The sequence below is a fragment of the Callithrix jacchus genome, chromosome 22 (assembly GCF_049354715.1).
Source record: "Callithrix jacchus isolate 240 chromosome 22, calJac240_pri, whole genome shotgun sequence".
NCBI classification, from domain to species: Eukaryota; Metazoa; Chordata; class Mammalia; order Primates; family Cebidae; genus Callithrix; species Callithrix jacchus.
In genome coordinates this window covers 39043003-39153037 of record NC_133523.1, presented here as the reverse complement: position 1 = coordinate 39153037, position 110035 = coordinate 39043003, and the positions used below count along the sequence as shown (strand labels likewise).

The following is a 110035-nucleotide window of genomic DNA, read 5'->3' as shown; positions in this document are numbered from 1 at the left end:
ACCATCTGGCCAACGTGGTTAAACCCCGTCTCTACTAAAAATACAAAAAATTAGCCGGGCGTGGTGGCGCGCACCTGTAATCCCAGCTACTCAGGAAGCTGAACCATGAGAATCGCTTGAACCTGGGAGGCGGAGGTTGCTGTGAGCCAAGATCGCGCCGCTGCACTCCAGCCTGGGCGACAGAGCAAGACCGTCTCAAAAAAAAAAAAAAATAGCTGGTGTGGTGGCATGCACCTGTGGTCCAGCTACTCTAAGGCTGAAGTGGGAGGGACGCCGGAGCCCAGGAGTTCGAGGTGGCAGTGAACTGTGATCACACTACTGCACTCCAGCCTGGACGACAGAGTGAGACCCTGTCTCTAAAAAAAAATAATCATAATAAGTAAAAACTTCGCCATTTCTACTCTAAGTCACAGGACAGGCACTCTTCTCTCCACTAGGGGGCGCAAAATACTGATCGGGGCTGTGATTTCAGGTTCTAAGGGAGAAAGGGGCTGGGGATCCAAACTTTAGGTCCTGAGGAAAAGGGATTGGGGGATCCCAGACTCTTGAGTTCTAGGGAAAGAAGAATCTAGGGGCCTGGACTCTGGGGGCCCTGAGGGGAATGGGGTTCTGAGAAAGGAAGGAGGAGTCTGAGACAAGCACCAGGATTGGTTGGAAGCGGAACTGGTCCGGGCAGTGCTTTAGTTTGGCTCCAGTCCGTGGGAATCAAGTGCACAGAGCAGGGATTGTTCCTGCAGGATCTACCCTTCCCCACCACCCCCTGCGCTTGGCAGCCTCAGTCCTTCCCAGGCCCCGGGTACTCTGGGGCATTACCCGCAGTCCCTCCCCAGGGCGCCTGTTTTCTACTGGACTCAACCGCCCAGCCTCAAGACCTGGAAAAGCTGCCCCAAGAGTGTTGAAACCCTGACTGGAAGTTAATGGAGAAATACAAGCTGTGGATCCCCAGAGACCAATAGCCCCACCCATGGGACTTGGGAAGCAGGACCACCCTGGATCCCCTCAGGATACAGGAATCACCGCCCCCAGTCTTCTTCATTCATGGTCCCAGCACTGGCCTCCTTCAGACCACGGAGCCTCTGCTTATCTGTACCTTCTGCCTTCTGTGCTTTTTGCTTGCAATTAAGGTTTTCTTTTTTCTTGTTTTTTGAGACGGAGTCTTGCTCTGCTGCCCAGGCTGGAGTGAAGTGGTGCTATCTCGGCTCACTGCAACCTCTGCCTCCCGGGTACAAGCAATTCTCCTGCCTCAGCCTCCAGGTAACTGGGATTACAGGCATGCATCACCAGACTTGGCTAATTTTTGTATTTTTATTTTCATTCATTCATTTTATTTATTGAGACAGAGTTTTGCTCTTTTTGCCCAGGCTGGAGTGCAATGGCGTGATCTCGGCTCATTGAAACCTCTGCTTCCCAGGTTCAAGCCATCTCCTGCTTCAGCCTCCTACATAGCTGGGATTACAAGCATGTGCCACCATGCCCAGCTAATTTTTTGTAATGTTAGTAGAGACAGGGTCTCTCCATGTTGGTCAGGCTGGTCTCAAACTCCCGACGTTAGGTGATCCGCCCACCTCAGTCTCCCAAAGTGCTGGGATTACAGGCATGAGCCACCATGCCCAGCCATTTTTAGTAGAGATGGGGTTTCACCATGTTGGCCAGGCTAATCTCAAACTCCTTAACCTCAAATGATCCGCCCTCCTTGGCCTCCCAAAGTGCTGTGATTACAGGCATGAGCCACCACGCCCAGCCCTTTTTGTTTTTGTTTGAGTCAGGGTCTCCTCCATTGCCCAGGCTGGAGGGCAGTGGTGCCATCTCAGCTCACTGCAGCCTCGACCTCCTGGGCTCAAGCAATTCTCCTGCCTCTGTCTCCTGAGTAGCTGGGATTACAGGCACACACCACCACGCCTAGCTCTACTAAAATTCGTCTCCACTAAAATTTTTCTATTTTTGTATTTTTAGTAGAGATGGGTTTCACTGTGTTGGCCAGGATGGTCTCGGGCTCTCTTGACCTCGTGATCTGCCCGCCGTGGCCTCCCACACTTCTGGGATTGCAGGCATGAGCCACCGCACCCAGCCCTGTCCTTTTTTTTTTGAGACGGTCTTCGCTCTGCAGCCCACGGTGGAGTGCTCTGTCTAAGGTTGGCCACACCCAGGGCTTTGAAGTCTTCAGCTTCAGTCTTCTTCCTTGCCTCTATTGGTGTCTGAAATTAACTTCTCCTTTTGTCTTTTTGTTCCCTGAGGGCTAGGGTCTCTCCATTTGTGGCCTCAGGATGGAGTAGAGCTCCTGGCTGTGAGTAATAGTAATGTTATTACTATCACTAATAAGGAGAAAACAGTTAAGAAAACATATTACAGGCTGGGCGCAGTGGCTCAAGCCTGTAATCCCAGCACTTTGGGAGGCCGAGGCCGGTGTATCACTTGAGCCCAGGCGTTCAAGATCAGCCTGGCCAATATGGTGAAACCCCATCTCTACCAAAAATACAAAAATGCTGCCAGGCTTGGTGACTCATGCCTGTAATCCCAGCACTTTGGGAGGCTGAGGTAGGCAGATCACCTGAGGTCGGGAGTTTGAGAGCAGCCTGGCTAATATGGTGAAACCCCATTTCTTTTTTTTTTTTTTTTTTTAGATGGAGTTTCGCTCTTGTTACCCAGACTGGAGTGCAATGGCACGATCTCCGCTCACCGCAACCTCCGCCTTCTGGGCTCAAGCAATTCTCCTGCCTCAGCCTCCCGAGTAGCTGCGACTACAGGCGCGCACCACCGTGCCCAGCTAATTTTTGTATTTTTAGTAGAGACGGGGTTTCACCATGTTGACCAGGATGGTTTCGATCTCTTGACTTCGTGATCCACCCGCCTTGGCCTCCCAAAGTGCTGGGATTATAAGCGTGAGCCACCGGACCCGGCTGGTGAAACCCCATTTCTACTAAAAACACAAAAAATTAACTGGGTGTGGTGGCGCCTGCCTGTAATCCCAGCTACAGCTACTCAGGAGGCTGAGGCCGGAGAATCAATTGAACTTGGGAGGCAGAGGTTGCAGTGAACCCAGATGGTACCACTGTACTACAGCCTGGAACAGAGCAGACTCTGTCTCAAAACAAAATAATAAAATAAAATAAAACAAAAATACAAACATAAGCCCGGCATGATGGCACATGCCTGTAATCCTAACTACTCAGGAGGTTGAGGCAGGAGAATCGCTTGAACTCAGGAGGCAGAGGCTGCAGTGTGCTGAGATTGCACCATTGCACTGCAGCCCGGGCGACAGAGGGAGACTGCCAAAAAAAAAAGGAGAGAAGAAAAGAAAACATACTACAAAGCTATAATCATGAAAACCATTTGCAGTGGACCCGTGGCTTTTTGAGGGGGCACATGAGGCGGGCAGGACTCTCTTTTTCTTGCCATGTCCCCAGAGCTAGGTAGGGTCTCAGTAATGCATGGCATGTGGGATGATTACATGAGGTTTGTTAATGAGCACAGGCTCTAGAGGGCTTTTTTTTTTTTTTTTTTTTTTGAGACAGAGTCTTGCTCTGTTGTCCAGGCTGGAGTGCAATGGCATGATCTCAGCTCACTGCAACCTCTGCCTCCTGGGTTCAAGTGATTCTTCCACCTCAGCCTGTCAAGTAGCTGGGATTACAGGCACCCACTATCATGCCTGGCAGATTTTTGTGTTTTTGTACAGATGGGGTTTTAACTTTTTGGCCAGGCTAGTCTTGAACTCCTGATCTCAGATGATCTGCTCACCTCGGCCTCCCAAAGTGCTGGGATTACAGGCGTGAGCCACCGCACCAGGCCTAGAGGTCTGTCTTCTTGGGGCCCAGCCAATGCAGCACTGACTTGGGCCCCATTCTCCCCTCTGCCACGGGATCATTATACACTAACTGCATTGGCACATTTAAAGTGTCAGCACAGGCCTGGTGCAGTGGTTCACCCCTGTGATCCCAGCACTTTGGGAGGCCAAAATGGGCAGATTGCTTGAGCCCAGGAATTGGAGACTGTTAAATGTGTGCTCTGAATGAAGAGACCCCCCCCCCCAAACAGACTTTGTGTGAGCACCATGGCTATTTATTCACTGAGGTGTGGGCAAGCTGAACCCGAAAAGAGAGTCAGCAGAGGGTGGTGGGATAGGAGTTGATTTTGTAGGTTTGGGGTAGGCAGTGAGAAGTTACAGAAGTTACAGTTCAGGGGGCGTTTTGCAAGCTGGGAGAGGGTTGTAGGGTCTGTAGTCATGAGGTTGACTAAGGTCGGTTACAAAGTCCAATTGCTGTATCAGTTGAGGCAGGAATAAGGAACAATAGAAGAATGTCTCAAAGTTAATTAGGCACCACAGGGGTTGGTCATTCTCCTTTTTGTGGTTTTCCAGTTACTTCAGATGTTTTAATTCTAGGAACTCATTTGGAGTGTACATGCAGGTCACAGAGGTTACTTATTACATTGTATGTGGCACAGTAAGTCAGCCTAGAAGATCTTACAGAGACTAGCCTAGGCAACATGGGGAAATTCTGTCTCTACTAAAAATACAAAAAATTAGCCAGGTGTGGCCGTGGGCATCTCTAGTCCCAACTACTTGGGAAGCTGAGATGGGACGATCTCTTGAGCTCAGTTGGTCAAGGCTACAGTAAGCCAGGATCCCACCACTGCACTTCAGGAATCTGGGCGACAGACCTTATCTCAAAACAAAATAAATAAAAAACGAAGTGTCAGTCCAGGAATTGTGAGACAGGAAAATAGGGTCTGGAGGCAGGGAACAGAAGGCCAATTCACACTTCAGATATAACAGGAAACTCGCCCCTTTATGGAGCATGCAGGAAACAGCCATAACTGTTACTGCAGGAAACTGCCCTAAATGACTTTTTAACTTTCCTTCATTTTCTCTATTTGCGTAGGGCTTACCAGACTTAACCAGTGGCGGGGAAATCCTCTAGGGGGAATTTAAGCTCCGAAAAACTCTGTAACAGGGCTTTTGAACTGCTATGCTCCGGCCGGCTCCCACATTATGGAGTGTGCTTTCGTTTTCTTTCATTCTTTTTTTTTTTTTTTTTTTTGTGACAGAGTTTTGCTATTGTTACCCAGACTGGAGTGCAATGGCACGTTCTCGGCTCACCGCAACCTCCACCTTCTGGGTTCAAGCAATTCTCCTACCTCAGCCTCCCAAGTAGCTGGGACTACAGGCGCAGCTGGGACCACCACGCCCAGCTAATTTTTGTATTTTTAGTAGAGACGGGGTTTCACCATGTTGGCCGGGATGGTCTCGATCTCTTGACCTCGTGATCCACCCGCCTCGGCCTCCCAAAGTGCTGGGATTATAGGCAGGCGTGAGCCACCGCGCCTGGCCCTCTTTTTTTTCTTTAGAGACAGAGTCTCAATCTGTCTCCCAGGCGGAGTGCTGTGGCGAGATCTCGGCTCACCACAACCTCCACCTCCTGGGTTCAAACAATTCTCCTGCTTCAGCCTCCCGAGTAGCCGGGACTATAGGCACATGCCACTATGCCTGGCTAATTTTTTGTATTTTTAGTAGTCATGGGGTTTCACCATGTTGGCCTGGCTGGTCTCGATCTCCTGACCTCTTGATCTGCCCGCCTCGGCCTCCCAAGGTCCTGGGATTATAGGTGTGAGTCACGGCGCCCGGCCTATACTTTGATTTTCAATAAATCCCATCATTCCTCCTGCTGCATTTTTTTTTTGTTTTTTTAGAGACAGGGTCTCACTATATTGCCCAGGCTGGAGTGCAGTGGCTATTCACAGGTGTGATCCCACTACTGATCAGCACGGGAGTTTTGACCTGCTCCGTTTCCGACCTGAGCCTATTCACCCATCCTTAGGCAACCCGGTGGTCCCCTGCTCCCAGGAGGTCACCATATTGATGCCAAACTTACTGCAGACACCAGATCAGCAAAGCGCACTACAGCCTAGAACTCCTGGGCTCAAGCAATCTTCCCACCTCAGCCTCCCGAGTAGCTGTGACTACAGGCACATGACACCGAGCCTGGCTCCTGCTGCATTTTAAAGGAAAAAAAATTAAGACAAAGAAAAATTATTGAATTAATTGCTTTAATAGCAAGGAAAAAAAGAAAAAATAATCGAACCTTCTCCCTTCCTTTGCTTTTTCATTTTCTCCAGTTCTTTGTTCGTGACACCAAGAACCTGGAACCATCCACCATTAACAGCTGGACCCTGACAGAAGCCACTGTGGACTATCTGTATCTATGATTGGTCATTTTACAGATGAGAAAGCCGAATTTTGGCCTGGTGCGGTGGTTCATGCCTGTAATCCCAGTACTTTGGGAGGCTGAGGTGACTGGATCACTTGAGGTCAGAGTTTGAGACCAGCCTGGCCAACATGGCAAAACCCTGTCTCTATTAAAAATACAAACGTTAGCCAGGCATAGTGACACATGCCTGTAATCCCAGCTACTCCAGAGGCTGAGGCACAAGAGAATTGCTGGAGCCTGGGAGGTGGAGGGTGCATTGAGCTGAGATTGCGCCACTGCAGTCCAGCCTGGGTGACAGAGTAAGACCCTGTCTCAAAGAGAGAAAGCCAGACTTCAATAAAGAGTAGTCTCTAGGCCAGGTGCAGTGGCTCATGCCTGTAATCCCAGCACTTTGGGAGGCTGAGGTGGGTGAATCATGAGGTCAGGAGTTTGAGACCAGCCTGGCCAACATAGTGAAACCCCATCTCTACTAAAAATACAAAAATTAGCCAGGTATGGTGGTGTGTGCCTGTAATACCAGCTACTCAGGAGACTGAGGCAGGAGAATCACTTGAACCCAGGAGGCTGAGGTTGCAGTAAACTGAGATTGTGCCACTGCACTCCAGCCTTTGTGACAGTGAGATTCTGTATCAAAATAAAAGAGTAATCTCTAATTGCTCTTATGATTATTTATTGTTACTATTCACTCCTTTATTCCCATGGATTGGGTTAGGGCTCCATACATACAGTAGGTGCTCATTAAATGCTGGCTAGATTGAGTCAGCCCCTCCATCCTGGCCCCTGAGTCCTCAGAAAAGCAGTGACATCCATAAGGAACTTGAATTGTTTTTTATTGAGAAGAATTCAGGCTAGAGGCGGGAGCGTGACGCAAGAGCTGCTGGGAATGGGGCCTCGGTCTGAACCTGGGGGTCCAGGGGAGCGGGGACTCTCCCCTCACCCACAGACTGGGAATATAGCCGTCACTCCTCTCCCTTCAGCATAGAAAGAAGCTGGTCAGTGAGAATGCCTGCATAAGTGCTCACAGCTGCTGTGCTTTTGCTGTACATGTCCCTGGGGAGAAAGGACAGAGGGTTAGAGGAAGGAGGGGCGGGGGACCTGGACTCCTGGGTGTGAGGGAGGAGGAGGGGCTGGGGGCCTGGACTCCTGGGTGTGAGGGAGGAGGAGGGGCTGGGGCCCTGGACTCCAGAGTCTGAGGGAGGAGGAGGGGCTGGGGCCTGGAATCCTGGGTGTGAGGGAGGAGGGGTGGGGGCCCTGGGTCTGAGGAAGGAGGGACTGAGGCCTGGATTTCTGGGTGTGAGGGAGGATGGGCAAGGGGCCCTGGGTCTGAAGGAGGAGGGCCTGAGGCCTGGCTCTCTGGGTTTGAGGGAAGAGGGGCAGGGGCCTGGGTCTAAGGGAGGAGGGGCTGAGGCCTGGACCCCTGGGTCTGAGGGAGGAGGCGCTGGGGCCCGGACCCCTGGGTCTGAGGGAGGAGGCGCTGGGGCGGGGACCCCTGGCTCCTGGGTGCAGTAGGTGGTGTGTGCCAGACTGCAGCTCCCCAGGCGCAGGGACTACCTGAGTTTCTCGTCTACAGTGTGCAGGTATGTCTTCTGGTACAGGCTGGAGGCAGCTGCCTTTGCTGAGTCCCAGTAACTGGAGAGTGATTCCTGCATCTGGGTAAGCAAGGCCGGGCTGGCCGACTCTTCCTGCTGGGGCAGATAGGCCCCCTGGACCTCTGCGGGGGGAGAGTGTGTCAGGGGAGTGTGTGGGCTGCAGCAGAGGAAAAGGAGGTAGGAAGGAGAGGAGAGGGCAGAGGCGGGGGTAGGAAGCGCCTGGGTTGGGAAGACCTGGAATTCATTCCCGAACCTCCCTCTGCTGAAGCCCACACTCACCGAATCCCAGTACCAGGAGGACGAGAAACAGAGCCAGGAGGAATCGAGTGCCCATGGTGTCAGGAGACCTGCCACATGGGGGGGGCGTCATACGGCAGGCCAACTGGAGGCAGCCTGGCGGGGGCACTGAATCCTGCTCCTCGTTCGCTCCATGTCCGGGCAGCTTCCTCACGCCTGGACTTGGACTCGGCCCCCTTCTTGGGCCTCACTTTCCAACATTCCGTGATTCTACTCCTGATGTTAACATTGCAATTTTTTTTTTTTTTTTGAGACTGAATCTTGCTCTGTTGCTCAGGCTGGAGTGCAGTGGTGTGATCTTGGCTCACTGCAACCTCCACCTCCCAGGTTCAAGCAATTCTCCCGCCTCAGGCTCCCACGTAGCCGGGATTACAGGTGTGAGCCACTGCACTAGCCTGTTTTGATTTTTGTTTTGAGACAGGGTCTCACTCTGTGGCCCATACTTAAGTGCATTGGTACAATCACAGCTCAATGCAGCCTCGACCTCCTAGACTCAGATGATCCAAGTGGCATCGGCATGTGCCACCACGCCCAGCTAACTTTTATTCTTTTGTAGAGATGGGATATTTTCTTCGTTGCCCAGGCTGGGCTGGAAGTCCTGGGCTCAGGCAATCCTCCCATCTCGGCCTCCCCAAAGTGCTGAGAGTATAGGCGTGAGCCACCGAGGCCAGCCTGGAAGGCTTTCTTGAGCACCTAAACGGTTCTGGGCCCAGGGGGGAACCCAGCAAAGGCCCTGCCTGTTGGTAAGGCTGAGTCAGTGCAGCGAGGTGCTCTGCACACGCCGTTGAGGACTCACAGTGTTGCACTGAACTGAGCACAGAAAGTCAACACCAGAACAAAAGGATGCCAAATTGCAGGGTTTATTGCCGGCGACCATGGAGGACTCACGTCTCTCCAACACATGGCAGAGAAAGAAGAGTGACAAGACCTTTTTATACCCGCAAAACCACCTTGGGAGTCGGGGTGAGGAGTGGAGATGGGAATGAAAGCTGTCAATCACCTCCTAGGCTGAGAAGAGGGTGAGGGGGCTCCAGACATTCCAAGGGCCAGGGGACTTTTGTCATTCCGATTGCCACCTAAGTGGTTTACAGGGGTCAAGGTAAACATTAGTTTATACATTATTTGGGCAGGTGTGAGGCCACAGATTTTCCATCCTTGGCGCCAGGATGGGATTATCTGGGGGTGCTTACTTTGGTAAACAAAGGCCAGCAATTCTGGCAGTTACAGATAAGAGAAAGTCTGCAGCTTGTCCTCTCTTTGCATTTTGCAAGGTAATCTTAGTAGTTTACAGAAGCCATGGCTAGCAGTCATTGTGAGAATGGAAACAGTTTTCCCATTTTAAAATGGCATTGTACTGGTTCTAATTCTAGGCCAGCTATATCACAACAGTAGATCAGACAGGTTTCCTTTGGGCTCTGCCCTGTGTCAGACCTCATCTCCCTGGACCTGCTCATTGAGTCCTCACCTACCCACTCTTGGCGATGACAAACACCCGCACGGCACAATATCGTCATCCACACAGAGGAGATGAGGAAGCTACAGCAGAAAGACGTTGAGACCTGAGCCCCAGAGAATAAGCAAAAGGTCTACAGTTTTTTTTCCAGCCTGTCACCCAGGCTGGAGTGCAGTGGTGCGATTTTGGCTCACTGCAACCTCTGTTTTCCGGTTTCAAGCAATTCTCCTGCTTCAGCCTCCTGCGTAGCTGGGATTACAAGCATGCTCCACCATGCCTGGCTAATGTTTGTATTTTTAGTAGGGACAGGGTTTCTTCACGTTGGCTGGCTGATCTCAAACTCCTGACCTCAAGTGATCCGTCCACCTTGGCGTCCCAAAGTGTTTGGATTACAGGCATGAGCCACCGTACCCGGTCTACAACTCTTTTTTTAGTTTTTGAAAAAAAAATTTTTTTTTGAGATAGTCTTGCTCTGTCACCCAGGCTGGAGTGCAGTGGTGTGATCTGGGCTCAATGCAACCTCCACCTCCTGCGTTCAAGCAATTATTCTGCCTCAGCCTCCCGAGTAGCTGGGATTACAGATGTGAGCCACTGAATCTGACCCTTTTTCTCTTTTAGAAACTGGGCTTCTCCATCACCCAGGCTGGAACACGGTGGCGAGACCATAGCTCACTGCAGCTTCAAACTTCTGGGCTCAAGGGATCTTCTCCACCTCAGCTACCCCGACTCCAGGCACAAACTCAAATAGGCTACGATTCTAAATTCTGTGATTTGCAGGGTGTGCTGGTGCACCGTAGTCCCAGCTAATGGGGAGGCTGAGGCAGGAGGATTGCTTGAGCCCTGGAGTTTGAGTCTAGCCTAGGCAACATAGCAAGACTCCCTCACTGTCTCTCTGACACACACACACACACACAAATCATGATTCCAACACAGGCTTCTGACATTGTGCCTCTTACAATTCCTGCTTTATCGATCTTTACCCCCTCCCTGCTGATGCCCTCCCTGCCCCCCACACCCCGGGTCCTTCTCTTACCAGATTCTGGCAGGCTGTCCTCACCGGCTCTGAACGGGCACAGAGAGGCTTTATAGCTGTTGAGACCCACCTCCGCTCCACAGCCACCACCCCCATCCGTGGTCTAGGCCAAAGTCCTGGCCAACAGAACCACCACCGAGGGGGTGGATAGGGGCAAAAAGGGCAATGACGTCTGCCAAGATCAAGCCACAGGGAACCTTCACGCTAAGAATTCGCCCCTGACAGAGGCTGGGCTGGTGGCTGTGGAGGGGTTGGAGGTGCTGGGTGCCCATCGGGAATGGAGTCAGATCTTGTGGGAAACGAAGGCAAAGCTCTCAGTGAGAGCCATGGTGGAAATCTGCTAACCCTGCCCTCACTCTCCTGAAACTGACTCGCCTCCAAGTTCCCCACCCTCCGCAAGCCCGCAATGGGGTGTTATCCGTTGACACCCTTGCCTACCCCCCAAATCTCCCTCCCACGTCAGGTGTCACCTCTTCTACTCGTTAATTCCTTGGAGGGCGTGGGGTGGGGTTATTCCTAGCCACTCTGGGGAAGGAGCCAGACAGGGGCACAGGTAAGACTGTGTTTATTGGAGAAGTATGAACTTAATTTTTTCTTTTGTCCCCCCAAGAGATCTTGCTGTGTTGCCCAGGCTGGTCTAGAGCTCCTGGGCTCAAGCCATCCTCCTGCCTAAGCCTCCTGAGTAGCTGGACTACAGGTACACACCACAACCACGCTGGGTTTTATGGACATTTTAATCCTAGTTCTCGTCCGCACAGAGAAGCCTGGGGCACAGGCTGTAGGTCTTGTTCAAGAGGCTGTCTTTGGATTCCAGGAGCCAGGTCTTGGTGCGAGGACCCAGGTCCCTCAAGTGGTCTTCATAGTAGGTTTGCATGAAGCCCCGGAGGCCGCTGAGGCTCCTGTGGCAGAGAGGACTTCACAGTGCAGACCCCAGCGATCCGCAGCTGTTCTGTGCCCCGTTGATCACATTCTCTCTCTGATCCAGGAATTCCTGCTCTCACATCTAACCCAACCTTCCACTCCTCCCGGACCCAGAGGTCACAGCCCCACTCCTACCCTTTCCTCCTCCCTCAGACCCAGGGATTTAGACCCCAGCCCCTCCTCCCTCAGACCCAGGAGTCCAGGCCCCCAGCCCCTCCTCTCTCAGACCCAGAGGTACAGGCCCACTCCTACCCTTTCCTCCTCCCTCAGACCCAGGGATTTAGACCCTAGCCCCTCCTCCCTCAGACCCAGGAGTCCAGGCCCCCAGCCCCTCCTCTCTCAGACCCAGAGGTACAGGCCCCCAGTCCCTCCTCCCTCAGACTTGGGGATCCAGGCCCCCAGCCCCTCCTCTCTCAGACCCAGAGGTACAGGCCCCCAGTCCCTCCTCCCTCAGACCCAGAGGTACAGGCCCCCAGCCCCTCCTCCCTCAGACCCAGGAGTCCAGGCCCCCAGTCCCTCCTCCCTCAGACCCAGAGGTACAGGCCCCCAGCCCCTCCTCCCTCAGACTTGGGGATCCAGGCCCCCAGCCCCTCCTCCCTCAGACCCAGAGGTACAGGCCCCCAGCCCCCTCCTCCCTCAGACCTGGGGATCCAGGCCCCCAGTCCCTCCTCCCTCAGACCCAGAGGTACAGGCCCCCAGCCCCCTTGTCCCTCAGACCCAGGTGTCCAGGCCCCCAGCCCCTCCTCCCTCAGACCCAGGAGTCCAGGCCCCCAGCCCCTCCTCCCTCAGACCCAGGAATCCAGGCCCCCAGCCCCCTCCTCCCTCAGACCCAGGAGTCCAGGCCCCCAGCCCCCTCGTCCCTCAGACCTGGGGATCCAGGCCCCCAACCCCTCCTCCCTCAGACCCAGAGATACAGGCCCCCAGCCCCCTCATCCCTCAGACCCAGAGGTACGGGTCCCCAGCCCCTCCTCCCTCAGACCCAGAGATACAGGCCCCCAACCCCTCCTCCCTCAGACCCAGAGGTACGGGCCCCAGCCCCCACCTGAGACCCAGTCGTCCCCTCCCGCAGCCCAGCCCAGCACACACTCACCAGAGCCACTGCCACCTGTCTCTGGTCCTGGTCACCGCTGGCTCCAGGAGCTCCTTCATCCTGCTCTGCACCAGGTTCCAGTGAGTCGTCTTTTGCTCTGGTGAGGGGCTTGGGGTGCCTTCATCAGCTTCTGACTGGCATGCTAGGTTGGAACCAGAAGGCAACTGGGGTGGGCTGGGACCCTGGAATCCCCCCCTCCTCCCTTTCCCTCCATGCTCATCCATTACTCTTGGTGGCACAGGGGCAGCCCCCTGCCAGTCCTCTTGCCTCCTGCCTTTACCCTTATATGTCCCCTAACCTCCTATTCCTCTTTAACTATCAGCCATCTCTCTCTCTCTCTCTTTTTTTTTTTGACACGGAGTCTCTGGCTCTGTTGTCCAGGGTCAAGGGCAGTTCTCGGCTCACTGCAACCTCCACCTCCCAGATTCAGGCAATTTTCCTGCTTCAGCCTCCTGAGTAGCTGGGATTACAGGTACCTGCCATCATGCCCGGCTAATTTTTATATTTTTAGTAGAGATAGGGTTTCAATATGTTAGCCAAGCTGGTCTTGAACTCCTGATCTCAAGTGATCTGCCCACCTTGGCCTCCCAAAGCGCTGGGATTACAGGCGTGAGCCACTGCGCCCAGCCGGGCCATCTCTTTGCCGTGTGTCAGCAGCCCCTCTTGTCACTGTCTGCCTGCGGTTTCCCTCTAATCCCCTCTCTAACTGCCATCCTCTGATGCATCCCTTCACCACCTGATCTTGCTGCCCAGGAACACCTCCTTCCCCCTTAGTTCTGCTGTGACCCCCACCCTGTCTGAGCTACCTCTATGGACAGTGGAGGGAGAGCAGGAGGTGACTTTCTGCGCCCAGGGGTGGACACTGGCTTAGCCTTGCTGTCAGTTCCTCTTTTCAGGCCAGACCTTCTACCCATGCATGTGGACAAAGCCTCGCCTACAGAGATCAGCCGTCACGCGGAGGCCACTGTGACCGGCTATGTGCCTCGGCCAGTGACTCAACCTCTCTCTCCACGACTCAGTTTCTTCTTCTGTAGAATGGGATAATACCTACCTCAGGGTTATTGTGAGATTTGAGAGTTAATACATACGATGCACATAGAATCGTGCCTTGTACATTGTAGACGCTACATACATATTAAAAATTTAAATGCCAGCTGGGTGTGGTGGCTCATGCCTGTAACCCCAGTACTTTGGGAGACCAAGGCGAGTGGATCACCTGAGGTCAGGAGTTCAAGACCAGCCTGGGCAACATGGCAAAACCTGTCTCTACCAAAAATATAAAAAATTAGCCAGGTGTGGTGGCATGCGCCTGTAGTCCTAGGTACTCTGAAGGCTGAGGCAGGAGAATTGCTTGAACCCAGAAGGTCGATGGTGCAGTGAGCCAAGATCGCACCACTGCCCTCCAGCCTGGGAAACAGAGTGAGACTCTGGCTCCAAAAAAAGAAAAAGCCGGGCCGGGCGAGGTGGCTCAAGCCTGTAATCCCAGCACTTTGGGAGGCCGAGGAGGGTGGATCACGAGGTCAAGAGATCGAGACCATCCTGGTCAACAAGGTGAAACCCCGTCTCTACTAAAAATACAAAAAAAAATTAGCTGGGCATGGTGGTGCGTGCCTGTAATCCCAGCTCAGGAGGCTGAGGCAGGAGAACTGCCTGAACCCAGGAGGCGGAGGTTGCGGTGAGCCGAGATCGCGCCATTGCACCCCAGCCTGGGTAACCAGAGCAAGACTCTGTCTCAAAAAAAAAAAAGAAAAAGCCAGTGCAGTGGCTCATACCTGGAATCCCAACACTTTGGGAGGCCAAGGCAGATGGATCACCTGAGGTCGGGAGTTCGAGACCAGTCTGACCAACCATGGAGAAACCCAGTCTCTACTAAAAATACAAAATTAGCCTGGCCTGGTGGCGCATGCCTGTAATCCCAGCTACTCGGGAGGCTGAGGCAGGAGAGTTGCCTGAACCCAGGAGGCGGAGGTTGCGGTGAGCCGAGATCGCACCATTGCACTCCAGCCTGGGTAACAAGAGCGAAACTCCGTGTCAAAAAAAAAAAAGAGTAAAACTCTGTCTCAAAAAAAAATGCATATGCAAAACGCAGATGTATACACCAGCATGTACTCACAGATCCCTCACATGCATCCACACGCTCAATATTTTGCACACACATACCCCACAGAGAGGTTCACACAAACATATGCATGCACAATCACAGACATGAACCTTTTTTTTTTGAGATGGAGTCCTGCTCTGTTGCCCAGGCTGGAATGCAGTGGCATGGTCTCAGCTCACTGCAACCTCCACCTCCCAGGTTCAGACAATTCTCCTGCCTCAGCATCCCCAGAAGCTGGAATTACAGGTGCCTGCCACCATGCCCGGCTAAGTTTTGTATTTTTAGTAGAGATAGGGTTTCACCAGGTTGGTTAGGCTGGTCTCAAACTCTTGACCTTGTGATTCATCCACCTCTGCCTCCCAAAGTGCTGGGATTACAGGTGTGAGCCACTGCGCCCGGCCAGGGATGCACTTTTACCATGACTGCATACTCCCACTTGCATGCACACACACACACACACACACACACACACACACACAAACACATGCACATACACACACATGCAGATGATCTGTGTGTACCAATGTTACATTCACACTTCATGCTCAGCCACTGACACACTCCCCGACATACGAATGCTATGAAATACATACACGCTGGGCACTCATGTCTCACATAGCTGCAAAGCCACAGGACACACAGCCACACTCATACCCACCAGGATGTGGGCCCCACATCCCTCCACCCTCTTCTTCTCACCCCCAATGCAGGCCAGGACCAGCACGCAGAGGCACAGCAAGGGCAGGGCCTGGAGCCTGTGTCTGAGGAGGGACATTTCTAGGGGTTCTGTCCCTCTGTCCCTCTGCTCAGCTCTGTGGGCCCGGGGAGGGGAGGCTGCCTGGAGCAGGGCCCTCCCCTGGCCACCTCCCCACGCCCCTTGGCAGGGACTTTAGAGAGCGGGCCCAGGTGACAATGGCAATCAGAGGTCATGCTTCTGTGGGCCTCCCTCCTGTCCACACCACATCATGCTCTGAGAGAAGACAGACAGCTCTTGAGCCTCCTGCGCTGAGGCAAGTTCAAAGCCACCTCCATGACAGCCTCATTTGCTGGACTCAGTTTCCTCCTTCATAAAATGGGAGGCACAGTCCATATTTCAGGACATCAATTGAATAGCATAAATAGAAAGGCCAGGTGCCACAGCTCACACCTGTAATCCCAGTACTTTGGGAGGCTGAGGAGGGCGGATCATATTAAGCCAGGAGTTTGAGACCAACCTGGCCAGCATGGTGAAACCTCCTCTCTACTGAAAATATAAAAATTAGCCAGGCATAGTGATGTGCGCCTGTAGTCCCAGCTACTTGGGAGGCTGAGGCAGGAGAATCCCCTGAACCTGGGAAGTGGAAGTTGCAGTAAGCCAAGATCTCTCCACTGCACTTCAGCCTGGACAACAGGGCAAGACTCTGTCTCAAAAAGCAAACAAAGGCCAGGCTTGGTGGCTCACACTTGTAATCCCAGCACTTTGGGAGGCCAAGGCGGGTGGATCACCTGAGATCAGGAGTTCAAGACCAGCCTGGCCAACATGGTGACACCTCGTCTCTACAAAAATACAAACATTAGCCAGGCATGATGGCGGGTGCCTGTAATCCCAGCTACTCGGGAGGCTGAGGCAGGAGAATCGCTCGAACCCTGGAGTCGAAGGCTGCGTGACCACAGTTGTGTCACTGCACTCCAGCCTGGGCGAAAGAGCAAGACTCCAAGACTGTCTCAAAAAAGAAAAAAAACGTGAAAAAAAAAAAAACAAAGAAAGCTCTTACCGTGGAGCCTGGCAATATAGGTGCTCAAAGATCATTGCCGTTAGTATTATCTTGTGTCTAATTTCTCCTAGCTCCTGGGCTGCAGGGCCAGCACGTGGTAGGGCCTCGAAACACAGTCTCATATCTCCAGCCTCTGTTTCCTCCAGGGTGGGCTGGGGCCCAGTCACCTCCAAACAGCCCTGGACTTCTCAATTCCAGCTCTTTCTCCTCTGGGTGATTCTGGCTTCAGACGGGCCTGGGCTTCAAATCCCCAACTCCTTCACCCTGTGAACTGGGCAAATACGTTCTCTTTTCTGGGGCTCGTATTTTTCAACTGTAACACGAGTTGATAGGAAGCACCTGCCTCCCAGCATCCGTGTGCAGGAGGGTTGAGGCTGCTGCAGAAAACTGCAGGTGCACATAGTAGGAGGTCATCAACATCAGCCCCAGGGCCAGGGAGGTGGCTCCCACCTGTAATCCCAGCACTTTGGGAGGCTGAGACAGGCAGACCGCTTGAGCCCAGGAGTTTGAGACCAGCCTGAGCAACAAGCTGAAAGAAACCTCATCTCTTTTTTTTATTATTTATTTTTTATTGTTTATTAAAAAAATTTTTTTTTGTTTTTTGAGTTTCGCTGTTGTTACCCAGACTGGAGTGCAATGGCACAATCTCCGCTCACCGCAACCTCCGCCTCCTGGGTTCAAGCAATTCTCCTGCCTCAGCCTCCTGAGTAGCTGGAACTACAGGCACGCGCCACCATGCCCAGCTAATTTTTGTATTTTTAGTAGAGAGGGTGTTTCACCATGTTGACCAGGATGGTCTCGATCTCTTGACCTCGTGATCCACCCGCCTCAGCCTCCCAAAGTGCTGGGATTATAGGCGTGAGTCACTGCGCCTGGCCTAAAAAAAATTTTTTTTATATGCTGCCACCTCCAGCCCTTCACATCAGCCTATGGCAGGAGGGAGTGGCTGAGACCCCATCTTTACAAAAAATACAAAAATTGGCTGGGCACGGTGGCTCATGCCTGTAATCCCAGGATTTTGGGAGGCCGAGGCAGGCAGATCACTTGAGGTCAACAGTTCAAGACCAGCCTGGCCAACATGGTGAAACACTGTCTCTACTAAAAATAGAAACATTGTCCAAGTGTTGTGGTGCGCACCTGTAATCGAGGGGTGACAGAGAGAGACCCTGTCTCAAAAACAAAACAAAAACAACAACAAAAACCAATAAAAAAAAAACCCCACATCAGAACAGCCCCAGTGCCAGAAATAAAAGAGAGTTTTTCTCCTGAAGGACCCAGCTGCACCCCAGGGCACATGGCTCAATCAGAGGACCATGGGCTGGATCCTTTTGTCTACACTTGTCAGACAAAATAAAATAGAGAAGGCTCAGCCAGGCGCGGTGGGTCACGCCTGTAATTCCAGCACTTTGGGAGGCCGAGGCAGGCGGATCACGAGGTCAAGAGATTGAGACCATCCTGGCCAACATGGTGAAACCCATCTTTACTAAAAATACAAAAGTTAGTTGGGCATTGTTGCTCATGCCTGTAGTTCCAGCTACTTGGTAGGCTGAGGCAGGAGAATCGTTTGAACCAAGACACAGAGGTTGCAGTGAGCCAAAATGGCGCCACTGCATTCCAGCCTGGGTAACAGAGTGAGACTCCATTAAAAAAAATAATAGGCCGGGCGCGGTGGCTCAAGCCTGTAATCCCAGCACTTTGGGAGTCTGAGACAGGTGGATCACGAGGTCAAGAGATCGAGATCATCCTGCTCAACATGGTGAAACCCCGTCTCTACTAAAAATACAAAAAATTAGCTGGGCATGGTGGCGCGTGCCTGTAATCCCAGCTACTCAGGAGGCTGAGGCAGGAGAATTGCCCGAACCCAGGAGGCGGAGGTTGTGGTGAGCCAAGATGGCGCCATGGCACTCCAGCCTGGGTAACAAGAGTGAAACTCCGTTTCAAAAAAAAAATAATAATAATAATAATAATTTAAAAAATAATAATTAAAAAAAAATATATATAGAAGGCCTAATTACATTTGAATTTCAAATCAACAACGCATGATATTTTAGTGTAAATATGTCCCATGTGAGGCAGCACACACTGGGGTCTGTTGAGGGGGACTAGGGGAGGGACCGGTGGGTAGGGAGTTGGGGAGGGATAACATGGGGAGAAATGCCAGATATAGGTGATGGGAATGGAGGCAGCAAACCACATTGCCACGTATGTACCTATGCAACAATCCTGCATGTTCTGCACATGTACTCCAGCACTTTGGGAGGCCGAGGCAGGCGGATCACAGACCTCGTGATCCGCCTGCCTCGGCCTCCCAAAGTGCTGGAGTACATGTGCAGAACCTAAAGTGCAATAGAATATGTATATTAAACATATATGTCCCATGCAATATTTGGGAATTACACCAAAACTTTATTGCTATTAATCTGAAATTCCAATGTAACTGAGCATCCTGCATTTTACATGGCAAATGTGCAAACCCAATCTGGGCCACAACCTGAACGACTGTGCAGGACTGTCCTGACCCAGATGTCGGCCTCCGCAGAATCCTGTCCATCCCAGAGGCCCCAGCTGAGCACAGCAGGTGAGCAACAAATGTCCCCTGCAGTTCTTAGGTAGCAATCGTCAGCAGATTGAAAACACCCAGAGTTTCTGTTTGGGATGACGAAGATATCCCGGAAATGGTGGGGATGGTTACACAACAGCGTGAACGTTCTTGATGCCACTGAACTGTACACCTAAAAATGGCTGCGGTGGTAAGTTTGTTTTTTATGTTTTTCTTTTCTTTTTTTTTTTTTGAGGCAGAGTCTTGCTCTGTCGCCCAGGCTAGAGTGCAGTGGCTCAATCTCGGCTCACTGCAACCTCTGCCTCCTGGGTTCAAGTGATTCTCCTGCCTCAGCCTCCCAAGTAGCTGGGATTATAGACACCTGCCACCATGTCTGGCTAATTTTTTGTATTTTTATAGAGATGGGGGTTTCACCATGTTGGCCAGGCTGGTCTCAAACTCCCGACCTCTCAGATGATCTACCCACCTCAGGCTCCCAAAGTGCTGGGATTACAGGCATGAGCCACTGTACCTGGCCACCCAGCTAATTTTTAAATTTTTTGTAGAGACAGTTTTGCCAAGTATACCCAGCTGGTCTTGAACTCCTGGGCTCAAGCGATCCTCCCACCTCGACCTCACAGCACTTTGAGCCACTGTGCCCGGCCATGTTATTTGTATTTTTACCACAATTATAAAAAACAATAACGGCCAGGTACTGTGGCAGGGAGGTACTTGTAACCCCAGCTACTCAGGAAGCTGCAGTGGGAGGGTCCCTTGAGCCCAGGAGTTTGAGAATCCAGCCTGAGCTACACCGTAAGACCCTGTCTCTTAAAAAAACAGAACAGACTGGGCGTGGTGGCTCACGCCTGGAATCCCAGCACTTTGGGAGGCCGAGGCGGGTGGATCACGAGGTCAAGAGATCGAGACCATCCTGGTCAACATGGTGAAACCCCATCTCTACTAAAAATAGAAAAAATTAGCTGGGCATAGTGTCGCATGCCTGTAATCCCAGCTACTCCAGAGGCTGAGGCAGGAGAATTGCCTGAACCCAGGAGGCGGAGGTTGCGGTGAGCCGAGATCGTGCCATTGCACTCCAGCCTCTGTAACAAGAGCGAAACTCCGTCTCAAAAAAAACAACAGAACAAAACAAATCAAGGGCCAGCATTGTGGCTCATGCCCGTAATCCCTGGTGTGAGGATCACCTGAGCCCAGGAGTTAGACGCTAGCCTGGGCAACATAGGGAGACCTGGTCTCTACTAAAAATAAAAAAAGTCAGCCAGGCGTAGTGGCACGCACCTGTCCTTTCAGCTACTTAGGAGGCGGAGGTAGGAGGATTGCTTGAGCCTAGGAGTTCAGTGCTACGGCGAGCTATGATTGTGCCATTGCATTACAGCCTGGGTGACCCTGTCTCCAAAACAAACAAACAAAAACCCCAAATAAAAAAACAAAAACAAACCTACCACGTATTGTGTTATGAAAACCAGTTTGGTGTGGGGTTCAGAGCCTGACTCTATCTCTTTTTCTTTCTTTTTTTTTTTTAAAAGACAAGGTTTTACCATGTTACAAATGTGAGCCACCGCGCCCGGCCCTCTTTTCTTTTTTTTGAGATGAAGTCTCACGCTGTCCCCCAGGCTGGAGTGCAATGGCGTGATCTTGGTTCACTGCAACCTCCGCCTCCCGGGTTCCAGTGATTCTCCTGCCTCAGCCTCCTGAGTAGCTGGGATTACAGGCACGTGCCACCATGCCCAGCTAATTTTTTGTATTTTCAGTAGAGACAGGGTTTCACCATGTTGACCAGGATGGTCTCGATCTCTTGACCTCGTGATCCACCCGCCTCAGCCTCCCAAAGGGCTGGGATTACAGGCGTGAGCCACCGCACCCGGCCTATTTTTTGTATTTTTAATAGAGATGAGGCTTCACCATGTTGGCCAGGCTGGTGTTGATCTCCTGACCTCGTATTCACCCTCCTCAGCCTCCCAAAGTGCTGGGATTACAGGCGTGAGACACGGCTCCCACCAACTCTACCTCTTTCTTTTCTTTTCTTTTCGAGACAGAGTTTTGCTCTTATTGCCCAGGCTGGAGTGCAATGGCATGGTCTTGGCTCACTGCAACCTCCACCTCCTGGATGCAAGTGATTCTCCTACCTCAGCCTCCAAAGTAGCTGGGATGAGAACCTTAGCCTCTCGGGTAGCTAGGAATACAGGCACCTGCCACCACGAACTTATTTGCCACAAAAGCCCTATCAGGTGGGCATCTTTTTTTTTTTGAGATGCAGTCTCACGGTGTCACTCAGGCTGGAGTGCAATGGTGCTATCTCAGCTGACTGCAACCTCCGCCTTCTGGGTTCAAGCGATTCTCCTGCCTCAGCTTCCAGAATAGTTGGGACTACAGGCATGTGACACCACGCCCAGCTAATTTTTTGTATTTTTAGTAGAGACAGGGTTTAACCATGTTGGCCAGGATGGTCTTGAACTCCTGACTTTAAGTGATCCACCCATCTCAGCCTCCCAAAGTGCTGGGATCACAGGCGTGAGCCAGCATGCCTGGCAGGTGGCACCTTTCTCGATCGTACAGATGAGGAAGTAACTTTGGTGTGGGGGCGTAGCCACTTACCGATGACTCCCCAACCCTCTGCCCCTCTCCACCAAAATCCAAGAGGTCAAGAGCATGTTGGAGGTGGCATGGTTCTGGGAGGTCTCTGACCTCTGCCCCAGCTCCCAGGTCAGCACACAGGGAGGGCTGCGTGTTTGCTGTTTGCTTCTTGCTTGCAATGTTTGCCCATCTCAGGGACAGGAACAGGCTGAAGGTCGTTCAGGGTGGACTTCAGAGGCAGCATGCAAACAGCTGCTGGAGAATGGGAACTGAGAGGCTGGAAGGGGGCGGGGCCAGCCCTGAATGACCTGTGTACCTCTGAGCCTGCAACTCTGTGCTCAAGTCACTAAGCCCCAAAACCACTCTCATCTTTTTCTCTCCACACCTGGGGCCTGGCCCTGGTCTGAATCCCACCCCCTCATCCCCTTCATCCTTCTCATCCCTGCATTCACCTCTCTGCTAATCTGGTGTCTCTAGCCATTCCCTGACTAGATACTCTGGATGACGGCAGGGAGGATGGGGTGAAGAAGAATTTCAAATGTCCCTTCTAATGCATGTTGAAAAATTGAATTATGGCCGGGCATGGTGGCTCACTCCTGTAATCCCAACACTTTGGGAGGCCGAGGCTGGCGCTTCACCTGAGGTTGGGAAGAAACCATGTCTCTACTAAAAATACAAAAATTAGCTGGGCTTGGTGGCACATGCCTGTAATCTCAGCTACTCGGGAGGCTTAGGCAGGAGAATCACTGAGGCAGAGGTTGCAGTGAGCCGAGATTGTGTCATTGTACTCCAGCCTGGGCAACAAGAGCGAAACTCCGTCCTCACAGAAAAACAAAAAAAGAAAAGAAAAATTGGTTATAATTCACATTCCACAAACTTTGTTTATTTATTTTTTTGAAATGGAGTTTTGCTCTTGTTGCCCAGGCTGGAGTGCAATGGCACAATCTCGACTCACTGTAACTTCTGCCTTCCAGTTTCAAGCGATTTTCCTACCTTGGCCTCCCGAGTACCTGGGATTACAGGTACATGCCATCATGCCCGGAAAATTTCACCATGTTGGCCAGGCTGGTCTCGAACTCCTGATCTCAAGTGATCCACCGGCCTCAGTCTCCCAAAGTGCTGGGATAACAGGTGGGAGCCACCGCGCCCCACCACTGATTTCAATTCTTTTTTTTTGAGATGGAGTTTTGCTCTTGGTACCCAGGCTGGAGTGCAATGGTGCCATCTCAGCTCACCGCAACCTCCTGGGTTCAAGCAATTCTCCTGCCTCAGCCTCCTGAGTAGCTGGGATTACAGACACGCGCCACCATGCCCAGCTAATTTTTTGTATTTTTAGTAGAGACGGGGTTTCACCATGTTGACCAGGATGGTCTCAATCTCTTGACCTTGTGATCCACCTGCCTCAGCCTCCCAAAGTGCTGGGATTACAGGCATGAGCCACCTCGTCCGGCTTCTTTTTTTTTTTTAAGAGACAGGTTCTCGTTATGTTGCCCAGGCTGGAGTGCAGCGGCTATTCACAGGCGCGATCCCACTACTGAGCAGCATGGGAGTTTTGACCTGCTCCATTTCCGACCTGGGCCGGTTCACCCCTCCTTAGGCAACCTGGTGGTCCCCTGCTCCCGGGAGGTCACCATATTGATGCCGAACTTAGTACAGACACCCGATCAACATAGTGCACTACAGCCCAGAACTCCTGGGCTCAAGTGATTCTCCAGCCTCAGCCTCCCGAGTAGCTGAGACTACAGGCACGCACCGCCGCGCCCGGCTTGATTTCGGTTCTTTTGAATAAGCACCCAGAAGTGGGATTACGGGATCATCTGATAGTTCTATTTTTAATGCGTTGAGGAACACGAATACTGCTTTCCACAGTGGCTGCAGTGTTTGATGTTTCCACTAGAATTGTAGAAGTCCCTTATATATTTTGAATATGAATCCCTTATTAGATATGTGGCTTACAAATATTTTTCTTATGAAATCTTAAGCTGAGTGCAGTGGCTCACAACTGTAATCCCAGCACTTTGGGAGGCCAAGGCGGGTGGATCGCTCGCGGTCAGGAGTTCCAGACCGGCCTGGCAAACATGGCAAAACTCCGTCTCTAAACAAATAAGCTGGGCATGATGGCACATGCCTGTAATCTTAGTTACTCAGGAGGCTTAAGCAGGAGAATCATTTGAATTAGGGAAGCGGAGGGTGTAGTGAGTGGAGATCATGCCACTGTACGCCAGCCTGGGTTACAGAGCCAGACCCAATCTCAAAAAAAAAAAAGAAATCTTAATTACATAGGGTTGTATCACATGTTTATGTGGTTTAATTTTACATGAGAGCTGGGCACAGTGGCTCATGCCTGTAATCCCAACACTTTGGGAGGAGGCTGAGGCAGGAGGATTGCTTGAGCCCAGGAGTTGGAGACCAGCCTGGCCAACATGGCGAAACCCTGTCTCTACTAAAAATACAAAAAGTAGCCAGGTGTGGTGTGCATGCCTGTAATCCAGCTGCTAGGGAGGCTGAGGCAGGAGAATCCCTTGAACCCAGGAAACGGAGGTTGAAGTGAGCCTAGATCGTGCCACAGCACTCCAGCCTGGGGGACAGAGTGAGACTCTAGTCTCAAAAAAGCAAACAAACAAACAAAACCAAAAAAACAGTCATGGTGTGGTGGCTCATGCCTGTAATCCCAGCACTTTGGGAGGCCGAGGTGGGTGGATCACGTGGTCAGGAGTTCAAGACCAACCTGGCCAAGATAGTGAAACCCTGTCTCTATTAAAAATATAAAAAGTTGCCAGGCGCATGGCTCAAGCCTGTAATCCCTGCACTTTGGGAGGCCGAGGCGGGTGGATCACGAGGTCAAGAGATCGAGATCATCATGGTCAACATGGTGAAACCCTGTCTCTGCTAAAGATACAAAAAATTAGCTGGGCATGGTGGCGCGTGCCTGTAATCCCAGCTACTCAGGAGGCTGAGGCAGGAGAATTGCCTGAACCCAGGAGGCGGAGGTTGCGGTGAGCCGAGATCGCGCCATTGCACTCCAGCCTGGGTACCAAGAGCGAAACTCTGTCTCAAAAAAAAAATTAGCTGGGCATGGTGGCACATGCCTGTAATCCCTGCTACTTGGGAGGCTGAGACAGGAGAATCGTTTGAACCCAGGAGGCGGAGGTTGTGGTGAGCCGAGAATGCGCCACTGCACTCCAGCCTGGGTAACAAGAGCAAAACTCCATCTAAAAAAAAAAAAAAATATATATATATATATATATAAAGTTGGCTGGGCTCGGTGGCTCATGCCTATAATCCCAGCACTTTGGGAGGCCGAGGCCAAGAGATCGAGGATCACGAGGTCAAGAGATCGAGACCATGCTGGTCAACAAGGTGAAACCCCGTCTCTACTAAAAATACAAAAATTAGCTGGGCATGGTGGTGCGCGCCTGTAGTCCCAGCTACTCGGGAGGCTGAGGCAGGAGAATTGCTTGAACCCAGGAGGCGGAGGTTGTGGTGAGCTGAGATCGTGCCACTGCACTCCAGTCTGGGTGACAACAGCAAAACTCCATCTCAAAAAACAAAAAAACATGTATATATATATATATGAAGTTATGGCCGGGCGTGGTGGCTCACACCTGTAATCCAAGCGCTTTGGAGGCCAAGGCGGGCAGATTACCTGAGGTCGGGAGTTCAAGACCAGCCTGACCAACATGGTGAAACCCCATCATAAAAAAAAAAAAGGTAATAAAATCAAGTAAAGATAATTAAAAAAAAAATACATATATATAAAGTTAGCTGGGCGTCACGGTGGGTGCCTGTCATCCCAGCTCCTTGGGAGGCTGAGGCAGATCATTGCTTGAACCTGGGAGGTGGAGGTTGCACTGACCTGAGATTGTGCCACTGCACTCCAGCCTGGGCAACAGAGCAAGACTCCATCTCAAAAACAACCCCCCAAAAACAAAAACACCCGCAGCTACTCATCTCAGATAGACCACAGCAGGACAGTGTAACATAGTGATATTGCCGGGCTGAGGGTTCAATCCAGTTCCAGGTCTCCAGTTCCTGGCTTCGTGACCTTATACAAGTAAATTCACCTCTCTGGATCTCAATGCCCTTTTGGGATTAATAAGGCCCAGTTTGCAAGGTTCTTAGGAAGATTCTTTTGAGACCATGGAGTTACAACATCCTCAGCACAAGGCAAATAGATTGAGCAGTGGAAGGCTTGTGAGGAGTCCCTAAGATGCTGCCCCTACCCTCTCCTGCAGCCCCTACCCCACAGTGAGGAAGCAGTCAGAATTTTCTATAGGATTTTTATTGGTGGCACCTGGAGCCACATGGAGGGAGTCCTCAGCACAGGCACTGGGGTGTGGTAAATTTCAGAGCCCCCTCCTGGGGTATCATCCTTCAGGTGCTCATGATTCAATCCCGAGTTTCTCCTTCACTTTCTGCAGTGTCTCTGAAAACCAGTTCCTGTGGGGAGGAATAAGGAAGGGAGTCACTTTGTGCAGCTACCTTCCAGGCTGTCCAAATTCTACCTGCCACCTGACTCCCAATCTTCCTCTTGCTGAATCTGCATCCTCATTGTCTGTGGGATTAGGAGGACCGCTGGGCTGTGTGGGCCAACTTCTGTGCCTCAGTTTCCCAGATAGACCAACGCACATTGAAAGCTAAACACTTTACCCTTGGCTGGGCATGGCTCACACCTGTAATCCCCGCACTTTGGGAGGCCGAGTCAGGCAGATCACTTGTCTCCAACCTGGAGTTCGAGACCAACTTGGCAAACATGGTGAAACCCCATCTCTACTAAAAATACAAAAATTAGTGAGGCATGGTGGCCCACGGCTGTAGTCCCAGCTACTCACGAGGCTGAGGCAGGAGAATCACTTGAACCTGGGAGGTGGAGGTTGCAGTGAGCCAAGATCAGGCCACTGTACTCCAGCCTGGGAGACAGAGCAAGACTCTGCCTCAAAACAAAACAAAACAAAAACCCAGAAGGAATCATTAGCCAGGCATGGTGGCCAGCGCTGTAATCCCAGCTACTCAGGAGGCTGAGGCAGGAGAATCGCTTGAACCTGGGAGGCACAGGTTGCAATGAGCTAAGATTGCACCACTGCACTCCAGCCTGGGCAACAACAGTGAAACTCCATCTCAAAAAAAAAAAAGACACACTTTACCTCTTCACCCTGGCCTGGATTTTAAGGCCTGCCATCTCTTGCTACCAACCCTTTCTTCAAGCCTGCCCTTGCCCTAGCTGTTCCCCTACTCATTCAAAGGTACTTTCCAGCCTCACTGCCTTTGGCCAGACAGTTCCCCTGCCTGAAATATCACCCTCTCTTGATTATCTATCAGCCTTCGTGCCTTAGGACCTTTGGCTCTGCCTCCAAACAATCTTTTTTTTGAGACGGAGTTTCACTCTTGTTACCCAGGCTGGCGTGCAATGGCGCGATCTCGGCTCACCGCAACCTCCGCCTCCTGGGTTCAGGCAATTCTCCTGCCTCAGCCTCCCGAGTAGCTGGGATTACAGGCACGCACCACCATGCCCAGCTAATTTTTTTTATTTTTAGTAGAGACGGGGTTTCACCATGTTGACCAGGATGGTCTCGATCTCTTGACCTCGTGATCCACCCGCCTTGGCCTCCCAAAGTGCTGGGATTACAGGCTTGAGCCACGCACCCGGCTCTTTTTTTTTTTTTTTTTGAGATGGAGTTACCCACTTGTTGCCCAGGCTGGAGTGCAGTGGCGCCATCTTGTCTCATCACAACCTCTACCTCACAGGTTCAAGCGACTCTCCTAACTAAGCCTCCGAAGTAGCTGGGATTACAGGCATGTGCTACCAAATCTGGTTAATTTTTTGTATTTTTAAAGAAGAGACTGGGTTTCTCCATGTTGGTTAGGCTGGTCTTGAACTCCCGACCACAGTTAATCCACCCACCTCAGCCTCCCAAAGTACTGGGATTATAGGCGTGAGCCACTGCGTCGAGCCTAATTTTGTATTTTTAGTAGAGATGGGGTTTCCCCATGTTGGTTAAGCTGGTTTTGAACTCCCAACTTCAGGTGATCCACCTGCCTCGGCCTTCCAAAGTGCTGGGATTACAGGCAAGAGCCACTGTGACCAGCCTCTAAACAATCTTTCCAAGTTTAGCCCTAGCTAGATTTTTCCTTCCTTCCTTTCTTTCTTTCTCCCCCACCTCCCTCCTTCCTTCCCTCCTCCCTCCCTTCCCTTCCCTTCCTTCTTCCTTTCCTTTCTTTCTTTCTTTATAGGAGTTCAGGAAACTGTCCCTGAAGTCTGAGCACCTTGAGATCTAGCTGTGTGACCAGAGGGAAGTTGTCATCCTCTTTGGGACTTTTTTTTTTTTCAATCTGTTCATCTTGGCTCATCCTCCAGGGCTCCACCCAAACACACCCAGCCCTCCAGTGGGAAGGGTTCTAACCGAGTCTTGGCAGGAATGTCACTCTCTTTGACGCGGTTGAAGAATTCCCGAACCTTGTCCTCCATTGTATTTCCAAACTCCTTCAGCTTATCGAAGCCGCTGGAGGTGTCCACGCCCTCCGGGGCCCCCTGGGCTGGGCCTGGGCCTGCCAGGAACATGGGCAGGGGTGCAAATTCTTTTTTTCTTTTCTTTTCTTTTTTGAGACGGAGTCTCACTCTGTTGCCCAGGCATCTTAGCTCATTGGAACCTCCGCCTCCCGGATTCAAGCAGTTCTGCTGCCTCAGCCTCCTGAGTAGCTGGGATTACAGGTGTGCACCACCAGACCCGGCTGATTGTTTTGTATTTTAGTAGAGACGGGGTTTCACCATGTTGGCCAGGCTGATTTCGAACTCTTGACCTCAAGTGGTCCGCCCGCCTCGGCCTCCCAAAGTGCTGGGATTACAGGCGTGAGCCACCGCGCCCAGCCAAATATTTGTTATTGGAAACCCCTTAGGATAAGATACCGGGAGATTCTTGGGGATCATGTTGTTAGAAAGGGGAGGACACTGGAGTGACCGGGTGGGGCTCAAGCTGCTGAGCATTGCCTTATTCAGCTGACCCCCTCCCCCAGCCCCCAGCCCCGCTCACCCACTTTCAGGGCTGTAGAAGCAGGACAGCCAGTCCCAGAGGGACGGGCGTCAATACGTCATCGGTTGCTAGGGCCCTCCTGGGCAGATTTGGAGCCTGCCGGACTGAGCCTGGAAGAACCTGTAGCAACCTACCCGATAGCAACGGGACAACTGCGACCCAGAAAGGGCTCCGGAGCGCTCAGAGGTTCTCTAAGCCGGGGCCCCAGGCCTGTAGCCACCATCACTCTTCCACATCTCCAACTCCCCAATTCTACTCCACTTTTACCTTCCAAGATCATCAGCAGAACCACCACCAGGACCGGGAGCGACAGGAAGAGCCTCATGGCTGGGCAGGAGGGGTACTCTGGGGGCAGAGGCAGGGGTGCAGGGGATCAGCGGCACCCTTCTCCCTCCCTCCCTCCCTCCACGATCCCCTCGTCTCCTCTTTTGAGTTCCTGCAGCGGGGAGGCGGGCGTCCCCCCCCCCGGACAGTCAGCACCAACCTGAATCCTTGCTGGAGGGCTCGGGTGGGGATGGGAGATCCCGGCGCCCGCAGGACCTTTATCAGGCTGGTGAGGGGGCGGGGCAGGTTGATGCTGATCTCCCTCCTGCGCCTTCCCCTGGCCGCCTGCCTCCCTCTGCCTAGCCACGTGTTTCTACTCTGCCCCTGGCCCGTGGGCGTTGGGGTCAGGTGAGGTCCTAGGCACTTCCCTTAGCCCCAAAGCCTCAGCACCCTCACCTCCCAATCTTCCTGACTCTGGGGCGTCCTCAGACTGCCATTGCCCCTTTCCCCACTCAGAGGGCAGCCTGGTTCTGTCCCTATGGCCATCTTCCTTCAGGGGGCTCCCAGTAATAACCCTGTGAGCTCATCCACGCCTCATTCACACCGTGTCCCTAGACCACCTCTTCCCTCCACTTCCTCTCTCTTAGCAAGCCTCCTCAGCCCCAACTTTTCTTTATGTTGCTGGGGTCTCCAGGTTGGCCCCACACTCCTACCCTGAGTGCCACTTCCCATCTCTTTCAGACCAGCCCTTAAAGCCCCTAGACCACCCTCTTATTCTCTGGGCTTTTTTTTTTTTGAGACTGAGTTTTGCTCTTGTTGCCTGGGCTGGAGTGCAATGGCACGATCTTGGCTCACCACAACCTCGGCCTATTGGGTTCAAGCAGTTCTCCTGCCTCAGCCTCCCACGTAGCTGCAGTGACAGGCATGTGCTACCAGGCTTGGCTAATTTTGTATTTTTAGTAGAGACGGGGTTTCTACTTATTTTTTTCTTCTTTTTTCCTTTCTCTTTAATCAAGTAGATGAAGTGAGAGACGGGGTTTCTCCATGTTGGTCAGGCTGGTCTCGAACTCCTGACCTCAGGTCATTCACACACCTTGGCCTCACAAAGTGCTGGGGTTACAGGTATGAGCCACTGCCCCTGACCTGCTTTTGGCTCTTAACTTTATGGTTCTCAATCTCCCTTTTTTGTGAGGGGAAGGGGATGCCTCAGCTGGATGACACTGCAAAAACCTCACCTGCATTGGCCAGGGGTGGTGACTTATCCCTGTAATCCCAGTGGTTTGGGAAGCTGAGGTGGGAGGATCGCTTGAGCCTAGGAGTTCAAGACCAGCCTGAGCAACATAGAGAGACCTCATCTTTACAAATAAATTTAAAAATTAGCCAGGTGTGGTGGCGCATGCTTGTAGTCCCAGCTACTCAAGAGGCTGAGGTGGGGGGATTGCTTGAGCCCAGGAGTTTGAGGCTGCAGTGAGCCATGATTTTGCTGCTGCACTCCAGACTAGTGGACAGAGTGAGACCCCATCTCAAAAAATTAAAACCCTCAGCTGTAAAGCTTAAATGTATGCCCCTTCCTCCTTCCACCGGGCCTCACCCCATTTGCCTGGCTACTTCCCCGCAACACTCTATCTACTGTTATTCACCCTCTGAGGCCCCTCCTGGCACCAAGCCCACTTCCCCCCATCACCACATCCGTCACCCTGGGCTGGAGTCCAATGCCTTCCCCACCAGCTGCCTTTGACCGCCAGTGACCCTGGCAGCTAGTGGGGAGGGTGGCTTCGGCCCAGCCTCAAACTCTAGGTTGGCTGGCCTTGTGCCCCCACAACCACGTGTCAGCCTGGCGGTAGGGGGATGGTTGTGAAAGGGACGCATAGACAAGACCCTGGCAGAATTGCAACATCTCTCTGGCCAGCTCAGAGCTTCCAGTCCCTGTCAGCCCCAGAGGGCCCCCTACTTCCCCAACTGAGCCCAGCAGTCCCCAGACATCCACCCAGATGTCTGCTTCCCTGACCCCACAAGAATAGAATAGCAGTGCTCCTGCTTTTCCACCTCCTGACCCCACAAGAATAGAACTGCAAAGCTCCTGCCTTTCATCCTCCCACCCTCTGCTATAGGGGTTTCTGTTTTATACATGGGGAAACTGACACACAATGAAGAACATCCAGTAGGGCTCAGCGAGGGACAAAGAGGGAGTTGTGGGGGCGCAGTGGCTCCCGTCTGTAATCCCACAACTTTGGGAGGCCGAGGTGGGCGGGTCACTTGAGGTCAGGAGTTTGAAACCAGCCTGGCCAACATGGTGAAACTTTGTCTCACCAGTGAGCTGAGATTGAGCCACTGCACACCACTGAGACTCTGTCTCAAAAATATAAAGAAATAGGCTGGTCGTGGTGGCTCATGCCTGTAATCCCAGCATTTTGGAAGGCCGAAGTGGGCAGATAACAAGGTCAGGAGATGGAGACCATCCTGGCCAACATGGTGAAACCTCGTCTCTAGTAAAAATACAAAAATTAGCTGGGCATGGTGGCACAAGCCTGTAGTCCCAGATACTCGGGAGGCTGAGGCAGGAGAGTCGCTTGAACCTGGGAGGTGGAGGTTGTGGGGAGCTGAGATTGTGCCACTGCACTCCAGCCTGGGTGACAGGGTGAGACTCAGTCCCAAAAAATAAATAAATAAATAAATATAAAGAGGGAGCTCTTTGTCTGTCTCCGTCTAGGATCCGGGATGTCTCTCTGGATGGTTGCCGGGGTCAACTCCTGTCCCGTAGGACTCCCTGCCGGCCTTTGTTCTGGAACCTCCTTCCCATCCCTGTCCCAACTCTAGATCTGACCACAGATGTGGTGAGATAGGGCGCCCAGTCTGCTTAGAAGTCTTCACAGGTCAGCTGGGTGCAGTGGCTCACACCTGTAATCCCACCACTTTGGGAAGCTGAGGCAAGAGGATCTGCTTGATCCCAGGAGTTTGAAATTAGCCTGGGCAACGTAGTAAGACCCCATCTCTACAAAAAGTTTTAAAATCTGGCTGGGTGTGGTGGCTCATGCATGTAATCCCAGCACTTTGGGAGGCTGAGGTGGGTGGATCACTTGAGGTCAGGAGTTGGAGACCAGGCTGACCAACATAATGAAACACGCTCTCTGCTAAAAATACAAAAAATTAGCCGGGCATGGTGGCACATGCCTGTAATCCCAGCTACTTGGGAAGCTGAGGCAGGAGCATCCGTTGAATCCAGGAGGTGGAGGTTACAGTCAGGTCAGATCGCGCCATTAAACACCAGCCTGGGAAATGAGTGAAACTCTGTCTCAAAAAAAAAAAAAAAAGTTAGCCAGGCATAGTGGTGGGTGCCTGTGGTCCCAGCTACTCGGGAGGTTGAGGCAGGAGGGTCACTTGAGTTGGAGGCTGCACTGATCTGTGAGCACCCTACTGCACTCCAGCCTGGGTGACAGAGCAAGGCACTGTCTCAAAAAAAAATTATTTATACATGAGAACTCAAGGGTCGACTCTTCAAGTGGGAGATGGGGCTGATGCTGCTCCCCTCATTGACATCTGGGTGCTGCCCCAGCCCCTGGACATACAGTGAATCAGCAGCAGGCCCAGCGGACCAGGCCCCCTGCCTGTGAGCACACTGACCCTTCCCCTCCTCACGCAGACCTGGTGAGTCATCTCTGGCGGAGGAGAGCTGCCTCCACAGGGGTGATTGGAGCAGCGCCAGGGAAAGCACCGCGTCTGGAGTGTGCACGACGGGCAGAGGAACGTGCAGATGTTGCAGCTGGCCCACGAGATACAAGCTCAAGTTCTGGCCTGTCCCCCGTTGGTGGGAACCCTGCTCCCCATCTCTGGGAACTGAGGGGGTGGGAGGGAAGGATAGTGCCGGCGGCTCCTAGGCTTTCATCCAAGATTCCCCTCTCTGAGCGCCAACTCTTTTTTTTTTTTTTTTTGAGACAAAGTTTTGCTCTCGTCCCCCAGGCTGGAGCGCAGTGGCGCGATCTCGGCTCACTGCAACCTCAGCCTCCTGTGTTCAAGTAATTCTCCTGCCAAAGCCTCCTGAGTAGCTGGGATTACAGGCACTCACCACCATGCCCAGCTAATTTTTGTATTTTTAGTAGAGACAGGGTTTCACTATGTTGACCAGACTGGTCTCCAGCTCCTGACCTCAGGTGATCTGCTCTGCGCGGATCTCATCTCAGCGTGGCACCTGGGGCAGCCTTCCATAGAAGGAGCTGCTCCCTTCTCTTCCCAGCCTGGACTCAGCACCCGGTAGGCTTGTTGGGAAACATGAAAGGTGGACATCACAGCTGGAGGAAGGGATGGAGAATGAGGGATAGGCTGGGCGAGATGGCTCACGCCTGTAATTTCAGCACTTTGGGAGGCTGAGGCAGGCAGATCATTTGAGATCAGGAGGTTGAGGCTTGCCTGGTCAGCTTGTTGAAACCCCATTTCTACCAAAAATACAAAAATTAGCCGAGTGTGGTGGTGCATGCCTGAAATCCCAGCTACTCCGGAGGCTGAAGCAGGAGAATCGCTTGAATCTGGGAAGGGGAGGTTGCAGTGAGCCAAAATTGCACCACTGCACTCCAGGCTGGGCAACAGAGGGAGACTCTGTTAAAAAAAAAAAAAAAGGAAAGAAAATGAGGGTTGGGGCAGGGAAGCCCAGTTCCTAGTGGGTGAAGGGACAGCTAGCTAGAAGGGAACTGGAGAAGCAAGGGGCTCAAACAAAACCGGTGGCGGAGGGACAAACCCAGATGCAGAAGGGAGGGGGGAAAGAAAGCAGGCCTGGGAGAGAGAAACTGTAGGAGGGAGAGATAAAAGATAGAGGTGGAGGAAAACAGGAAGCCAGAAAATGACATCTCCTAAGGAGAGCATGGAGAGACAGTGGGGGGTGGGGGTGGGGGTAGGGGGGAGGAGACGGGAAGGAGGCAGAAATCAGAAAAGACGGGAGGAGAGAAGGAGGGAGAGTAAAGACAGCAGAAAAAAATAAAAATGGCTTCAGAATAAAGGCACCAGTCTCAGCTCATTTGGGGTTGCAACTCTTGAGGAGCCAGTGTTATTAGGATGGGCAGGCCTGGCACAGCAACTCACTTGCACTTGGGAGGCCGATGGGGGAAGTTCGGTTGAGCCCAGGAGTTGGAGACCAGCCTGAGCAACATAGTGAGACCTCTCATCTCTACAAAGAATAAAAGTAAATAAGCGGGTGCAGTGGTGCTAGCCAGTAGTCCCAGCTCCTCAGGAGGCCAAGGTGGGAGGAACGTTTAAGCCCAGGAGTTCCACATGAGCCTGGACAACACAGCCAGACCCCATCTACACCCACACCCACACCCACCACACAAATTAATCCTGGTGGTGTGCGCCTGTAGTCTCAGCTACTGGAGAGGCTGAGGCAGGAGAATCACTTGAGTCCAGGAGGTGGAGGCTGCAGTGAGCTGTGATCAAGGATAACAGAGTGAGACCTTGTTTTGGAAAAAGGAAAAAGGGGAGTAGAAATAAAAGAGGGGCAGAGGCCAGGCACGATGGCTAATGCCCGTAATCCCAGCATGTTGGGAGGCTGAGGTGGGTGGATCACTTGAGGTCGGTTCAAGACTAGCTCGGCCAACATGGTGCAACCTCGTCTCTACTAAAAGTACATAAATTAGCCAGGTGTGTTGGTGCCAGCCTCTTATCCTAACTACTGAGACATGAGATTTGCGTGAACCCAAGGTGAGGCAAGAGAATCGTTTGAACCCAAGAAGGAGAGGTTGCAGTGAGCTGAGATCGAACCACTCACTGCACTTCAGCCTGGGTGACAGAGCCAGACTCCGTCTAAGACACAGAGGGGAAGGATGGGCTGAGAACTGTGTGGCCAGTGTGCAGGCAGAAAGAGAAATTGAGGCTGGAGCTTAAAGAAAATCACACAGGGAGGCCAGCAGCTGCGGTGAAACTTGGTGAGTCTTTATTATAGGGCCCACCAGGAGGACGGCTGGGTCGGGGGCAGGGTCTCCCGCTGCATGCTGAGCGGAGGCAGGAGGCACGGGGTGGAGTGGGGTCCCCTGGCTGCAGGCCTGGGCGTTTAGTGATTGTCGCTGGGCACAGGGGCGGCGCTGGCGCCCACGGCGGCCTGCACTTTCTCCACCAGTCCGGCCCACTGGCGCTGCATGTCTTCCACCAGGGGCTCGAACCAGCTCTTTAGGCGGGCCTGAAAAGCCTCTGCCTGCAGGCGCATCTGCTGGGCCTGCTCCTCCAGCTTGGCGCGCACCTCCTCCACCTGCTCCTTCACCTCGTCCAGGCGGTCGCGGGTCCGGCTGCCCACATCCTCCATCCGCGCACGCAGCCGCTCGCCCCAGGCCTGGGCCCGCTCCTGCAGCGGCTGGCTGGCCAGGGAGGAGCCCACGGTGGCGGCCCGCGCGCGGCCCTGCTCCACCAGGGGCCCCAGGCGCTCGCGGATGGCGCTGACGCCGCGCTCGGCGCCCTCGCGGGCCCCGGCCTGGTACACGGCCAGACGCTTCTGCAGGTCATCGACGTCGCGGAGGAGCCGCTTGCGCAGCTTGCGCAGGTGGGAGGCGAGGCGCGCCCGCAGCTCGTCCGTGCTCTGGCCCAGCATGGCCTGCACCTCGCTGCGGTACTGCGCCAGGCGGCTGCGCACGTCCTCCATGTCCGCGCCCAGCCGGGCCTGTGCCGCCTGCAGCTCCTTGGACAGGCGGGCTCGCGTCTCCTCTGCCACGGGGCTCAGCTGTTCCTCCAACTCCGACTTGTAGGCCTTCAACTCCTTCATGGTCTCGTCCATCAGCGCCCTGCGGCCGAGAGGGGGAGGGTGTGCGCACAGGGGAAGGCGGGGGTGGGGATGGGTGAGAAGGGCTGGGGTGAGGGCAGGTGGAATGGGGATGAGCCAGAAAGACCTGAAAAAGAGGGAGAGATGGGGAACAGGGCAGAGGCCAAGAGAAGGAGACAGAGACAGACAGATGCAGAGAGCAGAGGCAGAGACGAAGAAGGGGCCAGGTGGCTCACGCCTCTAATCCCAGAACTTTGAGGCCGAAGCGGGAGGATCGCTTGAGCCCAGTAGTTCAAGACCAGCCCGGGAAACACAGTGAAACCCCATCTCCCTGTCTCTCTTTCCATACACACATACAAAGGAGCTAGGGAAGGACAGAGCCAGAGCCAGAGCCAGAGCCAGGACGAGTGTGAGCGACTGAGTCAGAAGAGGGGAGGAAGAGACAGAGCTGGGAGAGAATCCTAGAGAGCTAAAGCTGGGGTTAGAAATGGGAAGAGGAAGCTAGAACCCTCAGAGGCCCAGACGCCCAGGCATTTATGACAGGACACACCATGAAACCTGAACCTGGGGAGTTGCAGCTGCCCACCAGGAGGGTCAAGGGCCGGGATAGGGACACTCACGTCAGTTCCTGGGTGACCTGGGAGCTGAGCAGCTCCTCCTGCACCTGCTCAGACAGTGTTTGCACCCAGCGCAGGTAGTCCCAGAAGCGACCCAGCGCTAGCTCCCAGGGCTGGCCGCTCTGCCAGTCGGCCTGCTGGTGCAGCTCCTGCTCCGGCTCCAGCTCCGGCTCCAGCACTTGCTCCACCTTGCCCTGGCATCCTGTGTGGAACAAGTTCAAGCTGGGTCAGGGTCCTTCTGCCCCCAGCCAGGCACCCAGTACCTGGCACACAGGTGCTCCACAAAGGCTTCTTTGAAGCCATGAGGAGGAGGGTGAGGGTGGAGTCTGCTTAATCACTTGAAAAGCAGTATTAATTTATTTATTTTGAGGAAGAGTCTCACTCTGTTGCCCAGGCTGGAGTGCAGTGGACCAATCTCGGCTCACTGCAACCTCCGCCTCCTGGGTTCCAGCGATTCTCCTGCCTCAGCATCCTGAGTAGCTGGGACTATAGGCGCACACCACCATGCCTGGCTAATTTTTTGTACTTTTAGTAAAGACAGGGTTTCACCATGTTGGCCAGGATGGTCTCGATCTCCTGACCTTGTGATCTACCCACCTCGGACTCCTAAAGTGCTGGGATTACAGGTGTGAACCACTGCCCCCAGCAAAAAAACATTATTTGTTTATTTATAGACTCTGTTGGCCAGACTGGAGTGCAGCGTCTGAACATGGTTCACTGAAGCCTTGACTTTCTGGACTCAAGTGATCCTCCTGCCTCAGCCTCTTGAGTAGCTGGGACCACAGGTGTGGGGCACCACACCTGGCTACTTTTTTTTTTTTGAGACGGTGTTTCATTCTTTTGACCAAGCTGGAGTGCAATGGCATGATCTCAGCTCACCGCAACCTCCGCCTTCTGGGTTTAAGCGATTCTCCCGCCTCAGCCTCCCAAGAAGCTGGGACTATAGGTGCGTGCCACCACGCCTGGCTAATTTTTTTTTTATTTTTAGTAGAGACGAGGTTTCACCGTGTTAGCTAGGATGGTCTCAATCTCCTGACCTCGTGATCCACCCTACTCGGCCTCCCAAAGTGCTGGGATTACAGGGGTGAGCCAGCACGGCCAATGGAAAAGCATGTATCAAGTGTCCTTGTGCGCCCCATGCAGGGCTGGTGGGGTGATGGGGAATAAAGATCACAGTTGATTCGTCACAGATATTCACTACCTACCTGACAACACATTAGAAACCTCTAACTCCCAGCCGGGCATAGTGGATCACGCCTGTAATCCAAGCACTTTGGGAGGCGGAAGTGGGCACATCACCTGAAGTCAGGAGTTCAAGACCCGCCTGGCCAACATGGTGAAACCCCATGTCTATTAAAAATACAAAAGTTAGTTGGACATGGTGGTGTGTGCCTGTAATCCCAGCTGCTGGGGAGGCTGAGGCGGGAGGATGGCTTTAACCCGGGAGGCGGAGGTTGCAGCAGTGAGCCAACATCGCGCCACTGCACTCCATCCAGCTTGGATGACAGAGTTAGGCTGCCCCTCCCCCCACCAAAAAGAAAAAACTCTCATCTCAAGGATTGGGGAAACAGGCCTAGAGAGCATCAATCGCTGTTCAGAGCCAGGGAGCGGCACGGAAGCTTCAGACCTGAGCCTTCCCTTCAAGAAGACAGACCAGCTGACGATGGGACTCAGACCTGCCTGAATGGGGTCAGGAGGTTGGTGTGGAGGGGGGAGAAGTGGGCAAGTCGAGCAAGCCCCGCCCCCATACCTGCCAGGAATGCGACCAGCAACGCAGCCCACAGAACCTTCATCTTCCCGCCTGTGATTGGCCAGTCTGGGGAGGGAGAAGTCAATCAACCCCCAGCGAGAACTCCCACCCCCAACCCGGCCCCACCCCAGCCTAGCCTTCAAAGCCTTGCTCCATTATCTGCAAAGGCCTAATCCCAACAGACATTCACCAAGCCTCCCCCATCCAGTGCCTATTCAATTGCCTTCTGGTCTTCTTTCATTTCCCCATCCCCCAGGTCGGCCTCCATAGTTAAAATTCCATCTTCCTCTCCCAGGGTTCAAATTTCACCCCCTGCCCCCTCCTCACCACCCGTTCCATCTCAGTCCCAGCGTCGCATTCCTCATCCTCCCCTCACATTCTAAGCTCCAGTTTCACATCTGAGAGCGTTTTCCACTTATGAGGTAGTTCAGTCCTCATTTAAAGTTCTCCAGTCGGCGGCTAGCTACGCTGTCGCTGCCCCTGGATCCCCAAGTAGGGAGGTCAGAAGACAATGGGGACACCCAGTAGGTGCTCAATAAATGGCAGTGACAACTCGTGGGGTCCTGCTTTGACTTAGCTCCGAGTCCAGCTGCTCTCCCCACCCCACCTAGCAGGTCAGATCACCTCTGTTGCCCAGGTCCACTCCCCTGCCGCTGGCCTCACCCCCAACTCCTCCCCTCCCCCAGCCCAAACCCAAGTAGCTCTCCTGAGACTTCTTTCCCGGAGGCCAGGGCTCCCCGAGGTCCCAGCTACATCTTCCTAGAGGCCCCTGAGCTGAGCTGTGCGCCCTCCCTATGCTTCTCACCAGCTCCTGGGGAACGCGTCCTTCACCTCCACTGGGGCTGAGTAAGACTGGAGGCTCCCAGACTCGTCCAATTATAGGACTCCCCCTGTCCCGCCCCCTCTTCCAGGGATAGGGCGGGCTGGGCCAGCCCCCTGTCACGAGGCGGGCTGTTCTCCCCCTGCCCCTGGCACAGCAGGGCAGAGGGAGGAGGTGGGGCATAGAGGCCTTTTGACCACCCCCAACTGTCCCCAGGAAGGGAGGACACCTCACCCAGTAATCCAGACACCCTCCTCCATTCTGGGGGCCAAGCAGGAGGGGGAACCTGCAGGCTGCACGGAGTCCTCCTTCCCTGACCCTATCCTTTCCTGTGCCAGGAAGAATGCACTCTGGAGAAGGAGCTGGGACCTGGACTTCTGAATCCCAGAGAGAAAGTGGGGCTAGGGGGCCAGACAGAAGTGGGATGGGAGGAGCCGGGAGTGGTGGCTCACACCTGTAATCCCAGTACTTTGGGAGGCTGAGGTAGGTGGCTCACTGGAGGTCAGAGGTTTGAGTCCAGCCTGGCCAACATGGTGGAAACCCAGCTGTACTCAAAGTACAAAAATTAGCCACGCGTGGTGGCAGGCACCTGTAATCCCAGCTACTCGGGAGGCTGAGTCAGGAGAATCGCTTTAATCTGGGAGGCAGAGGTTGCAGTGAGGTGAGATCTCACTACTGCAATCCAGCCTGACTCTTTGGGAAAAAAAAAAGAAAGTCGGGGGGAGGCCAGGTTTAGTGGCTCACACCTGTAATCCCAGCACTTTGGGAGGACAGGGCGGGTGGATCACCTGAGGTCAGCAGTTCTCAACCAGCCTGGCCAATATGGCGAAACCCCGTCTCTACTAAAAAAAATACAAAAGTTAGCCGGGCATGGTGTTGGTCGCCTGTAATCCCAGCTACTTGGGAGGCTGAGGCAGGAGAATCGCTTGAACCTGGGAGGTGGAGGTTGCAGTGAGCCGAGATTGTGCCAAGGTACTCTAACCTGGGCAACCGAGTGAGACTCTGTATCAAAAAAAAAAAAAAAAAAAAAAATTGGGGGATGGGGGCTCAACAGTGGGATGGGAGGGTGGGAACAGGGAACAATGCGATGCATGTGCTGAATCTGGGCTTTGTGAGTGGGATCTGGTTTTAATCATAGCTTCGTTTGGTGGTGAACTTGAGCACAGGGGAGCCCCATCCCCACATGTAAATGAGATTCCAGCACCTCCCCCGCCTGGCAGAGGCATTTTGGTTTCCAGGGGATTAAAGCTGTGCTTCTGGGTCAGGGTTAGGATTCTGGAGCCAAACTGCCAGGGCCTGAATCCTGGCTCTGCCAGTTGCCAGCTGTGTGACTGATACATTTGGTGACAAGCTAGCATGTGTGTCCAGCATGGAGGACAGCCCTGGCACACAGCGGTCCTATGTTAGGGCTAGCGATGGACAGGCCACAGTGCACGCTCAGACGCTGTGGCTTTCCCAACAGCCCTGTTATAAACTCCAGATGTTTCAGAGAAACTGGCGGTACAGCAGTGAGGTCAGCAGCGAGGTCAACGGCAAGGCCACACAGCGAGAACCGGAGGGGCTGGGATCAGAGGATTCTGCACATCTGGTCCTGGAGAGGAGGCCTCAGTGCCGGGTGGGCCTGCTTGCTCTGGCTGGTAGGGGGTCGGCTCTACTCAGCAGCCCTCCCTCCCCAGACCTTGGGGGCAGACAGTTTCAGTTCCCGTTTGGAGGAGGCTGGGGGTTGATGGTGGTCGGCAAAATCCAGACAGCACCACATTCTCAGACACATGTGACCCAGCCCCCATGGCTGCATCAGAAGCCTAGTCTGGCCTCTAGCCCCCGTCCCAGGCCTGAGTTCTGGCGCCCTTTTTCCGACACAGCAGTTCCTACAACCCTAGTTGTTCTGTAGCTGTTCCTAGTAGCTTGAACCCTCTCCTAGCTCCCTGCCCCCATCTCTGCTTTCAGACAGTGTTATCTGCGCTGTGTCAGTTTGCAGGGACAAAGTCCTCCCTAAGTAGCCACTCGAGCCAGGTCAAGCTGGAGTGGTTGAGAACCTACCCTCGGGCAAGGGAAGGCCGGTGGTGTTTCCCTGCATGGTGGATGTTCCAGCCGGGGAGACTGCGACCCCAGACCATGCTGCACCCTTCTTGAGCCGCGCTCAAAGCAGCATTAAGCCTGTGGCTCCGAGGCTTTCCGTGCTCCAGCCCTCTGGCGCCCCACTGCGGGCGGCTGGGGGAAGATCAGGGCAGCCGGACTCCAGACGGCACGCTCAGAACAAGGCTTGCCAGGCTTGAGAATCAACGGAGGCCGCCCATCAGTTTTTTTTTTCCCACGTATATTTTTTGTTGTTTTTTGTTTTTTTCTGTAAAATGTCCCGGTTCTTCCATAACTTATAAACATGACTTATACCGAGATGGGAGAGTGGACGGGGCAGGGCGGACTGACCGGGGATGGGGAAGCTCCTCTCGCTGCCCCCTCGGGGCGGGCCCAGGCCCTTTGGAGGATGGGGACGCCAGGACACTCCTCCCTGAGGTTGTCTGGCCGCCTCTGCCCCTGGTGCTCAGAATCCTGCGAGCCCTGCATTCCTGGAATCCCTCCCGGGACTCCAGGCCCCCTGAGCACGCTGCCTGTGGTACTCAGAATCCCAAAGCGCCATTCGGTTCCAGAATCCCCTCCTCAGCTGCTGGGGTGGCGGGGTCCCTCCTTTCCGCTGTCCCCCCCGACCCGAGGAGGAAGGGAAGGGAGGGGAGGTGGAGGTGGAATCTGAAGGAGGAAGGGCGTGGAAGGCGGGGGCCAGGAGGGCTCAGCCGATGGTGAGGCCAAAGCCACACTGGAACTTGTTCTTGCGGTGATTCAGGAAGGCCCCGAGGGCCAGTGTCAGGGGCAGGGGCGGGAGCTTCTTCTCCAGCGTGGCACCCACGATCCAGTTGCTGTCCACAGAGCCTGCGGGGAGGAGCTGAGGTGAAAGGTGTGCCAGCTTCCCACCCTGTGTCCACGTGGAGTTCCTGACCACCTCCAATACTAGCCCACGGCTTCCAGACTTCCAACCACACTGCTCCCGCCACCCAGAAACCCCATCACACCACCAGCAACTTCATGCTGCAGCAAATGGCTCACTCCTCTACTCTCCGCTCAGTGATCCCTGCCCTCTGGAAAGCCCTCCATACGCCTGGGTTCCCCCAACCTAGTCCCGCCCACTCTGGGGATGATCTGTTCCTCCCACTGAGCCTTGTGAAGACACAACTCGTCACCACTGTGTCCCCAGCACTGCTCAGCATGAGGCTCAAACACCTAATATCTGTGAGCCACAGACAGCCAAGAAGACTTAAGAGTGGACATTGAGGGGCGTGCCTGGTGGCTCGTGCCTGTAGTCCCAGCTACTTGGGAGGCTGAGGCAGGAGAATCGCTTCAACCCAGGAGGCAGAGGTTGTGGTGAGCCAAGATTGCACTATAGCACTCCAGAGGGTCTGGATTTGGCTGTGACCTTGAAACCTCTGGAACCCTGTTTCTATTAATGTAAGATGAACGGGGCAGGCTGGATGCTTCCAAGGTGCCTTCCACCCTGGCTGGGGGTGGTGGCTCACATCTGTAATTCCAGCACTTAGGGAGGCCAAGGCTTGAGTTCAAGACCAGCCTGGGCAACATGGCAAAACCCTGTCTCTATCAAAAAATTAAAAAAAAATTAAGTCGGGTGTGGTGGTGTGCATCTGTGGTCCCAGCTACTCCGGAGGCTGAGGTGGGAAGGCTGCTTGAGCCAGGGAGGTGGAGGCTGTAGTGAGCTGCAATTGCACCACTGCACTCTAGCCTGGGTGACAGAGTGAGACCAGTCTCAGAAAAGTAAGGGGCAAGTGTAGGGAGTGAGGGCTCGCTGGCTGGGTCAGGAGGGGATGTGCAAAGCTCCAGCTCGGCCCAAACACCCATCAGATGATACACCTAATATTTTTTTAAACATCTATTTATTTATTTCATTTTATTTATTTATTTTTTTTTTGAGACGGACTCTCACTCTCACCTAGGCTAGAGAGCAGTGGTGCAATCTCGGCTCACTGCAACCTCCGCCTCCTGGGTTCAAGCGATTCTTGTGACTCAGCCTCACGAGTAGCTGGGATTACAGTTGCACGCCATCACGCCTGGCTAATTTTTGTACTTTTAGTAGAGACAGGGTTTCACCATGTTGACCAGGCTGGTCTTGAACTTGTGACCTCAAGTGATCCACCTGCCTCGGCCTCCCAATCTGCTGGGATTACAGGTGTGAGCCACTGCACCTGGCTGCTCCACCTACTTTTTTTCAAGCATAAAACACAGCAGAGGGTTATCCACCTACTTTTTAACAAGCGTTCCCTGGTAATTTGGAGGCCCACAGGTCCTCAGCACCTGTGGTGGCCTATAAATCCACTCAGAGTTGAGTCACCTCTCACTTGCATCCTGAATAGGGAAACCGAGCCTTTACCTTTGAAGAGGAGGTTGGCCTTGGGCAGGTCCAGCTGGTATCCAAAGGAGACACTGGTGTCCTGCATTCGTGTGCTGGCCTCAAACTCCACACCCACCTGCAGCTGGAGAGGCCGGGGCAACACACGAGAGTTGGCGAGTGGCCCTACCTGGACTTCCAGGCCCAGCAGCTCCCAGCAGCACCAGCCAGTCCCTGGACCCACTCACCTGGTCACTGGCTTTGTGGTAGTACGTTGCATGCATGCCCGCCTGGCCCAACGTCACTGTTGCCAACCAGTTGTTCACTGTTAGAGAGCGGGGTGGGGGCTCATTACCAAGGGGATCTGGGAACCCAGGCCTCCTCCCTCAGACCCAGGAGTCCAGGAGCCCAGCCCTCCACCCTCAGTCCCCAGAGTTCAGGGCCCTAGCCCTCCACCCTCAGACCCAGGAGTCCTGGCCCCCAGCCCTCCACCCTCAGACCCAGGAGTCCGGGCCCCAGGCTCACATGTGTATTTCCCAGCTAGAGACATGACGGTGCCCTCCTCCCCAGGCCGCCGGTGGTAGACCAGCTCTCCACCCAGGGCCAAGCAAGGTGTGATGCTCTGGAGGTAGTGGGCTACGAGGATTCCTGTGGGCAAAATGATGGTCAGTTTTCCCCCACCCTGGGTGCCAGGCCAGGAAGCCTTCTAGGGTCATCCCTGCTGGAGGCCTGCGCTTGCTCTTAGGCCTCCCACACAAGCTCCTTTCTCCTAACCCATCGCCCAGCAGTTCATGCCGCTGAGTCAGCGTCCCCGGCCCTGCCATGACTGCATTACCCAAAGGATCTCATCTGGTCGACACAAGCCCATATGGGCAGTATTTATCCACCATCACTTACAGAGCTCCCCAGCACTTACAGAAGCTGACAGGGTAAGTCACTCACTCATGCTCATGAAATGTGTCGGGGCGGAATCCAAGCCTTCACACCTCCCAAACCCAGGCTCTGAGCCACTGTGCAGCTGAGAGGCAGGTGAGTCGAGTGCACGGCCTGGGTTCGAATCCCAGCCCTGCCACAGGCTGGCTGGTGATCATGGACACGGGCATCGTCTCTCTGTGACCGTGGCTGCCTCTTGGGGTTGTGAGGCATTGGTGAGCACTCAGCTGTCACTCAGACTTGCCACGCTGGGTGAGAGGTCCAAGCCTACACCCCTCCGCTCCTCCAGTAGGCGGTGCTTGCTGCACAAGAGGTCTGCCCCCGCTGGGCTGCCTTCGCAAGCCTCAGGATACACACAGATTTGCTTTGGTGTCTTTGGAGCCTAACAGGGTACACGCCACAAATACGATATTACAGGGCCAGAAGAAATGGGAAGAGACTAGGAAACAGGGAGGGAGAGAGAAAGGAAACAAGCCTGGTGTGGTGGCACATGCCTGTAATCCCAGCTGTTTAGGAGGCTGAGGAGGGAGGATTGATCGCTTGAGCCTAGGTGTTCAAAGCCAGCCTGGGCAACATGGTGAGACCTCATCTCAAAAGAAAAAGAAAAAAAAAAAAGCCAGACGCAGTGGTGGCTCATGCCAGGAATCCCAAATGCTTTGGGAGGCGGGGGCAAGAGGGTTTATTTGAGGCCAGGAGTTGGAGACCGGCCTAGGTAATATGGTGAGACCCAATCTCCACAAAAAATTTAAAAATTTCATGAAACTACAGATTATCATTAAAAAGAAATAAAAAGGGCCAGGCACAGTGGCTCATGCTTGTGGTAACCCCGGCAAATTGGAAGGCCACAGCGGGAGGTTCATTTGTACTGGGAATTCAAAACCAGCCAGGGCAACATGGCGAATATAAAGATTAGCTGGGTGTGCTGGTGCACACCTGCGATCCCAGGTGCTAAGGGGCCGGGGTGGAAGGCTGGAGGATGGCTTGAGCCCAGGAGGTGGAGGCTGCAATGAGCCATGAGAGCGCCACTGCATTCTAGCCTGAGTGAGAGAGCGAGAATCTGTCTCAATAAACAAGCAACCAACAAATAAATAAATTCAAAAATTTAGCCAGACATGGTGGCACATTCTTGTGGTCCCAGCTACTTGGGAGGCCAAGGTGGGAGGACTGCTTGAGCCCAGAAGGTCAAGGTTACAGTGAGCTGTGATCACGATACTGTGCTCCAACCTGGGCAACAGGGATCCTGTCTCAAAAATAAGAAATTTAAAAATACGTAAAAGAAAAAAAGCAACGGCATATCTGCAGAGTCAGGAAACACGCTCGGAAGTGAAGAGGGAAGAGGGACTGAAGGAGTAAGTCCACAGTTGAGAAATCCACCACAACCGCGCAGACAGGGTCCCAGGCTGCAGCCTGCTTAAGAGGAAGACCCGTGGAGAAGGGAAGTGGGGGTGGGGGGGCCACAAGAATGAGGACACGGAGAAGCTGAGACAGCATAGAGCAAGTCAGGTGCAAAGATGTTTCCCAGACAGACAACCAGAGGGGCAGACTTGGGGCCCCAAAGGGGGTGTGGGCTGGCCTGCTAGCCTGGAGCCGGCCGGAGCCCTCTCTCTGGAGCTGCAGAAGTAGGGGCCTTCCATGCCTGCAGGCACAGCTGGGTGGAGCTCTAGAGTGGCTGAGTGTTGGTGGCATCCCCCAACATGAGCCATGACTTCATGGCCAGTGCCCTGGTGGCATCTTTTAGAGAGGCTGAGCTCAGAAGTGGGCTGGAGCCGGTCCCCATGGGCTTGGGCAAGCCACCTTGTGAATCTCCTTCCTCGACGAGATGACACCCCGACCCAGATCACTGGTTATTAAATCACCACCACACTGGTGGGGCGCAGTAGCTCACCCCTGTAATCCTAGCACTTTTGGGAGGCTGAGGCAGGAAGGCTGCTTAAGCGCAGGAGTCTTAGACCAGCTGGGGTAACATGGCGAGACCCACATCACTAAAAAAAAAGTACAAAAAACTAGCTGGGTGTGGTGATGCACACCTATAGTCCCAGCTGCTCAGGAGGCTGAGCTGGGGAGGTTGAGGGTGCAGTGAGCCATGATTGTGCTACTGTGCTCCAGCCTGGGAGACAGAGTGACACCCTGTCTTAAAAAGAAAAATCACGGTGGGCCCAGTGGCTTAAGCCTGTAGTCCCAGTACTCTGAAGCAGGCGGATCACCTGAGGTCAGGAGTGCGAGACCAGCCTGGCCACATGACGAAATCCCGTCTCTACTAAAAATATAAAAACTACCCGGTGTGATGGTGCATGCCTGTAATCCCAGCTACTTGGGAGGCAGAGGCAGGGGAATCACTTGAACTCAGAAGGTGGGTTACAGTTAACTGAGATCGTGCCCCTGCACTCTAGCCTGGGCGACAGAGACTGTCTCGGGGAAAAAGAAACACATCACCACCATTACCATTCTGGTCAGTATCATCCCCCATTCAATTGTGGGGTAACCAAAGCCCACAGAGGGAAAAGCTGCCATCTAGAGTGAGTGACTTGGACTCTGGCCTCTGAGCTCCAGGAACTCTTGGAACTGAGGCCATGAGACCCTCAAGTATGTACGTATTTATTTATTTATTTATTTTGAAACAGCCTCACTCTGTCACCCAGGCTGGAGTGCAGTAGTGCAATCTCGGCTCACTGCAACCTCCGCCTCCTGGGTTCAAGCAATTCTCAGCCTCAGCCTCCTGAGTAGCTGGGACCACCACACCCAGCTAATGTTTTTCTATTTTTAGTAGAGATGGGGTTTCATCATCTTGGCCAGACTGGTCTTGAATTCCTGACCTAGTGATCCACCCACCCCGGCCTCCCAAAGTGCTGGGATTACAGGTGTGAGCCACTGTGCCTGACCTGGGACCCCCAAGAGGGCAGGAATGGGCTGGAAATGTTTCTTTTCTTTTTTCCTTTGTCCCCCAAGACAGTCTTGCTCTGTTGCCCAGGCTGGAGTGCAGTGGCCAGTCTCGGCTCACTGCAACCTCCACCTTCCGGGTTCAAGCAGTTTTCCTGCCTCAGTCTCCCAAAGTGCTGGGATTACAGGCATGAGCCACGATGCCTGGCTGAACAGGTTTCTTCCTCATGGGGCCCTGCAGAGCGGCCTCACTTAGGAGGCCTCTCTGCACCTGCTGCTGTCTCCAAGTTCCCTGTTTTCTGCCATGGCCCTTCCCTTCACTGCTCCCTGCCTGGAATGTTCTTGCTCCTGTGCCCCAGCTGGCGTAGCCCTTTCCCCTCCTCTGGCAGCTCAAAGGTGATCACTCCTCTGAGAAGTCTCCCTAGGTTCCTGCAGGGAGAAGTGGTGACTCTCCCTGGGCACTCCCAGGGGTCTGAAGCCAACCCTGGCTCCCCAACTGTATAAGCCAATCACTCAGGACTCAGTGCCCAAAAGCCTGCTCTCCACGACGAAGCGGATGGCTGTGCAAAGACACAAAGCCAGGAACCACTCTTCAGCTCCAGCCAAAAAGTACGGAGTCATTGCCTCCAACCAATCTCAGTAAATCCAGCAGCTCGACCTTCAAACAACACCCAGAATCCAACCTCCTCTCCCGGCTCCACCCCTTCCCAGTGGTACCTTTTGAAGTCTGCTTCCTATGCCAGCTGCGGGGTCCTGTGAGAAGCTCTGCCCAGACTCACTCAGAGTGAAGGCCAAAGCTCTGCAAAGCCTTATGGTATCAGGTGACCATAATCCCTGAGGTCCCTTTTAAGAGTCCTGACTGTACTGCCCACAGGCTGAAAAACTCTTTCCCTGGCCAGCTGAGGTGGCTCACACCTGTAATCCCAGCACTTTGGGAGACTAAAGTAGGAGGACTGCTTGAGGCCAGGAATTCCCAGACCAGCCTGGCCAATACAGCAAGACCTCATCTTAAATTTTTTTTGAGATGGAGTCTCGCTCTGTCACCCAGGCTGGAGTGTAATGACACAATCTCCGCTCACTGCAACTTCCTCTTCCCAGGTTCAAGCAATTCTCCTGCCTCCGCCTCCTGAGTAGCTGGGATTACTGGAGCCCACCGCCCAGCTAATCTTTTGTATTTTTAGTAGAGATGGGTTTTCACTGTGTTAGCCAGGATGGTCTCAATCTCCTGACCCCGTGATCTGCCCGCCCTGGGTTCCCAAAGTGCTGGGATTATAGGCATGAGCCACTGTGCACGGCCAGTTTTTTAAAATACAAAATAAAATCTCAGTTAAGACTGCACCGTGGCTCTGAACCATCTCACCCACTGTACCATCTCACCACTGTACCATCTCACCCACTGTACCATCTCACCCACTGTACCATCTCACCACTGTACCATCTCACCCACTATACCATCTCACCCACTGTACCATCTCACCACTGTACCATCTCACCCACTGTACCATCTCACCCACTGTACCATCTCACCACTGTACCATCTCACCCACTGTACCATCTCACCCACTGTACCATCTCACCACTGTACCATCTCACCACTGTACCATCTCACCCACTGTACCATCTCACCCACTGTACCATCTCACCACTGTACCATCTCACCCACTGTACCATCTCACCACTGTACCATCTCACCCACTGTACCATCTCACCACTGTACCATCTCACCCACTGTACCATCTCACCCACTGTACCATCTCACCCACTGTACCATCTCACCACTGTACCATCTCACCCACTGTACCATCTCACCACTGTACCATCTCACCCACTGTACCATCTCACCACTGTACCATCTCACCCACTGTACCATCTCACCACTGTACCATCTCACCCACTGTACCATCTCACCACTGTACCATATCACCCACTGTACCATCTCACCACTGTACCATCTCACCACTGTACCATCTCACCCACTGTACCATGTCACCACTGAACCATCTCACCACTGAACCATCTCACCCACTGTACCATCTCACCACTGAACCATCTCACCCACTGTACCACATTGCCTGATGTTTCAAAGTCACTCCTGCTCAACCACTTCTCTGATGGCAGAAAAGGAGGTGCACAAAAGGGGCGGGTTTGCGACCACCAAGCCCTGTGCCTCTTACCTGAACCCATGAGGACGTCTGGGTTCCCCAGGGTGACGGCCGCTGTGAAGTCAGAGCCCCGGTACTCCCCATCTACCTGCCAGTTGACAAACTTCGACTGCTGCGTCTGTTGGGGGGAAGCGGGTGTGAGGGCAGCTCCTGGCCCACGGTGGCCAGAGGAGCAGCAGCTGCCGTACCCCACTCACCTGGATGGCCATCTTGGACCTGAGGCCGGGGCCCAGCTGGTGAATGACCTGAGCGTTGAGGCTGCCGCTGTTGTCCATGTCACCCACCAGTACAGGGAACGCCTGTGAGGCAGAGGGAAAGGCAGGCGTCAGAGGCCCGGCACTGTGTAAGTACATGAGGTGGGCCGGGGCAAGAAGCCTAGGGTCAGAAAGCCTTGGATGGGGGTTGCCTCCTCCATGAAGCCCTCTCTGACCACTTAGTCCTGAGTTAGGCTCCTCTACTTTTGGGTTCCCCCATGTCAGCCCTGCCCATCCCAGCTTGTTACTCTCTGGGAACCCATCTGTCCCCTGACCCACTGGTGAGTCCCATGGCTGTTTCGTCACTGCTGTGTGCCCAGCACAGGGCTGGGCACAGAACATGTTGTGCAGTGTAGGTTTGTGGAATAAACACATTTACTGAAGGAAAACAATAGAAGCAGAGACCTGAGTCCCCCCAACCCTGTCTAGGCCTCCAGTTTTGTCCCTTCCCCTAATAACCAGCCCCCACATGGCAGCCCCAGAGATGCTTCTAAGGAGGTATTTCCGGCCGGGTGCAATGGCTCATGCTTGTAATCCCAGCACTCTAGGAGGCAGAGGCGGGCAGATCTTGAGGTCAGGAGTTCGAGACCATCCTGGCCAACCCATCTCCACTAAAAATACAAAAATTAGCTGGACATGGTGGCAGGCGCCTGTAATCCCAACTACTTGGGAGGCTGAGGCAGGAGAATCAGTTGAACCTGTGAGGTGGAGGTTGCAGTGAGTGGAGATCGTGCCACTGCACTCCAGCCTGGGTGATAGAGCAAGACTCTGTCTCAAAAAAAGGGGGGAAAAAAAACAACACAATTTCTACAGCATGAACGTATGGACCACATCTTTCCCTTGACCAAACTGTGCCATATGACTCTCCACTACCCCCTAGAGAAAGTCCAAAGCCAGGTTTGTCATTCAGAGTTCTGCATGATCTCCAGCCCAGTCCCTTACTACCTGGCTCACATCTGTCTGGTGACAGGGGTATTGTGATCACTCCCCCAGCATTGCTCAGCATGGGGACAAGCAGAGAGCAGGGGTTCAGGGGATGTTTACTGAATGAAGGAATCACTCCTGTTCCAATGAACCGGAGAGATGTAGTCCCCATCCCCAAGATCTCTGCAGCCATGACATTTTCCTGATGAGGCCTTCTTAGCTTGGCTTTTGGCTACATATTTGTTACTAGAAAGATACAATGAATGGATAACAAAAGAAAGCTCACCTCTGTGGGACTTAGCTGCTTTGTCCCCACATATGTGACCCCGAAGTGGTAGTTGGACTCCCCGATTGTGCTGAGGGCTACTGTGTGGTTCACCTGGGAGAAGAGCGAGGACTGTGAGGATCCTGGACAGATGCGCTTGCCCACTGAAGGGGCAGGGAGAAGGTCCCAGGGCTGGGCAGGCCATGAACACTGGGAGGCACGGCCTGACTACATGAGAGACTCAGAGAAAGGAGGTGCTACTGGTAGGCCCACATACCTGCTCCTTCACTCAGCCCAGCTGCTATAGGTAGACAGTACCTTTGGACAGGTCCCTAAACTGAGTAGTTAGTCTGGCACTGCATCTCCGAGTCTTTTTAAGTACCAAGGAGCCCAGGTCTTGTGCGAGGGGTAAGAGGGCTGCGTGTGCGGATGCAGGGGGATGGTGGGGATGACCTCTGGTGGGTACCAGGGCACCAGGAAGGCTCACCTGGAAATGGTTACTCAACCCTTTGTTGACTGTTAGCTTGACACCCTCCATCTGAATGGGAAACAGCTCTGGAGGAGAGAAACACCGTCACACTCACCCCAACCCCACACCAACTCTCATCCCCAGCTCTCTCCAGAGACCCATAGCAGAGCATCTCACAAAGGATCCCACCTGTAAAGAGGCAGTACAGCCTAGTTAGACAGGGCCAGGGCCTGTGCCCACCCAAACCTCACTGCCACCATCTACTAGCTGAGCGACTTTAAGCAAAGATTTTAGTCATATGTAAGATGGGACCCTCACCACACAGAACTGTCCCAAGGATCCAATGAGTTAACATATAATGACAACAGAACGGAGTTCCATAAACCTCTACCACTGTTACTACTCTAATTGATCCAGGCTGGGATCCGGAGGCTTTGGGTTCTGCCCCCACAGAACGTTGCTGACACCTTGTTGACACTGTGACCTTGGGCCTCAGTTCCCTTCCCGATCGCAAGACAAGTCTGGCTTAGCTGGTCCCGGGGCGCCTGAGGTCCCTAAGGCTTTTCTCTACTCCTGTGGCATTCCATCCCGTTTCCACCATTTCATCCCATCATTCTAAGCCCCAAGTCCAACGTTCCAACATCCGATCCCGACGTCACCTCCTAGTGCTGTTAAATGATTCCAACGGTGCGCGCCAAATCCCAAAGTCCCCAGTGTCCTCCCCCTTCCCCCGAGATCCGGGCCATCGCAGCCCCGGGGGGGGGCCCTCGCCCCTCACCCTTGCACTTCCGGTGACACTCCTCGAATGTGCCCGGGTTGGGCAGGCAGACGCAGGCCCCATCCTCAGTGGCCCCTGCGGCGCTGGCGGTTGCAGTCCCAGGGGTCCGTTCCGAACCTCGACCCGCACTGGTGCCGGCGCCCAGCCCGCCTCCCAGCGGCGGCAACGTGAAGCCCGGCGGCGAGGGCGGAGGTGGCGGCAGCCCCACGAGGGCCGGCGCTGGCGGCGGCGGCGGCCCTGCGGGCGGCGAGCTGGCGGCCAACACGTTTCCCATGGTCGTCTGCGAGGGGAGAGGTCAGAGGGCGAAGGTCAGGTCCCGCGCGCCCCAAACTCAGCCCCACCAAACCCCCGCCTGGCTCCGGGCCCCGGTTCTCACTGGCGGCGGCGCCCGCTCCCGGCCTGGGCTCCGCTCCCACCCCGTGCACTACGCGCAACCGAACACGCTGCCTCCGCCGCCACCACCACCGTCGTCCCGCCCCGCCTAGCCCATTGGTTCAGTGTGCTCTGAGGCCAGCCCACCAGTGTCAAGAATCGGTCTTTCCATTGGGCTTATGAATAAAGTCCCGCCCACGTTTCCTCAAATGTCCTTTTGTATTGGTTCCGACTCGCAAGCAGGTCTCGGCGCTCCTCCCGCCCTTCACATTAGCTCGCCGCGCCTACGCCTATTGGCTAGCGTCGCCGCGGGTTCCGGTGCTATCCTGCCATTGGCCTGTGCTGAGCATTTTGCCACGCCCACAGAGGCGTCGCCCCGCCTCTCTCCTGAAGGAGACCCTCTTTTGATTCCGCCCCGCGACGAAGTTGCTGAGATAATTGGTCGGCTTTGACCCTTGCAGCATTTTGATTGGCTCCAGCGTGTACGGGGCCAACCTTGATGGCGTACTAGCTTGGTGCTCTCATTGGCTAACGTGCCAGGGTCGAAGGACAGGTAAAGATGGGTTGCGCGGCCCAGGCGGCTAGGCAGCAAGGTCAGGCCTCGCGTCCCACCAGGCACCGCGGCAGCGGGGCACCCATCCCACCTCTGGTCCCGAGTAGCTGACCTAAAACCGGAAGTGCTGGCCCTTCCCAGAGTGCCTCGGGAGAATTCTAATCTCTTCTGCGAACCGTGCGCTGCTCCTCGTTACCCATAATGCCCTCATCACCTCTTACCGAAAACAGTTGCCTTAGACCCACCCCTTTTATTACCCATCATGCCTCTTGTTCCTCGCGACACTGCGGCTTCTATATTTGGCTCATTCATTCCTCTCTCATTACCCATCATGCCTTCTCCCCATTCATTTGAGCTTCATTGCCCGGACTGCTTTTAGTCCTAGCTTGCCCGTTCTCTTTCGTCCTTCTTCCGGCTCTTCACGTTTGGATCCGTGAGCTCCTGTCCATTACCTCCCTTGCTCCCCGGTCCCTATTTTTTTTTTTTTTTTTTTGAGACGGAGTTTCGCTGTTGTTACCTAGACTGGAGTGCAATGGCACGATCTCGGCTCACCGCAACCTCCGCCTTCTGGGTTCAAGCAATTCTTCTGCCTCAGCCTCCTGAGTAGCTGGGACTACAGGCGTGCACCACCATGCCCAGCTAATTTTTGTATTTTTAGTAGAGACGGGGTTTCACCATGTTGACCTGGATGGTCTCGATCTCGACCTCGTGATCCACCCGCCTCAGCCTCCCAAAGTGCTGGGATTATAGGCGTGAGCCACTGCGCCCGGCCTTTTTTTTTTTTTTTTTTTGAGACGGAATTTTGCTGTTGTTTCCCAGGCTGGAGTGCAATGGCATGATCTAGGCTCACTGCAACCTCCGCCTCCTGGGTTCGAGGGAGTCTCCTGCCTCAGCCTCCCAAGTAGCTGGGACTGCAGGCATACACTACCACGCCCGGCTAATTTTTTGTATTTAGTAGAGATGGGATTTCACCTTGATTGCCAGGCTAGTCTTGAACTCCTGACCTCGGGTGATCCACCCGCCTCAGCCTACGAAAGTGCTGGGATTACAGGTGTGAGCCACCGCGCCTGGCCCCTAGTTTTTCATTATTCATCACTCTGCCTCTGGCTCATCCATTCAGGTTTATTACCTGCCATACTCTGAGATCCTATTACAACGTATAATCATTTTGCCTTTGGTCTATTTTTACTTGCCGTTTATTCATTAAACTTGACCCTCTCATACTTGTGTTACTACTATTTTAGTTTTTATGTTTTTAGAGACAGGGCTGGTCTCTGTTGCCCAGGCTGGAGTGCAGTGGTGCCCTCATAGCTCACTTCAGTCCTTGAACTTGAGGCCTCAATCAATTCTCCCACCTCAGCCTCCAGAGTCACTGAGAGTACAGGTGTGTGCCACCACACCCAGCTAATTTTGTAGAGACAGGGTCTCACTGTATTTCCCAGACTGGTCTCTTAACTCCTGGGCTCAAGCGATTTTCCCACCTCGGGCTCCCAAAGTGCTTGGATTACAGGGGTGAACCACCACGCCCCCGGCTGCCCATTCCTATTTTTATCATTGTTCTATTCCTCAGACTACTGTTGCAATTATTTATGTTCATTAAACACCATGCCCTCGACCCCTCCCCATCTCTTTCCATTACTCAACATTTTGTTTTTGACTGATACATTTTTGCTCATGACTCTCTCAGTTCTTTTGTATCTTTGGTCCTTTTTGTCTTTAACTCTCCTGACCCCTAGTTCAATGAGTCTCTCAAGCCCTTAGATTCCTTCATCCCCCTTCATGTCTCACCCCATCCCCTTCACATCCCATAGAAAACACACCTGGTCAAAGTATAAATTCCTATTTTGTAGGAAATAGAGTGTATAAAACAATATCAATCCCTACCCCCAATCCCGGTGACCCACTTTCCCCCGAAGGGGGATGTTTAGGTCCTATTCCATTGGGCAGGGGTAAAATGATTCAGTAGTCTTCAAGTTAACAGTAAATTCTTCTCCCAAGGCTGGGGCAGTCAAGGCAACAGTCTGCATGGCCCTCATCCCATGTGGCCCTAGGCTGGAGCTGTTGCTCAGTAGGCAGGAATTGGGGTGGAAAGAGGGGCTCAGGGAAGGGTCTGGAACCCCAAGGCTTCTGCTTGCAGGGGCAAACTCTGCCTTGGGCTGGGGAATCCCCTCTCCCCTACCTATGGAGAACAGGGTGAGGAGAGTTAAGTGGGGCCCTGCTGCCTGGAGGGCTCAGGTCTGAGCAGCAGGGAGATCTTGGAATACACCCCAGCACTCCTATTGGGAATTTACTGCCTGAAGATAAATTATGGGTTGAGGGTCTTCTCTTTGATTTGGGGGAGGCAAGGCATTGGTGGGAAGTGAGAGGTACGGTATAAGGTCACTGTCTGAGAGAGGAGTCCTTAGGGTCAGGTGTTGCGCAGAAGCACCTTCTCCACCTCCTGCCTCGTGAGATAAGGTTACCAGGATTCAATTATCATGGTGAGATTCTCTGGGATCATGGGTTAGGGCTCACCGTGGAGCCACCAAGGTAGAAGTCACAAATGAGATAGATGTGTGTTATCTGACAGTGGCCTGGCCAGAGGTCAGGGGGCACTAGATCCTCGGCAAGAAAGCTAAGGAATCAACAGGTGAGACTCGAGAAGCCAGGCCCACGGCAGCTCACACGTACATGGCCCGGGACATGACAAAGGCTTTGTGCTGATAGGAATCAGAGGGGCTGTCGTAGGACAGGGCATCATAGACGGGGTTGATCTTGTCTAGATAGTCTTCTTCCTCCTCCCCCTCCTTGTCCTCTAGATCCAGGGAAATGGCTTCCACAGCAGGTGGCCCTGGAGGCACCAGGATGGGGGACCCCAGGCTTGTGGCTCCAGGGTGCAAGGGTCCTGACCGCTCTTCCAGTGTGGGCAGCTCATGGTATCGAGGCATTTCCTGGAGGTGGAAAAGGGACGGGAACTCAAGATCACTTCCTATGTATGATCCGGATTCCCAATCTGCCCTGGACACCAAAGTCCTGACCACTCTCTCTTCATGCTAACAAGATGCCCCCTCACTCCTTATCCCCTGGGGCCATATTGCACTGGGACATTCATTCGGTCCATCCCTAATCCAAAGCCCAGCTATGCACCTCACCCTGTGGATCCTGGCACTCACCTTTGTCCCTTGATTTCTGTAAATCTTTCCCAGTGAACCATTCACCTCAGTCTTGATCTCAAGTACTTAACCTTGAGCCTTCAACTCAACCTCAGTATCTGAGTCCTGACCTCAGTAGAGCCCTGAGGGGAGTGACTTGGTTTGTCTTGCCTCAGCTTCAGGCACAGTACCCAGCAAATGCAGATAATCAATTTTCTTTTTTTTAAAGACAGGGTTTCACCATGTTGTTGGCCAGGCTGGTCTTGAACTCCTGACCTCAGGTGATCTGCCTGCCTTGGCCTCCCAAAGTGCTGAGATTACAGGCATGAGCCACCACGCCTGGCCCAATTTTCTTTCTTTTTTTTTTTTTTTTTTTTTTTTGAGACGGAGTTTCAATCTTGTTTCCCAGGCTGGAGTGCAATGGCGCAGTGTCAGCTCATTGCAACCTCCGCCTCCTGGGTTCAAGCAATTCTCCTGCCTCAGCCTCCTGAGTAGCTGGGATTACTGGAGCCCGCCACCATGCCTGGCTAATTTTTGTAGAGACAGGCTTTCACCATGTTGGCCAGGCTGGTCTCGAACTCCTGACCCCAAGTAATCCTCCCACCTCAGCCTCCCAAAGTGCTGGGTTAACCGGCGTGAACCACCATGCCCAGACCTCAGGTGACTTTAATTTTGAACCTTGTATCCCGTGCTTTCCTACCCCTGACCTCCCCCCAGGGAATCCTGAACTGATCTCAATGCATTAAGCACCAACCAGGGACACACCCTTGACCTTGAGCTATGGCCTTTAGTCTTTGACCTCCTCTACTAGGCCTGACTCCTGGCCCTTCAACCCAGACCCCCAACCCGCCTTTGTCTTCCCACGAGCTCCTACCTGCTCAGTGCAGGAGACACCAGCGTCAAAGTAGGGGGTCTTGAGTGGGTTGTGCTCCGAGGCCCCCAGAGTGAAGAGCTGGGAGGGCTGCAGCAGGAGAGGGGAGGGGAGGTCAGAAACTGCCCCCACCACCCAGCACTCCTCCCAGCCCAGGGGTGGGTGTGGAGGTGGGGATAGCTTGGGCTGCAGGGAAAGTGCTCACCATCTCCTGCTCCTCCAGCTTCGCTTTTGGGGTCGGTGGCTTGTAGGAGGGAGGTCCCTCCAGGCTGTGGGGCAGGAAGTAGGTCAAGTGGCGGATAAAACCAGAGCATCCCTCATACTCCAGGGTTACAACACATGCTGTTCCCTCTGCCTGAGTCTACCTTTCCTCTGCCCGCTTTTCTTTTCTGGAGTAAGAGGTTTTATTCATTCCACTAATTCTTGCAGTTTCCCCGGGGTGGATCAGGAATTCCTGTTACGTGCTCATACCTAGCTGTACTTCTCCCTCACAGCACTTACTGAGTTTGTACTTGAAATTATTCATAATTATTCATAATTACCACGCCCCACTGTGAGCTCTGGGAGGGAAAGAATGAACGGTGTTGGGCTGGGCCTGGTGGCTGATGCCTGTAATGCCAGCACTTTGGGAGGGCCAAGTGGGCGGATCACCTGAGGCCAGGAGTTCGAGACCACTTTGGCCAACATAGTGAAATGCCATCTTCACAAAAAATACAAAAATTAGCTGGGCATGGTGGTGTCCATCTGTAATCCCAGCTACTCAGGAGGCCAAGGCATGAGAATTGCTTGAACTTGAGAGGCAGAGGTTGTTGTGAGCTGAGATTATTGCACTCCCGCCTGGGCGATAGAGTGAGACTCCCTCTCAAAAAAAAAAAAAAAAGAAAGAAAGAAAAGAAAAGAAAAAGAGAGATTCTGGCCGGGCGCGGTGGCTCAAGCCTGTAATCCCAGCACTTTGGGAGGCCGAGGCGGGTGGATCACGAGGTGAAGAGATTGAGACCATCCTGGTCAACATGGTGAAACCCTGTCTCTCCTAAAAATACAAAAAATTAGCTGGGCATGGTGGCACGTGCCTGTAATCCCAGCTACTCAGGAGGTTGAGGCAGGAGAATTGCCTGAACCCAGGAGGCGGAGGTTGTGGTGAGCCGAGATCGCGCCATTGCACTCCAGCCGGGGTAACAAGAGCGAAACTCCGTCTCAAAAAAAAAGAGAGATTGTCCGGGTACGGTGGCTCATGCCTATAATCCCAGTACTTTGGGAGGCCGAGGCAGCGAATCACCTGAGGTTGGGAGTTAGAGACCAGCCTGGCCAACATGGAGAAACCCCATCTCTACTAAGAATACAAAATTAGCCCGGCATGGTGGTTCATGCCTGTAATCCCAGCTACTCGAGAGGCTGAGGCAGGAGGATCACTTGAACCCAGGAGGTGGAGGCTGCGGTGAGCTAAGATCTCGCCACTACACTATAGCCTGGGTGACAAAGCAAGACTCCGTCTCAAAAAGAAAAGCATGTTTCTGGGCCCTCTACATCATGGGTAATCACCACATTGCCCAGGCTGGTCTCCAACTCCTGGGCTCAAGTGATCCGCCTGCCTCTGCCTCCAAAAGTGCTGGGATTACAGTGTGAGCCACCATGCCTGGTCCAGAAATGTGCATTTTCTTTTTTTTTTTTTTGAGATGCAGCCTCACTCTGTCACTCAGGCTGGAGTGCGGTGGCGCGATCTCGGCTCACTACAACCTCTGCCTCCCTGGTTCAAGCAATTCTCCTTCTTCAGCCTCCCAAGTAGCTGGGATTACAGGCACACACCACCATGCCCAGCTAATTTTTGTATTTTTAGTAGAGATGGGGTTTCACCATGTTGGCCAGGCTGGTCTCAAAGTCCTGACCTCAGGTGATCCACCTGCCTCGGCCTCCCAAAGTGCTGGGATTCTTCTAGGCGTGAGCCACCTCACCTGGCCTGTGGGGACACTTCTATGTGTTTGTCCCATCAGTGTATCCCAAACCCCTGGGGCCTGGCCCTGTGTGGTAACTTTCTGAATCAATGAATGAATGTGGGGTTTTACAGGAGTCACACGTACAAAATCTGAGAAGAGAAAAATAGGCCAGCTGCAGTGACTCATGCCTGTAATCCCAGCATTTTGGGAGGCTGAGGCAGGCTGACTGCCTGAGGTCAGGAGTTGAAGATCAATTTGGGCAATCTAGACCCCTGTCTCTACAAAAACTACAAAAATTAGCTGGCTATAGTGGCTTGTGCCTGTAGTCCCAGCTATGTGGGAGGCTGAAATGGGTGGGGAGGGGTAGAGGCTGCAGTAAGCTGTGATTGAACTCCAGCCTGGCCGACACAGTGAGAACCTGTCTCAAAAAAAAGAGGGCCAGGCACTGTGGCTCACGCCTATAATCCCAGCACTTTGGAAGGCCTAGGCGGGCGAATCACAAGATCAGGAGTTTGAGACCAGCCCGGCCAATATGGTGAAACCCCCCATCTTTACTAAAAATACAAAAATTAGCCGGCATGGTGGTGGGCACCTATAATCTCAGCTACTTGGGAGGCTGAGGCAGGAGAACTGCTTGAACCCAGGAGGCGGAGGTTGCAGTGAGCCAAGATCATGCCATTGTACTCCAGCCTGGGTGACAGACTCCCAACTCAAAAACAAAACAAAACAAAACCAAAAAAGGAAAAATAGTTCAGAGCAGTCTGAGGCAGGAGAGGTATGCAAAACTGGTTTTCTTGAGCCAGGGCCTCACTCTGTCGCACAGGCTGGAGTGCAGTGGCAGAGTCTGAGCTCACTGCAACCTTTGCCTCCAGGGCTCAACCAATCTTCCCATCTCAGCCTTCCAAGTCAATGGGGCTGCAAGCACATACCACCAGTCCTAGCTGAGTTTTGTGTTTTTGGTAGAGACAGGGTTTTGCCATGTTGCCCAGGCTGGTCTAAAACTCCTGGCCTCCAGCAATCCACCCGCATCAATTTCCTAAAGTGCTGGGATTACAGGTGTGAGCCACCACACCTGCTGGGTTTTCAAATTTTATCAGGCTCACACAGACAGGAGGATGCGATATGCCCGGGGGACAACTTTTTTTTTGTTTTTGTTTTTGAGACAGAGTCTTGCTTTGTCGCCAGGCGCTAGGCTGGAGTGCAGTGGTGCGATCTCGGCTCACTGCAACCTTCATCTCCCGGGTTCAGGCAATTGGCCTGCCTCAGCCTCCCAAGTAGCTGGGACTACAGGCGTGTGCCACCACGCCCAGCTAATTTTTGTTTTTTTTGAGACGGAGTTTCGCTCTTGTTACCCAGGCTGGAGTGCAATGGTGCCATCTCGGCTCACCGCAGCCTCCGCCTCCTGGGTTCAGGCAATTCTCCTGCCTCAGCCTCCTGAGTAGCTGGGATTACAGGCACGCGCCATCGCGCCCAGCTAATTTTTTGTATCTTTAGTAGAGACAGGGTTTCACCATGTTGACCAGGATGGTCTCGATCTCTTGACCTCGTGATCCACCCGCCTCGGCCTCCCAAAGTGCTGGGATTACAGGCTTGAGCCACTGCACCCGGCCAGGGCAATTTGTTGTTTTGTTCCTGATTAGTTACTTCACTTTTCTCTCTTTTTGTATTTTGGACAGGGTCTCACTTTATTGGCCAGACTAGAGTGCAACGGTGCGATCACGGCTCACTGTAGCCTCCCCATGCCCCGCCCCTACCTCAGCCACACAAGTAGCTGGGTCACCAGGTCTCAAACTCCTGAACTCATGATCCACCCGCCTCGGCCTCCCTAAGTGCTGAGATGACAATCATGAGCCACTGGGCCCAGCCTATCACGTGTAGAATTTGATGGAAGAGTGGGGAGCCATCTTGGAATGTGGGAGCCACAATGTAGCAGGAGCCTGGACTGTGATGAGTCATACCCATGCTTTATGGCAGAGAGAAACCTACACCTCCCCATTCTACGTAGGTCCCAGTTCCTTCCAGTCTGTCTGTTTCACACAGTGATTCTGGAGAATTTTCTCTCACCCTCGCCCCTCCCCAGTTCTTCGACCCCTCTCCCAGTCTGCTCTGAGGGCCCATCACTTACTCTTCGTCCTCTTCTGCCCCCTGCAGCGTCTGCTCCTTCCGCTGCTGCCGGCAGATGAGGATGCCCGTGGCGGCCACAGCAGTAGCGATAATGGCAGCGATGATGCCCCCAATGATGCCGCCTGTGGCTCCTGCGCCTGCTGTGTTGGGGGTCTCTGCAAGGAGAAGGACAGTGTGAGGGGGTCTCCAGGAGGAAGCCATGGCTCCTTAATCCAAGCTACCACCCACCTGCCTGCCTATGTCCTCTCCCGAGGGAAGGGGACTTTGTTTCATTTGGCTCAACCAACTGAGCATGAAGAAGGGGCATCCATGTGTGCCCCACATGGGAGGGGAGTGGAGAACACAACGTACAAAGTCTTTACCTTCACGGAACTTGGATTCCGGTTGGGCACACCAGCACAATAGCTCACATGTTAGATGGAAGTAAGTTATGGGAAATACCAAAATAGAGAGTGTGGAAGTGAGAGGAGGTGCAAAGTGGGGTCCCCAAAGGTAGTGGGAGGGCCTGTGCCTTACTGTAAGGTGACAGCTGAGCAGGGGCCTGAAAGAGACACGGGGATGAGCCATGAGAGTGTCTGGGGGCGTTCGAGGCAGCGCAAACAGTCAGAGGCCCTGCTGGAGGCTTGTGAGGTTTTACGGGTTTTTTTTTTGAGACGGCCTCACTTTGTCACCCAGGCTAGAGTGCGCTGGTGTGATCACTGCTGACTGTAGCCTCCATCTCCTGGGCTCAAGCGATCCTCCCACCTCATCCTCTGGAGCAGCTGAAACTACAGGCATGTGCCACCACGCAAGCTTCTTTTTATTTTTTAAAATTTTTTGTAGAGATGGGGTTTTGCCATGTTGCCGAGGCTGGCACTGAACTTCTGGGCTCAAGTGACCCTCCTGCCTCGGCCTCCCTAAGTGCTGGGGTGACACTGCACTCGGCTTGCCTTGAGTGGTATTTTTTTAAAGAAATGTACTTGGTCACATGATCTGAGCTGTCCGTGCAGCAGAGAGCTGCATACTTGGGAGTTCTGGACAATTTGAGGGGATCCTACACTCCAGGGCTGTGCCCTGGGAATGGAGCACATTCAGGGGGGTCCCACACTCAGGTCCCATCTCACTCACAGCCTTGTGTTTTTAAAGAACAGCAAGCTGGGCGTGGTGGCGCGTGCCTGTAGTCCCAGCTACTTGGGAGGCTGAGGTGGGAGGATCGCTTGAGCCCAGGAGTTCTGGGCTGTTGGGTGTCCGCACTAAGGTCACATAGTGACCTCCTGGGAGTGGGGGACACCAGGTTGCCTAAGAAGGGGTGAACCGGCCCAGGTTGGAAACAGAGCCAGTCAAAACTCCCATGCTGATCAGTAGTAGGATCATGCCTGTGAATAGCCACTGCACTCCAGCCTGGGCAACATAGTGAGACCTCGTCTCTAAAAAAAAAAAAAAAAAAAACAAAAAAACAAGGAGACCATGTAGCTGGGGCAGAATGAGGCTGGGGAGAGTGGGGAGATGAGACAGGACCAGAAGAGGCTAGAAGACAGAGAATGTGGGGGCAGAATTCTGGGATCAAGAATCTCCTCTGGGGACTGGAATCTCCTCCCACTTATCAGGAAAGGGGTTAGGGCCCAGGGCAGTGACTGCCACCTGTAATGCCAGTGCTTTGGGAGGCCGAGGCAGGAGGATTGCTTAAGCCCAGCCAGGGCAACGGGCACAAGACCTCATCTCTAGAAGAAACTGAAAAATTAGCTGGGGCCCGGCACAGTGGCTCACGCCTGTCATCCCAGCACTTTTGGAGGCTGAAGTGGGAGGATCATTTGAGCCTGAGAGTTTGAGACCAGTCTGGGTAACACAGAGAGACCATTCCCATTCTACAAAAGAAAAAAAAAAGGCCTTGCGCAGTGGCTCCCACCTGTAATCCTGTAATCCCAGCACTTTGGGAGGCCGAGACAGGTGGATCATGAGGTCAGGAGATGGAGACCATCCTGGCCAAAGTGATGAAACCCCATATCTACTAAAAATACAAAAATCAGCCAGCCATGCATGCCTATAATCCCAGCGACTCGGGAGGCTGAGGCAGGAGAATCACTTGAACCCAGGAGGCGGAGGTTGCAGTGAGCCGAGATCACACCAAGAGACAGAGCACAACTTCTTCTCAAAAATGAAACCACACAAGACAGAAAAAGGGGTGGAGAAGCCCACTCGCTCCTTGGCCTCTCTTCCTAGCACCTCCCATTTCCAAGTCTCCTAATGGAAGAGGTTTTGAAGTGGTTACCTGTTTACTTGCCAATTTCCACACTGGACCGTGCACCTGAGGTATGGCACACAGTAGGTGTTCGGTGGGTGTGTTAGAAGGACCCACTGTGTGCCAGGCAGTCACAATTCCCTGCCCCCAACCTGCTGTTGCCCCGGTGGGGTGGGTGGGCGAGTGCAGACAATAAAGAACCGAAGGAAAAGCCCACGGGGTCACTGGAGCGTCAGCCTCACTCTACAGATGGGGAGGAAGCTGGACTGCTGGCTCTCCACTGCTCCTGTTCCACAGCCTGGCATCCTCTGGAGGCCTTCAGAGGGTGGGGGAGTGACGGAGAAACTGCCCCTCACTCCGCACACACAACTTCATCCTAAACATACAGCTGCTTTTCCTGTGGTCATTACTGCCGTGCGCACCGGGAGGGCGCGACTGGGTCTGTGCAGGTCACCGAGGCGGCCCCAGCACTGCCTAGCCCAGGGCTCGGTGGGGTCTGTGGAGGTCGACGAGGCTGCATGAGGGCATCAAGGGCGCGTCCTGACTGGGTCCTGCTACGGCCTCGTGAACACCAGCCCTGTGTTACAGAGGAGGCAGGGAGGCTCGGGAGGGCAGTGATGAACCAGGTAAAAACCCGCTCCTTACTGAGCCTGGGAAGTCAAGGACCCCCTCCGGCTTTGCTTTTCCTGTTGAGAGGGGCTGAAGGAAGCTGCTGCCACTCCCAGGGAGTCACTGAAAAGTCCCTTGGGTGATCGATGGGGGCAAGGGTGGAGGAGACAGTCAGGGAAGCCTCTGTGGGGGTGGACAAAAGTGGGACTTCCCCAGCACCCCACCTACCCATGCCCTTAGGGCCCCTGAGAATGGGAGTGGGGAGCAGCCCTCCCTCCAGAGACCCTCAGCAGCATGGTGGAGGTGAGGTCTGAGGCTGAGGCACGGCTGGTTCACAGCACCCCCGACCCCATTCTCCCAGGATGCAGGGAACCTGGCTGCCCCCACCCCCACCTCCACCTGAAGGCCCAGGAGTTTAGAGAACTCGGGCCTCTGACCTGTCTGGCCACAGGATCCAGAAAGGCAGCCTCTGTCTTGGGACCTAGAAGTCCACATGCCCTGCCTCTGAGCCCACAGTTCAGAACCTGAATCCTAGTTCCACAAGCCTCGTGATTCTCAGCCATCCAGTGCATCTTCCAGCATCCAAGGAGTGTGGGCCCGCAGCCTTCCATCTCACCCCTAGGAGTCTCCCATTCCCAAGGACCTGGTTTGGCTCCTCCCAGCCCCTGGGACAGAGGAGTCCCTGTCCTAACCCCTTTCCCCACGACCCAAGGAGGGGTCTGATGTATTACAAGACACCCCCGATGTTTTCCTTCAAGGCATTTATTAACTCCTGAGTGTCACGGGGCCAGGGGCAGGTTGGAGCCCAAACCAAGTCTCTGGGTGTGGGGTCCTCTCTGGGTCCCCATGGCTGAGCTCCCCAGGCTCCCCATGCAGCCCTAGAGACGGGAGGCGTCCAGTGTGCTGTTCTAGCTCTCTCCAAGTCCCAGGGAACGGGAGGCAGCGTTCCACTCCAGTGTCCTCCAGATGAACAAGTCCAACCAGTCGGGAACCGCAGGCTGGCGTGGCCCAGCTGGGACGAGCCCGGCTCTCTGAGTGAGTCACACATAAACTGCGCGCCGTGAGATGAGGGAACCATCCAGCTGAGACTCCATGTCATCCTCAAGGGCTGGGGGTGGAGGCAACATGAGGCCTTTCTCTGCCTTCTCTTCCTCCTCTTCCTCCTCCTCCTCCTTGCCATCTGGTTCCATGGGACCAGGGACTACTGGCGTCCAGAAGACGGGGTCCCCATTCCCCAACACCTGAGTTTTTGCATCGAAGAAGCCCCCGTCGCCGCTGGCTCCTCCACCTCCTGCTCCTCCTCCTCCTTCAGGGCTCTTCCTCTTCCTCCTCCCCCTCAGCAGGATGAAGGCCAAGGACCCCCCAGCCAGAAGCAGCAGCACCAGCAGTATCCCCCCCACGGCCCCCCACACCAGCTGGCCCATGTCTCGGGGCGAGGCCCTGGGGGTTTCTGAGAGGAGGGGTGAGAGAGAGAGAGAAAGGGAGACACAAGGTCACCAGGACAGCTCTGGGGAGTGAGGCAGGGGAGACACAGGATGGGGGGAGTGACCAAAATTAGGGGGTGTCTAGGCAGAAGAATGGAGGAAGAGGAGGAAGTGGGGAGAAGGGAAGCCCCTCGCCCTTCACCACAGCCTGAGCACTTTGTACAAGGAAGTCCCAGTGATCCCCAAGTGTCTGGGTTTTGCAAAATTTAAATAGCTAGTGAACCTTTCAAAAACCAGGTGATTTCACCTAAAAATCCAGGTTTCTCTTATGGAGGGAAAATCAGATCTGAGAATGCCAAATTCCCATCACCAAACTCCCATCTCTGGCGATTGCTATAGCCGAGTGGAAGCTGGCAATATGGACGAAATGGAACTGGCCACTCAGTCACTGGCCGGGTCCCCAGAGGCACCTGGGTTTGCAGCCCTCCCTGAGTGTGCTGTGGGGTCCTCGCACAGCTGCATGTCCTCGATGGAGGACAGCTGGGTTTCAGTGGGAGGTTGTCTGATCCCAAAGCTCTTTGCAGAGGGCCACAGAATCCTGATAATTCTGCCCTCTCAAGTGACAGAGAGCACTCATTCCAAGTGCCGTGGCCACCTCCTCCCTGGCCACTCATCCCCAGCATCTAAAATGGGGTTCTTGGCTGGGCACTGTGGCTCACACCTGTAATCCCAGCACTTTGGGAGGCCAAGACAGGCAAATGACAAGGTCGGGGGATCGAGACCATTCCTGGCCAACATGGTGAAACCCTATCTCTACTAAAATACAAAAATTAGCCTGACGTGGTGGCATGCGCCTGTAATCCCAGCTCCTGGGGAGGCTGAGGCAAGGGAATCGCTTGAATCCGGGAGGCAGAGGTTGCAGTGAGCCAGGATCGCACCACTACATTCCAGTCTGGCGACAGAGCAAGACTCCATCTCAAAAAAAAAAAAAAAAAAAGTTGTGGGGGTTCTCACAGACTGGGACAGTGGGACTTCTTTAGTGCTCTCGTGGGAGCTGAGCAGGTGCAGATGGGGGCATGGGAGGTAGTGGGGAGGTGGAGAGGGGAAACCATGGAGTGCTGAGGAGGGAAGTGTGAGCAGGGACGGATGGGGCTCCTGGGCCCCATGCCAGGGACAGAAATCACTGTAACCAGAACCTACCCACCCCCGCATGCAAGGCGTAACTGGGACAAATGTGGGCGGAGGGCTCACCTACACCTGACCCCACCTCCACACCTCCACACATAGGACAGGCTGAGACCCAGGAAGGACATCTGTTTCTGTTGTTTTCAAATAGAGGGTCATGACCCAGCAGGCTGTCAGATCAGCTTAGCGACTCGCAAATAGCATTAAAAAAAAAAAAAAAAAAAGGCCGGGTGCGGTGGCTCAAGCCTGTAATCTTAGCACTTTGGGAGGCCGAGGCGGGTGGATCACAAGGTCAAGAGATCGAGACCATCCAGGTCAACATGGTGAAACCCCATCTCTACTAAATATATAAGAAAAATTAGCTGGGCCCCTGGTGGCGTGTGCCTGTAATCCCAGCTACTCGGGAGGCTGAGGCAGGAGAACTGCCTGAGCCCAGGAGGCGGAGGTTGCGGTGAGCCGAGATCGCGCCATTGCACTCCAGCCTGAGTAACAAGAGCGAAACTCCGTCTCAAGGAAAAAACAAACAAAAAAACCAGGAGGATAAAATCTTTTTGGCGGGGGTCGGGGGGGGTAGAGTGGTATATACATCTCTATACACTGGGGTGAGGAGTGAAACATTTTTCCCCTTATTGGGAGTGCCGGTCACTAACTGGACTAGGCTGAGCCTGTCTCGGAGGCTTGTCTCTGTTTCTAGAGGTGGCATTGGTGTTTTGGAACTCGAGGCTGAGTCTGTTTATGTGTCTGGGGTTCAAAGTTCTGAGACAGGCTGGATGTGGTGGCTCATGCCTGTAATCCCAGCACTTTGGGAGGCTGAGGCAGGAGGATTGCTTTGAGGCCAGGAGTTCAAGACCAACCTGGCCAACATAGCAAGACCCTGTCTCTATTAAAAAAAAAAAGTTCTCTGAGTCTGTAAACATAGATGTGTCCCGTGGTGTGGCGCGTGCACTTAGGTTCGTGCTGCTGTGGACTCCACACTGTGTCTGTGACGAGTCTGTGTGTGCCTGGATGTGGGTTCCTGGCTCAGAGACCCTCTGAGAGTGACCCCAGGAGCCTTGAGTGTGTCTCCTCTGGCTGTGGCTGTCAGCGCACTCACTGCCTGCGACAGGGTTTCTAGGGTGCTTGGAGCATGCATGTTTCCGCAGGCATTATCTGTAGGTCTTAGTACTGACGTTGCTGGCTCTGTGGCCACCGTCGGGGGGAGCTGGGGGTATCTTTCCACAGCATCGAGTCTTTCTCTGCTGTGTCTGTGTTCTGCAGGCCCCAACCTTGGAGCCACCTGCTGGGTGCGTGGGCAGGGGATCAGCTCAGGTGTATCTGGGGTAGAGGTCACGGGTGTAACTCCAGTTTGGTGTCTGGGTGGGTGGAGCTGACCCTCCCCCGGGTGTGCTGCTGAGGGCAGGGACCGTGGCACACTCGCCGTTGTATCCCCAAGCTCAGCAAGAGTGCCTGGCAAATAGGAAGCACTTATTTGTTGAATGAGAATGTCCTTGCGGAGCTTCTGGAGAGTTTCGGGAGAGTTCCGGGGACAAGCTCCTCCCTGAATGGCTTTGAGTTTCCGCCCGAGTATGTGTGTGTGAGGGGTGACATTGGTGACATTCCTCCGTGCGCAGCCGTTGCTGTCCGGCGTTAGTTTTGCCCCCAGCCTGTCTGCGTGATGCCTCCCTCCAGGGGCCTGTGCACGTCCCAGCGAGTCAGGTGAGCCCGGAGCGGGACAGCTGTCTCTCTGGGTTTGTGGTCTGCGACAGCGTTTCCCATAGGGGCGCCCTGTCTCCCTGGCTGGATCTGAATTCCTGAGGAGGGGTCTGTTTTCCCTTGGGTGTCCCTGCAAGCCTGTGTGGGTTCTAACATTATGACTCAGGAAGGGGGTCTGTTTCTCCCTCCGAGGCTAGGCTGTCTGCATGAAAGGGACAGTCTGGGAGTTTGTCCCTACACCTTCAGTCACGTTTCTGGGGGACATGCACATTGCATGTCTGCACAGGTGTGCTACATAAACTGTCATCCTGGGGTGTTTCTAAGAATACCTCTTTCCAGCCAGGTGCGGTGGCTCACACCTGTAATCCCAGCACTTCAGGAGGCTGAGGCAGGTGGATCACCTGAAGTCAGGAGTTTGAGACCAGCCTGACCAATATGGTGAAACCCCGTCTCTACTAAAAATACAAAAATTAGCTGGGTGTGGTGGTGGACACCTGTAGTCCCAGTTATTCTGGAGGCTGAGGCAGGACAATTGCTTGAACCTGGGAGGTTGGTGTTTGCAGTGAGCCGAGATCACACCCCTGAACTCCAGCCTGAGTGACAGAGTAAGACTCCATCTCAAAAAAAAGAAAAAAATTCAATCCGCCAGGTGCGGTGGCTCACGCCTGTAATCCCTGCACTTTGGGAGGCCGAGGCGGGTGGATCACGAGGTCGAGAGATCGAGACCATCCTGGTCAACATGGTGAAACCCCATCTCTACTAAAAATACAAAAAAAAATTAGCTGAGCACGGTGGCGCGTGCCTATAGTCCCAGCTGCTCAGGAGGCTGAGGCAGGAGAATTGCCTGAACGCAGGAGGCGGAGGTTGCGGTGAGCCGAGATCGCACCATTGCACTCCAGCCTGGGTAACAAGAGCGAAACTCTGTCTCAAAAAAAAAAAAAAAGAAAGAGAAAAGTTCAATCCAAGCTACTTGGAAAAGAAAAAAGAAAAAAAAAATCTCTTTCCAGATATCATGTGTCTTCATTCAGTCTGACTTGGCTGGTGCCACTGTCCTCCTGGGTGTGTGTCTTGGTGACAATGGATTTGCAGGGCTATGGTCTCAGCGTGTGTCTGGATTCCGTTGCATCTCTTCGACAGAACTTCCCAGCACAGGGAGTGTCTGTGGCTACGGTCCTGCCAGGTGTGGCGCTGACAGGAGGGGTCTCTGGCCCCAGCTCTGGGGCCCATAGATCTCTCTGCCTCAGGGAGCATGGCTCTGTGACAGTCCTGGCCTCTTTCTAGCTGTGGGCTCCACAGTTGTGGGTTCAACCGGGATTCCGTCACTGGCTGACGGTCTGGCCTCGCACTTCTTCTCTCCTGCTCCAGGGGTGGGAGCTCCTGGTTTCTGTCTCTGAGGTTTGTGTACCTGACTCTGCGTGTGCGTCTTTCTCACAAGCTGGAGGCTGGGGCAGCTTCCCCGGATCTCTCCATGAAATTAGACCCTTCCCAGGCAGGCCTCTATTTTCTAGGAACCCTGAGCAAAGTTGTCAACTCCCCGTCTCTGCAGCCGTCACCTACCCTGGCACACCAAATCCAGACCCCAGCCTGAGGCCACAAAAGGAAAGCCAACCCTCCCCTCCCCTCAGCCAGGCGGGTCCACGTGCCTCCCAGGCCGGCGCACAGCCTCCCCACCTGCAGCCTCCAAACCCCGAAGGGTGGAACTCCAGGGGAACGGACCCAGGTCTCCACACATGGCCCCCAAGGCACACTCACCTCGGACAAAGATGACCTGCTCAGCTCGGCCCGTGCCCACGGCATTAGTGACCGTGCAGATGAAGGTGGTATTGAATAGGCTGTCCACCGCGTGGATGACCAGCTGGGAGCCCTGGGCTACTGCAGAGGTCGGGAAGGTGCCTGAGGTCCTGGAGGGCGTGGGGTCAGGTGAGGGGAATTCCAAGGTCAGAGGGCAGCACAGGCCTCATCCCTGAAGATACACCCACCAGGGGCCAAGCTCCAAGGGCTTAACTCCCCCTGGAGACCCCAAATTACAGAAATGCAAGCTCCCTCCATCCCGGAAGACTTAGGAGTTTAGGCCCAGCCCCTCCTCCCTCAGACCCAGGAGCCGAGGCCCCCAGCCCCTCCTCCCTCCGCCTCGAGGGTCCAAGACCACTTGACTCACGTGCTCCAGTCATAGCCCGTGGGCTCTGGGTTGCTGCGGACATCGCAGTTCAGGGTGACATCAGTGCGGCCGAGGTACCAGTTGTCATCATAGCCAGAGATGGACACTTCAGGAGGGTCTGGGGAAATGGGGGAATTGTCTCAGCAAGGAGGAGAATCCCAGAGCGGGTGGGCAGGTTAGCAGATAGACAGGCAGCGGGGCGTGTGGCAGGAGGTACAGCCGTTGAAACTGTCTGGGGTGAATCTGTCCAGAGTGTGTATGCTGATGTCAGTGTAGACATTGTTCAGTGTAGACACTGTGAATAATTTGTGGGAGTTTTTTTGTTGTTGTTTTTTGAGACAGCGTCTCGCACTGTCGCCCAGGCTGGAGTGCAATGGCACCATTTCGGCTCACTGCAACCTCCGCCTCTGGGGTTCATGCGATTCTCCTGCCTTAGCCTCCCGAATACGTGGGATTATAGGCACACACCACCACACCTGGCTAATTTTATATATATTTGTTTTTGTTTTTTGTTTTGAGACGGAGTTTCGCTCTTGTTACCCAGGCTGGAGTGCAACGGTGCGATCTCGGCTCACCGCAACCTCCGCCTCCTGGGTTCAGGCAATTCTCCTGCCTCAGCCTCCTGAGTAGCTGGGACTACAGGCGCGCGCCATCTTACCCAGCTAATTTTTGTATTTTTAGTAGAGATGATGTTTCACCTTGTTGACCAGGATGGTCTCGATCTCTTGACCTCGTGATCCACCCGCCTCAGCCTCCCAAAGTGCTGGGATTATAGGCATGAGCCACCGCACCTGGCCTAATTTTATATATTTTTAGTAGGGATGAGGTTTCACGATGTTGTCCAGACTGGTCTTGAACTTCTGACCTTGTAATCTGCCTGCCTCGGCCTCCCAAAGTGCTGGGATTACAGGCATGAGCCACTGTGCCCGGCCTGTGTGTCTGTGTTTTTGACGATGGAGAATATCCAAACAGGGTTTGGGCAACCAGTGCAGGTCCCGGAAGGAAACTGGCACAGATGAGGCTCAGGGGAGCTCATGTGGGTGCAAGTGATGCGTGTTGCCTGAGGGAGCCGGTGTACACTTGGCTTAGGGAATCTGTGTAAGTGGAGGCACTGCCTGGTGAGCTAGCGTACACAACACTGAGGTGGGGTATGTGGTCATTTTAGACAGTGGTGGAAGAGGTGGTTAAGCCGGTATTTGAGGGATTCTGTGTGAAGAGGGCCAGGGTGGCCTCTGTGGGTGATATAACGGGGCGTCTGTGTAGGCAGTTTCTGGAAGATCTAGCAAAAAACCCAGTGGGAGGAGTCAAGATCAACAGGGCCCAGGGAGGCCGATGTAAATATCAGGGGTCCCTGTAGAGACTCTGGGAGACTCAGTATAGACAGTGCCCAGGGAAGTCAAGGGCGAATCATGAGAAGGCCTGGAGATGATGTTAGGTTGGGCAGTGCACACGTGTAGTTAGGTTGGGCAGTGTAGACCTGTAGTTAGGTTGGGCAGTGTAGACCTGTAGTTAGGTTGGGCAGTGTAGACGTGTAGTTAGGTTGGGCAGTGTACACGTGTAGTTAGGTTGGGCAGTGTAGACCTGTAGTTAGGTTGGGCAGTGCACACGTGTAGTTAGGTTGGGCAGTGTAGACCTGTAGTTAGGTTGGGCAGTGCACACCTGTAGTTAGGTTGGGCAGTGTAGACCTGTAGTTAGGTTGGGCAGTGCACACCTGTAGTTAGGTTGGGCAGTGTAGACCTGTAGTTAGGTTGGGCAGTGTAGACCTGTAGTTAGGTTGGGCAGTGTAGACGTGTAGTTAGGTTGGGCAGTGCACACGTGTAGTTAGGTTGGGCAGTGTAGACCTGTAGTTAGGTTGGGCAGTGCACACGTGTAGTTAGGTTGGGCAGTGTAGACCTGTAGTTAGGTTGGGCAGTGCACACCTGTAGTTAGGTTGGGCAGTGTAGACCTGTAGTTAGGTTGGGCAGTGCACACGTGTAGTTAGGTTGGGCAGTGTAGACCTGTAGTTAGGTTGGGCAGTGCACACCTGTAGTTAGGTTGGGCAGTGCACACGTGTAGTTAGGTTGGGCAGTGCACACGTGTAGTTAGGTTGGGCAGTGTAGACCTGTAGTTAGGTTGGGCAGTGCACACGTGTAGTTAGGTTGGGCAGTGTAGACCTGTAGTTAGGTTGGGCAGTGCACACGTGTAGTTAGGTTGGGCAGTGTAGACCTGTAGTTAGGTTGGGCAGTGCACACGTGTAGTTAGGTTGGGCAGTGTAGACCTGTAGTTAGGCTGGGCAGTGTAGACCTGTAGTTAGGTTGGGCAGTGCACACCTGTAGTTAGGTTGGGCAGTGCACACGTGTAGTTAGGTTGGGCAGTGCACACGTGTAGTTAGGTTGGGCAGTGTAGACCTGTAGTTAGGTTGGGCAGTGTAGACCTGTAGTTAGGTTGGGCAGTGCACACGTGTAGTTAGGTTGGGCAGAGTAGACCTGTAGTTAGGTTGGGCAGTGTAGACGTGTAGACCTGGCCCAGCAGGATTAATCTGGATAGTTGAGGGGCAGCATCAGCCGGGGTCCATGGGAACCAGAAAAGACACCGTCAGGGTCAGCTTTTTGCTGGTAAATGGACTTTCTGGGGAATCAAAGAAGCCCCCATTTCTAGGGTTTCCCAATTTCTTTGGTGTAAATATTTCCCAAGGTTGACTTGAAGCTACCAAGAAGACTTTGCTGGATGTGGAATTGGAAAGAAATGAATCCAGCTGGCTCTTGCAAACCCATCCCAGCTTACCTTACCACGGACCTCGAGTGGCATGGCAGGAACCCAGTAAAGCCCGTGTAGACAATGAAGGGGATGTATATAGATTTGCCCATGGGAGCCAGTGTAGACAATGGCAAGAAGGTAGTACAGAATTTGGCTTCAGGGAACCCACGAAGATAACATTAGGAGACAATGTAGACACTGCTCTAGAGAAGCCAGTGTAGACAGTATTGATGAGGGAGGGGTCACCCCTGATCCACTCACAGCGTACAGAGAGGGTCACAGGTATCAGGGCTGGCTCCTCCAAGCTCTCATGCTCCACTTTGCAGGTGACGGTGACACCATCTGCTCGGCCCAAGGGCACCAAGATGAAGCGGCTGGTGACGGTGACAGTGCCAGCCAGGGTCCCTGGCACCTGGGTCTCTTTGGCTTCCCCATCCAGGGAGGAGAGCCAGGAGATCCGGGCAGGTGGGCGGCCCTCTTTGGAAATGCAGCGGGCCACTGGCGCAGGGTCCAGGCTCAGTGTGACCTCCTGGGCTTCGGCGTGGTTCTGGGGCGTGGCTGGGGAGAGGAAGAGAGGGGTGCGTCACTCCTTCCCTGAGGTCATTCAACAAACACCTCAGCAGAGGAGCAGAGCAGTTAGGCCCCGATCTCTGGGATTCCAATCCCAGCTCTGCTGCTTATCAGCGGCAGCAGCCTAGCTTGGGGAAAGTGATTTTGCAACTCTGTAGCAGTTTCTTATCTTGTAAAACAGTGATAATAAAAGTACCCACCCCTAAGATTGCTGTGTGACTTAAATACATTGATATGTAAATGGTTAGGGTAGTGTGCCGCCTGCACTGCCCTATCCAAGCGTTGCCAATTTTATTTATTTTTTGGAGACAAAGACCCACTCAGTCACCTGATCTCCAGGGCAGTGTTGTGATTGATTATAGCTTGCTGCAGCCTCCACCTCTTAGGCTCAAGTGATCCTCCAGCCTTGGCCTTAGTCTCCAGAGTAGCTAGGACCACAGGCATGTACCACCACACCTGGCTATTTCTCTTTTTTTTTTTCAGATGGAGTCTCACTCTGTCCAGAGGCTGGAGTGCAGTGGCGCAATCTTGGCTCATTGCAACCTCTGCCTCCTGGGTTCTCCTGCGTCAGCCTCCCACACCCAGCTAATTTTTAAATTTTTTTGTAGAGATGATTTCTTGCTATGTTGCGCAGGCTGATCTCAAATTCCTGAGCACAAGCCATCTTCCCACCTCAACCTCTCAAAGATCTGCGGTTACAGGTGCCTGGTCTGGCCATTGCGGCATACTGTCTCTTTGCCCTGCCAGAGATGCAGAGACAGGGTCCGAAAGCCCGGAGGAGGCTGAAATTTAAAACAAAGAAGCCAGTCTGGCATAGTGGCTCACACCTGCAATCCCAGCACTTTAGGAGGCCGAGGCAGGTGGATCAATTGAGGCCAGGAGTTTGAGACCAGCCTGGCCAACATGGTGAAAACTCATCTCTACTAAAAATATAAAAATTAGCCAGGCATGGTGGTGTGCGCCTGGAATCCCACATACTCCAGAGGCTGAAGGAGGAGAACTGCTTGAACCCAGGAGGCGGAGGTTGCAGTGAGCTGAGATCGGGCCACTGAACTCCAGCCTGAGCAACGGAGCCAAACTCTGTCTTAAAACAAAAAAAAAAAGCCAAGGCCGAATAATCTGGTTCAAAGGTCCAGCTGAAGGCCCCTGTTCCTTTTCCTGTGATCATCATTAGATGACTCTACGACCGGAAGAGTGATAAAGACTCTCAAAGCCGGTCTTTTTTTTTTTTTTTCCTTTTCCACCTCATCCTCCTGAAAAACATGGAAAAAAAAAATCACAAAAACAAACGTCTAGGAAGAATAGCAGCTCACGCTCACTGACGTGTATCCCCCACCCAGACCCATATCTTTTGACGCTTTCTGGACCTGGGTTTCCGCCTCTGAACTTCTCAACCGCTCGACTCTCCTTTTCTTCCCAGCTCTCCCTTCCCACCGCCTTCTCCCCTGACCTCCGACCACCGTGGAGCATCCAACAAGCCTCCGAGGTCCTCCTGGCTGCCCTCCAAGCTGTTGGAATAGTGATCCAGGGCCCCAGCCCCTACTTCCCCATGGGCACCTCCCCTGGCTGCTCCAGGTGCTCCCCACGACGCCCTCCGAAGTCTCTGCTCGCCCCCACTTTGGGGCGTTGGTGAGCTTGTGCCTGGACTGCTCTGGCCTCCTTCTCCAGACCACACTCCAAGCCCCACTTCCTCAAGGGCATTTCCCTGACTGCCAACTCTGGCCAACCTTCCTCTAGTGGCTCAGGCATTGTGATGACAGCGGCTGTTTTGTTCCTTGCTTCCACCCCAGTGCCTATATAGTAGCTCTTGAAATTTTCTCTCTTTTTTTTAAAATTTGAGATGCAGTCTCGCTGTGTCACCCAGGCTGGAGTGCACTGGTGCAGTCTCAGCTCACTGCAATCTCCCCCTCCTGGTTTCGGCAATTCACCCACCTTAGCTTCCGAAGTAGCTAGGATTACAGGTGTGCACCACCATTCCCAGCTATTTTTTTTTTTTTTTTTTGAGAAAGAGTCTTGATCTGTCACTCAGGCTGAAGTGCACTGGTGTGATCTCATCTCACCGCAACCTCCACCTCCCTGGTTCAAGTGATTTTCCTGCCTCAGCCTCCCGAGTAGCTGGGATTACAGGCATGCACCATCACGCTGGCTTCTGTATTTTTTGTAGGGATGGGGCCTCTCCATGTTGTCCCGACTGGTCTCAAACTCCAGACCTCAAAGTGATCTGCCCACCTCAGCCTCCCAAAGTGCTGGGATTACAGGTGTGAGCCACTGTGCTGGGCCTGGGACTCCTCTCTGATCCTGCTTCCCCTTCAATCCATGGGCAAGCCCAGCACCTACTATCTCCTAAAAACCCGTCTATATGCCGCCCGCTTCCCTCTACCCACACTGCCTCATCTGTATTACTACGAATGCGTCCTCTCGCCTGGAATCCCAGCACCCTTCTACCTCCATCCCCTCCTCCAATGGCTTCTCACACAGCTGCCAGTCATTTGTTGTAACCTCAAACATCTAACCAGGTCTCTCCTGTGGCTTCACACCTCCCATGGCTCTTAATGGTACAAAGGATGAAGTCCAGCTTCCACCCACCTGCCTGTGAAGCCCATGTAATCCGGCCCCACTGAGGGCCACTGAGCCCCTACCTTTCCGCACCAGCCCCCTCTCCATTCCTGGAGCGTGCCCAGCTCGTGTCCACCTCCCAGCTTTTTGTGCTGGTGCCCCTCTCCTGTGACCGTGGGTGGCTCCTGTTCAGACTCCAGGACTTGACTAAGACGCCCTCCCTGCACATCCTATCTCAACGAGGCCACTATGTTCCCTTCTTCCTTTTTTCTTTTCCCCATGATGGAGTCTTGCTCTGTCACCCAGGCTGGAGTGCAGTGCCACACTGCACTCCACTGCAACCTCCGCCTCCCGGTTCAAGCGATTCTCCTGCTTCAGCCTCCCACATAGCTGGGATTCTGGGCACGTGCCACCACATCTGGCTGATTTTTGTATTTCTAGTAGAGACGGGGTTTCATCATGTTGGCCAGGCTGGTCTCGAACTCCTGACGTCAGGTGATCTGCCTGCCTCAGCCACCAAAAGTGCTAGGATTACAGGGACAAGCTACCACGCCTAGCCAACCCTTAGTCTTTTTTTCAAGAATGCCTGGTTGCCTGATGCATCCTTAGCACACAGAAAAGCCTCTGGCACATGGTAGGTGCCTAATGAACATTTGCCGATCACTGGAAACCCATGTGAGAAGGTGAACCTCACAGCTGAACCCGAGAGAGAAACAAGGGGACGCTCTAACACCGCGGCCCTCCCACCTTCCTGCCTCCCGCCCGTACCCTGCTCACCTATGACTCTGAGCGAAGTCAAGCCCCGGACGGGGCCCTTGGGGAAGGTGGCAAACTCGCAAGTGTAGTTGCCCTCATCCTCCACTGTGAGCCCTTGGAAGGCCAGCGTGGCGTCCTGGAGCTCCGCCTCTGTGTCTTGCCCAGTGCTCTGCTTGGCGGAGACAAAGGACAGCCGCTCGCTGCCGGGCTCTGGGCTGGGGAAGCTGGCACCCAACTTAGGGTGGAAGGCGGCCACATTCTGTTGTTCCGCAGGTACGTCTGAGCGCTCCCAGGTCACCAGGGAGACGAACAGTCCAGGAAGAGGTGGCAGCAGGTGGCACGGCAGCTCCACGGTGCCCCCAAGCTGGCCACGCACCTCGGGAAGCACTTGAACTCGCACATCCTGGGCTCCTGGGCAGAGAGGACAGAGAGTGAAGTAGTCAGGTCGGGGAGGGACCCAGAAACCTCCAGGCAGGGCCATCACAAAGGGGGACCCACAAGAAATGCAGACTCCAAATGTAATATAGGCACCTTCACAGCCAAATAAGCTACCTGGAAAAGACATTTCAGGGAAGACTAAAACGACTATTCTATTCTACTACTATAACAGGTAATATGAGTCCATACTACCTATGATTTGGGAATTGCTGTTAATATTCCTAGGTGTGATATTAAATTGATGTCAGGAGTTTGAGACCGGCCTGACCAACATGGAGAAACCCCGCCTCTACTAAAAATACAATATTAGCTGGGTGTGATGGCGCATGCCTGTAATCTAAGGCACTTGGGAGGCTGAGGCAGGATAATCGCTTGAACCTGGGAGGCAGAGGTTGCGGTGAGCCGAGATCCTGCCACTGCATTCCAGCCTGGGCAACAAGAGCGAAACTCTGTCTCAAAAACAAATAAACAAAAAGTTGACATGATGGCCAGGGTCGTGGCTCAAGCCTGTAACCTCAGTACTTTGGGAGGCCAAGGTGGGAGAACTGCTTGAGCCAAGGAGTTCAAGACCAGCCTGGGCAACAGAGTGAGACCCTGTCTTTAAAACTGAAAACCAAAATAAATAAATAAAAGTTTTCTTTAAGTTAAACTACATTTTCCCCTGACAGAGCCTCACTTTCACCCAAGCTAGAGTGCAGTGGGGCGACACGGCCCACTGGAGCCTTGACCTCTCGGGTCTAAGCAACCTCTCACCTCAGCATCCCGAGTAGCTGGGACTAGAGGTATGCATGACCACACCTGGCTAATTTGTAAACTATTTTTTGTAGGGAGGATGTCTCACCATGGTTCCCAGGCTGGTCTTGAACTCCTGGACTCAAATGATCCTCCCACCTCGGCCCCCCATACTGCTGAGATTATAGGTGTGAGCCACCACACCCCGCCCACCTCAATATTTTCATAAGATGTTCCTGGTGGGGCGGGGGGGGGGGAATTCTCTGAAAGTAAATCCATAAAAATATATATAAATCTCTTATAAAGTACATTCTGAAACATTTAAAGGCTAAGGACAGTCTTCATTCCCCCGTATTAATATGCTTTCTCACCTTCCTATGAAACCTATAGCCCCCTCCCTACATAGTATTTTTTCCAAAGTTTCTTTTTTTTTTTGGAGACTGAGTCTCACTCTGTTGCCCAGGATGGAGTGCAGTGGTGCAATCTTGGCTCACTGCAACCTCCGCCTTCCACTTCAAGTGATTCTTGTACCTCAGCCTCCTGAGTAGCTGGGATTACAGGCGGGCGCCACCATGCTTGGCAAAATTTTGTATTTTTAGTAGAGACGGGGTTTCACCATGTTGGCCGGGCTGGTCTCGAACTCCTGACCTCAGGTGATCCGCCCCTCTCCTTGCCCTCCCTAAGTGCTGGGATTACAGGCGTAAGCCACCTCGCCTGGCACCTATCCTTTGTTATGGCTGTGTAGTATTTCATGGGAGACATATACCACATTTTCTTTCTTTTGTTTTTTACTGTAAGTTCCAGGTTACATGTGCAGGATGTATAGGTTCGTTACATAAGTAAACATGTGTCATGGTGGTTTGCTGCACCTATCAACCCATCACCTAGGTGGTAAGCAGAGCACACATTCGCTATTTTTCCCAATGGTCTCCCTTTCCCCACACCATCCACCAATAGGCCCGGTGTCTGTTGTTTACTGCCCTGTGTCCATGTGTTCTCACTGTGCAGCTCCTACTTGTAGGTGAGAACATGTCGTGTTTGGTTTTCTGTTCCCGTGTTCGTTTGCTGAGGATAATGGCTTCCAGTGCCATCCATGTTCCTGCAAAGGACGTAATCTTGTTCCTTTTCATGGCTGCATTGTATTCCATGGCATATATGTACCACATTTTCTTTATCCAGTCTATCCATGACACGCATTTGGGTTGAGTCCATGTCTTTGCCATTGTGAACAGTCCTGCAATGAACACTCACACGCATGTATCTTCGCAATAGAATGATTTACATCCCTTTATATACCCAGTAATGGGATTGATTGCTGGGTCAAATGGTATTTCTGGTTCTAGATCTTTGAGGATCTAGAACCGTCTTCACAATGGTTCAACTAATTTACATTCCCACTAACAATGTAAAAGCGTTTCTATTTCTCCACAACTGTGCCCGCATTTGTTGTTTCTTGACTTTCTAAAGATGGCCATTCTGCCTGGCGTGAGATGGTATCTTGCTGTGGTTTTGATTTGCATTTCTCTAATGACAGCGACGTTGAGCTTGTTTTTCATGTTTGGCCGCATGTATGTCTTTTTTTTTTTTTTTTTGAGAGGCAGTTTCACTCTTGTTGCCCAGGCTAGAGTGCGATGGTGCAATCTCGGCTCACCACAACCTCTACCTCCTGTGTTCAAGCGAGCCTCCTGCCTCAGCCTCCTGAGTAGCTGGGCTTACAGGCATGTGCCACCATGTCTGGCTATTTTTGTATTTTTAGTAGAGATGGGGTTTCTTCATGTTGGTCAGGCTGGTCTCGAACTCCCAACCTCAGGTGATCCTCCCATCTCAGACTTCCAAACTGCTGCGATTACAGGTATGAGTCACCACGCCTGGCCTTTTCTTGTAAATGTTTTAAGCTCCTTGTAGGTTCTGGATGTTAGATCTTTGTCAGATGGATAGATTGCAAACATTTTCTCCCACTCTGTAGGTTGTCTGTTGGCTCTGATGATGGTTTCCACTGCTGTGCAGAAGCTCTTTAGTTTGATTAGATCCTATTTGTCCATGTTTGCATTTGCAGCGATTGCTTTTGGCAATTTCGTCATGAAATCTTTGCCCTAAATGTGGTAGACACAGACCACATTTTCTTTATTCGATCCTCCATTCATCAGTGGACACTTAGGTGGATTCCGTATCTTCGCTATTGTGAATAGTGCCACAATAAACATAAAAACACAGGTGTCTTCTTTTTGATATAATTTCTTTTCCTTTGGGAGGACACTCGGTAGTGGAATCCCGGACGGAATGGTAGTTCTACTTTTAGTTTTTTGGGAAATCCCTGTTCTCCATAGGAGGCTGTACTAATTTACATTCCCATCAACAGTGCAGACGGGGATCCTCGCCAGTATCTGCTGTGTTTAGACTTTTTAGTAACAGACATTCTGACTGGGGCAAGATGGCCCCTTGCTGTGGCTTCAATCCGAATTTCTCTGATCGTTAGTGATGTCGAGCATTTTCTCAGATGTTTGTTGGCTGCTTGCCTATCTTCTTTAGAAAAATGTCTCTTTGAGTTCAATTGCTCATTTTAAGTAGTATTTTTTTTTTAACAGCTTTCTTGAGTTGTAAAAATTCTCATACTACACAATTCACCCATTTAAGGTATATAATTGCGGCTGGGTGCTGTGGCTCATGCTTGTAACCCCAGCACTTTGGGAGACCAAGGCAGGTGGACCATTTGAGGTCAGGAGTTCAAGACCAGCCTGGACAATATAGTGAAACCCCATCTCTACTAAAAACACAAAAATGAGCCAGACGGGTTTGCTTGAACCCAGGAGGCAGAGGTGGCAGTGAGCCGAGATCATGCCACTGCACTCCAGCTTGGATGACAAACTGAGACTCTGCCTCAAAGAAAAAGAAATATACACACACACACACAAGCTTTTTTTGTAACATACATTTTTCTATAAAAAAGAAAAGTAAAAATTCAGTGGCTTTCAGTATATCTGGAGTTTTACGTCTGTTGCTATAATCAGTTTTAGGGCTTTTATTTATTTATTTATTATTTATTTAGCGGGAATCTTGCTCTGTCACCCAGGCTGGAGTGCAGTGGTGCAAGCTTGGCTCACTGCAACCTCTGCCTCCCAGGTTCAAGAGATTCTTCTGCCTCAGCCTCCATGTAAGACACCATGCTTGGCTAATTTTTGTCTTTTGTATTTTTAGTAGAGACACGGTTTCCCATATTGGACAGGCTGGTCTTGAACTCCTGACCTTGTGATTCACCTGACTCAGCCTCCCAAAGTGCTAGGATTACAGGTGTGAGCCAGGCTGCTCGGCTTAGGGAATTTTTTTTTTTTTTTTTTTGGACAGGGTCTCATTCTGTCCATGCTGGAGTGCAAGGGCGCAATTTCTGCTCACTGCAACCTCTGCCTCTGGGACTGAAGTGATCCTCCCACCTCAGCTCCCCAAGTAGCTGAGACTACAGGTGTGAGCCACCAAGCCCGGCTAAATTTTGTATTTTTTGTAGAGATGGGGATTCAGCACGTTGCCTTGGCTGGTCTTGAACTCCTGAGCTCAAGCGATCCACCTGCTGTGGCCTCCCAGTGTATTAGGATGACGAGGGTGAGCCACTGTGCCCAGCCCGGGCGTTTTTACAATGACCGTAAGTAACCTCCTTACCCATTAAGCAGTCACTTCCCATTCCCCCAGCCACGAATGGACTTTCTGTGTCTGCAGATGTGCCTGTCCTGCACGTTTCGTGTAATAGATCACGCAGCCTTTGTGTCTGGCTTCTTTCACTTCCTGCTTTCCAGGTTCACCCATTTGTAGCACGTCAGCACTTCAGACTCCTCTTTAAGGCTCAATAATATTCCACTGCCCGATGGACCACATTTTGTTCATGCATTCAGCCACTGATGGGCATCTGCGCTGCTTCAACTTTTTGGCCCTGATGAATAAAGCTGCTGGGAACACGTGAGTTCAGGTTTTTATGTGGACGAATGTTTGCAATTCTCACCCTGTCTCTTCATTTCTCAGCCGGCCTAAGTGTTTTCCCACTTTATTTTTTTTTTGAGACGAGTCTCGCTCTGTCGCCCAAACTGGAGTGCAGCGGTACGATCTTGTGCACGTCACTTAACCTCTCTGTGCCTTCCACCGGGGACCCCTCATTAGGGTCACTGCAACCTCTGCCTCCAAGGTTCAAGAGAGTCTCCTGCTTCAGCCTCCCGAGTAGCTGGGATTACAGGCACCCACCACCACACCCGGCTAAGTTTTGTATTTTTAGGACAGATGGGGTTTTACCATGTTGGTCAGGCTGGTCTAGAACTGCTGACCTTGTGATCCACTTCCTTGGCCTCTCAAAGTGCTGGGATTACAGGTGTCAGCCACTGTGCTCGGCCTTTTATTTTTTTTGAGTTGGAGTTTTTTTTGCTCTTGTTGCCCAGGCTGGAGTGCAATGGCACGATCTCAGCTCACTGCAACCTCTGCCTCTCTGGTTCAAGCATTTCTCCTGCTTCAGCCTCCCGAGTAGCTGGGACAAGTGCCACCACGCCCAGCTAATTTTTGTATTTTTAGTAGAGACGGGGTTTCACCATGTCAGTCAGGCTGGTCTGGAGCTCCTGACCTCAGGTGATCCACCTGCCTTGGCCTCCCAAAGTGCTGGGATTACAGGCGTGAGCCACCTCGCCCGGCCCATATTTTCTCATTTTTAATATAAACAAGAGCAAGAACAGCTGCACGTTAGTACAGCATGGTGACAGAATGGCCCAGACTTCATGGGTTTGAATCCTGGTTCTGCGACCTTGTGCATGTCACTGAACCTCTGTACCTCAGTTTCCCCAGCTGTAAAATGAGGTTAATAACAGTGCCTACGTCCCAAGGGCTATTATAAGGATTAAAGAATGTCTGTGGAACACACAGCACAGGGCCTCAGGAAATGAGAGGTCAGTGCTTGCTAAGTAAACAGGGAGCTCAGCATAATTACAGGTGGCCTTGGAACTCAGCCTCCAGGCCAGGAAAGGCCCAGGGCACAGGCATCCTCTCGAGGGCCTACGCCACTGCCCAGCTCTGTCTGATGGCGATGGGCCATGGAGGCGGTGCACCCCTAGCCTGACACACACGGGAACCCAGGGAATACCACCCTAATCAGTAACCCTAATGAGGGGTCCCCAGCAGAAGGCAGTCCCCTTGGGTGGGGACAGGCCCAGGATCTTTGGGTAAGAAGTCATTGGTGGACTATAGCAACACAAGAACAGAAATTAAAAATAAAATAAGGGCAGATGCTGTGGCTCACATCTGTAATCCCAGCACTTTGGGATCCAAGGCGGGAGGCTCACTTGAGGTCAGGAGTTAGAGACCAGCCTGGCCAGCATGGTGAAACCCCATCTTTACTAAAAATGCAAAAATTAGCTGGGCGTGGTGGCAGGCGCCTATAATCCCAGCTACTTGGGAGGCTAAGGTGGGAGAATCACTTGAATCCTGGAGATGGAGGTTGCAGTGAGCTGAGATGACGCTACTGCACTCCAGCCTGGGCGACAGGAGACTCTGTCTAGAAAAAAAAAAAAAAAAAAAAAATGCTGGGTGCATAGCTCAGGCCTATTATCCCAGCACTTTGAGAGGCTAAGGCGGGCGGATCACCTGAGGTCAGGAGTTTGAGACCAGCCTGGCTAACATGGTGAAACCCCATCTCTACTAAAAATACAAAAATTACTGGGTGTGGTACTGAGACCCTGTAATCCGAGATACTCGGGAGGCCGAGGCAGGGGAATTGCTTGAACCCAGAGACCTCGTCACTGCACGCCAACCTCGGTGACAGAATGAGACCCTGCCTATCTTAAAACAAAAAGTTATTGGTGACAACCCAAATTAAAAAAAAAATTAAATTAAAAGCCACCCGCCAAGAATGAAATAAATACGTCATCTCCACACAAGTCCCACAACTCAAACTCAGATGTGTCACCTGGGGGACAAATGAGGCTTTTTCTGTCCAGAGGAGCCACCCCCACCCCCCTTAAGAAAAGAAAATTAGCTCAGATCAGTCTGAGCTATGGAAATGTTCCAGGCCCAGACAGACTGGTCACAGGCCTCTGCCTCCTCCACCCATGCCTGGGGCACTGGTTCCTGCCCAGCTGCCCTTCCCATTATCTTCTTGTTCCTGGAATCTGTGATACAATAAACAGTGTATAGCCCATCAATACATTTTGTTATTTTTTTTTTCAGATCCAGACCTTGCTATTTTAATGTAAATTCTTGGTAACAGTTTAGGAACTGTCTCTTCCTCGTTCCTTAAAAATCCACTTGTAGGCTGGGTGCGGTAATCCCAGCACTTTGGGAGGAGGTGGGCAGAGAATCACTTGAGACCAGGAGTTTGAGACCAGCCTGGGCAGGAGAGTGAGACCTCATCTTTTTTTCTTTTTTGAGGTGGACTTTCGCTCTTGTCGCCCAGGCTGGAGTGCAATGGTGTGATCTCGACTCACCACAACCTCTGCCTCCAGGTTTCAAGTGATTCTCCTGCCTCAGCCTCCCCAGTAGCTGGGATTACAGGCATGTGCCACCACACCTGGCTAATTTTGCATTTTTAGTAGAGATGGGGTTTCTCTACGTTGGTCAGATTGGTCTGGAACTTCCAACCTCAGGCGATCTGCTCGCCTCGGCATCCCAAAGTACTGGGATTACAGGTGTGAACCACCACGCAGCCCACACAGAAGGGCTGGGGATTGCAGCCTAAAACTCCAGACAGAAGTCCGGACACAGGGCTCCCGGCAACGGCTGGGTGCGGCTAAGGAAGGATACGCCCCTCCCGCAGGCTCCTCCAGATCCCCTAGGTGCTGGCACTTACCACCCTCCTGGCCCCCAAAGGCACTGAGGTTGGGATAAGGGTGGTCAAGGGCTCTGGCCCCTTCCTAGCTCAGCAACTCAGTGAGGCCCCTCAGGGAGGATGAAGGAAAGCCATTCAGGCCTCTGTGAACTGCAGGGAGAGCGGAGTAGGCTGGGGCTAAGGAAGTCAAGTTTCCTTTTTGCGGCCGGGTGTGGTGGCTCACCCCTGTAATCCAAGCACTTTGGAGGCAAGGAGGGTGGATCACCTGAGGTTGGGAGTTCAAGACCAGCCTGACCAACATGGTGAAACCCCGTCTTTATTTAAAAAAAAAAAAAAAAAAGGTGGGGGGGGTTTCCTTTTTGTGGCAAGTGGGAACCATTGAGGGTTCTTCAATTGGAGAATGACTTCACCCAAGGAGGCCTGAGGGGAAGTGGTGAGCTGGGGGAAACAGATGAGATTAGACAGCAAAATGACACAAAAAGGTGGCAAAAGAACAAGAGGTTGAGACTGAGACTGAGACTGAGTGTTGGGAAGGAGACTAACAGGATTTAGGGTTTTATTTTTCTGAGACAGAGTCTCGCTCTATCACCCAGGACGGAGTGCAGTGGCACCGTCTTAGCTCAATGCACCTCTGCCTCCCAGGTTCAAGCAAGCAATTCTTCTGCCTCAACCTCCCAAGTACCTGGGATTACAGGCGTGTGCCAACACACCTGGCTAATTTTTGTATTTTGAGTAGAGATGGGGTTTCACCGTCTTGGCCAGCCTGGCCTCGAACTCCCGACCTCAGGTGATCTACCCACTGTGGCCTCCCAAAGTACTGGGATTACAGATGTGAGCCTCTGTGCCCTGCGAGGATTACAAATTTTAAAATGAAAAGGATTTGGTAGTAGGGAGAGAGGGAGGGATCAGGAAAAGGCAGAACCTGGAAGAATCTTTCCTTTCATTCTTTCACATCTTATAGGTCAAATCCAAAAAACAAATAGTTACTTGACAAACAGGTTCTGGGTGCTAGAGGGTCCGTCCTGTCCAGCCCCGAGGTTTGTCTGTCTTATTTCCCTACAGTATCCCCAGTACCTCTAACAGGGCCTGGCACATAGTAGGTGCTCAATAAGCACTGTCAAGTGAATGAATGTTGCCAAGTGCGGATGCCCCAGAATCGACAGGACAAATTGGGTGCTTGTCCTCCAGGGTTGACATCCGGATTTCAGGGGGTACAAATATTGCACAAATAATTATCACCAAGAATGCCTGGAAGACGGAGGAGGGGTGGAGGGAGGAACCCGGAGCAGAGGCCTGACCCATCTGAAGGAGGGATGGACAACGAACGAAGGGCTTCCTGGAGGAGGAGACCTGAAAAGCTGAGTCCCAGGTCCTTGGAGCCCTTCACCCTTCTCCAAGTCTCTGAAACTTAGAACTCTTTTTGTTTGTTTGTTTTTGAGGTGGAGTCTCACTCTGTGGACCAGGCTGGAGCGCACTGGTGCAATCTTGGCTCACTATAACCTCCACCTCCCCAGCTCAAGTGATTCTCCTGTCTCAGCCTCCTGAGTAGCTGGAATTACAGGCATGTGCCACCACATCCAGCTAATTTTTGTATTTTTAGTAGAGATGGAGTTTCGCCATGTCAGCCAAGCTGGTCTCGAACTCCTGACCTCAAGTGATCCACCCACCTTAGCCTTCCAACATGTTGGAATTACAGGCATGAGACATTTTGCTTGGCCAGACTCAGTTCTTGACCTGAGGAGCAGTCCTGTGGCTCTGAGGGGCCCAGATCTCCCTTCTAAGGGAGGATCTCCCCAGTTCTCCATTTAGGATGATGGCATCTGATCACTACTGACTTTGAAGGATTAAAAAAACCCGACTTTAGGCGGGAGGCAGTGGCTCATGCCTGTAATCCCAGAAGTTTGGGAGGCCAAGGTAGGAGGATCACTTGAGGCCAGGAGTTCGAGACCAGCCTGGCTGACATGGTGAAACCCTGTCTCTAATAAAATCCCAGCTCACTGCAGCCTCAACCTCCTGGACTCAAGCAATCCTCCCACCTCACCTTCTGAGTAGCTGGGTCTACAGGCGGGCATCACCATACTTGACTAATTAAAACAATTTTTGTTTTTGGTAGAGAGGGGGTCTCGCTGCTGGTTGCCCAGGCTGTTCTCGAACCCCTGGACTCAAGTGATCCTCTCGCCTTGGCCTCCCAAAGTGCTTGGATTACAGGCGGTGAGCACTGAGCCCTGCCTACGGTCCATTCTTAAGGCATCTTCACCTCTTTCTCTTACCGCACAAGCAACCCTGTCGCCTTCTTTGAAATGTATCTAGTTAGAACATATCTGACTCCTCCCTGGTCTAATCCACTGCCACTTCCTGCCTGGAGGACTGTAGTTGTCCTTGTGGTCTGTGCCCACACACTGCCAGAGGGATCCCACGAGAAACTGCAGCGGAACACACCCTCCTCTGCACAGAGCCTTCAGGAAACAAGCTCAAGGCTTTTCTGGTTTTTTTTTTTTAATCAGTCTCGCTCTGCTGCCTGGACTCCCACCTCAGCCTCCTGAGTAGCTGGGATTACAGGCGAGGGTCACCACACCTGGCTAATTTTTTTTTTTTTTTTTTTTGAGACAGAGTTTTGCTCTTGCTGCCCAGGCTGGAGTGCAACGGCGAAATCCCGGCTCACTGCAACCACTGCCTCCCAGGTTCAAGCGATTCTCCTGCCTCAGCCTCCCGAGAAACTGGGATTACAGACTTGTGCCACCACACCCGGCTAATTTTTGTTTTGTATCTTTAGTAGAGATGGGGTTTCACCATGTTGGTCAGGCACGTCTCGAACTCCTGACCTTGTGATCCACTCGCCTTGGCCTCCCAAAGTGCTAGGATTACAGGCATGAGCCACCACACCCAGCCCCATATATATATATAAATTTTTTAGTAGAGATGGGGTTTCACCATGCTGGCCAGGTTGGTCTGGAACTCCTGACCTCAAGGGATCCTCCTGTCTCGGCCTCCCAAAGTGCTGGGACTACAGGCAATTACAGCCTGGCAGGGATTACAGCCACCTCACCTGCCCAGCCATCAAGTCTTCATACTGCCCACAACGCCCTGCATGTTCCCCATCGGTCCCCTCCCTGACCTCATCTCCCACCAGTTCCCTCGGCTCCCTTTGCTCCAGCCGCACTGGCCTCCCCACTGCTTCTCCAAATGTAACCAAGCATGTCCCGCCGCAGGATCCTCGCACTCGCTGTTCTCACATCCTGGGACTGCTCTTCCCTGCCACGTCCTCATGGCTCCCTCCCCCTCCTCTTAGGTTTTTGTGGAATGAGGCATTCTCTGACCACCCTTCTGTGGATACTAACAAGGACTCCCTTGACTCCGCTCAGCTTTTCCACACAGGACCTATCACCACCCGTTGTTTATAACCTCATCTCCCCAGCTAGAACAGCCGCCCAGCTCGTTCACGGCTGGGTCACCAGAGCCTAGAACAGTGCCAGGCCCACCAATGTGTTCAACGTGTGTACCAGGTCACATAGGCTGAGGCTGAGTTAGGGGCTGGGCTCTTCCCTGAGGGTATTGAGGAGCCACGAGCATCATGAGCATGAGGGAGGAACCCAGTTAGGTGTGTGCTTCAGAAAAAGCCCTCACAGGCCGGGTGCAGTGGCTCATGCCTGTAATCCCAGCACTTTGGGAGGCTGAGGTGGGTAGATCACCTGAGCTCAGGAGACCAGCCTGGCAACATGGTGAGAGCCCATCTCTACTAAAAATAGAAAAATTAGCCAGGCATGGTGGCACCCACTTGTAGTCCCAGCTACTTGAGAGGCTGAGGCAGGAGAATCACTTGAACTCAGGAGGTGGAGGTTGTAGTGAGCCAAGATCACAACATTGTACCAGCTTGGCCAACAGAGTGAGAGAGTGAGACACTGATGCCAGCTTGGGTGACAGAGAGAGACTCTTGTCTCAAAAAAAAAAAACCTCTCAGGATGAAGTGGGGCAGGAGCCTGGGGAAGAGGCACCAGGATCAGGATAGGCGCTGTGGGATGGAGGAGGGCTGGACTGGAAACACTCAGAACTTGGAATGGGAGAGCAGGAGCAGGGGTGGGGGTGATAGGGAGAAGCTGGGACGGTTGGGACTTGGAGGCTGACAGGCTGCGGAGGGAAGGGAGACAGAGATGAGGGCCGCTGCCCAGACGCTCTGCATGTCAGGCGGAGGCAGGGGAGATACAGCCAGGAGGATGTCCGGCCTGGAGTGGCCCCACCACCCAGCACACTACTAGGCAAGGGCTGTGATATGAACTGGGCCAGGACATGGCCAGCACCACAGCCAGAGGACTGTGGCCACGGAAACACCAGCCTCCCTCAGTGTCACTGGGCAAGCCAGACTGGTGACAGCTTCCTGAGGTGTCAGCAGAGTCCCCAGACACACTTCCTCTCCCTGTGGACTGCACCTGCAGCTTTCTGTGGGGACAGAGTGGAGGCTGCCCAGGGCATTGTGTGAGCCCGTGGGAGAAGTACAGGGACAGAGATGCACAGCGGGAGACCTGAGATCCAGGGCTGGAAGGCCAAGGCAGCAAGGAGGGTGCAGAGTGACTCATGGAACCCTGGAGGGGAGGCTGGGGGCTTGGATTCCTGGGTCTGAGGGAGGAGGGGCTAGGGGCTTGAACTCCTGGGTCTGAGGGTGGAGAGGCTGGGGGCCTGGACTCCTGGGTCTAAGGGAGGAGGGATGGCAGGCTGGGCTCCTAGGTCTGAGGGAGGAAGGGCTGGGTTCCTGGACTTCTGCCTGGCTGGCTCCCCAGGGCTTGGCTTCCCCCCACCGCCCCGCATATCTATAAAACACAGCGACCCACCCTCCCATGATGAGGTATGGCGGGACTCAAGCTTGCCCTTGAAGGCCAGAGGCTTTCAGTACTGGCCTCAGCTGCTGCCTGAGCCACCTTGTTAGTTAATTAATTGCATTAATCACAGTGCCCACCCCCACAGTGGAGATCTGGGAACTGGTTTGGGGGGTGAGCAGGGACAGCAACAGCCAGGATGTAGGGCGGTCTGTCTGTGTCTGGATTTCCGCACCTGCCCCCTGACCTCCTCTAATCCGTGTGTTTTGTTCAGTTTTTAGAGACAGCATCTTGCTTTGTTGCCCGGGATGGAGTACTGGGGTGTGATCTCGGCTCAATGCAGCCTCAACCTCCCTGACTCATGCGATCCTCCCACTTCATCCTTCCAAGTAGCTGGGACTCTAGGCGCACAGCACCACATTTGACTAACTTCTAAATTTTTTGCAGAGACAGGGTTACGCCTTGTTGCCCGGGCTGGTCTTGAACTCCTGAGCTCAAGTGATCCCCCTGCCTGGGCATCCCAGAGTGCTGGAATTACAGGCATGAGCCACTGTGCTCAAACCCGGGAGGCAGAGGTTGCAGTCAGTGAGCCAAGGTCGCACCATCGCACTCCAGCCGGGGCGACAGAGTGAGACTCCAGCTCAAAAAAAAGAGGGGCTGGGTGTGGTGGCTCATGCCTGTAATCTCAGCACTTTGGGAGGCAAGGCAGGAGGATTACCTGAGGTCAGGAGTTCAAGACCAGCCTGGCCAACATGATAAAACCCCATCTTTAAAAAAAAAAAGAGAGAGAAGAAAGTCTTTTTTTTAATGGTCTTCTGCTGTCTCTTAGTGTCTTATCTCTGTCTTCCGGGATGTCTTCTAACTCTCTCTCTGTGTCTAGTTATTAGGGTCCCTGCCCCTCTGTGTCTCCAATTCCCACGCTCTCTCGGGGTCTCTGTTACTCTTTGCCCTTTTGAGACAGGGTCTCGCTCTGTGGCCCAGGCTGGAGTGCAGTAGTGCAATCAGGGCTTAGTGCTGCCCTGAACTGGGTTCAGGTGATTCTCCTGTGTTGGCCTCCCAAAGTGCTGGGATTACAGGTATGAATGAGCCACCGTGCCTGGCCTCTATCATTCTCATGTGTCTCCCAGAGTCTCTGGTCTCTGCTCTGTGCCTTATTCTCTCTCTCTCTCTCTCCCCGTGATGGCTTTATTGAGACATAATTCCCACAACACACAATCTACCCATTTAAAGTGTGTGTTTTGTTCATACAGTTCAGTGGCTTTTAGTATATTCACAGAGTTGGCCATCCATCACCCGAGCAATTAGAGAACATTTTCATTAGCCCGAGAAGGTACCCTGTCCCCGTTAGTCACTCTTTCCTCTGTATGTTTGACATATCTGGTCCCTCTCTGTCTGGGTCTCCCAATCTCTGGAACCTGGCTTTCTGCCTCGATTCCTGGGGCTCTCGTCTCCCAAGCCTCTGGTGTGCATCTCTAAGGGTGTCCCTGTTTCTGTCTCTGACCGTGAGGTTTCCCTGCCTCCTGGGTCTCCAGTGCCCTGTCTCCCCAGACCTCTGCCACAGCTTCTCATAGCCTGGCCCATCTTGCTGGGTCCCCTCGTCTCCTCCCCCTCCTGCTCCATTTGTCAGCATTGCTGGGACATTAAAAATGTAACAGCATCCCAGGCAGGGGCGGGGGAGCTGGCCCATGTGCCCGGCTCCCTGTCCCTCCTCTGTTCATCACTCCCTGTGGCCCCCACATGTCGCTGGCCTGGAGGTCCCCTGTGCCCTGATCTCCATGAGTCACAGCATCTCCTCCCTCCCACAGCTGGGGTCTTTGGGGCTCCCTGCCTGTCACCAAACCCCTTTCCTTTGGCTGCCCCTGCCTTCATCTGGTATCTATGTCTAGCTCCCTTCCCCCACCCTCCTCTGTCCCATTCCAGTGTCTTTCGGCCTCATCCCTGTGCTGGCATTTCACTGCCCCCACGCTGTGCTGGCATTTCACTCCCCTCCATCCTCTGGGTCCATGTGTCTCTGACCCCATTCCTAAATCTGTTGCTGACCCTCTGTTGGCCTCTTTCCCCATCTTGGTAGCTCCAGCCTCTCTATACCTCCCCCTCCCACTTCTCTACCCAGTCCCCCTTCCCTAATGAGAGGAGACAGCCAGGCAGCAGTCCCTTTGCTACCCTCCTCCTCCACTACATGGGGCTGCCTGGCGGACATGGACACATGGACGGGCAGGGAAGGAAGATGGGGAGAAGTGGGGAGGGAAGGTGGCCCAGCTGGGGGCCCAGGTGGTGTGCTGACATTCCCTGAGGAGGCCAAGCTGCGGAGGCAGTGGAGCTAGACAGGTACACAGAGGAGGATGGAGAGAAGGGAGAGAGATGGGGAGAGGGAAAGAGAAAAGAGCAAGAAGAGAGTTGGAGAGAGAGAGGGCGAGAACGAAGAGACATAAAAAGGGGGAAAGAAAGTGAGGGAAGGAGGGAAATAGGGATGGGTGGAGAGAGAGAGAGACAGAGGGAGAGACACACACACAGAGAGACACACACAGAGAAAGAGACACACAGAGAGAGAGACAGAGAAAGACACACAGAGAGGGAGAGAGAGAGACACAGAGAGAGACACACAGAGAGAGACATATAGAGAGACACACACACAGAGACACAGAGAGACACACACAGAAAGAGACACACACAGAGACATAGAGAGAGACACACAGAGAGAGAGAGAGACAGGGAGAGAGAGAGAGACACAGAGACACACACACACACACACACACACACACAGAGAGAGAGAGCGCATGTGCCAGCCAGCCAGCCAGCCAGCCAGCCGACAGCAGAGGCGAAGGATGGGGGGTTCAGGAAAGGGCCAACAGCTCCTTCCCCAGGTGCTAAGAGCTTTCACAGGCAATCAGGGGGACCTTGGAGCCTTCTGGATGGTCTGCAGGGAAAGGATTATTTCAGCTTTTTTTACGAGGGAGGAAATGGAAACTCAGAAAGCACTTCCTGGAGCCCACTAAGTGGGGGGCTCTGAAGAGCTGGAGCCTGACTTTCCGGGGAGCTGCAATGAGACCTTGAGAACCGCGGCTTTGCCTTTGCGGAGCCTGATTCCTCATCTGCAAGACGGAAACAGAAACAGGACCCGTTTCCCAGGGCAAGCTGGAGCCTTCTGAGAGATCACACACCAAGCCAACAGCAGGCTCAGGGTCTGGGGGCTTCGGAGAATTCACCCAGAGGTGCCAGTTCTCATCTCATCTCCCTATCTCTGCCTGAAAGGAGTGGCAGAGGGTGGAAGGGGAGTCCCCACTCTGGGTCAAAGCTGGAAGGCCACTGAGAGCCATCCTGGGGAAAATGAAGCCAGAGAGGTGACCGGGGTTCCCCCAAGATCCCCTCTGAGCTCTTTTCTGTGCAAACCCTTGGGAAACTCCAGCATTCCAGAGTTTGTTCCTGGCAATCCACCTGCAAGGGGCAGGGCTGGCGCCGCTATCAAGGGTTCCCTCCCGGCCCCTCCCTCCCCAAGGGGGCTGCTCTCCTCCCCAAGTGGGATACGCGTAAGGACGTCGGGGGTCCAAGCAGAGCAACGGGAGGGACGGCGGATTAGGGCGGCGGCTCCACCCACCCACCTTCTGCTGCTGCTCCGAGGACAAAGGCGCGACCAGAGGATAGATAAGGTCCCTGAAACCCCGGAGTCCGAAACCGGGAGCCGGGAGCGCCCGCCCCGCCCCTCCCGGGCTCAGCGAGAGTGAAACCAGAAAAACTTCCCCGGGGACGTCTTCGCGGCCACCGACCGTTCACAGGGAAAGGGAGGGGGCTCCCAGCCTCTGAACTCGGCCTCGCGTTCTATCCAGGACAGTCTCAAGATAGAGCCTCCCACCCTTGATCATATCTGGAGCCCAAGAGACGGGGCCCCCTGCTCCCACTCTGTATCTGGATCTGAGAAGACGTTCCCCTGCCCACAATTAAATCTGAAGCCCACAAGATCGAGCCTCCTGCCCCCGGTTCTGTCTGGAACCCAGAAGACGGAACCCCCTGCCCAAAATTAAATCCAGAACCTACAAGTTAGATCCTCTCCCGCCCCCACTTTTACCTAGATCCCAGTTAGACGTAGCGCCTAGCCTCCATCCTACCAGGGACCCAGGAGGCAGAGCCCCCGGCCCCTAATTTTTCTGGAGTCCACGGAGTCAGAGCCCTCAACTTCCTGAGGTTCCGGGTTGGAACTCCGAGCCCAGGCCCTTCTCCCTATGTCGCCAGAACTCTCATCCTTTGCCCTCCGGGGGACCCTAATCAGGTCCCCTTGTCCTCAGTTCTCTCCGGGCCTCAGACGCCCACGCTGGGATGAAGGAAAAATGGGGGAAGGGGGTGGTCTTGCCGCCTCCTCACGACCCTACTGCGAGGGGTGGGGGGAACATTCCCCACATTCCTGAGAGGGGTATAGGAGACGGAGACCCATAACGGGGTGAACTGCCCGGCGCGGGGTGGGGAGGGGGCGCCAGGCCTTCCTAGGATTTAACCCTTTCGGCGCGGGAATCCGAGAAAGGAGTGGGGGACAGAGAAGCCAACGTGGGATGTGCAGGTGGATTAAGAAGGATGGACCAGGATGGGGGGAGGTGAGAGGGATGCAGAGAGGAGGGGTCGGAGTCTCCCCGAGAAAATCGGAGTCAGTGGGGCCAGCCAGGAAGCCGGCGCGCGCGAGAGGGGGCTCGGAGAGCCGGGGGTGGGCGGGGAAGGTGCTCGGCTTCCCCAGCTCGGAAGGTGGGGGAGAAGGGGGTCCGCGCTGGGACAGGGGGCCGTCCGCTCCTCTCACCGGTTTCCCGGAGCAGCGGCAGCAGCAGCAGCAGCGGCCACAGCAGCGGCGTCGGCGGCGATCTCGACGGCAGAAGGGCTGCGGCCCGGGCCATGGAGGGCCCGGGAGGGGACTGGGCCCGGTCGGGGGCCCGCGGGCCACTCTGTGCGGGCCGATCGGCCAGACGGGCGAGCAGGTGCCTGAGGGGCTCTGGCTCCGGCTCCGGGCCGGTTCCCGCCGCGCTTTGGCCTCACTGTTCTGCTCTCCCGACCCGGCTCTCCCCGCCCGGCTCGCCCGGCTCGGCACCCCGGGCCCCTCGCTCAGCTCGGGCGGTTCGGACTCGCTGACGTCACAGGATCCACCAGCTCCTCCCCCGAGCCGAGCCGACCCCGGCTCCGGCCCCGCCCCCTCCTGGCGTTCTGACCCCGCCCCCCGGATTCCACGCCTTTTCCTCCCCGGGATCCCATTCTCGCTCCTCCCCAGGATTCTGAGGTCGCCCCGGCCCCAGAATTCTGTCTCCATCGGCTCCAGGCGCTAAGTGACGCCCCAGAAAGGGTCTAGCCACGCCCCCTCGGGCCCGAGTGGGTCCCGCGCCCCGCCCCCTGTCTACCGGCCGCCTCGCCCAGGTCCTGCCACGCCCCCTTCGACGCTTCCAGCCGACTCCGCCCCCACGAAGCCCCGCCCCCCGCCCTCGCCGGAGTTCGCCGGGTCTCAGCTCTGCCTTGGCTTCAGTCCCGCCCACAGTTCGAATCCTCCCCATTCCTGCGAGTCCGGGTGCTCTAGTCACACCTGCCTGAGGCACGCGGGGTCGCACGGTCCTGCCCCCAGCACATCCCGGTTGTGCGACCTCCCCTCTGGTCGCGCTCCTGGTTCTGAGCCCGTCTCTCGTACCCTCAACCGTTTCTAATCTCTGCCCCGGACTCTAGGTGTCGCTGCACTCGTTTCTTTCTGGATTTCTCGGTCTCTCTTAAATGGCTTTGTCTCTCTCTCAGCCTCTCTGGGTCTCCCTCTCTGTCCCGATATTTCTGCCTCTGGGTCTTTTCGGTCCTCATGCTTCGATATCGTTCTCTTTCTGGTCTCCCTTTGTCTGTCACTCTTCTTTTTTTCTTTCTTTCTTCCTTTTTTTAAATAAAAGAGATGGGGCCAGGGGGCAGCAGGTGGGTCTCACTATGTTGCTGAGACTGGCCTCAAGCGATCCTCCCTTTTCGGCCTCCCAAGGTGCTGGGATCACACGGTTTCTGGGTCACTTGGTCCCCATGTCTCTTTCCATCCTTTGACTCTGTCTCTGTGTCTCTGTCTATCTCTGCGACTGTCTCTGTGTGTCTCTGTATCTCTGTGCCTCTGTCTCTGTGCTTCTCTGTCTCTTTGTGCCTCTTTGTCTCTGTCTCTGTGTGTCTCTGTCGGGGTCTCTAAATCTATCTGTCTCTCTGTCTCTGTAACTCTCTGTCTCTGTGCCCCTCTGTCTCTGTGTCTCTCTGTCTCTGTGCCTCTCTGTCTCTGTCCCTATCTGTGTTTTTCTCTGTCGCTGTGTCTCTGTCTCTATCTCTGTGTCTCTGTCTCTGTGTCTCTGTCTCTGTGTCTCTCTGTCTCTCTGTCTCTGTGTGTCTCTGTCTCTATCTCTGTGCTCTTCTGTCCCTGTGCATCTCTGTCTGTCTCTGTGTCTCCCTGTCTCTGTCCCTTTGTCTCCCTTGCGGCGTCTCTTGTCTGCGTGCGAGTCTCTGTCCCTGCTTAGTTCTCTGCGTCCTTTCCTCCCTGTCTACCTGCGCGCCCCGGTCTTCCCCTCCCACACTTGCCCCGCGCCGCCTTCTCAGCCTCCCGCCAGGGGGCAGCACAGACCGACCCCTGCGCGGCGCTGGCCTGGCCGGGGCGGGCTGGGTGGAGCTGGGCTCGAGTCCGGCCTCCGGACCGGGTCCCTCCCCGCGTCCTTGTCCCACTTCCCCTGTCTCCCCAGCCTCCTCGCGTCTCTGTGTCTTTCGCTCAGACTCTGGCCCTTTGTTTCTCCCCGGCGGCTCGCCCTCCTCCCTGCCCCCACTTACCTCTTCGCATTCCTTGGGCTGCCCTGGGGGAGCTGCGGAGGCCGCGGGGCGGGGTGAGGGCGGGAAGCCGGGGGCTGCGGGAGAGGGTGCCACAGAGCCAGGCTGGGCTCAAGTTCCTCCAGGGCCAGGGGACGCCGAGCTGTTCAGCTGGGGGCAGGTGCTTAGGGGCTTCTTGCCCTAGCAGGAGGACCACCTAGGCTCGCCCTCCCTTCCACCTGCCACACACCTGGGCTTTCCTCCCCACAAAGACTAGGTTTCAAGTAGCAGAGGCTGTTATCTCTCTGCGATCAAAGACTTAATTATGTTACTATTAATACATATAGTTAGCGCTTACCACGTGCCGGGCATTGATCAAAGTGCACTGCGAATCTTGTCTCATATAACCCATGCAGCACCCTGGGCGATGGGGAAACTGAGGCAGAGAGCCGAAGTTACTCAGTTACAAAATGGCAGAGCCAGGGCGGGGCACGATGGCTGACACCTGTAATCCCAACACTTTGGGAAGCTGGGGCAGGTGGATCGCTCCAGTTCAGGAGTTCAAGGCCAGCCTGGCCAACATGGTGCAACCCCTTTTCTGCTCAGGAGGCTGAGGCAGGAGAATCGCTTGAACCTGGGAGGTGGAGGTTGCAGTGAGCCAAGATCACACCACTGCACTCCAGCCCGGGCCACAGAGTGAGACTCTGTCTCAAAAAGCAATAATACATAAAAATAAACAAAATGGGCTGGGCTTGGTGGCTCACGCCTGTAATCCCAGCACTTTGGGAGGCTGAGGTGGGCGGATCACGAGGTCAAGAGATTGAGACCATCCTGGCCAACATGGTGAAACCTCGTCTCTACTAAAAAAATACAAAAATTAGCTGGGCATGGTAGCACGTGCCTGTAGTCACAGCTACTCGGGAGGCTGAGGCAGGAGAATTGCTTGAACCTGGGAGGTGGAGGTTGTAGTGAGCCGAGATTGTGCCACTGCACTCCAGCCTGGTGCCTGGCGACAGAGCAAAACTCTGTCTCAATATAAATAAACAAACAAACAAACAAAATGGTAGAGTCAGAGCTGTTTTTAAGCACCTTATTTGTCTTAGTTAAATCCTCACAGGGATTCCATGAAGGGCACACTATGGTGATCCCCATTTCACTGAAAAGTAAACTGAGGCACAGGGTGGTTATTTACCCCAAGCCACCCAGCAAAGACACATAGCAGGCCGGGTGCTGCTTTGGAAACTGGATAGTCTGTGGTCTTAACCTCCATGACACGTGACCTCCAGATAGCGTGTGTCTCAGGCTTGGCAGAAGCCTGGTGTGAGGCTGGCTAGACAAACAGGTGCACACATGATAAATGTGTACCAGCTACTCCTACTCTGAAGGCTGAGGCAGGAGGATCACCTGAGCCCAGGGAGGTTGAGGCTGCAGTGAACTGTGATTGCACAACTGCACTCCAGCCTGGGAGACAGAGAGAGACTTTGTCTCTAAAATAAGTAAGTGCACAAATAGGCCTGGTGCAGTGGCTCATGTCTGCAATCCCAGCACGTTGGGAGGCCAAGGCCGGCAGATTGTTTGAGCTTAGGTGTTTGAGACCAGCCTGGCAACATGGCAAAACCCCATCTCTAAAAAAAAATCCACACACACACACACACACACACACACACACGTCAGTAAAATAAGTACATGCTCTTTATTTATTTATGTATTTAATTTTGAGACAGGGCTGTGCTCTGTCACCCACGTTGGACGGAGTGCAGTGGTATGATCTTGGCTCCCTGTTACCTCAAACTCCCAGACTCAAGGAATCCTCTGCCTCAGCCTCTTGAGTAGCTGGGACTACAGGCGTTCGTCATCATGCTCAGCACGTTTTTAAATGTTTTGTAGAATTTGGTTCTCGCTTTGTTGCCCAGGCTGGTCTTGAACTCTTGCCCTCAAGTGATCCTCTCACCTTAGCCTCCCAAAGTGCTGGGATTACAGGCATGAGCCACTGCGCTTGGCAATAAATATGCTTTAGATCTCTCTGACCTTCTTTCCCTAATCTGAGGCCAGGCTAGTGGGCCAGGACTTCTAGGTTTTAGTGCCAGCCTTGCTACTAATTTGCATTGCAAAATCCTGGGACCCCCATTTCTCCATTGAACAAAATAACCAGTCCCAGGAAGTCTTCTTCCAGGAAGGCCCTCTAGCTCTCTTCTCCTGGCCTACCAGTGAGAGTGCTAAACTCTCTCCTGGCTGTTCTCTGTGAGCAGGGGTGAGGCCAGGAAGAAAATCCCAGGAGGCTGGCTGGGCATGGTGGCTCAAGCCTGTAATCCCAGCACTTTGGGAGGTTGAGGCAGATGGATCACTTGAGGTCAGGAGCTCAAGACCAGTTTAGCCAACACGGTGAAACCCTGTCTCTACTAAAAACACAAAAATTAGCAGGATGTGGTGGCCCGTGCCTATAATGCCATCTACTTGGAAGAATGAAGCTAGAGAATCACTTGAACCTGGGAGGCAGAGGTTGCAATGAGCCAAGATTGCACCACTGCACTCCAGCCTGAGCAACAGAGCAAAGCTTTGTGGGCGGTGGAGGGCACCACAGGAGGAGTAGCCACAGGAGAGTAGGCTAGAGTTTCACACCCTTGGGTCACAAGCATGAGGCTGAGCACCAAGTCTGTTGACAAATGACTGGGTGGGTCCCACGCTGGCCTGGGGAGTTGACTTTTAATGTCAAGGAGTTCCAGAGGTAGCACTTCACTGGAGAGCCATAACCGATAGGAGGCAGAGGCAGGGGAAATAGCTTCCTGACGGAGCTGTGGAGCTGATGCCAAGTATTTTACCTGCCTTGCAACCTCTCCTTTCTTTTTCTTTTTTCTTTTTTTGAGATGGAGTCTTGCTCTGTTGCCCAGGCTAGACTGCAGTGGTGCGGTGTCAGCTCACCGCAACCTCTGCCTCCCAGGTTCAAGCGATTTCCTGGCTCAGCCTCCCGAGTAGCTGAGATTACAGGTACCTGCCACCATGCCCAGCTAATTTTTTGTATTTTTAGTAGAGACAGGCTGGTCTTGAACTCCTGACCTCGTGATCTGCCCGCCTCAGCCTCCCAAAGTGCTGGGGTTACAGGTGTGAGCCACCGCACCCAGCCCAACCTCTCCTTTCTTTTAGCAGCAGCAGCCCTCCCCAGCTACTTCCTCCCCTCAGGCTTTTGTGTGTGTGTGTGTGTGTGTGTGTGTGTGTGTGTGTGTAGACGGAGTTTTGCTCTTGTTGCTCAGGCTGGACTGCAATGGCGCGATCTCCACTCACCAAAACCTCTGCCTCCCAGGTTCAAGCGATATTCCTGCCTCAGCCTTCTGAGTAGTTGGGATTGCAGGTGTGCGCCACCATGCCTCGCTAATTTTGTATTTTTAGTAGAGACAGGGTTTCACCACGTTGATCAGCCTGGCCTCAAACTCCCGACCTCAGGTGATCTGCCCACCTCAGCACCGCAAAGTGCTGGGATTACAGTCGTGAGCCACTTTTTTTTTTTAAGACAAGGTCTCACTCTGTCGCCCAGGCTGGAGTGCTGTGATATCATCATGGCTCCCTGCAGCCTTGAACCCCCAGGCTCAGGATCCTTCCATGTCAACTTCCCAAGTAGCTGGGACAACAGGCACGTGCCATTATGCCTGGCTAATTTTTCTATTTTTTTGTAGAGATGCGCTTTTTCCTTGTTGCCCAGGCTGGTCTTGAACTCTTGGGCTCAAGCAATTCACCTGCCTCAGCCTCCCAGAGTGCTGGAATTACAAACGTGAGTCACCACACCCAGCTCTTATTCTGAGACAGGGTCAGGCTCTACCGCCCAGACTAGAGTGCAGTGGTGCAATCACGCTGAAGCCTCCACCTCCTGGGCTCAAGTGATCCTCCTACTTTAGCCTCCCAAGTAGCTAGGACTATAGGCATTTGCCACTGTGCCAGAATAATCTTTTAAAAAAAATTTTTTTGAGATGGAGTCTCACTCTGTCACCCAGGCTGGAGTGCAGTGGCATGATCTCGGCTCACTGCAGCCTCTGCCTCCCAGATTCAGGCAATTCTCCTGCCTCAGCCTCTTGAGTAGCTGGGATTATAGGCGAGCACCACCATGCCTAGCCAATTTTTGTATTTTTCTAGTAGAGACAGGGTTTCACCATGTTGGTCGGGCTGGTCTTGAACTACTGACCTTGTGATCCACCCACCTCAGCCTTCCAAAGTGCTGGGATTACAGGTGTGAGCCATGGTACCTGGCCTTTTTTTTTTTTGACAGAGTGTTGATCTGTCACCCAGACTGTAATGTAGTGGTGTGATTTTGGCTCACTGCAACCTGCCTCCTGGGTTCAACCGATTCTCCTGCCTCAGCCTCCCAAGTAGCTGGGACTACAGGCATGGGCCAGGACACCTGGCTATTCATGCATTTTTAGTAGAGACAGGATTTTACCATGTTGGCCAGGCTGGTCTTGAACTCCTGACCTCAAGTGATCTGCCCGCCTCAGCCTCCCCAAAGTGCTGGGATCACAGGTGTAAGTCACCACGCCCGGTCTACCAGACTTATCTTTAGATTTTTTGGAGAGACAGGGTCACACTATGTTGCTCAGGCTGGTCTTGAACTCCTAGGCTCAAGCAATCTTCCTGCCTTCCCCTCCCAAAGTGCTGGGATTACATGACTCCTCACCTGTATATATCTATATACTTTTGTCATTTGCAATCAAACATAACCTTACTAATAAAGTCTATACCCCCCAAAATCTACAGCAGTCTGGGAGATGCACAGAATCTGGTAAATTTCCAAGGGCAGGGAAAGGAGGGGCTGGTGGTGAAAGCTTTCAGAATTCTTCAGGATGCCCAGGCTTTGAAGAATAGGCAAGCTTTGTCACAGTGTGGGATACGGGGAAGGGCATTCCAGGTCGGAGGGTGGTGAGACAGGGGGCAGGGAATATGTGTGAGGGGCAGTATCTTAGAAGGTCCTGAATGCCAGCTGAAGGGCGCTCATGCTCTGGGAACCATAAAAGGTTCAACGGTGAGGGTAATTTACTGTAGGAGGGAGCTCCCATAAGTGCCGAGGCAGGAGCAAAAGGCCTCAGCCTATTTCCATATACATAATGAAGAAGAAAGTAACCAGAACCATAACCGTAGTTATCAGTTATTCACATGTAATCTTATTTATAGGTGATCTTTTTTTTTTTTTTTTTTTTTTTTTTGAGACGGAGTTTCGCTCTTGTTACCCAGGCTGGAGTGCAATGGCGCGATCTCGGCTCACCGCAACCTCCGCCTCCTGAGTTCAGGCAATTCTCCTGCCTCAGCCTCCTGAGTAGCCGGGATTACAGGCACACGGCACCATGCCCAGCTAATTTTTTTTGTATTTTAGTAGAGACGGGGTTTCACCATGTTGACCAGGTTGGTCTCGATCTCTCGACCTCGTGATCCACCCGCCTCGGCCTCCCAAAGTGCTGGGATTACAGGCTTGAGCCACCGCGCCCGGCCTATAGGTGATCTTAATTCTTTTACTAATGCCTCTCAGGTGGGAAGTGTGAACCTGGGGCGACACTGTGAAATGAATGACTCTAAGGCAAGACGCTTTAAGCCCTCTGTCACGCCTGCATAAGGGCTGCTGGAGGGCACCTCGGCTGTGTGGCAGCGCCAGCGCTGGGTAAGCGCCCTTTGTTTAGCCAGCTAGGGAAGGAGACGTCCAAAATAGCTGAGACATCTCCTTCCCCAGAGGAGTTAGGAGAAAACTCCACTCCTCCAAGCTCTTGTGGTAGGTCCGACGCTGTCAGGGAGGCCTGCAGACATCCGGGGGCTTGTCTCTATGTGGTGCTGTGCTTCAGTGGTCACGTTCCATGTCCACTCTCACGCTCCGCTTCTACATCTGGTTCCTTTTTTCTTTATATATATATATATGTGTACACACACACACACACACACACAGACATATAGGGATATAGGGTTTCTTTTTTCTTGGAAAAGATAATCAGTAATAGTAATATAATTTTTTTTTTTTTTTTGAGTCGGAGTTTCACTGTTGTTACCCAGGCTGGAGTGCAATGGTGCGATCTCGGCTCACTGCAACCTCCGCCTTCTGGGTTCAAGCAATTCTCCTGCCTCAGCCTCCCGAGTAGCTGGAACTACAGCCGTGCGCCACCATGCCCAGCTAATTTTTGTATTTTTAGTAGAGACAGGGTTTCACCTCGTTGACCAGGATAGTCTCTATCTTTTGACCTCGTGATCCACCTGCCTCGGCCTCCCAAAGTGCTGGGATTACAGGCGTGAGCCACCGCGCCCGGCCGAGTAACATGAATCTTAATGTTTTAGTTCTTTCTTGATAAGTGTGGAAGAAGTGCTGATGCTTTATGCTCCTTACCTCACTTCGGGTGCCAGAACTTCCTGAGCCGCCACCTGTAAGCCACTCCCTATTTTACCAGCCTCCAGTCTCCGACCACCAAGACCACGCCCTACCTACTCTGCCCCCAGATTTGCAACTCAATAAAAGTGAGAGGGTCCCGGCATTCCGGGCCACTTCTGGTCTCCGTGATTTGGGTAGCCGTGGACCGCCCCCCCGCCGCCCCCGGCCCAAACTCTCTTTTCTGGATCTCGGTGTCTTGTATCTTTTATTTCTACAATTTCTCATTTCCGCACCAGCCGGGAGAGGCTCACAGAACCATGTGGGGCTGGACCCTACAGTTTATTAGAAACTTGTCTTTACTTCCCGGAGCCCCAGATCCTGAGGTTCACCCCTCCCACTTTCCTATTGCCCTAGGCCCTTGTAACGCAGGCTGGAGTTTAGGCTGGAGTTTCAACCCTTGGGAGGAGGGGTCATATTGAGATGGGCCCATGCTGCCGTCTCCATGCAAATTCTCTGGGATATTATGCAGATGAGGGACCTTATGCAAATGTATGCCCTCCTGGTGGGGCAGGCTGGGACCCTCCCCTCATTAACTTGGGGACCAGGTGCTGCATAAAGAACTCCTTCCTCCTTTCTTTCCCTTCCCACTAGCCATCTGTTCACTCCCTCTCCAACTCCCCAAACCCCGGCACCAACGTCTACCCTTAAAGTGGTACCTCTGCATCTGGTCCCTGCCCTGGACTAAGGGAACATTTTTATTTATTTATTTATTTATTTGAGACTGAGTTTCGCTCTTGTTATCCAGGCTGGAGTGCAATGGCGCGATCTCGGCTCACCGCAACCTCCGCCTCCTGGGTTCAGGCAATTCTCCTGCCTCAGCCTCCTGAGTAGCTGGGATTACAGGCACGCGCCACCATGCCCAGCTAATTTTTTGTATTTTTAGTAGAGACGGGGTTTCACCATGTCGACCAGGATGGTCTCAATCTCTTGACCTCGTGATCCACCTGCCTCGGCCTCCCAAAGTGCTGGGATTTCAGGCTTGAGCCACCGTGCCCGGCCGGGAACGTTTTTATTTTATTTTATTTTATTTTATTTTATTTTATTATTGTGAGACAGAGTCTTGCCCTGTCACCCAGGTGGGAGTACAACAGCGTGATCTTGGCTCACTGCAACCTCTGCCTCCCGGGTTTAAGCAATCCTTGTACCTCAGCCTCCAGAGTATCTGGGATTACAGGCGCCCCCCACAACCACGCCCAGCTAATTGTTGTATTTTTTTCATAGAGATGGGGTTTCGCCATGTTGATTGGGCTGGTCTCGAACTCCTGACCTCAAGCGATCTGCCCTCCTCGGCCTCCCAAAGTGCTGGGATTACAAGTGTGAGCCCCTGCGCCTGGCCTAAGGGAAGCTTTTTGCTTTTCTCTACTACTTTGTATTTCTCCTTAATCATAGTAATTAACATGTGCTGCACAGGGGCTCTGTGCCAGGCTCTGCGCTAAACACTTCCCTGGTTATCTCATCAAGCTCTCCCCTCCATCCTCTGATCCTCTCTGTGTTTGCTGTGTTTTTTCAAAGGGAATTTTCGATTTTGCTACATAGGGAACAAGAACCCTCGAAATAAGGACACAGACGGACGAAATGAAGGATGGATATTAAGAAGCAACTCAAGGTCGGGCGCGGTGGCTCAAGTCTGTAATCCCAGCACTGTGGGAGGCTGAGGCGGGTGGATCACCAGGTCAAGAGATCGAGACCATCCTGGTCCACATGGTGAAACCCCGTCTCTACTAAAAATACAAAAAATTAGCTGGGCGCGGTGGTGCGTGCCTGTAATCCCAGCTACTCGGGAGGCTGAGGCAGGAGAATTGCCTGAACGCAGGAGGCGGAGGTTTTGGTGAGCCAAGATCACGCCATTGCACTCCAGCCTGGGTAACAAGAGCGAAACTCCGTCTCCAAAAAAAAAAAGGAAAAAAGAAAAAAAAGAAGCAACTCGTGAGACCTGTTAGACACACGAAGAATGTGAGCTGAACACAGATGGGGGGAATGCAGGGGTCCAGTAAGCTCCGGGCATCCAGGCGTCCTGTGGGTGGCACCCACTCCGCTCCACGAGTCCTGAGGCCAAGACACACAGGTAAAAGCTGTGGCTGCCAAGCAGGTGATCGGCCAGCTACAGTCAGGGCCGGGACACTGGCCCCTGCACGGCCCTGGACCCCTTCCTCGTGCTGAACCCTTTTGCTCACCCTCCACACTGGATGTTGAAACTACACTATGGTGAGAAAGAGCACTGTATTTCTGGTCCCTGTTTGCCACTGTTCCCATTTCTTTTTTCTCCCTCCCTCCCTCCATTTTCTTTCTTTCTTTCTTTTTTTTAAAAGACGGGGTTTCACCATGTTGGTTAGGCTGGTCTTGAACTCCCAGCCTCAGGTGATCCGCCCACCTTGGCCTCCAAAGTGCTTGGATTACAGGCGTGAGCCACCATGCCCGGCCTCTTTTCTTTCTTCTTTTTCTGTTTGAGACAGAGTGTCACTCTCTCTTCCAGGCTGGAGTGCAACGGCACAATATTGGCTCACTGCAACCTCTGCCTTCTGGGTTCAAGTGATTCTCCTGCCTCAGGCTCCCCAGTAGCTGGGACTACAGGTGTACAACACCACACCCAGCTAATTTTTGTATTTTTAGTAGAGCTGGGGTTTCACCGTGTTGGCCAGGCTGGTCTCCAACTCCTGACCTCAAGTGATCATTCTGCTTCAGCCTCCCAAAGTGCTAGGATTACAAGTGTGAGCCACCAAGCCTGGTCCAATTCTTTTTGATATATACCCAGAAGGGGAGTTGCTGGATTGTATGTTAAGAAATTTGTAAATAAATAGATGATACATTTATTTATAGGCAGAACATTAAAAATATAAACAATTTACCAAAATAGAGTTTCTCTTTTTTATTTTATTATTATTTTTTAAAGACGGGGTTTCACCATGTTGGTCAGGCTGGTCTTGAACTCCCGACCTCAGCTGATCCGCCTGCCTTGGCCTCCAAAGTGCTTGGATTATAGGCATGAGCCACTGCGCCTGGCCAACCCAAATAGAGTTTCTCTAAGGAACATGACAATTGAAAATGTTTAATAATTTAGGCCAGGTGTGCTGGCTCATGCCAGTAATCCCAGCACTTTGGGAGGCCGAGGTGAGCACAGTGCCTGAGCCCAGGAGTTTGAGACCAGCCTGGGCAACATGGTGAAACCCTTTCTCTACAAAAAATACAAAAATTAGCTGGGGGTGATGGTGTGCACCTGTAATCCCAGCTACTCTGGAGGCTGAGATGGGAGGATCACCTGAGTCCTGGGATGTTGAGGCTACAATGAGTCGTGACTGTGCCACTTTACTCCAGCCTGGGTGACAGAGTGAAACCTTGGCCTTTTTTTCTTCTGTTTTAAGAAACCATGTCTCAGGTGTGGTGGCTCATCCCAGCACTTTGGGAGACTGAGGCAGGAGGATCACCTGAAGTCAGGAGTTCAAGACCAGCTTGGCGAACATGATGAAACCCCATCTCCACTAAAAATACAAAAATTAGCCAAGTGTGACAAGTGCCTGTAATCCCAGCTACTCGGGAGACTGAGGCAGGAGAATCACTTGAACCCAAGAAGCGGAGGTTGCAGTGAGCTGAGATCGAGCCACTGCACTCCAGCCTGGGGGACAGAGCTAGACTCCATTCCCCCTCACCAAAAACAAAAAACAAAACAAAACAAAAAATTTGTCACAAAAAAATAACATTTTCTACCCACTTAATAAAGTGATGTATGAAAAATTTGAAAAATTCACGTAACAGACTAAAAACCTGGTAAATATATTTATGTATATGTAAATGCATATGTGACATGTGTACTTACTTAATTAATTTTGAGACAGAGTTTCACTCTTGTTGCCCAGACTAAAGTGTAATAGCGTGATCTCGGCTCACAGCAACCTCCGCCTCCCTGGTTCAAGCAATTCTCCTACCTCAGCCTCCCGAGTAGCTGGGACTACAGGCCTGAACTCCTGACCTCGGGTAATCTGCCCGTCTCAGCCTCCCAAAGTGCTGGGATTGCAGGCATGAGCTGCCATGCCGGGCTATGTACTTTGCTTTAAAATGGGATCATATTCTAGATCAGTATTACCCAGTAGACATTTCTGCACTGATGGAAATGTTCTATATCTCTGCTGTCCAGTATAGTAACCACAAGCCACAATGGACTGCTGAGCAGTAACACTGTGCTAATGTCACCGAAGGATGAAGTTCCATATTTTATTTAGTTTTAAGTAGTTTATGCTTCTATAGACACATGTGACTAGGGATACCGTATTAGACATCGAGGATCTAAAAAGTAAAAAGATTTATCTTATAGGCAATACTTCACATGTCAGGTTTTTTTTTTTTTTTTTTTGAGATGGAGTGTCCCTCTGCCACCAGGCTGGAGTGCAGTGGCGTGATCTCAGCTCACTGCTACCTCTGCCTCCTGGATTCCAGCGATTCTCCTGCCTCAGCCTCCTGAGTAGCTGGGACTACAGGCGTGTGCCACCACACCTGGCAATTTTTTTGTATTTTTAGTAGAGACATTTGCATTTCACTGTGTTTGCAAGGCTGGTCTCCATCTCCTGACCTCGTGATCCGCCTGCCTTCCTGCCTATGAGATAAATTTTTACGGAGCCATATGAGCTTGGTGGTTTTTTTGTTTTAATTTTTAGCATTTTAGATTTAGAAATTCCACTTTATTTATTTTTCGACACAGAGTTTCCCTCTTGTCGCCCAGGCTGGAGTGCGATGACGCGATCTTGGCTCACTACAACCTCCGCCTCCAGAAGTGCTGCGATTACAGGTGTGAGCCACTTCGCCCAGCGAGAAATTCCACTTTTAAAAGAATGGGAAGAATGACTGAAAGGTAATGTTTAAATTTTTAATTGATGTAAGTATTAGAGCCATCGAAGATTGCCGTTGAGCATTTGCTTTCTTAAGTGCATTGATCCAGGTGAAAGATATATGTTTTGACCGATGGCCATGAAACAATTTGGACAAAGAGCTAGCTGCAGCTCTATGCAACGTAGCAGGGCACAGAGTTAAAAGGTTTATTGAATATGGGAGGCCAGGGGATGTAAGGTCCAGACCTACAGGGTTCTGTGAGCCCCTCTCTGCTGGTACAGAGACGAGAAATTATAGAAATAAAAGACACAAGACACAGAGATAGAGAACAGAGAGTTTGGGCCCCGGGGTCCACTGCCAACCAATGCGCGGAGACCAGCAGTGGCCCGAGTGCCTGGACGCTCTGACTTTTATTGAGTTGTGAATCTGGGGCAGGGTAAGTAGGGCGTGGCCAAGACTTTCAGGTGGCCGAGATGAGGGGAGGAGCATTGTGCGCCAGCACTTTTTCCATTCTAGAACAAAGACATTAAGATTTACATTACTTTTACTGATTATTTCTTGCAAGAAAAAGGAACCAGGTGCAGAAGCAGAACAGGAGAGTGGACAGGGAACGTGACCACCGAAGCACAGCATCACATAGAGACAAGCCCCCGGATGTCTGCAGGCCTCCCTGACAGCGTCAGGCCTAACGCAAGAGCTTGGAGGAGCGGAGTTTTCTCCTAACTCCTCCGGGGTAGGAGACGTCTCAGCCATTTTGAACGTCTCCTTCCCTAACTGGCAAAACAGCGGGCACTTTCCCAGCGCTGGCCCTGCCGCACAGGCACAGCCGAGGCGCCCTCCAGCAGCCCTTTGGGAGCGTGACAGAGACTTAGAGCATCTTGCCTTAGGGTCATTCATTTCACAGTGTCGCCCCAGGTTCACACTTCTGACCTGAGAGGCATCAGTAAAATAATTAAGATCACATATAAATAACTAAGATCGCGTATGAATACCTGATAACTACTACAGTTATAGGTTTTATTTCTAGTTCCCTTTTTTTTTTTTTTTTGAGACGGAGTTTCGCTCTTGTTACCCAGGCTGGAGTGCAATGGCGTGATCTTGGCTCACCGCAACCTCTGCCTCCTGGGTTCAGGCAATTCTCCTGCCTCAGCCTCCCGAGTAGCTGGGACTACAGGTGGGTGCCACCATGCCCAGCTAATTTTTGTATTTTTAATAGAGATGGGGTTTCACCATGTTGACCAGGATGGTCTTGATCTCTTGACCTCGTGATCCACCCGCCTCGGCCTCCCAAAGTGCTGGGATTATAGGGTGCGCCTTAACGTGGCCTATAAGCTCTTCTGCTTGGGCAGGCTCCTTGGTTACCTACCAGGAAGAAGGGTTCTGTAACATCCCAACAATTTCCCACGGCGACAGATGCCACTCCGTCTACTCTGGCTGATTTGACTGACAGCAGAGAGTGGAGCTGGGTGCCTGAGATTTGAGGAGGCAATGCTAGGAGGCCCTGGGCGGGGTGTGACTGCAGTGCACCTCATCACCCCACATGGCTCTAAGATCACACTGACACCTCACAGCAGCCCCTGTAGCCAAAGTGCAATTGATCCCCATTCGATGCACAAGAAAGGCTCAGAGAGGTGAGATTCCTGGCCAGTCACCCGTGCTGACCTCCCACTACCCTGTTCCGTGCTTCTAGGTTGCTGGCTGCATTTTCTTTCTTCCTTTTGGACTGTAATAATCTCTCCGAACCCCAGTTCTTCTCTGTATTTCTCTCTTTTCGTGTGTGTGTGTGTGTGTGTGTGTGTGTGTGTGTGTGTGTGGTGACCGCCACCATACCCAGCTAAATTTTTGTATTTTTAGTTGAGACGGGGTTTCACTATGTTGGCCAGGCTGGTCTTGAACTCCCGACCTCCCAATCTGCCTGCCTTGGCCTCCCAAAGTGCTGGGATTACAGGCATGAGCCGCCGCACCTGACCCTGTGTATTTCTCTTAAAAAACGTATATAGAGGCCGGGCTTGGTGGCTCATGACTGTAATCCCAGCACTTTAGGAGGCTGAGGTGGGCAGATCACCTAATGTTAGGAGTGCGAGACTGGCCTAACCAACATGGAGAAACCCCTTCTTCACTAAAAATACAAAATTAGGTGGGTGTGGTGGCAGATGCCTGTATTTCCAGCTACTTGGGAGGCTGAGGCAGGAGAATCACTTGCTGGGAGGCGGGTGTTGCCATGAGCCAAGATCGTGCCGTTGCACTCCAGCCTGGGCAACAAGAGCAAAACTCCGTCTCAAAAAGGAAAAAAAAGAAATTATGTAGAGATGGGGGTCCCACTATGTTGTCCAGGCTGGTTTTTAACTGCTGGCCTCAAGTGAACCTCCTGCCTTGGTCACGCAAAGTGCTGGGACTGCAGTCGTGTGTCACCATGCTTGGCTTTTTAATTTTTTGTCAAGATGGGGTCTTGCTATGTTGCCCAGGTTGGTCTCAAACTCCTGGCTTCAAGAGATCCTCCTGCCACAACCTCCTGAAGTGCTGGGATTACAGGTGTGAGCCACTGCCCCGGCCCGCTTCTCTCTTTGTCTG

At 53.2% G+C, this 110035-nt stretch overlaps 6 protein-coding genes across 13 annotated transcripts; all 6 read right to left on the bottom strand.

Moving 5' to 3' along the window:
- Window positions 1–7016: 7016 nt before the first annotated feature.
- APOC2 (apolipoprotein C2) lies at window positions 7017–10603 on the bottom strand. Of its 5 annotated transcripts, none has more exons than XM_078360116.1 (5): window positions 10576–10603; window positions 9028–9165; window positions 8072–8139; window positions 7755–7914; window positions 7017–7253 (listed from the first exon to the last, which is right to left on the bottom strand). In XM_078360116.1, the coding sequence occupies exons 3-5, from the start codon at window positions 8124–8126 to the stop codon at window positions 7163–7165; spliced, it is 306 nt and encodes a 101-aa protein (XP_078216242.1). In that variant the 5' UTR covers window positions 8127–8139; window positions 9028–9165; window positions 10576–10603; the 3' UTR covers window positions 7017–7162. The 5 variants fall into 5 exon arrangements, with proteins under 5 accessions (XP_078216242.1, XP_078216241.1, XP_054106040.1 ...); XM_078360115.1 differs by having other exon boundaries at window positions 8072–8305; window positions 9090–9165; XM_054250065.2 differs by having other exon boundaries at window positions 9090–9165.
- A 688-nt stretch (window positions 10604–11291) lies between these two features.
- Window positions 11292–15501, bottom strand: APOC4 (apolipoprotein C4). Of its 3 annotated transcripts, none has more exons than XM_035285091.3 (3): window positions 15387–15501; window positions 12587–12728; window positions 11292–11474 (listed from the first exon to the last, which is right to left on the bottom strand). In XM_035285091.3, the coding sequence occupies exons 1-3, from the start codon at window positions 15460–15462 to the stop codon at window positions 11315–11317; spliced, it is 378 nt and encodes a 125-aa protein (XP_035140982.1). In that variant the 5' UTR covers window positions 15463–15501; the 3' UTR covers window positions 11292–11314. The 3 variants fall into 3 exon arrangements, with proteins under 3 accessions (XP_035140982.1, XP_035140983.1, XP_078216239.1); XM_035285092.3 differs by lacking the exon at window positions 15387–15501 and adding an exon at window positions 13165–13324; XM_078360113.1 differs by lacking the exon at window positions 15387–15501 and having other exon boundaries at window positions 12587–12925.
- Window positions 15502–25838: 10337 nt separating this feature from the next.
- On the bottom strand, window positions 25839–29116 carry APOC1 (apolipoprotein C1). Its single transcript, XM_002762228.7, has 4 exons — window positions 29085–29116; window positions 28868–28945; window positions 27974–28118; window positions 25839–26012 (listed from the first exon to the last, which is right to left on the bottom strand). Exons 2-4 carry the CDS (start codon window positions 28923–28925, stop codon window positions 25955–25957), a joined length of 261 nt encoding a protein of 86 aa, XP_002762274.1. The 5' UTR covers window positions 28926–28945; window positions 29085–29116; the 3' UTR covers window positions 25839–25954.
- A 5643-nt stretch (window positions 29117–34759) lies between these two features.
- APOE (apolipoprotein E) lies at window positions 34760–38818 on the bottom strand. The gene is made up of 4 exons (XM_002762227.4): window positions 38770–38818; window positions 37965–38030; window positions 36218–36416; window positions 34760–35619 (listed from the first exon to the last, which is right to left on the bottom strand). The coding sequence occupies exons 2-4, from the start codon at window positions 38005–38007 to the stop codon at window positions 34899–34901; spliced, it is 963 nt and encodes a 320-aa protein (XP_002762273.1). The 5' UTR covers window positions 38008–38030; window positions 38770–38818; the 3' UTR covers window positions 34760–34898.
- A 2006-nt stretch (window positions 38819–40824) lies between these two features.
- On the bottom strand, window positions 40825–52299 carry TOMM40 (translocase of outer mitochondrial membrane 40). The gene is made up of 10 exons (XM_002807846.7): window positions 52213–52299; window positions 51837–52116; window positions 51077–51144; window positions 50611–50703; window positions 49344–49445; window positions 49159–49264; window positions 43700–43822; window positions 43423–43499; window positions 43217–43319; window positions 40825–41709 (listed from the first exon to the last, which is right to left on the bottom strand). The coding sequence occupies exons 2-10, from the start codon at window positions 52108–52110 to the stop codon at window positions 41570–41572; spliced, it is 1086 nt and encodes a 361-aa protein (XP_002807892.1). The 5' UTR covers window positions 52111–52116; window positions 52213–52299; the 3' UTR covers window positions 40825–41569.
- Window positions 52300–54585: 2286 nt separating this feature from the next.
- NECTIN2 (nectin cell adhesion molecule 2) lies at window positions 54586–94588 on the bottom strand. Of its 2 annotated transcripts, none has more exons than XR_013530982.1 (9): window positions 94268–94588; window positions 76744–77133; window positions 73102–73398; window positions 70105–70222; window positions 69699–69847; window positions 60820–65095; window positions 56969–57032; window positions 56767–56853; window positions 54586–55691 (listed from the first exon to the last, which is right to left on the bottom strand). XR_013530982.1 is itself a non-coding variant. In XM_002762283.6 (9 exons), exons 1-9 carry the CDS (start codon window positions 94359–94361, stop codon window positions 55422–55424), a joined length of 1623 nt encoding a protein of 540 aa, XP_002762329.2. In that variant the 5' UTR covers window positions 94362–94588; the 3' UTR covers window positions 54586–55421. The 2 variants fall into 2 exon arrangements, 1 of the variants encoding a protein (XP_002762329.2); XM_002762283.6 differs by having other exon boundaries at window positions 60820–60973.
- Window positions 94589–110035: the final 15447 nt, after the last annotated feature.

Bases quoted from the DNA above. Each gene is read 5' to 3' on its own strand.
- APOC2 (XM_054250065.2), bottom strand. From the start codon at position 9,127: ATGTCTGGAGCCCCCTCACCCTCTTCTCAGCCTAGGAG. The intron at 8,140-9,089 runs GTGATTGACAGC...CCCATGTGGCAG, and splicing joins CCCTCTTCTCAGCCTAGGAG to GTCTCCTGACACCATGGGCA. The intron at 7,915-8,071 runs GTGAGTGTGGGC...CTCCCCCCGCAG, and splicing joins CCTCCTGGTACTGGGATTCG to AGGTCCAGGGGGCCTATCTG.
- APOC4 (XM_078360113.1), bottom strand. From the start codon at position 12,810: ATGGATGAGCATGGAGGGAAAGGGAGGAGGGGGGGATTCCAGGGTCCC. The intron at 11,475-12,586 runs GTGAGTGTGTGC...TCTCTGCCACAG, and splicing joins GACAGGTGGCAGTGGCTCTG to GAGCCTCAGCGGCCTCCGGG.
- APOC1 (XM_002762228.7), bottom strand. From the start codon at position 28,925: ATGAGGCTCTTCCTGTCGCTCCCGGTCCTGGTGGTGGTTCTGCTGATG. The intron at 28,119-28,867 runs GTAAAAGTGGAG...TGTTCCTGGCAG, and splicing joins TCTGCTGATGATCTTGGAAG to GCCCAGGCCCAGCCCAGGGG. The intron at 26,013-27,973 runs GTTAGAACCCTT...TCCTCCCCACAG, and splicing joins GACATTCCTGCCAAGACTCG to GAACTGGTTTTCAGAGACAC.
- APOE (XM_002762227.4), bottom strand. From the start codon at position 38,007: ATGAAGGTTCTGTGGGCTGCGTTGCTGGTCGCATTCCTGGCAG. The intron at 36,417-37,964 runs GTATGGGGGCGG...TGTTCCACACAG, and splicing joins GCTGGTCGCATTCCTGGCAG to GATGCCAGGGCAAGGTGGAG. The intron at 35,620-36,217 runs GTGAGTGTCCCT...TCTCGGCCGCAG, and splicing joins CAGGTCACCCAGGAACTGAC to GGCGCTGATGGACGAGACCA.
- TOMM40 (XM_002807846.7), bottom strand. From the start codon at position 52,110: ATGGGAAACGTGTTGGCCGCCAGCTCGCCGCCCGCAGGGCCGCCGCCG. The intron at 49,446-50,610 runs GTGAGCTTTCTT...TCTGCCTCACAG, and splicing joins AGCAGCTAAGTCCCACAGAG to GCGTTCCCTGTACTGGTGGG. The intron at 41,710-43,216 runs GTAAAGGCTCGG...TCCTCCCCGCAG, and splicing joins GGCCAACCTCCTCTTCAAAG to GCTCTGTGGACAGCAACTGG.
- NECTIN2 (XM_002762283.6), bottom strand. From the start codon at position 94,361: ATGGCCCGGGCCGCAGCCCTTCTGCCGTCGAGATCGCCGCCGACGCCG. The intron at 70,223-73,101 runs GTGAGTGGATCA...CCATTTCCCCAG, and splicing joins TGTGACCCTCTCTGTACGCT to ACCCTCCTGAAGTGTCCATC. The intron at 57,033-60,819 runs GTAAGTGATGGG...CCTGCCCCACAG, and splicing joins GGGGCAGAAGAGGACGAAGA to CCTGGAGGGACCTCCCTCCT.